Source organism: Theobroma cacao, chromosome 2, assembly GCF_000208745.1.
Source record: "Theobroma cacao cultivar B97-61/B2 chromosome 2, Criollo_cocoa_genome_V2, whole genome shotgun sequence".
NCBI lineage: Eukaryota > Viridiplantae > Streptophyta > Magnoliopsida > Malvales > Malvaceae > Theobroma > Theobroma cacao.
The window spans coordinates 5,156,136-5,266,724 of NC_030851.1; the positions used below are offsets into that span (position 1 = coordinate 5,156,136).

General features: G+C 34.3%; 15 protein-coding genes across 23 annotated transcripts; 10 read left to right on the top strand and 5 right to left on the bottom strand.

Moving 5' to 3' along the window:
* Positions 1,895-3,655, top strand: LOC18607954 (U-box domain-containing protein 26). Its single transcript, XM_018116562.1, has one exon. The coding sequence runs from the start codon at positions 2,349-2,351 to the stop codon at positions 3,597-3,599; it is 1,251 nt and encodes a 416-aa protein (XP_017972051.1). The 5' UTR covers positions 1,895-2,348; the 3' UTR covers positions 3,600-3,655.
* LOC18607955 (transcription factor bHLH95) lies at positions 6,475-9,231 on the bottom strand. Its single transcript, XM_018115177.1, has 3 exons — positions 8,546-9,231; positions 7,471-7,926; positions 6,475-6,802 (listed from the first exon to the last, which is right to left on the bottom strand). The coding sequence occupies exons 1-3, from the start codon at positions 8,885-8,887 to the stop codon at positions 6,707-6,709; spliced, it is 894 nt and encodes a 297-aa protein (XP_017970666.1). The 5' UTR covers positions 8,888-9,231; the 3' UTR covers positions 6,475-6,706.
* LOC18607956 (E3 ubiquitin-protein ligase MBR2) lies at positions 10,529-18,961 on the bottom strand. Of its 6 annotated transcripts, none has more exons than XM_018115832.1 (10): positions 18,629-18,960; positions 18,435-18,460; positions 17,835-18,088; positions 16,735-16,826; positions 16,325-16,437; positions 14,261-16,176; positions 12,394-12,444; positions 11,191-11,289; positions 10,970-11,113; positions 10,529-10,868 (listed from the first exon to the last, which is right to left on the bottom strand). In XM_018115832.1, the coding sequence occupies exons 6-10, from the start codon at positions 16,034-16,036 to the stop codon at positions 10,737-10,739; spliced, it is 2,202 nt and encodes a 733-aa protein (XP_017971321.1). In that variant the 5' UTR covers positions 16,037-16,176; positions 16,325-16,437; positions 16,735-16,826; positions 17,835-18,088; positions 18,435-18,460; positions 18,629-18,960; the 3' UTR covers positions 10,529-10,736. The 6 variants fall into 6 exon arrangements, with proteins under 6 accessions (XP_017971321.1, XP_017971320.1, XP_017971322.1 ...); XM_018115831.1 differs by having other exon boundaries at positions 16,325-16,435; positions 16,725-16,826; XM_018115833.1 differs by lacking the exon at positions 16,325-16,437 and having other exon boundaries at positions 16,725-16,826.
* LOC18607957 (putative nuclease HARBI1) lies at positions 21,091-22,923 on the top strand. The gene has a single exon (XM_007042397.2). The coding sequence runs from the start codon at positions 21,192-21,194 to the stop codon at positions 22,518-22,520; it is 1,329 nt and encodes a 442-aa protein (XP_007042459.2). The 5' UTR covers positions 21,091-21,191; the 3' UTR covers positions 22,521-22,923.
* On the top strand, positions 27,597-29,191 carry LOC18607959 (caffeoyl-CoA O-methyltransferase). Its single transcript, XM_018116513.1, has 5 exons — positions 27,597-27,790; positions 27,909-27,988; positions 28,132-28,276; positions 28,398-28,529; positions 28,627-29,191. Exons 1-5 carry the CDS (start codon positions 27,698-27,700, stop codon positions 28,918-28,920), a joined length of 744 nt encoding a protein of 247 aa, XP_017972002.1. The 5' UTR covers positions 27,597-27,697; the 3' UTR covers positions 28,921-29,191.
* Positions 39,726-40,491, bottom strand: LOC18607961 (40S ribosomal protein S16). The gene has a single exon (XM_018116323.1). It carries the CDS (start codon positions 40,402-40,404, stop codon positions 39,964-39,966), a length of 441 nt encoding a protein of 146 aa, XP_017971812.1. The 5' UTR covers positions 40,405-40,491; the 3' UTR covers positions 39,726-39,963.
* On the top strand, positions 53,509-56,684 carry LOC18607962 (O-acyltransferase WSD1). Of its 2 annotated transcripts, XM_007042404.2 has the most exons (7): positions 53,509-53,598; positions 53,703-54,694; positions 55,403-55,475; positions 55,554-55,621; positions 55,753-55,965; positions 56,071-56,208; positions 56,317-56,684. In XM_007042404.2, exons 2-7 carry the CDS (start codon positions 53,888-53,890, stop codon positions 56,470-56,472), a joined length of 1,455 nt encoding a protein of 484 aa, XP_007042466.2. In that variant the 5' UTR covers positions 53,509-53,598; positions 53,703-53,887; the 3' UTR covers positions 56,473-56,684. The 2 variants fall into 2 exon arrangements, with proteins under 2 accessions (XP_007042466.2, XP_017970869.1); XM_018115380.1 differs by having other exon boundaries at positions 53,519-54,694.
* LOC18607963 lies at positions 57,409-60,798 on the top strand. Its single transcript, XM_007042408.2, has 11 exons — positions 57,409-57,561; positions 58,103-58,186; positions 58,729-58,803; positions 58,912-58,954; positions 59,074-59,131; positions 59,332-59,499; positions 59,608-59,670; positions 59,770-59,864; positions 59,957-60,038; positions 60,133-60,243; positions 60,356-60,798. The coding sequence occupies exons 1-11, from the start codon at positions 57,471-57,473 to the stop codon at positions 60,494-60,496; spliced, it is 1,011 nt and encodes a 336-aa protein (XP_007042470.2). The 5' UTR covers positions 57,409-57,470; the 3' UTR covers positions 60,497-60,798.
* LOC18607964 (filament-like plant protein 7) lies at positions 61,076-67,291 on the bottom strand. 2 transcript variants are annotated; one of them, XM_007042411.2, is made up of 6 exons: positions 66,645-67,291; positions 65,384-65,493; positions 65,104-65,245; positions 62,533-64,954; positions 62,384-62,444; positions 61,076-61,952 (listed from the first exon to the last, which is right to left on the bottom strand). In XM_007042411.2, the coding sequence occupies exons 2-6, from the start codon at positions 65,480-65,482 to the stop codon at positions 61,449-61,451; spliced, it is 3,228 nt and encodes a 1,075-aa protein (XP_007042473.2). In that variant the 5' UTR covers positions 65,483-65,493; positions 66,645-67,291; the 3' UTR covers positions 61,076-61,448. The 2 variants fall into 2 exon arrangements, with proteins under 2 accessions (XP_007042473.2, XP_007042474.2); XM_007042412.2 differs by lacking the exon at positions 66,645-67,291 and adding an exon at positions 66,249-66,377.
* Positions 69,733-77,301, top strand: LOC18607965 (probable E3 ubiquitin ligase SUD1). Of its 2 annotated transcripts, none has more exons than XM_007042415.2 (9): positions 69,733-70,241; positions 71,225-71,917; positions 72,716-73,483; positions 73,584-73,795; positions 73,880-74,245; positions 75,685-75,845; positions 75,934-76,097; positions 76,188-76,334; positions 76,498-77,301. In XM_007042415.2, the coding sequence occupies exons 1-9, from the start codon at positions 69,879-69,881 to the stop codon at positions 76,990-76,992; spliced, it is 3,369 nt and encodes a 1,122-aa protein (XP_007042477.2). In that variant the 5' UTR covers positions 69,733-69,878; the 3' UTR covers positions 76,993-77,301. The 2 variants fall into 2 exon arrangements, with proteins under 2 accessions (XP_007042477.2, XP_017970874.1); XM_018115385.1 differs by having other exon boundaries at positions 75,688-75,845.
* Positions 77,621-82,170, bottom strand: LOC18607966 (polyadenylate-binding protein 2). Its single transcript, XM_018115386.1, has 9 exons — positions 81,563-82,170; positions 80,387-80,505; positions 79,611-80,267; positions 79,451-79,528; positions 79,291-79,380; positions 79,055-79,192; positions 78,741-78,914; positions 78,443-78,646; positions 77,621-78,088 (listed from the first exon to the last, which is right to left on the bottom strand). Exons 1-9 carry the CDS (start codon positions 81,801-81,803, stop codon positions 77,852-77,854), a joined length of 1,938 nt encoding a protein of 645 aa, XP_017970875.1. The 5' UTR covers positions 81,804-82,170; the 3' UTR covers positions 77,621-77,851.
* LOC18607967 (CBS domain-containing protein CBSX2, chloroplastic) lies at positions 86,186-89,537 on the top strand. Its single transcript, XM_007042417.2, has 8 exons — positions 86,186-86,695; positions 86,819-86,906; positions 86,999-87,063; positions 87,478-87,526; positions 88,361-88,413; positions 88,765-88,880; positions 88,955-89,012; positions 89,110-89,537. Exons 1-8 carry the CDS (start codon positions 86,507-86,509, stop codon positions 89,182-89,184), a joined length of 693 nt encoding a protein of 230 aa, XP_007042479.2. The 5' UTR covers positions 86,186-86,506; the 3' UTR covers positions 89,185-89,537.
* On the top strand, positions 89,649-91,853 carry LOC18607968 (abscisate beta-glucosyltransferase). Its single transcript, XM_018116325.1, has one exon. It carries the CDS (start codon positions 90,325-90,327, stop codon positions 91,750-91,752), a length of 1,428 nt encoding a protein of 475 aa, XP_017971814.1. The 5' UTR covers positions 89,649-90,324; the 3' UTR covers positions 91,753-91,853.
* Positions 102,083-103,994, top strand: LOC18607969 (scopoletin glucosyltransferase). Its single transcript, XM_007042419.2, has one exon. It carries the CDS (start codon positions 102,301-102,303, stop codon positions 103,756-103,758), a length of 1,458 nt encoding a protein of 485 aa, XP_007042481.2. The 5' UTR covers positions 102,083-102,300; the 3' UTR covers positions 103,759-103,994.
* On the top strand, positions 107,269-108,802 carry LOC18607970 (scopoletin glucosyltransferase). The gene has a single exon (XM_018115181.1). It carries the CDS (start codon positions 107,269-107,271, stop codon positions 108,724-108,726), a length of 1,458 nt encoding a protein of 485 aa, XP_017970670.1. The 3' UTR covers positions 108,727-108,802.

A 110,589-nucleotide genomic window follows, 5' to 3' on the forward strand; every position in this document is an offset into this window, starting at 1 on the left:
AGGTCTTCAATTGTTCGATTAGTCAATCAAATACCTGCTATGACAACTGTTGGCCGTAAACTGAGTCACTATTTCTTTCCTTTTCTTTTTTAATTTTTTACCCAAATATTAGAAATCTTGCTAAAAGCTGGTGATAATGTTTGGACATAAAACCAACAGATTGGTAGCAAGTCTACTCAACAAATTAAGGTAGAGAAACACACGTTTTGTTATAAAGAATTAATCATGGTATAACAATTAATTTCTAAAAAATAATTGTACAATTGTTAATTGTGAAATTTAATTAAAAAAAATTAAACAGATGTCATTACCAAAACCCATAAATATAATTGAATAAAGAGCAAGGAACGCTGGTTTCCTTAGCAGGCTCCCAAAGTAACGTAGCGGAGCAGCCTCTCCAAGCCAAAAGGTAATAAAATTCCCATTCACTTGCTCCCACGTAAACATGTGACAGATTCCCTGTTTCTCACTCAACTTAATATTTGCTTGTTGCTACTACAACAGAATGGCGCACATCATGGTCTGTAAGGTTTTTTTGTTTTTTGGGGGGGGGAGGGAAGGGAACTAGAAAGTGGAAAGGGAATTTTGGTTAACGTAGACGGAGTTTTGTTGGGGGCCCACTTGATCAACATCGACCACTTATGTTGGGTCCCATCCCATCTAGAAACCACCCTATTGATGTTATCCACGGAAATTTGTTTTTCTTTCTTTTTTTTTTAAATTATGATTTTAATTGCTCGAATAAAGAGGTGGAGAGACAACCTGGACCCGCACATTCCTCTGTTTATCTCTTCCTCTTTGACCGTTGACTGCCTACTACTACTGTTTTAGTAGCAGACAATTCAAACCTAATAATTAATCTCAATTCGTTCTTGCAATTGCAGTCCCCCCCTCCCTTCTTTTCAATCTTTTTCATATTTCATTTTGTTCCTTCACAATTTCTTTATATTCCTTCCCATCACAAATTTACTTTGCAATTCTACACCTTCATATAGTAGTCAAATTCGATGGGAATGTATGCTGCCTGTTAATACACTTTCAATCGAAGACTTTTTTGTATTTTGGTTTTGATGGATTATTCGTCACACTTCTTCCTTTCTTGGCTTCTCAAAGCAACCCTAAGAATGTCACTGTCAACCTAATTACAGCCAATTTGTCAAAAAGGATTTCGTCCAGTTCAAGGTCTTAATACAACTAAACAAATACAGTTATCTGCTTGAAAAGGGTTTTTACTTCAAATTGAAGGTATTCGCATTGTTCAAAAACCCTTTTCCATCTTTTCATGTCTTTTTTTTTTTGAAAGTCTTTGCCACCTTTTCTAAGGCACAAAAGCTTGAAATGCAGTACACTTTGAAGATTGAGGTTGCCATTGGGGTGTCCATTTTTTTTTTCATTTTATCCTTTTTGATTTTTCACTCACAAAGAAAGATGTGACACCCCACCAGACTGTAAAGTGTGCCCTAACATAATGTTGTTTTCAGGATTCCCATGGGGCATACAAACCAACCGTGACAGCATGCATAAAGCTAGTCTTCTTACTAACCAGTAAAAGCATAGACATAAAAACAGCACCTAAAAAGATAGATAAGCTAAAAATATCTGCATTGTTGATGAACATAACTCAATTCACTGTAACACCCTTCCTTTGATTTATTTTTCAAGAAAAGGAAAAATGAGGCAATCCAAATTCTCTTTCCCTAAAGTATCACAACCGAATTATTGTGTTTTACAAAACAAGTTATTGTTTGATTTAACTTAAATTAAACATTAATGGAGCAAGGTGACAACATCTCATTAGTTGTTACTACTCTAAGGTAAGTCTCAAATCACCCAAAAGATAGTTGCATGATGTAGGAAAACAGCAAAGCATAAGGACTTGATTGCAAAACAAAGGCCAACGCATTATTGATGATGCTCAATCAAATCTCAAAAACAGTAAATAAACAATCAGTCACATTACACACCAGTTGTTGATGTAAACAGAAGTTAGATTTTAGGCTGGAAAGAGTGGGGCCCAACCAAGTCGCACATTTCCTTTGACCAAACCTTTCCCACCCCGTGTTATCTCAATTCAACTCTTGGGTTAGGTTCCGGACTTTTAAATGCCACACGTGTGGCCCTTAGTCAGATAAGAGCAGACCCCCCCCTCCCCCCAAGCCCGAGCTCCTTCCCAGTCCCACCACGTCCTTATAGCTGTTGGGTACTTGTCGCACTGTTCCGAATTTTGCATATAAGTCCTGAAGCCAAAACCAGACACCATACAAAATTCCACAGAGAATTTTCAGAGTCCTTACCGCCCAACCCCCTCAACTGATCTACTGTTTTTTTTTAACCTTTTTTCGCTGGAGATGCCTGGAAGTAGAGAGCCATTAGATTTGGTTGGCGTACAAGTTCCTTATCATTTCAGGTGTCCAATCTCACTTGAGCTCATGCGTGACCCTGTAACGGTCAGCACCGGCCAAACCTATGACCGAACCAGCATCGAGTCATGGGTCGCAACCGGTAACACCACTTGTCCTGTCACTCGAGCCCCACTCTCTGACTTCACTTTCATCCCGAACCATACCCTTCGCCGCCTTATTCAAGATTGGTGCGTCGCTAACCAAGCCTTTGGTATCGAGCGAATTCCTACACCTAAACAACCTGCCGAGCCTACCGTAGTTCGGTCTTTACTGAATCAAGCTTCCTCCGTTTCAAATCCGTTTCAATCTCGTCTTTCTGCTCTGCGTCGGCTCAAGGGACTCGCCCGTGACTCCGACAAAAACCGTTCAGTGATTTCCTCCCATAACGCACGTGAAATACTCATAAACATCGTATTTTCAGACACGGGGTCTGGTTCGTCAGAGTTGAATCAGGAGGCACTGGCGCTTTTGGTAATGTTTCAACTCACCGAATCGGAGTGCGCATCAATTGCTTCGGATTCAAACAAAGTAATCTACTTATCACAACTCCTGTTCCATTCCTCAATTGAAGTCCGAGTCAACTCAGCTTCGCTCATCGAAATCGTTGTTGCCGGAACAAGATCGTCAGATCTCCGAGCTCAGATAAGCAATGTAGATGAAATCTTCGAAGGCGTCACCGACTTATTGAAAAACCTCAACTCTTATCCACGAGCTCTAAAAATCAGCATTCGAGCTTTATTCGCCTTGTGCTTAGTTAAACAAACCAGGCACAAAGCGGTTCAAGCCGGAGCGGCGGAGACGTTGATCGACCGGCTAGCCGATTTGGATAAGTGCGATGCGGAACGAGCTTTGGCGACGATAGAGTTGTTATGTCGGATCCCCTCGGGGTGTTCTGCGTTTGCGGCACACGCGCTTACGGTTCCATTGTTGGTTAAGACAATATTAAAGATTTCGGACAGGGCCACGGAGCACTCGGCTGGTGCGCTCGTGGCGCTGTGTTCGGAGTCGGAACAGAGCCAAAGGGACGCGGTGAGTGCGGGTATCCTGACGCAGTTGCTGTTGTTGGTTCAAAGTGATTGTACGGACAGGGCCAAGAGGAAGGCTCAAACGTTGCTGAAGTTGCTTCGGGATTCGTGGCCTGAAGATTCTATTGGGAATTCGGATGACTTCGCTTGCAGTGAAGTCGTACCCTTTTGATTGATACTTACTAGATTTTCGAAAAATCAAAGAGAGAGAGAGAGAGAGAGGAGGTTAGTTTTTAGTTTTAGTTTTAGTTTTTAAGTTTAAGTAGGNAAAGAGAGAGAGAGAGAGAGAGGAGGTAGTTTTATTTGTTTATTTTTGTTTAAATGAGGAGGAAAACGAAAATTAAAATTTCAGGGTCTAGATGGGGTGTATAGAGGAAGATTGTAATTTTCTTGTATGTAATTTTGTACGTAAGAATTTTTGTTAAGGAAAGCAAATGAAAAAGATAGATCTGTTCTTGTTGTATTCAATTCTTTTTTCTTCTTTTTTTTAATTCATATATTGCTGGAACTCTTGATGAGGGATGATTAGTTTATGGGTTGAAAGAGCTTGCAAAGCCTTCAATAATTTTGAATACTTGATTTGATTTGATTTAATTTGGTGGGTGCGACACATGTTTCATAGCTGTTGGCAGACTTTTCCTGAAAATCAGAGTTGAACGTTGGCTTTTTGAAAGAGCTTGACCTGCTTCTGTTACTACTAAACTAGATATAACCATGTAGGCCTGTCTCTGATTCAAAAATTCCTATAACTTTAGCCCCCCCACCCCCCTTAACACATCTACTTGGTTTGAATTTGTTTTAAGAATCAAGAACACCTGAAACCAACCACAAAACAAAGAAAAAAGAAATCCCTGTTTTTGTTGTAAAGGTTGAGTCGTTACAATAATTTTGGCTTCTCTCTGAAATACTACAAATTACAAACCCAGTACACAGAATCAGTTTCTGGCAATCAAATGATAAAAATGTCTACGTTTTGAGCGGGGAATAAACGCGGGTCTAGTATCTGATAGCTGGTTATAGAAAGCTGAACCTCACAAATCACATTCAAACCCTGAAACTTTGTCCCCTGGACTCCAGACCACCTCCTTCATCTATCTTTTTCTCCCCCTTTTCCCTATTTTCTCCAGAGGGTCTGACAGTAAAAATTCGGTTCCCTTTTTTATTTCTTTGTTTGGGCTACCCTGTTAATTCCTGGCTATCTGTTTTATTTTTTCAATCTCTCCTTTTGCTGTGGCTTGAGATGGCACATCAAATGAAAACTTGAACTGCGTTTTGACCGTGGACTGCCAAAGATAGCTAGCTCTTTTTTCATACTCGCGTGCAGCGTGCATGCTGGAGGTCCACGGAAGAATCATGGAATGGAAACAGGGAAGGGGTAGGGTCCCCTCCCGATCCCGAAGGACCCCCCTCCCCACCCCAATGGTAGAAATGGAAAAATATGTGTGTGGCTTAAAGATGTGGGGAGATGATGGTTCACATGTTGGTGGGAATAAAACCATGGAATCACATGGGCTGGTTCATATTCTTCCTCCCTGTGGGTGATGGCTACTAGTGCTCACATGCCCCAAACACCAACTTTGTTCCTACTCTTTTGGTCACAACAACAAATGGGGAACTCGTTTGTCTTCGCTCCCTCTTTTATTTTTCCAGCACTTGGGACCCAACCATTAATGTTTTCCCTATAACTTTTTTGAATTTGGCGCTTGTTGAATTACCCATGTTCTGCCAAATCATGGGGGGTGTTTAGCCTGGAAATAATCTGCAGAAGATGAGAGTTTTTATGGCGGTGGATTTTGCAAGTAGCTCTCCGGATTGGCTTAGGTTGACGACAACCATAGAAAAGCTTCATCAAGTGTTTTTGACACATTACTCGAAAACAACCAGAACCCAGAACATGAACACATTAAGCATTGCCAACGCCAAGGCCTGCCAATTTCGTACATACAATGATTCAACTCGGGCAGAATCAAATTGTTGTTTACCATTACAGGAATCGCTTTGGAACATGCAGCAACAAGTTTCCCTTGTTTCTTTTTTACAGTTCTTCTCCCCATTATTCTTTGTTCGTGTTTGATTTGATCAGTCACGTTTGTGTCACATGGAGTAGAAAAGATGAAATAATTATCAAGGTTTATCCATTCAAGGTTGTGATTTGTGAACAATGGAAGAGCAACGCCTCGTTTTCTCAAACGTCGTACGCGACAAGAAATATATGTCCTGTACAGTTGCTACATACTTCTGCTGTAAAGACATTTCATATTATTCAACATTTGGATATTTACATATATTTTCTCAATAATTCATAAACTGGAAGAGCTTTAATCCTTGATTTTGCCCTTCCTTTTCCTGCTTTACATTTTGGAGCCCCAGATAAGCTTTGATATTGACGTTGGGATTTCTTTTCCTGAGGAGTTCCTCAACTTCAGAATTGAAAGACAAAGATATCCTACTCTTTGTTTATATTTCGGGCCGAGGAGCCTTAGACAAGCCTGATCTTGACATTGACACTTCCATTTTTTAGCCCAATCCACCTCAGTTTGGGTTGTAGAATGTGATCCACAAAACATGAGAAGAACTTGACCCGAAAAGATTACTCTATTTGAAGAAAATTTCAGAAAGGACCTAAGACCCAAGATACCTTGCTCAAAGACAGGGTTGGACGGCCCAAAACAACAGCTTAGTGTCAAATTAATTAGTATTTCACTCAATCATTTCAAGAGAAAAAGAAATAAAGAGATTAACGACCAAAAGATCATGGTATTGAAGTTTATGCCACATGCTAATCAGAAACTTATCTCTCTTTCCCGTACTAGTGCCAAATTAATTATACATGTACATTTGGAGAGTTCGGCATCATTTGTCTGTCATAATTATCAGTGAAGTATGAGGGGAAAGAGGTTGAAAATGTTTTCATGCATCGAAATATCTTTGATTTTCTTTCTTTCTCTATTTTTTTTCATGTTAATAATTATATTTCTAACTGGGGCGAAGCACAAAGCCTGTACTTTTATGGAAAATATGATTATATATAGCTAGGTTGGAGATTGCAGCCTTTTAGTACGGACCAGGGAAGGAGGGCAGCTAGAAATCATATCCTAAGGCTGCAACTTCGAACAAACAAAGCTACCTTGAAGCACAGACAGACTAAAAGCTTCAACAGAGTATTTCTAGCTAGTTGGTAAAAAAAGGATCTTTTCCGATGGTGATAGATTTACTCCATCTCTGGTAGCTTTGACCCAAAGAAGCAATGATATTTGAGGGCCAAGTTTTCTGGTATGATCAGGAAGAGACCCAGCACATGATCTCACCTGCAGCCTGTTTGAACATTTCGTCGGCTTGAAATGCCTCTGACAGCTGACTGGAAGCTCCTCCAGCCTGCTTAATACACCCAACATAGAGTTGGTATGAGATAGATATAAGTTGGTGCTTTAACATTTAATGTAATATTCAATAAAAGGCTGTTATTCTATATATGATCTATCTCATTTAATTAGGAATTCATAAGACAAAATCCTTCATATGTCAAAATCAAGATTCTCGTTTTTTTTTTTGGTGAGTTTCCAATACATAAAGGACATTGCCTAGAAATCTGAGGGATTTCCACCAACAAGAATGTCAACAATTAGTCCTAGAGTTGTATCTGCAGGGGTTTTCATCCATTAATACAAGCCCTAGGTCATGAAATTTAGATCACACATTAATTCCAGTAGGATATGAGCTATTTCTCAGTGCGCCACTACCATCTGAAATTTCCAGTCTAAGAGTTACATTTCACGTACTATAAATCAGTATTTCGGGTTGTTGTTAGCTCATAACAATGTCTAAAAGAAAAATCTCTTGCTATTAGAAGTTTGGTACACAAAAATGCCGGGTAGTTAGCCATGAAATAGCCTTCGAAATTATGAGAAGTGGGGTTGTGACATACATTATGTTACAGTAAACTTACATGCAACCAGCATCTTTAAATGACTTGAAGTAGCAAATTATGCTACAAATATAGATAATATATGAGGCAGAGATCAGAGAATGAAGTACAAACTCACTTGCGCTTGAATCATGAACATGCTCTGATCAGAATCTGAGGAAACATGCGCAGACATCACCTCTATTTTGTGCTTCTCCAAAATATAGCAAATAGCGCTGAAGAGCCCTGGCTTCTTTGCTGAACAAACGCTTATCTGTGCTTCGTTACCACATATGTTCAACACAACGTTGGAGGAAGTCCATGTTTGAAATAATACAGGGAACTGAGAGACCGAAAGAGAACTCGAAAAATTGGTTGCACTAATATTGGCCAGGTCGCTTGAAGATACTTGATCAGCCAGGAATGCCTCCCTTGAATCAAGAGCTTGCTTTTGGGTGGTCATCATGGAGGGCTCACAACCAAAATTAATGGCACCTTCGAGCCTCTCCAGCTTTTGTTTCTGTAGCTTTTGGAGAGTTTGTTGTAGGGTTCTGATGTAGTTTACTGCTTCATCAACTATGGTCGACTTGTCAGCCTGTACAGAATAAATTCGATGAAGTTAACCCCAAGGCAATAATTACATCCTAATCTTCAATCAAATGCTGAAAACTTCTTGAATTTATCTGCCTGCAGGTTCAGACTAACCGTCAATAGGAATTGGGTTGCAGATTATGACAACTCAGCTCCAATAAATACATTTCCATGTTAACCATAAACAAATAAAGGAAGCAATCTGACTATATGTATTCATTTAATCCTTTTCAATAACTGAAACTATAAGTGACACGTTTTTTACTTTCTTTTGAGAATGACGAAATTAGTTGGCCTGGTGTACTTTTTCTTCCCCTTGTCCTCGTAATTATTAAGTTCTCATAATTTGTCAAAAACTTATTAATACACGTAGGTAACTTCTGCCAACAACCTTAGAAGGAACCCAAACACTAAGAAACAAACAGATAAGGGAGGGTTTCTGCATTTTTGGGCTGCACTCAGGGTATACATGCAGCACCATTTTTTCTTTTATTTTGCTTTTTCACGAAGAAACAACGTATCGACATTTCAACAGCATGCCCTCTAATAAAGTATCATCACTTATTTTGTTATTAGCGACCTTAATTTAATCTTGACAAGGTTTTGTTTTTTCTTTTGCTTACCTTAGGAGGAAGCTGTGGAAGCAAAGCATGAAGGTTAGCAAACATGTTCCTCATCTTCTTTCTCCTCTCTCTTTCTGTCCATATATGCATCTCATGATCTGATTCAGCACCTCCTCCTCCTTTCCCTTCTCTCACTTCTCCACTTCCTTTCCCATTCTCTCCGACTGATCCTCCTCCACGGCCTCGCTTATTCTTCTTGGCCTCATCACGTAAAGTTTCTTGTTCTTGCTGGTTCTTGCCTGATTTCTCTTCACTACCAGCTGAATTATTATCTGAATTGGATAAAGCCCATGACTGGCTATCCCATAACAAAAAACTATCATGGCCGCCTTCTTCAGACATCTGGGTATAGCAAAGCCAGAAAGAGAGAGAGAGCTGAGAAGAAGAGAAGAGAGGAGGTGTTTAAAAGGTGGCAAAGAAGGCAGAAAGAAAAGGTGAAAAAAGAGGGAGAGGGGGATTGTGCTTGGAGAAGGGAAGGGAAGGGGAAGTGAAGGAAGAGCCCAAAATACAATCATAAGGCAATGCGCCGTTACTGAGAATCAAAACAAAAACGGATATGTATATATATAGGGCTTTAGCCTGAAGCGCGTTGTAACAAAGATTTCTTTCTCTTTCTCCCTTCCAAGGGTCCCACAGCCTGATGATGGCCCCCACCTTACTTTGGCATTTGCCATAAAACCAGTTTTACATTACGTGCCCCCACTGTTTCTCTCACAAATTACTCTACTTGTTTTCTTCTTCGGAAAAAAATTTGTAAAAGGGTTTATAGTACTTGTGAATCTTTCAGAAATGAATACAGGAAAAATGGGTTTGTTAATCCTATCCCATTATACTTAGCATATGCTTGCAGGTGTGGTATCTCTTCGATGTTCAATTGCCAAGCTCAAAGGCGTTCATTTCAATATCTGAGTCTACCCAAACAAGCAAAACCAGTTCATCTTTCAACTGATCGAAAGTATATAAATAATGGGGATAGGTCTTTGGGTTATTTAAGTCTAAATTCCAGTAGTTAAGGTGAAACTAGTGGCAATTATCAAGAAAGAAAAAAGTTTTATGTGTAGAAGCAAGTGAGAGTGCAATGCGCTGTTCACGCAACACAGAAACGGCTGCTACATCTGTTGATGAGTGATGATATATGATACATCTACAATTAGACTAGTAGTATTATAATTTGATAGAATAAAGAAAACGTGGATGCGTCATCATATCAAACAGCCACAAGCCATTTCATATGGCCGTTATTTACCACTAAAGCCTAGAATCATCATCGAGATCTTTCAATGAAACTGTAGATGATGCTTTTTCTTTCTCTTTTATACTGTCGAGTTAACAAATTAATTTACAACTCTGCAGTAGGATTGGATTGAATACTTAGTTTCTTAATATTTTACCCAATATATCTTATAGCCATAATAAGTAGCTGCTCATTTGATTGATCTATGGTCCAAATATGGACTCTTAATGTCCATGTTCCATGCTCTGCTTCTTTCTTCAGTACTAAAAGAAAAATCCCATTCATCCATGTATATCAATTAATTACAAAGTATTTATTCACTGTCAATACATCAAATATGTATTAATGTAAAATTATCATTTCTAATAGGTGAACTGAAGTTAAACATATAATGCTAGGTCTCATTAAATCTTTATAGTACTTGATAGCTTTTCCCTTATATAACCAGTTAATTATATCACCAGCTTAGTTAAAAAAAAAAAAAACCAAGAAATGGCTTCAACATATCACACGGGAAAGCACAATTGGCAGCATCATGGACTAAAGTTAGCTAAACAGCTATCTCTCTCCAGTGTAGCTAAGATAGGAGCCGCCACTTGCTTCTGTAAGGGGACCGGTTTGAGTGGTAAACACAGGCACCATAATGTAGTCATGAGGGGCAGCACGGTGCTCCACAGACATACAAAGCCAACTGTTCATAATAATATAGCACATTCATATGTGGTTGCAGAAAAACAATGAACTACTGATGACCTTAAAACTTGATAATGTCATAAATATTATTTCAAATATTTTATGATTGTCATGATGCTTTATGCAAGTTATTCCACAAACTCATCCTGCAATTTATAACATTAACAGAAGCCGGTTTAAATCAGATATAATCCACCCTATTATTGGATCTAATGACCCATGAGAAGAAAATTAAATTTCTTGCTCTAACAACAGTCTTGGCTCTCATTTAAGCAAGGCTGTTGTCTTACAAATAGGACACAGGTTCTTTAGCATTAGCCACTGTTTGATGCAGTTAGTGTGGAAGTCATGACCACAATCTAGTGTCCCAGTATCATCCCCATCAGCATATTCTTCCTGCCATTATTGAAGTTCAAACAAGGTAAAGAAAACATAAGCTGACAGATAAGCAGAACAAAGCTATTTAAAGCAGCCATTTACTCTGATCTAAATCATACCTGACAGATACAGCAGGGTTCCAACTCTTGTGGGGATTCTGTTGTAGTGGATGAATATTTCTGCTGTTTCATCAACTTCAGAATGGTTTCCTCACTCAGCCCAGTGCTCACATCTCCTATTCGTTCTTCTAACGCCAACAGTTCCTAATGTTGGAATTGTTACGTGAGAAGAATAACCTTCAATTTGAAGTGACAGGCACAAAAAAGCAAGCCCTTTTTACCTCATAAGACATGTTATCAACATCAAGGCGCATATCTCTATGTCTGTCATGAGTTTCAGCCATACCATGATATATGAACGGATCAAACAGCATATAATCCTGAAAGGTCATCACAAAAAGATCTAATGTCAAAAACAGCACATAATCTAGGAAAAGACTGAGAATTATTCCCGGACAATGGAGCACCTTCTAGGCTTCTAACCAGGTGCTCCACTAAAAGAGCCGTAAATCTCTCATTCGGTGGAAATTGTTTTACAGAGTATTTAGACATGTATTCTCAAAGGTAAGACCTGTTTCTTTTTCTCTTTTGGGAGCAAAGGGTGCAGCATCCTACTTTATTTTTCTTCAAACATGGATGCTAAGTAAAGATTCAGAGATTGCAAGAAATTTTTGCTTAAAGGATGCTAAGCAATGGATGTGACCTGATGGACGAAAAAAACAAGACTATCCAACGAATAGAAACATGGCTTAATGCAAGGGTACATCACCCTATCCCCTAGCATGTTCAAATGTTAAAGCAGTCTAGACAATGATCTACAGAAATCATACAAACCTACCATGCACCAAATTATTGAAGTAATATGTTTTACACTAACTATCAACTCCCACAGATTATTCAAGACTAAGCTAGTGCAATAAAAAAAGACTTAAGTTGATAACATAAGCCATGTTGAATTTGCTCTCCACAATAACAACATATTCATTTTTCTCAACTAGCGAAAGGAGGCTGATCGAGAATGAGAATGATATTGTTTCTGCTCATCGGCACCAAATTGTCTGCACCTTTTACCAATTCCCTTCAAGAGATGGCATACATTCCAAACAAAGCACTCTAACTGCTTGAAGCTACTAAGTTCCGATTCAGTCCCCGAGGAACAAAATAATTTTCAAAGAAATAGAAACTCATTGAAGTAGGCTCTTATAGCAGCTTAAATGTATTTAGAAAAATATGGTATGAGAGAAAATTTTTGGGAAAGGATTGGATTTGCAAATAAAGCATATGACCTATTCCCACCATGAATAAAATTGTTGCAAGAAAAAAGCAAAAAGAAAAGGTAACGAATCATTTTCAACCTTAGCCAGCTAATTCATTATAGTTAATGTAGCCAAAAATATTAAAAAAAAAAATACTCTACTGTGAGTTCGCAACAAATTATAAAATTGTCATGGTAACATAAGCATCGCACGAATCAAAAACCAAACCTCAATTCGTAAGTTCTCCCCCCTACGCATGGCATTCAAGACTTGACGAATCTGACACATGGAGAAGGAAATGGGCAGTAAGTTATTGGAATTTTTTCTTAATTTCAATTGCCAAACCAATCCATTGTGGTTATAAAAAATACTAATTTTACTACTACAACAAAATTGCCAACATATATTTTTCGCCTCAAATTTAATCGGGCAGCTTATGTAAGCTAAGAAGCAAAAAATATGATTTCCATAACTTTAACAGATTATGTAACAAATATGGATTGCATAATTAGAAATTGAGCAAAATGGAGATGTTTTTAGCATTTTTTTCTCTTGAAAAAATAAATAATAAAGAAGAGGTAAATAGAAATCATCCACATACAACAAAGTGGAACAGAAGAAAAAAAAAACACAAAAGTGAACATAGCCTGAGAAAAGAGAGAACTAGCAAGATGGAACATTTTTAGTAGAGAAAGACAGAGGAATAAGTGGGTATGACATGACCGTTATAAATGTCTATTTAATATAATGTAAAAAGCTGCAGTATCCAAAACTGCATCATGACATTTCAATCTATTATAACAATTTCATGGAAAAGTAATGTCAAACTGCCCTATTTTTGCTAGGTTGAGACTGCTGAAGACTTAATATCCTAATCAAATATTAAGGTTTCAACAGGTTACACTCAAGGACAAAAAGTGGTGAAAAGATGACCCATATGCATTGGACAGATAAAAGCACTAATGGCAACAGATTATTTGATTAAACACTAAATACAGATTAGATATGAAAGATGAAATCACCAGGGATCTAATGGTGTGCACAGCTTGCAAAAAGTGTTAAAAGGTAAAATTATTCATATAGATGAGCCAAGCAGCTTGCAAAATCGCTCACACAAATGATGAGATATGGAGCCTGATTTGCTACCAGTTTGTCTTATTTCCTTTTAGAACAAAACCATGTTCATATTTTCCTTTAGCTCTTTTTTTTCCCCTAAAATAAATAACATTCCAATATTAATGCTAGAATATCATACAAACTTAGATTTTATGTTTTCAGAAATTTGAAGATTACATGTTCCAGAACAGGAAAATTTCCATCAGAATATGAGTAAGCACTAACATGACATGTTAACTGCAATGATTAATTCCAAAAGCGCAAATCATAAATAGTGCCAATGATATCAAGTATGAAGCTCTAACAGAAGGGGGAAAGAATAGACAGCTAGTTAATTCACAAAATAAGTACAAGATTGTGATATAATTTTCAAATGAAGCAATCTTTGATGAAAAATGAGGTGGACACAAGCTTTAGATAAAACAATACCTAAGAACAGATACTTCAGGGAGAACATCAAATATAAAACATGGAAAGAGAAGAATCTATGAAGATGCATGTGTCTTTCTTGACAGTTTAATCTAACATAAATTAATAAATACAGAAAGGTACATTCTAAATATCTTACCCAAAATGAAGTTGTGACATGATGAACACCAAATACGAAATGAGGACAATGACAAGAACATATCAACAGCAATTTAGTTTAGAAATGAAACTTATTTCCTCTTAGAATTGGTTCATATTTTATATTTTTGTGTCTATGAATATATAAACCATGTGTATGCAAACAGGGGTGTAAGTTTATATGCATATAAAAACAATATTAAATACAAAAAACTAACAATGCCCTCAGAGTATAACTGAATGACACTGGTAATTGTAGAACCCTAACAACCATCATTATCTAGAAAGCAAAATATGTTACTATTTAGGATTTAAATTAATTGAAAACAAACCCTATTCAGGTAGCCTTAGACATATAAATGAACAGAGGCAATGAAGTTAAAAATTTGCAAAAAATCTTCAGAACACAAACCTCAGATATTAGCCGGTGTCTCCCTTCAATATCAGCAGCCAAAGCTCGCAATGACTGGGGCATCCCTAGAACATCATCACCTTGTCTCTCCAATAAGAATGCTGACCTTGGGTATGGTTGATTATTACCTTGGCCATTAGATCCAGATGGCACCACTGTCTCTTGTGAGGATGCAGAAGGGACTGAAGACAATGGTGGGAAATGGCCACTATGACCACCAGATTCAGAATCAATTGGTGGAAATAAAGACCAAGGAGCAAATTCTGATAGTCTTTGTTGATTATGTATTGAAGGGTTGTGAGGAGGAATCCAGGCAGGAGTGGGCAAAGGATGGACGCTTGAACTAGGACCAGGTCGACTGGAGGATGGAACACCTCCAGAAGTGCTAATATTTCCAGAAGCCAAACTCCAACCCGTTGGATCTTGAGCCACATTTCTCATCTCAATTGCTGGAACAAACATGGGATGCTCTGCATTGTTTCTTGGGATATGTCTTATGTTGGGTTCATCCCGTAATGCAGCAGCTCTCTCTCCAGAATTAATAGAACTTGATGGATTGCCGGTTCTAGAATTGGAAGTATTATTCCAAGCAAAAGGATGCACATTTCTTGGCACAAAAGAAATAGTCCTCATATGAGGTTGAGTTGGGGGAGAACAGGAATTTCCAGCTATTGCTGCTGTTGGTCTCAAGTCTAAAGAGTCACTGAATGGGGAAGATCTAGATTGAGTAGAAGAGCCAAAACTAGAATGCCCTGCAACCCCAGTCGATGATAAACTAAATGGTAAAGATTCTTGTTGGTTTCCCAGATTTGCTCTTCTTACACTTGAAGAAGGAAAAGCATCAGCAACTACTCCTCTCATACCAAGCCCAACTCTTGGATTTGACTGATCAGGAGGACTAACATTGAGGAAATTCCGAGAGGGTGTAGATAAACTCAAGCTGCTAGAAGCATCATTACGAGCAGAACCATTATGCCATGCAGCATTCTCAATTTGTTGAAAACAGCTTGAAGTATCAGCAGAATAAGACTGTCCAGAAGTACCTTCAAGGGCCTTCCTCTTGCAGGATAAACCCCAACTGCCCAAGGAAGAGCCAGAGCCATCATTGCTTTCCTCCCCAAAATAATTAGAGCTTCCAGATGAACTTCCAACATTATCAGAAGAAACACAGGCATTAGACATCTGCTCTCTTTCCAGTCCACCTGAGTTGTGGAGATTAGGACCTAGACCAGTTCCCACAACTGACCCTCCATTACCACTGCTGCTAATAAATCCTTCATTTAGATTCACACTCTGTGGGATATGATTAGAGCTGGAACCCTGCAAATATATAGGCCCACTTCTGACCTGATTGCCACTCCGTCCATTCAGCCTCCCAGGGAAAAAGACATTTGGTGGTTCGATCCGCCTTTCTTCTGACCTTGGAGCAGCCCCAGCACACACACCAAAAGAAGAAGACCAGCCACACTCCATTTTTGTTCCATCATCATTAACATGGTGATTTAGAACATCCTGCATCACCTGGTTTTGTAGTCTCAATCTAGAGCTCGGTTCACCAGAACTCCAGCCACTAAAGCTCTGAACATCAGGAGTAACAGCATTTCCATGCATTGTCCCACCAGCAGAAACTGTATGATTGGATAACCGAGTTTCCACAGGATTCAGCATGTTATGCAAAGAGTTCGGTTGACCAATACTAGCATTATTGGGACTAGATCCCTCATCAATGTTAACAGTTTCAGGGAAGGAATCAATGGGACCCCCCTGACCTTGCATCAGGGACAATATCTTCCCCCTAGAAATATGTCTGAGATGCTAAATATTCCAAAAATCCAAAAAAAGATGCCCGTTCCAGCTGCGCAATTCTCGGGTCAAAATGTGAAAGGGATACACAAACTCAGACTGTTAGTTGAAATCTGAAAAGATAGGGACAACATGCGAGAGTCATTTACTTCAGTTATGAAAAGGAGGGAAAAGAAGAGGGAGAGGGGTCAAGCAATAAAGGAAGAAAATTATGTAAAGTATTAACAAGCACACACACACAGTATTGCAATCCCAACTTACAAAATAAGTTCTGAAACTCCTGAGTTCTTTAGCTTTCCCAGGTCATATAGGCTTGACTGGTTGCATTTGGTGTATCATGTATGTTAGCAAATGAAAGCCTCAACCAGTAATCTCTTGAACCCAAAAGAAATAACTACCTCAGTGACAACAGATATAAATTTTTTACAGGAGGTGCAGGCAAGAATAACTTTATGTTACATGGCAAGCAACAAGAAATCCTAATAGGTCAATTAGATAAAAAAACGAAGTTAAAACTGAACATTGGTCTATCAAAACAAAAACAGAGTACCAACAGCTCTAGTATCTACCATGCCAGCTCAATTAGAGATTTAGATATAAACTTATATCAATTGACTGGTTTATGGTTATAAGGAAAGCAGTTGATTGACTATTTATTTACCCCGAGAGACCTTTTGCATGGCATCCATAAGGCAGTATTTCTCTGGTGCAGCCGTTATGGACATTTCGAGCAAAAATATTAGATGATCCGCAACATAAAGTCCTGTAAGTAGAAAGCAGCAAATAAGAAGAAAATTAACAGAACACATCAAGCCACAGAGAATGTTTACAAGAGGTTGCTTCTGAATCTTTCCTAAGCATCACATAATGAAGCACTGGTCAAGGATTAACTTTTCTTCCAATAAATCATGCAGTCTAAAGTAAAATGCCCATGATGAACAACTTTCTATGTTTTTCCAGTCAAATCTCCCCCTCCCTCGGACATTATAATTTTTGGCTTATCAGTATATTGAGATGACTCAATCCAGTTGAACAAGATATTTTATTGTTTTTACTTTTTAGATCCCAGAGTCTTGAGATTTACAATACTTTTGGCTGTTACTTTGTTCTTTTATTGGCATCGTCCCTCTCATGCAACATTAATTACAGCAAGGATACTAACTGAAACTCACAGTTTCTGACTGTATGGAACATTCTCTATAACTCAAGCCATCTCCAAGTCACTGTTCAGAATTGCGTACATGCAAATGCACCTGGGCATGTGCAAAATCATGTTACCAGAACTAACCATCTCAAATTTTTTGTAAATTTTTTTTAACACTAATTAACCTAGCCTTTTCATTAACTCATCCACTTGACATTCATATTCAAGATGACACTTAAGATTCATAATTATGAATAAAATGTAATTTATGCCAACTTTAAGGAAGCTAAGCAATGCAATCTTTCTTCCCATATCTTTTCTACCTTCCATGTTGACATATAAAGACACACAATTTACAATCACTCAATGCATGTGCAAAATCACAAAGTTTATAACTAGTTAGTAGTTACCATTCACATTAAGTTCAGAATTAAGCAGTAAAATGCTACGCCCCATTACAAATGAAAACACCATTGCTAGAATCCTACAACTCAACTATAACTTTGTCAATATTTTCATGCATTGTCATCCAATAACCAGCTACAAACAAAAACTAGAATAAAGAAAGAATTGAAGAACACTGAAGAAATAACATCAGATAGAAGCACAATGATATTAAATTATTACCACATACAATCTGGTCATTAGCACTTAGCTTCGGCTCACAGACAGGAAGGAGTTCAATATCTTTTGGTGAAGAACATTCAGGCTTTTGCACCAAATGCTTTGAGGCAATGCAGCAGATCAAAAGGAAACTAAAATGCTGAGGCAGCAGGAATTATAGAACAAAATGTCGCTTCTTCAGCCTCAAAGTACAAAATCAACAAAATGCAAGTTGAAGAGGCAGGATCTCAGCCATCTAAGAATGCAAAATAAAACATCTGCATCAAGAAAAAACACAAACTTTATCACATTGACAAACCCATTAAACTAAATGGAAACAACCCAAAATAATGGTCTTTTAAAAATCATGTACGCTGCTTCTTGTACTAGTACAGGTTTGGGTTTTTGAAACAAGAAAACCTAATCCCCACTCTTCCTTTATTTAGTTTAAAAAAATTACCAAATTGGACATCAGATGATTAAATTGAAGAATGCCCATATCCAAATATTCGGCCAGAATTTTATTTTATTTCATTTCAAAAAAAAAAAAGAAAAAGAATAAAATCGCAAATGCTTGTAGATAAATACCCAATTAAAATTAAATACTGTAGCAAAGAACCCAACCTGAGTCGACCTCGATCCCTCGTATTCTTTCAAAACAATCGCATGAAAATTGAAGTAAATAATCAGAAAATTAGCAAAACTTAAGAAATCCCAATAAAGGGTAAAAACTAAACATCTTGAAAAAGCAGATTATTTTAGATCATTAAAGCTAATATATTTTATTAAAAGACAATCGCATGGATTAAGAAAAATACCTGAACAAAAAACCTGAGACGATGAAATGAAAACCGATCAAAAAAATTGGGTCTTTGAGATTAAAAGGTATTAAGAGACACTGTTGTCAAGAGGGGAATCGAAGGCGTTTCTTAGGGTTCTTTTTCTTTTTTTTTTTTTTTTTTTCAGAATTTTGTACTTTTCTCTTGTTCTCTTTCTCCTCTTTGTGTTTCAGTTACTTTTCATTTCTGATGATAGAAAAGAGAACAAAGAAAAAAAAAATTATCAGAATAGGACAAGACCAAACCACTGAACAATGGACGAGAGACAGACAGGGAAACAGAGCCAGTGTATTTTGTTTCTAACCTTGTTTTTGCCTTTTCATTTTTTCTTTATTAAGTTTGTAATAAAATTTTTTTAAAAAAAATAGGTATAAATTATAAATAATAAAAAAAATGGGGTCTCGTCTAATTTTAAGATTTAGGGTGAGGTCAGTAGGAGTGGTGGTGGTGGAAGGTGTCTTGAGTCATAAGTGCTTGGAGGCATTTTATTGTACACGTAGCTTTCATGCATTACCATGGGCCCCATTTCTCTTTTGTTTTCATTTTCTGTCTGATAAAAATATACATATAACCCTCTCCCATTGATGGTTCGGGGAGGCAGGAGGAAGGGATGGGTAAAAGTTTTGCAAGCAAGAAATTTTACTTTTCATTTTTTTTTTTTTTTTAGTTTTTTTTTTTGTGATGGGTGTTATTAACTGAGTCAAGAATGAATTTGGGCCAACCAATCCTTGGTCTGGGTGGGGAGGCAAACAAGGCTTTAATGAAAAAAAGGCACAGAGTGGTTTTGGGTTGTGCCAACACCCAACATCATTTCAACACATTAGGCCATAGTTGTTGGTGCTTAAAGAAGATGCATCATACCGCAGATGTTTGGTTTCATTTGATTTGGCTTGGTTTGAAAGATATAGAAGAATTATTGGCATTTTAAAGAAATATATATTCCTAATTTAATATTTTTATATATTATTTGTTTCAAAAAATCGTAATGTACTTTACCAAAAATGGGTACCGAACATTTCCATTTGTTGCAAAATGGTTCAATTAAGATATAATACACGAAAAAAGTTCTTGAACTATGTAAAAAAATTTAAATAAGTTCTTATTTTTTTATTCTATTCAATTAAGTTTTTATATTTTTATTTTGAATCAAATAAGTTTTTATGATTAATGGTTGACTAATTATCATTAGTTAATCAATTGTTATTTTCATATTCACGTGACATTGACATGAAATGTGAAAATATCATATGATCATATTATCATATCATATCAACATGTCATGTTATCATCAATTATAACATGTCAATATATTTATATTAATGTTACATAGTATAGAATGATAAATAGTAAGTTGATTAAGTCAACTATTAGTAAGAGGTTATTTGGTTCAAAATAAAAGTATAAGGACTTATTTGATTTAAAATAAAAATATAAAGTTTTAATTAAATATAATTATTATTTTAAAAAAAAATTAAATAATTTATAAAAAAAATTAGATATTATGTTTAATATCAACTTCTAAGTCTTGGCGGTCAAATAACTCCAAATTTTGATGCTTATAAATTTGTCTCCGCCTTCCATTCTTAATACTATTTCTCAAATCAAGTGCAACCTTACACACTTTAAAAATTACTTATTACCATATTTCAAAAATTACATGTGTTGTCAAGGTTTTTAAAAGAATCGTATTCTTAAATTATTTTGATACTACTACTTAGGGATGTGTATTAGTCGATTCAAACTGTAATAATTAATTGAATTCGATTAATTTGGACCAATTTTTTCAATTTTGGTATCAATCGGTTAAGAGGAATAGTCTACTCAATTATTTTAGTTGATTTTCAGTAAAAAAAAAATTATAATTGAATCGATTGAGAAATTGACCATTAATTATATATTTTTAAATATATTTTACTTGTAGTTTAATATATATAAAGAATACCTCAAAGATATATTGTATGTATAAATATTATTAACATGTTAAAAATATTCCTAAAATAGACTCCACATTTAAATAGAATACCCAACTAAAATAGATCGAAATAGGTTAGTTTCGTTTATTTTTTAAATTTTATTATAATTCAATCAATTGTAATTATTTTTTAATAAAAAGATGATTAATTTAATTTTTAAAATTTTAAAATCGAACGGATCAAATGTTGAATCTTAATAATTATCCAAAGCATCCTAAATTTGGTTGTAAAATTTGTCCCAAATAAATTGGAACTTAATCCTGTTGGGTCAGAAGAAAAGCCCATTGGATCATCTAAAAGAAGTGAAATCCAACAGAATAAACCCAAAAACATTAACGAAATGAGCAAAAGAAAAAGTAACGGAGTAATGTATTGATAGATATTGAGTTCACGAAACTCACGTGCCCCAAAAGAAGGTTCCAAAAAGTACAAAGTCCACACAAGCAAGCAGCCTAGCCAGATGTGTCTAAGTATTTGGTCCTCTCTGATTCACCCACCCAACACTCTCTGACACAAACCTCGATTCCCAAGAAGACCAAATTCCGCATTCCCCGACAAAAAGGCAAATTATGGATACCCGGAAATTGTCAGCTTTAGTCTCTTCCCTTGTCTCTCAACTCCTCTTATTGCTTCCCATTTTCTTCAATTCTACCAATTCCAATGATTTCGTTTCCGATAGGAACCTCTTTTCCGTTCTCAACTATTTGCTGTCGTCGCAAGAAATTGCCGCTACTCTCTCCTTCGTTTCTGTTTCCAGGAAACGGAAGAGAACCCAATGTTCAGAATCTGATTCTGAGCCCATTGTTGAAGAGAGGGACCAGGAACTCGGACATCGACTCGGAGATGACCGAGTCAGACTCGGCTTGACTCGGGATCCTGACTTGTTCAAAGCCTGCTTTAGAATGAAATCTTCCACCTTTGAGTGGCTCGCTGGATTGCTGGAGCCGCTGCTAGAGTGCCGTGACCCGGTTGGTTCACCGTTGAATCTATCGGCTGAGTTGCGGCTCGGTATTGGTTTATTCAGGTTAGCCACCGGCTCAAGTTACCCTGAAATCGCTCAAAGATTTGGGGTTTCCGAGTCAGTAACTCGTTTCTGTACTAAACATTTGTGCCGCGTCCTTTGCACCAATTTTCGATTTTGGGTTGCGTTTCCTAGTCCAGAGGAGCTAAAGTCAGTGTCTTTATCTTTTGAACAATTTACGGGGTTACCAAATTGTTGCGGTGTTATTGATTGCACTAGATTCAATATTGTAAATGAAAACAATGGAAGCATCGACAGCGTTGCTGCTCAGATAGTGGTGGATTCATCATCAAAAATCTTGAGCATTGTCGCTGGTTTTAAAGGAGATAAGGGTGATTCTAGAGTCCTTAAATCTTCAACTCTGTATAAAGATGTTGAGGAAGGGAGGTTACTTAATTCAAGTCCAGTGCTTGTTAATGGAGTGGCGATAAATCAATATTTGGTTGGTGACGGAGCGTACCCTTTGCTTCCTTGGTTAATGGTACCTTTTGTTGATGTGGTTCCCGGGTCGAGTGAAGGGAAGTTCAATGTGGCACATCGTGCAATGCATGTTTCAGCATTGAAAACTATTGCTAGTTTGAAGAATTGGGGAATTTTGAAAAAACCAATGGAGGAAGAGCTCAAGGCTGCGGTTGCTATAATTGGGGCTTGTTCAATTCTGCATAATATTTTGCTTATGAGGGAGGATGATTCTGCATTGTGTGAATTGGTGGGAGATTACTTGGTGCATGATCAGAGCTCTCAGTGCTATGGGGAAGCTAGCTTGGAGGAGAATTCAATTGGGAAAGAGGCTTCTGTTATTCGAGATGCATTGGCCACAGAAGCTAGAGAAGCTCATGTTTCAAGTTTAGGACGGCAACCCAGAGATTCGGTATAATTGCAGTTCAATTAGATTGCTAGATGCAGAGTTTAAATATTGCCGAATTTCGACCATTCATGATTCAACAATTTTGAAATAGGTAATTGACGATTCTTTTGCTCATCTGAAATAAAAAAAATGACATCTGGACTAGAGATTTTTTCTTCCCGGCATTACTCCTGTCACTAAGGACTCTTTCCCTTTGTCTCTTATTTATTTTGGTCTACCGATTGATTTTTGAAGATGGAATCTATTTCAGCTCCTCCATACATATCATAGGACAATGTAAGGAATTCTTTTGTCTGATTGTTGTAGGTTGGATGGTAGCTATTTTAATACAATAGAAAGCGTGTTCTTTCTTTTCTAGTGCAACAAAGTCTTTTACTCTCAACTGAGAAGTAAAATGGCAGATTATGAATGACACATTGCCAAGTAAGTGACATGGTTCCTTGTAAAGACATAAAGGAGAATATGGATAATTGTAATGGTTATAGATTGCTCTAAGCAAAAACATGATAAGCTGTGGCCTTGGTTTAACTGAAATATGTTATAAGATGGAGAGAATTTGGCACGGTCAACTCATTTCTTGCAATCAGTTTTCTCTGGTGGGTGTGCTTGAACACAAACCCATAGTGAAATGTAGCTTCCAGTGCCTCCACTCCTTGACCATTATGGGGCTTTATACCAAATGGGGTGACCCTGCAATCCCAGAACCACGTTCACCAGCGTATTGTTCTAGAATACAGTTCAGTTTTGGGATGAATACTTGCAAAATGTTTATTGGCGATTTGTTGCTTAAAAATATCATATCTTTGCATATTTTTCAATTGCCAAAACCTCACATCTCGCATCTGAAGTCTCAAGAAAACTTGAAACACCTCTGTTTTGATGTACTTGAAGTTTGGCTGTATGATTATGTAGCTTACCAGTAGCTGTTAAGCTTCTAATTGCTCTCAAAATTAATTTCAAGCTAACTTGTGTATCTGCTATCATCTTCTATCTTCCCAGTAGAGGTTTAAAAAACCAGCATTCTTCATGATACCATAATCAAAATCTCATAGATTTTGCTGTACTGAAATAAAGTTTGGAACTCATGAATAGCGAGAAAAGCAGTGTAATTTTATGGATCAGGCTGCAGCTAGAAGATTTCTGATTGTAGGTGATCATATTATGAGAGAAAACATGATTGCCAACTGATACTGCGGCATGTGTAAGAACACTGGTGCAAATCGGGGAGCGTATTTTGATCCCAAGCCTTGGCCATTGTGGCTTGAAATTTTGTGGTCTTTGTTTCAAGCTATATACTCTGGCGGAGTCAAAGGCTGTTTTGGCTACAAAGAAAGACTGCATGAATTGGAGTTTATTTCCATTAATATGATCTCTAATGTAGTATCTTGAAAGACTTAGTCAATTCTTTCAATGATCTGGGGTCTGGAAATTAAGGAATAACCATACCTCCCAAGGACTTCAGCTTTGCTTTTCCTATGCTTAAACTGTACTCCTGTCTTTTGAGTACTCTCCATAGATGATTATACATGTATATTTATACACACACCCAGATTGGTTTCTCTTCAAGAGCTCTTTTTTTCTTTTTGAGAAAATTATGAAAAATAACTTTTCTTGATAAAAGCATTTAAAAAATAACCATAAAAATAAATTTAATTATTTTTAACTATATTTAACCATGACTTAATAAAAATACCCTTAAAATTATTTCAAATAAATTAAACCATTCATCACAATTTTTCCTCCATTTGTGCTTTCGATTTCTCTCTCATCATCCCACTCTTTCTAAGTATATCGATTTCTCTCTTCAGCATTCATATGCTATACTCCCGATTTCTCTCTCTCGCGTTTTCAGATTTCTCTTTCTTGTGCTTTCAAGATACCAAAAGATGGTTTTGATATGGTTGGATGGATGGTTATTTGAGAAATTTGATTTTTAAGTATTTTAGATAAAACTAAAATGGTAGAAATAATCAGAGATATTTGAAATAGCTTTGAATTGGATCAATTTGAGACTTAGGCACTAATAAATTCAAAAATTTAAAATTTATAAATCTAAATTTTTTTAAAAAAAAATTTCGATTTTAAGTCGAAATAGATGCTTTAAATTAGAAAATTTATGTTTTGATTTATGAAAACATGTTAGAAACACTTTAATGGATGCCAAATTGTCAAAAAAATAAAAAGAAATGAAGAGAGTTGAGAAGATTTGAAGTTTTGGTTCGTAAGTAATAAAAACATTTTAGATATTAAGTGTAACAATAATATTTTTTTAACATGACGCACAATAATAGTATTTTTTTTTTCAATATGACATGTAACAATCTAACTATGAAATGTCACATGTTTTTTATACATGACGTGTAGCAATCTAACCATGACGTGTCACATATTTTTGTATATGACGTGTAACAACTTAACAATGACGTGCAACAACCTAATCATGACATGTAACATGTTTTTGTACTTGATGTGTAATAACATAATCATGAATATAACGTGTTTTTATACATTACGTGTAACATCATGATGTATAATTTTATTAAGGGTAATTTTATCTAATTTAATTAAAATTAACTAAAATTATAAAAAAAAGTTATATTTAAAAATATTTTATTTATAAGGATTATTTTTAAAATATTTTTTTTATTTTTTGTATTTTTTCTATTTAGACAGTTTACAAACACACACACAGAGAAAGAAGTCTAATTTGAAGTAAAAGTCGTTGAAATTTGTAGTGCCTGCAAACAGTCAACGCCCTCATTTTTTGACCCCGTGAGATAATTGTGGACTTCCACAGTGCAACTAATAGCTGCCTAAGCTTCTTTTTCTTGAATATTAAAGGTAAATTATGGGATTTGGTAAGATTCGAAACAGTTCTAATACTAATACTCTCTCTGACTGTATAATCACGTGCATTATTAAATTTGACTTCTTTAGTTTTTAGGGAATTCTTGAACGATTTGATTTTATAATATATACACACTTGTTCGCAGGAATTGTGTTTTTTCCTTTGAATCTATAGGGGAAGTGGACCTCTAAACAAAATCATGAATTAACTAGAAAGGAAAATATATAGAGAAACAGGTCTGAACATTTCTTCCCTTTTGTTGTTACTCAGTTCATGTGCATGGGTTCATTTCTTTAGGATCTGTTATATGGCTACTTGTCTAGATAGGATTCTTTTCTTCTGTGTTTTTAAAAGGTTCGGCTAACGATCCCAAGTCAAAACCCTCTAGAAAATTTAGGATTATTTAGTCTTTAACATCTGATTTTTTATTTATTTGATGTTTGATTCAATTCTAGAAGCGCATTGAAAAATCTAAACGTACGACACTGTTTAAGACGATTGGCAAGAATTAATACTGGCCACACGAATCTGCAAAGTTCGGTAGAAAATTGACAAAAAGTTGTCAAGTACAAGTACGAAAGGCAAACGTTGAAGATAGAGAAGGATGGTGTGGGCTCGTTATAGCTTAAGTGCCAATATGCCTCTAGCTTAATGATAAAGGGTTAGGTAATTGGGAAGGTCCCTTTAAGAGAAAGCTACGGACTACGTGCCATCTTCATCATTAAAACAAAAATAGACAAAACAGCTGCTTTAGTGGCTGCCTATTATCACAAGAGAAAAAGAAGCGGGCAACCCCATCAGAAAGAGAGAGAAAGGCAAAAGGTTTTTAGCAACGAAGCTTTGACTCAAACCCAATGGACTGTCCCATCTTTCACCAAACGCGGTATTCAATTTGACAAACCACTCCCCACAGCATTTTCTCATTATAATTAATTACATGCCCTTGCCTAGAGTATAAGTTGAGGAAGGAGTCTTTATTAGCTTCTAATTTTGTAATTAAACCTTAGTGCTTTTTGAGAAACATTTGAGTACTGATGAAATTAAGACGGAAATGAGAGCAAAATTGTGACATTATCCTTGAAATAAACCATGGCGGTGTGTCGTTTCTTCTTCAGAATATAAATCGTAACGTTTGGCCAACAATACTGCCTTTTCTGTGCATGAATTCAAGAGAAGCCTCTGGTAAGGCAAACTTGTTTCAATTTCTTAATCTTTTAACCCCTTTTTTTCATTCACTTTGGGTAGAAAAAGCTTCAGTGTCATTGTCACATTGGAGGACAAATGGTGCATTTCGACCTAAATTTGAAGCTTCATTATGGTAGGCACCACTGAAAGCAAAGAGGAGAAATTTCAAAGACAAATGGAGCACTCAATTTGTTTTTCCAGGATAATGTAGTTCGTTAAAAACAATACGTAATTTACAAACGAAAAGAAGCCCTTACCCATGAAAAGAATAAAGAAAAAAAAATGTTGCTAAATGTAACTTGATTTTGCTGCTCAAAACCAGTTTACCTCCTTATCCATGACCAACTTCCTTTAGATTCTTCTCCCCCTCTTTTCTACATCTCTTCCCCCATTCACCAACCTCTTACCAACTCCCATTTGCCTCGCATATACATAAACCAACAACAAAGTTGGTGGAACCCACCACTACCATCCACTCAAAAACTTACTAATACCACCTCTTGAATAATTCTTCCTAATCTTGATAAGAAAAAATTGTCCACGGAAACTAAGCTGCCCTGCTTTTAATTTGATAACTAATCAACTAACTTGTCATTAGAGGAGCACTGCTACTATATTTTTGAAGTAAAGATGAATTAGTAATTTGACTAAACATAATGGTATCTATAACTAAACAGATGAGCATTTTCTAAATATATATGGTGCTAATCCTGTACATGTATCAATAAATTTCTTGAATGTACAATTATCTCACTATAGAAATCTCTTTACTCCAATAAGTCATTTAGGTTCAAATTACTTAAATTTGGTATATTGTAAAGCTCAAGGAAGCAAAAATATGCTCTCATTATTGGTGGACTCACCTCATCATTAAGTCATGACCCATTTGGTTTACTTTCGACCTGTACCACTGCCACAGGGTGAAAGAATGGGACCCAATTCAGACTCATGAGATTTTGGGGGTTCACCAACCCCCGACCGGGTTGGCAGGCAGCCCAACCACAAAAAAACGCGGTCTAAACCGGATTTTCGACCTCCATATAAGCCTATTGGATGTCCTCTCCCAACTCAGGTTACCTTTACAAGGGAATCAAAGCTCTCTCAATCCAGAAAAACAGAGAAGCAACAGAGTAACCTTTGGAGATTTGTACCAATGGCAACTAATACCCAAGAGCAGCAATCTCAGGCTGGTAGGCACCAGGAGGTTGGCCACAAGAGTCTTTTGCAAAGTGATGCCCTTTATCAGGTATCATCATTAACTCTTAAGTATCCAAATTTTTGTTTTGACTATGTTGAACCTTTCATTTTTAATCAATGTTTTGACATTAGTTTTTGATTTTATTAATGGGATTTTGGTTTTGCAGTATATCCTTGAGACGAGTGTGTACCCAAGAGAGCCTGAACCCATGAAGGAGCTTAGAGAATTGACTGCCAAGCATCCATGGTTCGTTCTTGATTCAGATTCTCGAATTATCATTACTCTACATCTATGGGCCTCCTTCGTTGGTTTTTTTATATATATATTTGTCCTTTTTCTGGTTTGGGATTTTAAGTATTGTTGGTTTGACTGGAATGATATGGAAACAGGAATCTCATGACTACATCAGCTGATGAAGGGCAATTCTTGAACATGCTTCTTAAGCTGATCAATGCCAAGAACACCATGGAGATTGGCGTCTACACTGGCTACTCTCTCTTAGCCACAGCCCTTGCTCTCCCTGACGATGGAAAGGTGGTTAAAGATTTAACAGACAAAAAATGCCCTTATCCCGCAGACTAAATATCAGACACACAAAAAAAGCAGTCCTTAAATGACACAGGATATTAAACTCACGGTCTTTTTAATGTTGCAGATCTTGGCCATGGACATTAACAGAGAAAACTACGAGTTGGGTCTGCCTGTAATCCAAAAGGCTGGTGTCGCGCACAAAATTGATTTCAAAGAGGGCCCTGCTATGCCAGCTCTTGATCAATTAGTCGAAGATGTAAATTTCACGAAACCCCATCCATTTTTTTAAACTTTTTTTTGTCCTCGGAAATATCGACAAACTGAGAGTTATTCTATATGGAAAATTTTCGCAGGAAAAGAATCATGGATCCTTTGACTTCGTCTTTGTGGATGCTGATAAGGACAACTACATAAACTACCACAAGAGGCTAATTGAGCTGGTGAAAGTAGGTGGTTTGATCGGCTACGACAACACCCTATGGAATGGCTCAGTGGTAGCGCCCCCTGATGCTCCTTTGAGGAAGTACGTCAGGTATTACAGAGACTTTGTTTTGGAACTCAACAAGGCTCTTGCTGCTGACCCCAGGATCGAGATCTGCATGCTCCCGGTGGGTGATGGAATCACCCTTTGCCGTCGGGTGAAATGAACCATTACCCAAGGTTGACCTCGGCGCGAAATTTGACATAAATATCTTATGTGTTTTTCAATTGTCAAATCTTTACATATATTCTGTATTTTTATCATATAATGCCCGGTGGATGATTGAAGAATGCCATATCATCATGGTGTAAATTTATTTTGGTATATTTGAAAACATGCCTTTGCCTATCTACCATATGAAATCATAATCAATATTTTCTCAAGATAAGATTCAAGTTCCAACATTTTCGACCAATGTAACATTTGGACTTGTGCAATTTTATCTCTTTTGTGCTTCACGAATAGGTGGTCTACAACGCTTACTCTTTCTTTTCTGCATTTAGTTTGGAATCTAAGCAAGTTATGATACAATTAAGAAATATTTTCATAACTAGCCGGTATATTTAGGTGATACCTGCTCGATGATGTATAGGTTTCCCTAGAAAACAAACATAAAAATGATACACCCAAAACGTCAATAACGTGTGAGGGGCTTTGTCAGTAATAAAGAATGATTCTAACTTGTCATCAGACATCCGGCAATGTGTTAGGGGTCGGACCTTCTAAGTATTAATTTATGAGACACAATGACTACCTGACAGCTGCGGTCGAACTAGTGTAAACTTTGCTTACTTAATCAGTCTTGTTCTAATCCATAAGTTGCAAAAGCATCCAATCACATTTCATTATTCTTTTGTTCAAATTGAAATGAATTTTTAGAGAGAAAAAAATATCCTACTGTCAACACACTTTAGACCATGATGGTTCTGTGCTCATCCGTGGCTTTGTTCTACACGTGGCTTCCACCCATCGAGAGACCCACCAAACTTCATTTCCATACTCGATTTCTATATATATTTTTTTTATAGCAATCACTTTTGCTTTAATATGTTGTGAGGCATAATTAAATGTTTGGGTATCATACCCATACTCCTAGATCAAAGCTTATATTTTTCCTAATAAAAGTTAGGAAGGATCCTTTCATCATGACCTCATCCAGCGAAAATTTATTGTTATAAATAATGCTTTTATTTTCGTAAATTTACGTTCTTCTAAAAGATTTACTTCTAAAATAAATTTTTTATATGAAATATATTTTATCTCAAAAGAAGAAAAAACTCAACCATCTCATATACCTCTTACTAACCCTTATTCTATCTACGTATAACCATTTTTTCCCTGTTAAGTTCATAAAAACCTTCATAAAACATTCTTTAAAAGCACCTAAAGAATATATCTAATCTACCAGATTCGACAAGCATTTCATTAGGAGTGGCCAAATTGAACAATTTGTCACTTTACAAATTCCACCAGAGTTTCCACAACAATAGATCCATCATGGATACGCGCATATTCACTTTGGTGCAATCAGATTAGCTCTGAATTATCATAGGCATGAAGGTCAGCCAACTGTGGCTCGCATGGCTTTTCTTGACACAAGATATATCAAGTATGAAAATGCATGCATTGGAATTGTTAAAGCTACTCTCAAGATGGGAATGTGACTCTTTTTTCAAATTATTCTATATCTCTGTGTGATCCAAATCTACTCTCAGTATTAAAAGTCCACATCCAGATAATAGGTGCTCCACAAGTGCCTACTACTATTGTAGCAACTCTTCACTACCAGATGGTGTATAGAATCTAAGACCATGCATTTAATCTTTCCAAACTTCAAACCAACTCGGATGATGCACTAGTCTTGTCCATAAACACCACCCAAGTTCCCACCTGTTCATTTGTTCCAAAGAGAATATCGAGACATGATCTTGCTAAGTTTCTTCCTAAAAAATGGATAACTAACTACGAGAAGCTTCATGAAACAGCAAGTTCTATCTAATCCACTGAAACTTATTTCACCAAAAAAGTATACAACACAATAAAGATCAAATTTGACCATTCCCATTTAAAGGAACCTTCAGCACTACCAGTTTTTCTCACAATGTTTATGCTCAAAATAGTAGAAGATGAGCTTGGTCTAGGACAAGCCCTCATCCAAAGCTTTGACCATGAACGAAAACCTGTTTTCCACTTTACAAATGCATTTGGACATTGTCCATGGGACATCAATTGTAACTGTGAAGGTTGTCCAAAAGAAACCTTCGAAACAGATTACGAACCAAATCGTGTGTCAGCTAAAAGGTCAAGAAAGAAGAAGCAAAGTTGTTCTGACAGAGAAATGTACAGAAAATACCAAGATAAAGATCCTTCAATAAGAACTCTAGGGGAAGATGAAGGAAAGTATCAATATCTAGTCAAATATTCTCTTCCAAAATGGGCACAACCAAAGCAAAACCTATCTGAACCCTCTTCTTAAAAGCAACTACCTCCAAATTCTCCAAAAGCTATGTTACCTTGCTATAAAAGATCCAAAAGTGGGTCCAAAAACAAGGTTGCTCTAAACCCTATCAACAACCTCAAAAACCCCCATTGGTTCCTAAGGTATGCATGTTCCAACTATCAGATTTTTCCTATGACCATGAATTTCCTCCACTAGAGGAATTCTCAAAAAGGGAATACAAACATGCACCCAAAATTTCTACTCGACTCCAAGCAAATGCTAGGGGAAGACCAACTAAGCTCAGTGCAGTAGAAGCCACACTAAATTGGCAAACAAAAATTTGTCTTGCTCAAAATTCCTTACTTAAAGGAATTAACCATAAGGTCACTGTTATACAAGACAGAATCAAAAAGGTGGAAGATAAAGCTGATGAGAATACCAAGGTTGCTAATGATATGATCAAACTTCTCCAAAATAGACTCAAACAAGTCTTAAGAAAAGTTTCAGAACAAGGTGTTCCACTTTAGTTGTATATGGAACAATATGAGGTAGAGATTTAGAAGCTTAAAGCTCAAATTAAGCTCTTCCAAGAAAATAAGAGAATCTTATCTCCAGACAGAAATGACCCATTTCGATTATTAACTCAAATATGGTCTCCAATAGTCCCAAAAGAACCACCAAGGTCATGCCTCAAATTTCCACCTCTATCTAAGGAAGTAACTTTTTTCAACCTCTACAAAAAGCTTAAAGCTCAGAAAGAAGAGGAAGAAAAACAAAGGAAAAGAAAAGAGGCAGAAGAAATTGTTGAAAAGTTGACAGAAAAGGCATAGGGAAAAAAACCAAAACAAGAAGAGGCGGAAGTCTCACAATCAAAACAACAATAAGGGATAATCATCAAAGACCAAGAAGAGCCCAAAGTGATAATGATCAAACATGAAAATTCTCTAACTTCTTTTCTTAAAGAATACAGAGAAAATTCAACCCTAAAAATCTTCTCAACTTAAGCAATTTTAGATGATGAGCCACCTCTCCATTCTTAACTTCTTCTGAAACCTTAGAATCCTTATCAAACGCAAATGATGAAACACATTTTGAAGAAGAATCACTGTTAAAATCGGAAAAGCCTCAATTCATGGCAAACAGTTCGGGAATAAAAGTTAAAGAGATGGATGCAAATGATGATACAGGAGGACTAACTTATGCTCTTAGACATTCAGCAGCACCAATAGTATCAAAATTAACATTCACCAATGATGACATTCCACTGACAAAATGGCCAAAAAGGTTTTAAGAGTTCCATGCACAGCTAGAAACTAGAAGGTTATTTGAAGAAAGCTTCTACACCATTTTAATGGAATTCCTATCCAGATTCACTAAAGCCTTGAGAAATTAGTGGAATACTATCAACCAGATGGACCAAATGCAGTTTTTAGTTCTACAAGACTTCCGCCAAGTCATTTAAATTCTCCACACATATTTTCTCGAAAATCCTAAAAATGTCAAAACTTTACAATTGAAGAAGTTTTCCAAAGAAAATGTTGCTCATGCAAAAAGTTGGATCTTGATAGACACTTCCTAAAGATGTTGAAACTCTTTTACGTTATTGGAGCCTCTCCAAGTCTTAAACAAGTTTTCCTTTCTTCATTGCCAGATCCCATTCAAACAGCAGTTACAAAGGCTCTCTAGCAACAAAGGAAGGAAATTTTGTCATTAATCCTTGGAGAAATATAGCAAGAAATCCACATTACTTTTGAAGATATTTATCACAGAAGAAAGGTGGTACAAGATTAGCTAACAAGAAATAAATAATTGGACAAAGCCTATGAAAAACTTGAGTGGCAAATAAAATGCTCCAAATCTTAAATTTGTGATTGCAGAACAAAAAGAAGAAACATTTTAGAAAATTTAAGTTTTCCAAGAGATTTCCTCCTCGTTAGAAGTACAAAACAAAATGGAGATACCTCAAGAAAAAAAGACCAGGCCGTAGAGCCAAAATAACCAAGGTGGTTTATCTGCAATCAATAAGGACACTTTGCCAAATAATGCCCAGCCAACAAAAAGAAAGGAGTAAAGATGTTCCAAGAAATCCAACAGAAAACAAGAGTCGATCTAGAGAATGATGACTTTGAGTCAATTTTCTCACTCGAAAAGGAACCCACAGACAAAATCGTGTTTGCTCTTCAAACCTTGGTCCTACATTCAGATGATGAAATAAAACATGAAGAATTCTACATGATTCAACCTGAAGACAAATTCCCTCCCTAGCTAAAAATTCAAAAAAATTCTTGAACCACCAATACCCTCAATACCTATTTCAACCTACCCTTCAAAATATAGCTAGCCTATTCTAGCAATAACCTTCTTCGACAGTGGAGCAATAAAAACAATAATGAATCCTCAGATACTTCCCCCACATTCTAGATTCCTATTGAAGGACATTTCAAAACTGCTTCAGATTAAACATTTACTACACATCTGATAAGTAAGCCTGGTACTATCCAATTTTCTCCCCAATGCTCTATCACCACCTAGGTTCTTGGGTCAGAACTACCTGGCAAAGATATCGTCACAGGTTTTGACATTTATTATCAATGCCAGCATTTGTGGATTCTTCCTAAGGGGATAAGGTACAAATATTTTTTCTAACCATTTGTGTAAATCTCTAGATTATACTCTTTCTAGCAACCATTAGATTAAGGCCAAATGATAGTTGATATGCTCAAAGAGAAAGCATGTGCTAATTCTCACTCAAAGTTCCTTCTCAAATGCAACAATCTTTTATGGAAGAACCTAGAGTTTTTTATTAAGCTACCATTCAAGCTTAATGAAAACTTTAATCCTACCTTGGCCAGTTATTCGGAAATGAACCTAGATCTCCAAAAGCTAGCTGAAGAAGAATGTAAAGAATTACAATAGCAAGGGTTAATTGAGCCATCTAATTCTCAATGAGCATGCCCGACTTTTTATGTTAACAAGAGAATTGAACAAGTTAGAGGTAAATTGAGATTAATCATCAACTACCAGCCTCTTAATCACTTCCTCATTGATGACAAATTTCCATTGCCCAACAGAAACTCCATTTTCTCAAGCCTTGCCAATGTAAGAGTTTTCTCAAAATTTGATCTCAAGGCTGGTTTTTGGCAATTGGGTATTTGTGCTAAAGATAGGCCAAAAACAGGGTTCTACATACCCAACTATCACTACTAATGGACTGTATTCAAAACAGCTCCATCATTGTTCCAAAAAATAATGGTAAAAATCTTTCACCCCATAATAGATTGGGCCCTCATATATATAGATGATATCCTCTTATTCAGCCCAGATGAAGAAGCCCACAGTCAATTACTTTAGCACTTCACAAAATTAGTCTTAAAATATGAAATAATGCTCTAAGAAAAAAAGATGCAAGCATTCAAGTTAGAGATTGACTTTCTTAAAATGCATATTAACTAAGGAAAATACCAACCAAACCCTCACATTGCTCAAGAACTGATCAATTTTTCAGACCAAAGCCTCAAAAGAAGCAAGTTCAATACTTCTTTAGAATTGTTAACTATTTCAGAGATTTTGTTCCAAATCTTTCAAAATACACTAACCCTCTAACAAAAATGTTGAAGAAAAACTCTCTAGAATGGGAAATCTCTCAAACTAAAGCCATCCAAGAACTCAAAAGTAAGCTACAAAATTTGGAACCTCTCCAAATTCCTTCCGAAGGCAAAAGAATCCTCTAAACTGATGCTAGTGATAAATAATGAGGAGTAGTACTTTTTAAAGGAAGAAAAACGACACAAATGTGCATACAAAAGCGAAAAATTTTCAAATTCTGAAATGCACTATCATTCCACCTTCAAAGAAATCTTGGTAGTCAAAAAGGCGTTCTTTAAATTTGAGTTCCATTTAATTGGACATCATTTTTTGGTTGAAATGGATATATCCTTATTTCCACAGATGTTGAAGTTCAAACAGAAGGCAGTTCCACATCCTCAACTATTAAGATGGGCAGAATGGTTCTCAAAGTATATTTTTGATACCAAACATATCAAAGTAGTCAAAAATAAACTTACGAATTTCTTGTCCAGACCATCTCAAGACCCTAAAATCCTAAATATTCAAGCTAAAACCTTCCAAGTTTACACCTAAACCAGGCACCTATATCGCCTGGTCATCCTCATTTTCCTCATCCTCAATCCTAGTGGCACCAAACCTCCATCTTGATTACCCTCTTGAAATACTCATATTAGTACAAGAAGGAACATTCCACCAAAAGACTGAATAGCTAATTTTTGAATACCAAATTGAAGTCTTTTAGAAGTATGGTGATCTTATCCTCAAACCTTATAGTCTTTATCCGAAATATCCCTTTATTCATCCTTTTAACTCTGAATTCATGGAGTTTTCTAAGGAATTAAAATGAATGTTCTGGTAGTTGACCCATAAGTATCACATTAGTATCCAACTCCACATTATGGATTTTCTGGAATTCATAAAAAAGGCAATTAAGAGAGAAATAGAAACATGGAGAAAGAACTTTGTAGATTTTCTCACGTGGTTTTATCTACACCCACACTGGAAGGAATTAGTCACATTAGAAGCAGGAAAAAAAAAGTTGTCATATTTATCCTTTACAAGCCTTAGTATTTTGTCACATATGGAAAAGCCACCTAACCTAGCTTGGCGCATTCCCCTCTACATGGGTATATATATCATTCCATTGCAATTTCAGGGAACTTGATCAAGAATACATACCATTTCAAAGACATATCTACCAACATAACATGATTATTTCATATCATATTTGGCCTTCGTTGGAGGCAGAAATGTCTTGGAATTACTTCCTCAAGACACCTAGACCATATCATGATCAAATAAAAGCAGTATTAAAAGAATACAATGAAAGAATCCTTGATCCTCATGAGTGGTCTCAAGACCCTTGGGAATAGAAATAGATAAATGAAGATAGGCTTGCACAACTCTTTATAAAGTCATCATGTGAAACATGCAAAGGACACTGTGATACAGACCTCAAGGCACTCTCTCCGCACATGTACATATGTAGGAAAAGAAAACAGCAAAAGATTGTGGAACTCAACCTCATTTCAGACCTTGACACATACTATGACTAAAGAAAGCCAATAATTTTCCTTTGTTAAAGAAGCCTATACTAAATGTCTTTATCTTATCGTTGACTTTAAGTATGTCAGATAAAAGTGTCAATTTTATCACTATAGTCAGTGTATTGTGTAAAACGTGTCTTTATCTTTTTATTGTGAAAGGTTTGTTGTTTCCTACTCTTTTACTTATAAAATGAAAGGATCTTTTGTAATGAAAGGCAGAACACCCTAGAGTAATAAAAATGGAGTGTTTCTTCCAACTTGACTTTCTAAACCTCTCTCTCCCTTCCTAGTAATTATCAAGATAGATGGAAGTATAGATCTCTCATGAATTCAAATTCTTGAGTATGCTCTGCACTTATGATTTTTGATGGACCCAGACAACTTGGAATTTAAATCCTACACTTGGTTCCATATATGCTTTTTTTAGGCTTTTAGCAATGTTTTCTCGTCAATTAACTTGAAAGAGTGTTGCGTATTTATTTCAAACTTGAAAGAGTGTTGCGTATTTATTTCAAAAACAGAATCGTCTCAAGTTCTATTCAGGCTGGCGGCATTACACGTGAAACACGACGATTTTATAAGTTGTGCTACTGCTACGCTAGACTAAACGTGGAATTTATAATGCGCAAACGTGTCTTTCCTTGTAATGTTGTGCCAGTACTCTTGTGAAAGTCCACCACAGAGGCTAGTAGGTGTGAAAAAGAAAACTCTGCCTGCTAGTCCAGATTTGAATTTGCACAGCCGTGAATTATGACTTGTCAAATATCTAAGTATGGCAATTACTAGTAAACTTTCCATAGAATATATATATTCGTGGTTTTCTTTCAGAAGGAAGTTAGAGGCCCAGGCAATTTTGCTTTCAAAGACTTTGTTGAGCTAGAAAATATTGTTTCCAAATTATGGAGACTTCACAGTGCAGAGAGGTCCGCAAAGGCAACAATTAAGTTGGTTGGTAAAGCTCAAAAAGATCTAAGTCTTGCCCAACCATCTGTGTCTTCCTTACAGAATTTTAGAAATCAAAACCAAACGATAAAAAACAAAATGGAAGTTAATTTCTTTTATTTTTGGCTGGAATGTATCCACCTTGCAGAGAGTGAAAGAGAAGGGTAACGATGTTTGGCCTAACTGAGAGGAACCGGTCAGCTAACTAAAGGACGAATTCACTCTCCACTGGGAGAGAGAGTGGCCAATCACCTTCTTTCTTCCACCCATTCGCCCAACCAATCTTTGAAAGCCTCGTCACCTGACCTTGGACGCAAAACATTTGTTTCTTCCTACGTGCTTGCCATTGACATAGATTGATGTTACATGCTAGTCGCTTACCTGCCATGATTCATTCCACCGGCCAATTTATTAATTTTGAGATTTTCAATATACCGACACTCGTACCCTGGCTTTCTATTCAGAAAAAGAATAACCATCCCACACTTTTATGTACGACGAATACTTTTAGGATCCATCTTTTCACATGCACAAAAATCCTCCATCGTTTACCTTCAAAATTCATGGAATTTTTAGAAAATTAATACAAGATTAGCATCAGCTAGAATCTTAGGAGAATAATAAAAATTTGATCAGACCACAAACAAAAAAATACCAGAGAGAAAATAAGGAATATGGGAGGAACAGAAAATCTATACAACGTCATGGTGTGCATTACCACAACACAAAGACATGCAATCTCATTGCCAGGAGGAAAAAGTGAATGAAGGAATAGGGCATTAGGAAGAACAGAAAATTAAACTCAAGTCCTTTGCCACTATATATGGTGAACTACATAAATCAAACAATGCCTTTTAACACTATTTAAGATTAAGGCTGTCAAGGGAATTAAACCAACCTGAAAGCAAGCTTGACTCAGAGAACACACTGTCCAGATGAGCTCAAGCAAATCGAATTGACAATAGAGACTAGTTTACGGATCTTGAACACTCAGTTTGACCATAAAAACAAAAACGTAGTACATATTTGAAGTAAATGAGCCTAAAAAAGTTGAACTTGAGTGAGAAAAATAAAACTTAATTACCTCAAACTTGAGCTTTATACTACATCAACTCAACTCCATCTAATCCTTTTTGTTAAACCAGGTAAAATAGATTGCCGTTTTGGTAGTTTTCCACTATGTCTTCATTAGTTTCTCAGAAGACTTTCCACTCAGAACATCTTTAATTTCATCACAGTCTAATCATAGCACAAGAAATACACAACAGAACCACAAAGCATAAAGATCGAAAACAATTGTTTACACTAAACCAAACATCTCTAGCCAACTGATTCATAAGCACAAGACCTAAGAATCCAACAAATCCACAACTATTAAAGAAATGTATCCATGTTAAAAAGACACAAGTACAAAATTCTTGCTAGGGATCCATTCAATATGGTCCATACAGTGATCACATGAGAATGTTTCTTATATTATTTAAATCAAAATTTGATTGTTACTTATAATGAAACACCATTTATTAAAAAAAAAAACCACCTATCAGAAACCTGACGAATAGCTAACATCAAAACTCAACTAAAAACGTACAAGAGAAAGAAATTATACATATCTGGCAAGATGAAGAGTGAATTTACAAATTGAATTTGATTTTCAAGTCTTCAATATTTCTGCCAAGACTTGCAAATAGAGAAAACCTAAAGCTCTGCATTGCAAAAGGAATACAAAGTGGAAGCAATGTGTCATTCTGCAATAAAGTAAATTAGATAATGTAGCCAAACCCTTGATTTCAAAAACTGTCCTCCATACCAACCACAGTTTAATAGTCATCACAACAAACATTAAATTACTGTAACTTGGTGATATTCCCTGTCAACATCCTTTCCTGATACTTGTATCTTTTCAAAGTAAATTTCAATTATCAAATGTTATGACGGGCCAATTATCCAATAAGCCACCTAGAGAAAACCAAAGGATATCTACATTCTACACCAACACCTAAACCAAGCACGAAGGAAACTAAAACAGTCAGGCATGAACAAGGGGAATCTAGTAATTCAAAATTTCATTCAGAGTCCTCAACATTTCTGCCAAGACTTACAAAAACATAGACAACCAAAGCTGTGCATGGCAATAGGAAGGAAATGCATAAGGAAAGCAATTGCCTCATTCCACAATATAGTACATTGCTGACTTAACCTAAACATTGGATTCAAAAATCTTCCTACCCACCAGACATAGCAAATAGTAATACAATAAATATTAAATTAACATATCAATTATGCTCAGTGGATAAGTAACCACAACTAAATTCAACAATATTAACATACCAAAATGTATCCACAAGCTATAACACCAATATGGTCTAAAACGCATATTAAAGTTATTAACCCTGTACTAACGCAATGGATAACTATCAAAGCAAATCTACACCACTTTAAAAGAATCCTAACCAATCATTGAATAGCCAAACGAAGCTTGAAAAGCAACAGAAATATATCAAATAAAAACCGAGATAATTTTAGGCCTATATCTGTAGATTTAGGCATTGAGTCTAAATTAAAATTAAAGCAAGCCAAACAATTAAAATTCCGAAACTCAGTCATAACTAACTTTACCCCACATGACAAAACTTAACTCAAAATGAACATAACCATATTATCTCTTGAAAAACAACAAAACCCAATTCTCCAAACAAACCATAAAATTTTTTCAACGGTAACTCTTCTGGAACCTTGCCCTAGCACCTCTTCCACCGAACTTCTTGGGCTCGCACCTCCTCGGATCAGCCACCAGCAAAGTCCTATCGTACCTGACCAAAATGTCCTTAATCTCCTTCTTGCTTTGCTCATCAACGTACTTCTGGTAAAAAGCGACGAGGGCTTTAGCAATGCTTTGACGGATAGCATAGATCTGAGAAGTGTGGCCTCCGCCTTTAACTCGGATCCTCATGTCAACGCCAGCAAAACGTTGGCGGCCAAGAAGGAGGATTGGCTCTACGGCCTTGAAACGGAGGATCTCGGGCTCAACGAGCTCGATGGGACAACCGTTGATCTTGATCAGACCACGGCCTCTCTTGCAGTAGGTTACTGCTACCGCCGTCTTCTTGCGACCGAAGCATTGTACGGACTCGATCGATGCTTTTTCCGCCATTTCTTGTTATTTAGGGTTTCACAGAAATGAGGCGTCTGCTCTCTTGCTTAAAATGAAAACCCTAGCGACGGAGACGCAGTGCGCGTTAAGAAATTTATAAAAGGGGTGGGTTAGGGTTTTTGATACAGTTAGACGGTGCGTTTTGGGGTTCAAGACTTCTCGTATTTGGGCTAAGTGTGCCAGGTTTAGTACCATTTTGCCCTATATATTGTCACTTGGTAAGGCCTGGTCCAATTTAGGAAATTGGACTTTGATGTGTCTTTTTGGGCAGGCTTAAAATTCAAATACTTATATGATACTTTTTTTCTTTTACTTATATGATATTTGATAATTATGTTTTAGGAATTAGGAGTACTTTTCAATAGTATTTGATTTATGGAAAAAATTCGGTCAAAATACTTATTAAGTCTCTATATTCAAGTATTTTATTTTATTTAATTCATATACTCAAAATCGAATCAATTTAGTCCTTTGATTTTAAAAATTGGTTCAATTTATTTCCTCTCACTAACGGTATTCAATTTTACCGTTAAAAGGATGATGTTAATGTTTACATAAATGTTAATGTGCCATATTTTGATGATGTGACACACATTATGACATAACATACCACGTGGCACCAACTTAATGACGTGATAGCACCATGTAGCCCTAAATATGATGACGTGGCAATGCTGACGTGGCACTAACATGTTGAAGTGTTAGTGCCACATGACAAATAAAAAATTTTAAAATTTTTTTGTGCCATGTCATAGAAGCTAAATTAAATGAAAATATATAGTATAAGAATTAAATTAAACAAAATTGAGATGTTGAGGGACTAAATTGAAAAAAATATTTGAAAAATACAAATATTTAAGTAAATGATAGATATACTTATTAATAAGGTAAATATTTAAGTATAAAAGATTTATGGTGTTAAAATATATATAAATATTTTCTTACTTGATTATTTGTTTTTAAAATATATACATTAATTTATCTTTTTTACAAAAATTAAGTTTGAATTCTCTATCTATAAAAAAATTTCAAAAAAAAATTTATACGTAAAGTCAAATTTAGATAAATAACTTGTATTATGTTATAATAAAATAATATAAAAAGATTAAATAATTTTTTTTATTTATAATTAGGGTGAGCAAATGAGTGGATTGGAATGGTTTGGTCCACCATACTTAAGGACCAAATAGATCAATTATTTTTAAAAAATCGACCAAAACTGATCAAATATAAAGAAAAACCAAACCGACCAAACATAGAATTGATTTGGTTAGTCTGATTTTGGAAATTGACCAAAATTTTATCACTTTTTTCTTGCAAATTATAATATTAAAATTTATAAACTTTATCTATTATTATATATACTAGGATGGTGCCCGTAGCTACGCTACGAAAAATATCACAGGAAATATTGATTATGTTAAAGTAGATTTCAATTTGGTACCTTTAAAAGAGTTTATAAAGAAAGTAATATTGTATTAGTCAACTGCATGAATGTCCGATTTTTACTAATAGAGAAAAAAATAAACTGGTATTAATTGAAAATAATTATTTGTTCTGGTTTCAATTACCGAAAACTTGCACTTACATATATAATTATAAAATAGTAAAATATTAAGAAATGAGAGAGTATATAACATGAACTATTGACAGGTTAAGATAAACAGTTGTACAATATAAGGTAACCGTATAATATAAAGATCCTATCAATATAAAATAGTTACTAATTTCTAATAATATATCTTTTATTTATAAAATAAATGGCTAAAGGTTGTCAAATTTAGTTGATTTATTTGTTAAATGATGACTATGTGCTATGTATAGTAAAAAATGAATAAACCTTTTTGACTTTTTTATTTTGTTCAATGAATTAGATGAATATTTAATGGAATTTAAACAGTCATGTATAAAAAAAATGTCTAAATACTATGGATTCAGGTTCATGTAGAATAAGAGGATATAAACAGAAAATAATATTAAATTACAATTGATAAATATTAAATGAATCTATATTCTAAATATTAAAAATTAAAAATTATTGTTTTCAAGTATTTTTGTACTAAAATAATTAAAATAAAAAAACCCTTCAAATGTAAAAAAATAACGCAACTTTGACATAAGGTGTAAAAAAAATTAATTCAATTGAGAATGACAATCAATTGACCTAATTAGTTATCTTATTTAAAACAAAATTTATCCAAAAAAGACGATAATCCTATAAAAAAATTATTAGATGTATAATAAATTATTAAGAAATGAGAAAGTATATAACCTATACTATTAACAAATTAAAATAAACAATTGTAGAATATAAGGCAACAATATAATATAAAGATCCTATTAATATAAAATAGTTAGTAATTTCTAATATTATATGTCTTTTATATATGAAATAAATGGCCAAAGGTTATCAAATTCAATTAATTTATTTATTCAATGATGACTATGCCATGTATATTGAGAAATGAGTAGGCCTTTTTGACTTTTTTATTTTATTCAATGAATTGAATGGATGTTTATTAGAATTTAAACATTCATATACAAAAGAGATGTCTATATACTATAGATTCAGGTGATGCAGAATAAGAGAATATAGATAAAAAATAATATTAAATTGTAATTAATAAATATTAAATGAATCTATCTTATAAGCATTAAAAGTTAAAAATTATTGTTTTCAAATATTTTTTACTAAAATAAATAAAAGTAAAAAAGAAAAAAAAACCCTTCAAATGTCAAAAATAATGTAATTTTGACATAAGGTGTAAAAAAATTAATTTAATTACGAATGACAAATGTCAATCAATTGACCCAATCAATTATCCTACTTTTATATAATGAATTGGATGAATATTTATTAAAATTTAAATATTTATGTATAAAAGAGATATCTATATACTATAGATTCAGGTTCATACAAAATAAGAGAATATAAATAAAAAATAATATTAAATTATAATTGATAAATATTAAATAAATCTATCTTCTAAGCATTAAAAGTTAGAAATTATTGTTTTCAAGTATTTTTTATTAAAATAAATAAAAGTAAAAAAACCAAAAAAAAAACCCTTCAAATGTCAAANAAAAAAAATTAATTCAATAGAAAATGAAAGGTCAAAAAAATAAAAAAGAGTTCTAATTGAATGACACTTGTCATTTAATTGAAGGCTCAATTGAAAAAAATTGAAAGAAATTGAAACATCCTACTTTTATATATATTATAGATATATATATGAAATTAATGATATAACTGTTATGAATACTTTTGTGAATATCCATTTATACAATGTATATCTAGATTTGAATGTAAATTAGATTTGATGAATATTAGGATTTAATCCATCTAATCTCTTAGTATTATCTTCATCTTGTAAATTCAATCTAGGTAAGGGGTTATTAGCCTATAAATAGGTTTCTTCACTTCATTTGTAAATACACACTTGAATAAGATCTTCTTACTTCCTCTTAATACTTTCTTTCCTCTAAATACTTGTTTTTATATTTCTTTTATATTTGTTCTCTTAAGATTTATTTCATAACATGCTATCAGCACGATTCTCTGATCTCTCAAGTTTTAGAATTATTATGTTTTCGTCATCTTCAAGCTTCAAAAGGATTTCAATGATTGAGTTTTGATTTCTGGTTTTAGAAAATCAAGTAAGTGATTTGATATCTCTTTAGTATTTCCATTCCCTAAAAATCAACCTTAATATGAATTTTACTATAATGTTGTATATATTATATTTTGTCTCTGATTAGAAAGTGAATTTGCTATTACATAACTTTTAATGAAAAATTATGAATATTCATTCCCTATAGTGAATGAGACAAATAAGTTATTAATAAAAAATTATAAATCAGTCTATTTCTTAAAGTAAATGCAACATCATTTAATAATTATGGTCATAATCATGAATCCATCAACTCTTTAAAGTGAATGCAATATCATTTAATTATGATGGCCATAATAATTTACACTATCACTATTTTAATTATAATTTTACCACAAAAAGTGGATGAATAATTTTATCATCAAAATATAAGAATAATTTTACCATTAAAAGTGGATGAATACTTTCAACTCACGAGAAGTAGATGAATAATGAAAAAACAAATATAGAAATAATAAAAGGAATATAGAAAACATACTGTTATTGATGTGGCGTGAAAAACCACTAGTCACATACATGTTGTACGTATTGAATTTTATCAATCATCACTGAAAGCTAAAACACTTTGTGATGATTTTAATCATGGTCAAGTTAAAGTAGCCAATTAAGATCTTTGTCCACTCTGAAAGAGGAATTGATTATATGATTCGTAATAGAAATATCCATTATTGATTTTTTTTTCCTGAAAAAGGAATTGATTATTCAATTGGTAATAAAAATATCCGAGAATAAACTTAATAGTAATTGGTATATTTTAATATAACTATATTATAAAGATGCTTTAATATGTTTTTATTATATTTAAATGATATGTTCTTATTATGTGTTTTAATTCTATATTTAATATTCTTTTATGTTAATATGTAAATTTCTTATTGTATATATCTTATATTTTTGAAGAAAAATATAGATATTTATCTTGTTGGATCCAAGATCTATGACATAAATATATGTCTAGCAAACATTGCTACAACGCACATTATATTTAAAAACAATAAATATTTTTCCCTCTAGACAAAAAAAAATCAATGTCAATACAATTTCTGATAATGCAAGATTAATTAAAGGCTCTGAAAGAGTTAATATTTTACTACCTTAAGGAATAAAGTCTTAAAGAAGTTTATTAAGTTTTAAATATATTAGTTTAAATAGATATCATATTGAGATAACGAATGAAATAGGGATTTAATACCTCTATTTATATATATTAGCATAAGTAGAAAGCGTGTGTTGGAAAAGAAATTATTACTCACTTTGCTCTCTAGATTAAACTACATAAATATTAGAATACTTAAAACCCATAGTAAACCAGAAGTTTACTAATGATATTAATGTTTAGCATAACCGGTTGGACTATCCCGAATCAATAATAATGCAAAAAAAAAAAACAATGATTGAAAATTTATATGATCATTCATTGAAAAACTAGAAGATTTTTCAATCTAATGAAATTTTATGTGTTGTTTGCTCCGAAGGTAAATAAATTATAAGGCTATCATCAGCTAAAGTTGAGACTGAATTCCCTATGCTTTTGACTAATATTCAGGGTTATATGTGGATACATACATCCACCATATGAACCATTTAAATATTTTACAGTTTTAATCAATGCATCAACTAAATGATCACATATGTGCTTATTGTCAGCTTGTAATTTGGCATTTTGCAACTATTTATTTGTAAGCATATTTTCCTGGTTATATAATCAAGATTATTTATTTTGACAATGTTGGTGAATTTACATCTCAAGCCTTTAATATTGCATATTAGTTGGAATAACTATTGAACAGCCTGTTACTTATGTTTACACATAAAACGGTTTGACAGAATCGTTTATTAAACACTTTAAACTAATTGCAAGGACATTACTTATCAAAATTCAAACTCCCAATGTCTGCTTAGGGGCATGCCATTTTGGATGCAACAACATTTGTATGCATCAAGCCAAACGAGTTATTATAAATTCTCCCTATACAATTGGTTTATGGTTAGGAACAAAATATTTCTCATTTAAGAATTTTTTTATGTACGGTATATGTTTCAATTGCTCCACCATAACGCACAGAGCTAGGTCCTCAAATGAAGTTAGAAATATATATTGGATACGAATCTCCATTTGTAATTAAATATTTAGAATTATTGATAAGAGATTCATTCATGGCAAAGTTTATTGATTGTCATTATGATGAAACAATGTTTTCAACATTAGGAGGAGAAAATAAGCAGCTGAAAAAATAAATTTCTTATAATGAATTATCATTATCTAGTTTTGATTCTCACACAAATAAATATGAACTTGAAGTTCAAAAAATAATTCTTTTACAAAATATAGTAAATCAGTTGCTATACATATTTATTGACATAAAGAGAATAATTAAATCTTATATACCAGTTGCAAAATGCTCCTAATAACATTAATGTCCATACAGGACAAAGCATGCCAGAAGCGTAGAGACCAATCAGTTTTAAATATAAAATCTTCAAAAAAGAAAATGAGCAAATATTCAAGATGGTTAGAAAGAGGAAATACAAACTTTAGAAGAGATCCCTAACATAATTGATTAAATTCCAGAAGAAATCCAAGGACCTTAAATCATTGAAAATAAAGAAATATCAATAAATTATATCATGATGAGAAAAGATGGAATCGGTAAATAATGTCAACGATATTTTATACACAAAATAGAGCTCAATATTAAGAAAGAAAAATGAGGATCTTAAACTTATATTTATTAAAGAATGTAAACATAAAAATGATTGACCAATGTGGGAAAACACAATCAATGTGGCATTCACTTGCAAAACATGAAATTTTTGGATTTGTAGTCCGTACGTCAAATGGTGTAAAATCAATGGGACATAAATGAGTATTTGTGCGAATATGAAATGAGAAAATTGACTATGAGATATAAAGTACGGCTTGTCACACAAGGTTTTATCCAAAAACTTGATACTTGGTATTGAATATGAAGAGATATATTCTATGTGGTTGATGAAATTATAATTATATATTATATATTAACTAATCTAACAATATATGAGAAGATTGAAATACGTTTAATGAATATAACTACAGCCTATTTATATAGCTCACTTACTAACAATATCTATATGAAACATTCATGAAGGATTTAAGTTGCTTGAAGCACAAAATTTAAATTATCGAGAAATTTTTTGATCAAATTAAATAAATTTTTATATGGATTAAAGCAATCTAGACACATATAGTATAATCACCGTAGTGAATATTTATTGAAAAAATGATATAGAAATAATTCTATATACCCATGTATTTTATAAAAGGATTTAGATTTGAATTTATTATAATTGTTGTTTATGTTGATGACTTGAACATTATTGAAACTCTTCAAGAGTTATTATAAGCTGTGAATTACTTAAAGAAAGAATTTGAGATAAAAAAAGAATTTGAGATGAAAGACTTTAGAAAAATAAAATTTTGTTTAGGTCTTTAAATTGAACACTTGATAAATGAATTTTTTATCCATAAATTTAATTATATAGCAAAAGTGCTAAAACGATTTTATATGGAAAAAAAAACACATCCATTGAGTTCACCAATGATTGTAAGGTCACTAGATGTGAAAAAAAAAACCCTTTCAAACCTCGTGAAGATAATAAATAACTTTTTGGTCCTAAAGTATCATATCTTATTACAATTGGAACATTAATGTATCTTGCTAGTAATACATGACTTGATATATCATTTTCTGTGAATTTACTAGTAAGATATAGTTCTTCACCAACTTGAAGACATTTGAATGGAATTAAACATATACTTCGATATCTTCGAGAAACAATGAATATGGGATTACATTATTCAAATGTATCAAAATAAAAATTAATTGGTTATGCAGATGCAGGATATTTATCTGATCCACACAAAGCTTGATCCCAAACAGGTTATTTATTCACATATAGAGGTACGACTATTTCATAGTGTTTTGTAAAACAATCTATAGTTGCTACTTCTTCTAACCATGCAGAAATTTTAGTTACTCATGATACAAGTCATAAATGTGTCTGGTTAAGATCTGTAACTCAACATATTTGAGAAACATGTGGCTTGTCAACCAATAAAGAAATTTAAACAACGTTATATGAGGATAATGCCATTTGCATGACATAGTTAAAGGAAGACACATTAAAGGCTATAAAACAACACATAGTTCGCCATGAAATTAGTGTTCAATAAATTTAGTCAAGTGACAATCTAGCAGATTTGTTCACCAAAACCCTTTTTACTGTAACATTTAAAAAGTTGGTATAAAATATTGGAATGCATCATTTTAAAAATCTCTATAATGCAGTTATCATGATGAGTAAAATACGCACTATACTATTTTTCTTTATCAAGGTTTTTCCCATTGGGTTTTTTTTTTATAAGGGTTTTAATGAGACAATATTTAAAAAACGTATTATTGAAAAGATTATGATTATGTACTCTTTTTCCTTCATTCCGATTTTTTTCCTTGTAAGGTTTTAGTGAGGCATATTCTTAATACAAGCAATCCTCAATGGGGAGTGTTATGAATATTTTTGTAAATATCCATTTATACCATGTATATCTAGATTTGGATGTAAATTAGAATGAATGAATATTAGGATTTAATCCATCTAATCCCTTAGTATTATCTTCATCTTGTAAATTCAATCTAAATAAGGGGTTATTAGCTTATAAATAAGCCCCTTCACTTCATTTGTAAACACACACTTGAATAAGATCTTCTTACTCCTTCTAAATACTTTTTTTCCTCCAAATACTTGTTTTTATTTTTCTTTTATATTTGTTCTCTTAAGATTTATTTCATAACAATAACCTATATGTTATAATATTTTATATCAAAATTTGTATAAATAAAAACTAATTATAAACAATATGTTATAAAATCTAAGATGATAGCTAATAAACTTATTAAGTGTAATCATATAAATAAAGTTTATTATAAGTTATAGTAAAACTTATGCATAAATTAAATATATAAATATATAATATATTATTTTATTATATATATAATTAATGATATAAATTATATGTTAAAATGTTTATATCAAGGTTTGTATAAATAATAACTAATTATAAATAATATGTTATAAAATCTAAGGTGATAACTAATAAAGTTATTAAATATAATCATACAAATAAAGTCTATTATAAGTTATTGTAAGGCTTATGTATAAATTAAATATATGTATATATAATATATGACTTCATTATATATATATGAAATTAATGACATAACTTATATGTTATAATGTTTTATATCAAAGTTTGTATCAATAATAACTAATTATAAACAATTCATTATAAAATATAAGGTGATAACTAATAAAGGTATTAAATGTAATCATATAAATAAAGTTTATTATAAATTATAGTAATGTTTATGTATAAATTAAATATATGTATATATAATATATTTATACAATTATATATATATATATATTCATAACATTTTATGTTACGAAATATTATTAAAGTGTAATAATTATAACATATTAAAATATAGGATATTTACTATCATATATTATAATATTAACATATAAGTTATATCCTTTAAAATATATTACTTGTAATTTCATATTAATACAGATTTATAAATAAATATTTATAAATAAATATATATAATATTAAATTACTATAATTTTGATTTGTGTATGTACATATAATACCCTAATATATTTTAAGTAAATTATTAATTAAGTTTACTATCAATTCTTCTTAATATATATAAAAAATATTTTGTATATAAATATATAAAAAACTAGTTTGGTTTTTTGGGTGGATTGATTCAAAAATTTTAAAACTAAGAATTGACCAAAAAAACCAATTGGACTAAACATTTTAGACCAATTAATCTAATGGACCAATTAGACTATACCATTTTATCCAAATAACATTTGATTTGAGTGGGTAATTAGTCTGAATTTGGTTTTGCTCACCCTTATTTATAATAGTACAAAATTTAAAATTTATTGGACTTAGTTTTTAATTTGAGGTAAACTCAAATTAGTAAAATAAGTTGATTTAATTTTTTCTTTTAAAAAAATGAAGAAAGGAGATATGGAGTTAGAAATGATTATAAAAATAATTCTTTATTCTGACTTACTTAATTTGGGTATAACAAACTTTTTATTACAACTATAGAATCTGAGTTACTCCACCCCCTCAATTATTTATTTATTTTTTATGTTTTTATTTTGTTTAATATTTTAGGGTATATTCTTTAGGTTGAAATTTCTTGGATTAAAGACTACATTTATAGTTGATAAGTTAAATATAATTGTAAATATTTATACGATTTTTTTTGTATTTACAAATTTTTTGTGGATATAAATTAATAATTTTAAATTTAAATTTAACAAAATTTGACTGTGGTATTTGAATTTAAATAAAATTTGTTTATAAGAACCTTTGAGTAAATTTAAATAAAAAGTAAATTAGGTAATGGTTAAATAATTCAAAAAGAATGAATATTTGTAAATTGTGAAAGTTGTAACTAAATCAACCTATTTTGTTTATTTGAGTTCAGCTCAAGTTAAAAAACTAAATCAAATAAATTTTAAATTTTTATACTATTATAAATAGAATAAAAAATTTTATTTAATCTTTTTATATTATTTTGTTCCAATATAATGCAAGTTGTTTATCTAAATTGGACTTTAGATATAAATTTTTTTTTTCAAATTTTTTTTATACAAGGAAAATTCAAACTAAATTTTTGTAAAATTTTCCTTCCAAGACATTATTGTAGAGTAGTAATTATTTAAGGCTATACTTATGAATAAGATAAAATTAAATATATTAAATTAATAAATAAATGGCTTTATTTTAATTATTATCTTTGTATGCACGATTAATATTTTTTAATGATAATTTTACTCATCAAATACGTATGTCATGTCTCTCTACATATGTTCCATGGTTCTATCAGTAGAAAATTACTATTCTAATTATGTCCTACTTTGTTCCCACCTCGTCATTGTCCACTAAAAATTGCTTATTTGCCATTTTGTTAAAGTATTAAAAAATGTAATTATAAATTAGCCAATAATTGAGTACTTAATTAATCAAGTAGTCCCAAGCACAATAATAGTAATATGGTATTATAAATTACTAATCTAGCAGTCCCAAGCACGTACTTAATTAATGTAATATGGTATTAAGTAGTGTTTGGGATAAGGTAAATAATAATATATTTTTTATAATGTGTCAAATTAAATTATATTATACTATTTATTTTGTAATAAATTATTACAATGTACTATTACAGTCCAAAATCAATATAATTAGATTGTATTGCATTTTATAATGTTTTTAAATACATTTTTACTCTTTAACTTTTATATTTTGTTAAAAACATTTTGTAATATTATAATTTTTTATTTATTTAGATTTCGAGAGATATCTCTTTATTACTTTCAGTAGTCATTCTCTATCAAATGGTGGATGTTGATTCTTAATAAAATTTATATTCTCTTTTAAAGGAAAAATAAATTAAAAAAATATAATATAGGAAAGTATATTAAGAAATGAAAATAAAATATATAAGATTATAATAAAAAATAAAAAAAATATGACATTAAAAAATATATTTAAGAGATGATATTATAAAAATTAACAATAAAAAATATAAGCATATTAAACTTACATTTTAATAAATAAAAAAATTTAAAAATTAACATTATACTTTCAATAAAATACTTATAAAATAAACATATAATATTATTTTTTATGTATTTTAATTATTATTTTATTTATATATCAAATATTGTAATGCTATGTTTTCTACAATCATATTACATTATAAGGTATCAAACGTAGCTCTAATTTATTGTCTATTCGGTATAAACTTACCAATTGTTGTGGAAAACATAATCAGAACACAAAGAAGGAATTGTGTAAATGGTGCAATTAAGAAAAATAACAAAAGGGAGAAAAAGAGGAACTGGTGTACTTTATCACATATGTAAGTATTTATCTGTGGTGCTCCAATTGTCCGGATGGATACTCCATTGTCCTTTACTCTAGATTTTATTCTCTCCTCCATGTGTAAGTAGAAATGGTCGTTGCTGGAAATCGTGGACTTTGCTGCAGCGGCTCTCGTAAGCATAAAATTATTGTGATAGTTTAATTTTGATATAAAAAAACTTTTTGAATTATTTTAAAAATATAAATAATTATTTTTAATTAATTTTTTATTTTTATTTTATTTAATTAAATCTTTATAATTATATTTTAGTAATAAATATTTATAATTAATTATTAATTAAAATATTATTTGTCATTTTATATTCACGTTAACATTAATGTGGAGAATGAAAATTATTATATGTTTATGTCAGTAAATCATGCGGTATAAAATAATAAATAATATTTTAATTAAATTTATTATTAATTATAAAAATTTATTTAATTTAAAATAAAAATATAAAAACTTAACTAAGTATAATAAAAAGATAAAAATTTATTTATGTTTAAAAAAACATTATACCTTTGAACTTTCTGGTTTCTACTAAATATAATAAAAAGATAAAAGTTTATTTAATTCTCGTGGTGGGGTTGTGCCTTCAGTGCCGTGCTTTATTGGCAGCTTAAAAGCCTTTCGAGACTGAATTGGCGAAATTTAGAACACTTTCATCTAACAGGAAGTACTAGCGGTCTTTTCGGTATTTGTCTTTAGTATTAATAGTCTTCTCATCAATGGGATACGGCAGAGCAGCTTACGGTCTTAAATCTTGCTATGACATGTACCGGAAAGGACAAACAAGAAGTTGGGTCCAGTTCAGCGTTTGTCCCTAGCAGTACAGAGCTAGTTTAAGCCGTAAAGGAACTGCGGTGATGAACTCGTCAATGAAAGTTGGGCTGTGACCATGACTTTTCAATAGCTAAGCCTCGCCTTCCCCGTTTCTGCAAGATAATATCAAGGAGCTTTGGAGCCGTGCTCAATTTCTTTTGGAGATTTGGGTGAGTGAGAAACTGAGAAACGCAAATAACGCCAATTGTGTGGTCGATGTCAGACCACTTTGTGTTGTAGGTCTTACGTTGTCTTTTTCAGTTGAAAAGGAGCATTCATAATTAATAATTTTATTTTTCATTTTTAAATTTAAAATCACACACATTTAACTCCTTGCATCGAAAATAACAAAAAAATTTCTCCTATTAACTAATAAATCATGGCAAACGTAAGTTATTGTGGACCAAATATTTAAGATCATTTATATCGAAATAGGGCAATATATGTAAAAAAATCATAAAAAATTTAAGTACACAGACAGCACACAGCTTTTGTGGGCAGCTGTACATGTATTATGGCGACTAATTACTACTAAGTAAAAATAAGTTTAGTGCAACTCAAACAAAATAAAATAAATGAATGAATAAAATATCAATGCGACTTATTCTAGAAAGAAGGCAAAGACTTAAGAAATAATGGTGCTGTCCAATTACATCCCTGCTTCCAAGTTCCACAAAGAAGAACCCTGAAAATTTCTGTTGCCAGAGGTTAGTGGCGTCAGTTTCCCTGACTCAGAATATTGTCAATATACATGATTATGGGCTTGGAGCCATCTTTGTTTCTGTGACTTATATCGCAGGTTTTATTTCAGCCCCACATTCGGACAGCACCATACATTAGAACAAGCAACGAGATAGAACAAAACTCGCCACAGTTTAATTGCCCTTCCTGACCAAAATACGCTACACTTTATTTTACTTTTCTTCACAACTGGTCAAAAGTCCTTGTCCGGTCATTAGAATATTTTAAAGAATCCAATTGTCCCTTTTCCCCCTCATGGCCTGCCCGGGAACTTTCTCCGACGAACCGTTGACTCCCGCTGGCCGCCTTTTTCTTCAGTCACAAACAAACATCATCATCCACTGTATCCTCCGTGGCAAAAACCCCATTGACATTGATGCTGTAAAATCGACTCTTAGGTCTTCCTTGATGGTCCGGCACCCCAGATTCTGCAGCCTGTTAGTTCGTGACAAAAACGGGTTTGAGCACTGGAGAAAAGCCCAGGTGGACATTGACCAACATGTCATCGTCATCGATAAACGGCTCGATAAATCAGACAATTTCCTGGACGAAAGTCGACGTTTTAGCAGTGAAGAAGGAGAAGGAGATGATGATGAAGCAGCAGTGAATCAGTATGTAGCGGATTTATCAGTGAGCAGTCCTTTAAGTACGGACAAACCCCTGTGGGAAATACATATCTTGGTACCACACAAGTGCGCTGTGTTCAGGATTCATCATGCTTTAGGGGATGGGATCTCCTTGATGTCCATGTTGATGGCCAGCTGCAGGAGGGCAGATGATGCAGATGCGCTTCCCAGGATGGTTCCCGAGAAGAGTGCGGAATTTAAGGACGGGAAAGGAAGGGATTGGTTTTGGTTGTTTGGTATTCTGTGGGGGTTTTTGAAGATGGTTTGTTTCACTGTGATGTTTGTGATGGAGTTTGTGGTCAGTAGTTTATTGGTTTGTGACAGGAAAACGGTGATTTCGGGTGGCGAAGGGGTGGAGCTCTGGCCCAGGAAACTGGCTACCGCTAGGTTCTTGCTTGAGGACATGAGGGTGGTGAAAAAGGCTATTCCCAATACTGTAAGTACCAAAAATAATACAGTTCCACAACTCCAGAACAAAAACATTACTTTTCCATAACTCAGGTTTTATGTTTTTACTCAATAACTCTGGTTTTAAGCCTCCATAAACTCCTATTTACTATTTACGGTTTATATTTAGGGGGAAATTTGACCCTGAATCCTGGTATCCTGCGCCTGATTTGAAAGCCAATTACTCTTGAGTTGTTACTGAATCAGATTTATGGGGTGTTTAATTTTTTTTAAAATTCTAATTCTTCAATCAAGATTCTCCTGAATGTTTCAAGCTAAATTTTGTACTGAGTAGATAGTAAATGTCATTATCACAACTATAATCATGTTTAGTATCGCTTTAGGTCTTTTTCACATTTTGTAATTGACCTTGAGAATTTGCCTCTTTCTAATATGGGTGGGTGGCGGGAGAACTTGTAAATGGTGAAAGTGTTATTCTCTTAGTTTAAATAGCTTGTCGTTATATTCTACTATACTGGAAAAGATTAGTTATTAGTTAGGTTTAATCACATATAGAAGTTAGACCGTTGATCATTTCGTGGATTAATGTTTCCAAGGGGACACTCTAGCAATTAGTATTTGAGATTGCAATCTGAAGGTTTCTGATTCAAATCAAGGTGAGGTTGTCAAATGTACATAATTTTTTCTATTAATATCTAACAATGCTACACCTTCCCGTTCTTATGCACAAATGCAGACCATTAATGATGTCCTTTTTGGGGTGGTGTCATCGGGGCTATCAAGATACTTAGATCACCGAACACCAAATGGTAAAGTTTGTTTATGAAAAGCAATGATTACTCGTGCCTACTTTCTAGAAGTAATTTGACTTGAATGTTTGTTGTTAGCCTTGCATGAGGGCCTTCGTATGACAGGGGTAGCTATGGTTAATTTAAGACCACAAACAGGTTTCCAGGTCAGTTTCAGCTTTCTGATTTCGTACGCCTCAGCAACGTTTTGACAAATTTGCATTTGCCCTTTTTTTTGTGTTAAAAATTCATTGGAGTCTGACATCCTATGGCTTGGATGATGACTTTCCTTTGTCAGGACCTATCCCAATTAATGAAGGGCGCTGCAGAAGCACGATGGGGTAACAAATTTGGTTTGATTCTCCTTCCTGTTTACTTTAAAAAAGCTGGTAATAACCCTTTAGAGTATGTGAAGAGAGCAAAGAGGATGGTTGACAGGAAGAAACACTCTCTGGAGGCTTACTTCTCATACAGAATCGGGGACCTTGTAATGTCACTGCTGGGATCAAAGGTGGAATAAAACAAAAATGACAATGATCCCTGAGAAAACAATGAGATTTCTTGTCTGCTAACTGCATTCTTTGTGAATAATTTTCTTATTTATTTCGTGTTGCAGTATGCCTGTTTGCTTAATTACAGACTCCTCTGCAATACTACCTTCACGATCTCAAACATAATCGGCCCTCTAGAGGAAATTACACTAGCTGGCAACCCCATCTCTAGCATTAAGGTCAACACATCCAGCCTACCACAGGTACAACATCCCATCTTGAATTGATATTATCAGTGGGATTTCTGAAAGTAAAATTTGCTACCAGGATACTAATGATATATTTATGAGTTTTGCCTGTTGTTAATGCAGGCTATCACAATGCACATGTTGAGCTATGCTGGTAGGGCCGAAATGCAAATTCTTGTAGCTAAAGATATCGTCCCGGACCCAGAGTTTCTGGCTAAATGCTTTGAAGATGCCTTACTTGAAATGAAGGAGGCAGTAATAGGGACCGAGAAAGAATAGAAGAATATTATTAGTGTACAAAGAAAATTCTTCGTGAATTTTCTGTACAGAAACAGAAAATTTCCAGTGAATTTTTTTTTCTTTTTTACCTCCTTACTTTGTTCTCACAAGCAAAATTCAATGCCAGAATTCTCTGTTCAGTACCCAAAGAAGTATAACCAAGGATGCCTCTATATGTCCACTTTTGTTCAGAATATAACAAAAAAAAAAAACTTATGGCTTCCTTCCTGGGTCTTTCTTATAAATCAAATATAAAACCTTTTTGTCAGCAAACAGTAATATTCTCCAATGGTTGCTGACTTGCTTTCTATTCAAAAAATGCGTTGTTGTAGTTTCCTTTTCAGAAGATTTAGCATTTGATTTTTCTCTCTACTTCTATTGATGGGACCAAACTAAGCGAACCCATCATTTACAAATAAAGTATTGATACTGACATTAGAAGTATGGGGAAAAACAATTTTCGTTGCAGCATTTGTTGTTCATTAAAATTCTTTTACCATAAAAGGTTTTGATAGAGCAAATATAACAAATTGTAGCAAAAGATAAAAAAATATAGAATGTTGATTCGCCACAATAGGTATAGGCCGAAAGACATGACGGGTTTAAATCATATGATGTTTATTTGGGTTTCATCCGTACCTAACTTTATACTGGATTAGAAATGTTGGAAAGTTACTCATTGGTCATAAGGTTAAAGTTTGATGGTACGTAGGATTCCAACCAAAGTCATGAGATGCCTCATCCATTTACATGGCCAGGAATGCAAATAATGGTGTTAAATGATAATTTTATTGTTTTCTTTTGCCAAATAATGCCATTTTTACAAGGAAAAGAAAAAGCAAGAAAGGGCAAAACCACGATAGCAATTATGTATGGTCGAGGTTGTATGTCCGGTTGGTTGGACGTCTTATCTTATTCCCTACAAACAAAAATAAGCTAAGCCTTGTAACTAGCTGAGGCAGTTACACCACTCCGCAGTCCACAGATAGAAAAGCAACATGAGGGCGGGAGTGGTGCACAGAACTCCTTTTGCTACCTCACTCCCTCTTCGCCACGTTAGAGCCAGGGTTACATGTTCTTCTTCCTCTGGTAAATCATAACTCCCATAATCATCCCTTTTCATTTCTCAGCTCTTCTTTCATTTGCAATCCATCTCAACTTCAATTATGCTTGCAAAATGATAACGCTAAAGCTATTCCATGCTTTCATGTCAGCTTATTTGTTTCGTAAATGGGTCCATTTTACTTTCTTCCATTAAATTAACCACTGTGTATATGTATGCAAGTAATTAAAATTAGCTGTTACTACTGGATAGCTTGTTCTTGCATTTGAAGCAAAGTCTTAAATGCTTATGCACAAATCAGTTGGGTTTGATTTCAAATTGTCAATTAAATTCGGTTTGGGAAGAATGGATGGGAAGTGAAGGCAAAGGGTAGCTAGTTTATTGGAAATTATAAGTAGTTGTGATAAATGATGCACAATCAGAACCCCATTTCTAACTAGTCGGTCACACTAAATTCCAGTTAGTTGTGAATCTCGCTTGAGCAAGTGATTCAGCTTTTCTTTTCTTTCAAAATATTCTTGGGCATGTTGAACTTGGGTATTTAAGCGTTTAGTGAACCAAATGCAGGCCATATATCATTCATTAAAGATGTAGCTGCCACTCGACCACCTGAGAATCTTCATCACTTGCTTGAAGTGCTTCAAACTAGAGGTACGCGGCAGTTAACCTTTTCAATACAAAATTTTGCTATTGATTGATTCAATTTGTGTTCTTTCTAAAGTTTAAACCATTCACTGATTACATGGTGCAATTTGAGGAAAGCATTATGATTATTTCTTGTCAATTGCTTCCTGATATAAGATACTCAAATTGTATCTGTGCATGTGTGCGGGTCTTGTGCAGATTGGTTCTCTGATCATACGTTAATACTAACAAACTGATTGCTTATCGTGTGATCTGCTATTCTTATCCTCGTTAACTGGGGGTATTAGAACTCTCATGTTTCGAGATGATTACTTCATGGTAACCTGTTACAAAATGCTTAGTAAATTATATTTAAGAGATTTCTCACTGGGCTTTAGATTTGATCTTCTTTCTTTCCTATCATTCCATCTCTAAAACCAGTCACAACGAGTTGGACAAAGACTGATTTTTGACTCCAGAACCTGCATTCCTGAAAATAGAAAAGCTGCTTCTTACTTCCACATGTATGCCACTTGACTGCTCTCATCTTTCATATGCTCTGTATACAGGCGAAAGCATACGTTCTCCAGGTTCAAGGCATGGGTTAATCCCCCTTGCCATTCCTCTTTCAGAAAATTTGTCAGGTTAGATAAAATTTTGCACATTTTCTATGTAAAATATTTGTCAATTATCAGTAGCTTTATTATGGAAATGGAGATACAAGTATGTAACCTGCCATTCCTTGAGAATAGGTGCTGTAACTGCTCTGCTGCGGTGGCCAACAGCTCCACCTGGGTAAGAGACTTAAGTTGTCATGTTGTTCTATTGACTTACTGTTCTAAATACATATGAATGTATTCATTAAGCTTTCATTGCCTTGATTTATCTTCATGGAACTGTTGCTATTCACACAGAATGGAGATGCCAGTTGTGGAAGTTCGCAAGCATGGGGTGTGGCTTTTAGCCAACAATGTAATACATTTAAGCTGAAAGCATGCATTAAAAAATAAATGGGTTATAATCGATACTGAACCACTCAGCATTTTGGAATTTACGCCTGTTGGATTGATAAATTGGAGTTGAACAAGTAGCACATAGCTCGGAGCTCTTTTTCTCAAAACCTTCTCATATGTGGACAAATTAACTCACTATTTCTAGCTTTTGCAACCCAGGTTGATCAGTTTATTCATCGAATCCTAGTTGAGGAAGATGCCAATAAATTACATGGAAGTAATGGTGAATTATTTCATGCTTCTTCTGAGGCTGGCAAAAAACTCTATACGAGGGGTGATTTTGCTGAATCACAGATCTCTAGTCTTGATGTGTATATCTTAAAAAAGGTACATAAAACAGTTTATGAGATAGTCCCGCAGTCAAAAATGAATTGTCTAAGTTCAGTGTTCAAATTAAGACGATTAATGGTGGCAAAATCATTGTTCTGCCTCCAGGTTGGGCTGTTTCCAGATGTTTTGGAGCATAAGGTTATGCGACATTTTGAGGAAGGGGATCAAGTAAGAAATGTCTGGTTTTGGTCCCTAGTATTAGATTTTGAGTGTGCGTGTGGTTATGCTAATTTCTTTTTGTCCCTTTTTGACAACTATGGGTGGAAGGTTTCAGCTTTGGTGACAGGGGAATTCTATACAAAGAAGGAACTCTTTCCAGGATTTGGAAGGCCTTTTGTATTTAACGCAGAGGTTTTACTTAAGTGAGTAGAAAGATTTTATAATTACATGTGTAATATTCTGAACTTCGATGTGGTTCTCCTTTAAAGAGGATTTCCTAAATTCTTATATGTAGAGTAGGGCGTACATCAGAAGCAAAAGATTCTGCAAGGGTGGCTTTGAAATCACCATGGTGGACTTTAGGCTGTGCGTATCAGGCATGGAACTTTTCTTGATCATCAATATATTCCTTTCAGATTTAACCCATCGCCCTTGTTTTGACGTTCTCTTCCATGGATGTGTTGTGATCAGGATGTTGCCAGCATTGCACAATGGGAGGATGAGCAAATTGAATACATCAAAGAGAAGGTGACAGAGGAAGGTAGACAGGAAGACCTGAAGAAAGGGAAGGCTCCTGCCCAGGTAACATTGTGGCAGAACAATATTTCAACCATTGGTGCAAGGAAAAACACTTGTGTGGGCTAACATCTTATGTGGATTGTTAATTTTAGTTAATTCTGAATCCACTCTCCAGGTTGCACTGGATGAGGCTGCTTTTCTGTTGGATTTAGCTTCTATTGAGGGAACCTGGGGTGACTATGTGGACCGCATTGCAGAATGTTACAAAGAGGCTGGTCTCAATGCAATTGCTGATTTTATTTTGTATAGAGATTGAGATTTGACAATGTGTAGTGAGAAACCAATGGTCAAGAAGTTGACAGTTGCCAAATTTTGAATGACTTTATTCTGATAGAGAAGAATAATATGTTTTTTTTTTTTTGAGAAACCATTGTTGTATAGAGTGAGACTGGGAAAGCATTCTAATGTTCTCAACTGTACGTCATGAAAAGAAATTTACACTTGATAGGTTGACTTTGAGAAGGGTATTGGTTTCTTACTTAAGACTTGCTAAATTGGCTTGGTATAGCGGTGGCTGTTCTTATGGTTCTGATATTAACATAAGATGGTTTCTTGTCATTCTCTCTTCTGACTATGTTTTCTTCTCCCTGCTGCTTGCTGAAGGTTGGGGTATGTTTGTAATGTTTGCCAAAATGAACTGAAGAATTTCCGCACATAGGATACGGTAGTGCATAAACTTTGCCATTAAACGAGACTTAAGAAATTTTCATAGCTTCTTATTCTTCCGGTAAAGCATGCTTAACCTTCAGGTAGTTTTGAGTTGCAGTTAGCATTAGCAGCTAGTTCTCCTTCATTCCAGTTTAATTTGGAGAGAGCATTAGAGTGGGCAGGCACATATCTCATAAAATCTAGAAGTACACGATCTTGGTCAAAGAAAATTTGATGATCAAATGTCACAAATGATAGTTCTCTGGTTAAAGCCACTGACTCAAACTGTAGTTATTCTGGTTTTCAAACACCCTCCAACCCAGAAATATACACAAGCCATATTAGGATACTATACACCTCTCTCTCTCTCCCATATTATGAATTTTGCAGAAAGGACTATGAGACTACAAGCTCCCACCACTCAGTAATTAAGGTGGAAAAATCAAACAAAAAACCAATCCCCACACTATGAAAACTACCAGTGTATTATCTTCAGAGGCTATGTCTTCACTCCCTATCACCAGGGAGTTTTCACCTAGCCTCTTCACCTTTTCCAGTCACTAGTCAGTCTTTTGGTAATGAGATTTCTTACTGTAACCTTTCTTCCTTCTTAACAGCAGCCTCCTTAGCAAACCAACTCCTTGCTTCTTGCTTGGCACAATAGCCAAAGCCATAACTGCAGTGTTAGTACCTTCCTTCTTGGAACCAAGATGTGCTTCTGAAGTATTTACCACCAAACCAGAAGCTTGCAAGTTCTTACAATTATTGGAGTCAGGAAGGGATGAATTCTCTGCTTCTCCAATGCTTAAAGTTCCTCTAATATTGGGAGACTTGTGAACCTCTGCTTTAGAACCATCCTCAGCTAGCATTCGATCACGCAAGGAGAAGCGTCTGTTCACCCTTCTGTTATTTATTACAGTGGTGGCGGCACCACTGCTGGAGAAAACCTTGTCAAAGAGTGCTGCATCTTGTGGTGAAGCCAACACCTTTAATTGCTTACCTAGGTTCAGAATTGTTTCTTGGCACTCTGCCAACTTCACTGAAGCTGCTGTAATTTCCCAACCCTGCTCGTTGGAAAAGCAGAATACATAATCAGTGTTTGATATCTGTTTTCCATTTTCAATTGCATTTGTTGGCCACGTGTTTACAGAAAGTTGAACTCAATATATAACAAAACCTTTACTCAAAATAGAAAGATCAGCATTTTGCATGATCTCACTGCTAATGCATCATACAATATTACAATGACCTATCAATTGCCAATGCTACATGTCAGAAAAAACCAAATGTCAAATCAATTATGTACATTCTATGATTTTCATATTGAGAGAATAAATCAATAAATAGATAAACAGATTCTACAAAAACTAGTTAGTTCAATTCCTAAGGCATGATGTTACCATTCTGAGAAGATTATAATCAAACTTTAGTATTTCAGGCATGTAGACAGTCTTTTCTAATAGAGGAGAAATAGGAAAAACTGTGAATGACTTACGTTTTGAGATTGCTTCCCCTCTCGATTCATGACATACTTTGGTGTTTCTTTCCTTGCCACACTGTGAATTTTATGTTCCAGAAATCAGAACTATATTTACATGTTCCTTTAGTATTCACAGGAAGTTAAACTAAGAAATGGAATTTTACCTCTCTAACTGGAGTTGAAGCTCAAGACATGTAGCTTCTAGCTCTTCACAACAGTTATTTTTGTACTCCAACTCAACTTCCAAAGATGAGCACTTCTGGAAGATTTCATTCAGTTTAGCTTTTGCAACTGTAAGCTGGGTATCAAGATCTTCATTAATTGATTTCTGATTTTCAACCTGATCCTCAATCATTTCCTTTGTTTCTTTTGATATCTTGAGTTCTGTTTGTAAGCTTCCAATGCTTTGTTCTGATTCATGAAGTTGTACTGTCAAGGCCTCACTCTTGTCAGTTGCTGACTCCAGCCTGGCTTCCATATTCTTCAAATCATCTTTTAATCTCTTGTTTTCTTCTTCCAAGCTACACTGAATACCCTCCTTTTCGGAGATAACATTCAGATTCTGGTCATGTGAAGAAGCAAAGGAGCCTAAGCATGATGATTGTTCTTCAGAAATATGGATCACATCTGGTTCCAATACTAAAACATTCCCTTCAGAACCAACGTCTTTATCATTTTGTGATTCAATCCAACCAAAATGCCTTTTGATCTTATCCCTTGCACTTGAGGCTTCCTTAGGAGTAACACAGTTGTTCAACATCCAGTCCAAAGCAAATGAGAGTTCTCCAGCAAAATTTTCAAGATCAGCCCTTTTATTCAACAGATCATTGCAAGTGCGAAGAAATTGTTGTAGAACAGTGCTTAATTCAGAACTTTTCCATTGAAAAACACGGACAAAGTAATCTGCATGAGCTACTGCTTGTTTGGGACTTTGATCTCTCTCTAGACAACTGCTAGAGGTATTGTAAGATGTTAGATCAATTCCTTCAATCAGCTCAACAATTTTAGAGATTGACTTGCTCAGATTAGATTGAAACTGTTGCTTCTTTGTTTTTTCTGCTGAGTTCTCAACAGTAGAAGCTCCACTGAGTGAACCTACAGAAGGAGATGTGTTTGGAGATTTCCAGCCTATGTAGCCACTGATATGGAGAGCATCAGATTCTATTGGATGCATTGAGCATGCTGTTTTACTAACATCACCATCAGTTAAAAGAGTGCTACAACCCAAAGCAATTTTGATGTCCTCGAGAATTTCATCTAAACTTCGGTTGGAAATACGTTTGTGCTCGGAGATAGCATGCAAAACAACCTGAAGCCAATCAAAAGATCTTTCAGCTGCTACATCTCTTGAGTGAATCTGTTTTGTGTTGCTGAAACCACAGTGACCCTGCCCAAATGGAAGCAATCCCTCACCATCTGATACTGGATTATATCCACCTCCAGAAACTAAGGCTAATTTTTCCATCTCAACAAAATCGTCCATTAATCTCATTTCTGGAACTGTAATCGCCTTGTGTTCCATTGGATTCCTAAGTTTTCTGTCTCTAGAATGTGCAGGTTCTGAAATCAAAGCATTAGCCCATGAACAAGAAGAGCTAATTCCATCAATACTGCCAATATCAAAACCTGATGTTTGAGATAGTTCACTAGATATTGGACTACTCCTTACCAGCTCCATGGAGTTCTGTCCTGTAAACAGCTTTTTAGGCTGAATCTCAACCTGTGTTGGCCTGGATAATGTTTGAGAGCATGCTAAACTTGATGACTGGAGTTGAGCATTTTTCTTGGTCATGATTTCTTTGAGAGTCCTGTTTTCTTCTTCCACATTGCGTAATTGCTCTAACAGGAGATTGATGTTCTTAGTTGGATTATCAGGAGAATTTTCAGTGGCAGAGTCTCTGATAATCAAATCTCTAGTGGAATTCAACTTTCTTCTTCTCAGCTCTGTCTTGTCCCTCCCCAGCATTTCAACTTCATTCTTCATTTTCATCACAGCAGCAGGACCTGGCAGCCTCTTTTGCAGAAGGAGACGTAACTTCTGGCATTCTGCTTCCAACTTTGCGATTTTCTTTACACCATCCAAATGTTGCTTATGTGCTAAGTCAGCTGATCGACGGTTGTATTCCATCTCTTCATTTCGGATCTCAAGCTCCTTCTCGAGGACATGAAACTCATATTTCAAAAATGTATTTTCCTTTTCAGTGAAATCTAATCTAGCCATTAGTGCACCAAATTCTGCTTCTGCCTGAGACTTGTGCTTCTGCTGATCTTCAATCAATTTTTCTTTGACTAGCAGGGCCTTACTCAGTCGAGAATTCTCAACCACCAACTCTTCAAGCCTTCTGTTTGTCTCTGTCAGCTTGTCTTGTAATGATTCCTGTGCTTTCTCAAACTCACTTGATGTCTTCATGATAGCATCACGCATCCTTTGCTCCTGCTCTTCTCTAAAAAAATTTAGCTGTTGCATACATTCCTTCAACGCAGCATCTGAGCGAGTTAACTTTTCATTTGCCAATTTTCCCTGCCTCAAAGCTTCTTCTAGCTCTTTCTTCAGAAAGATTGCATCTGCTTCTGCCTTTTCCCAACCTAGAAGAAAACTTCTATTCATTAGATCATAGACAAAACAAAGTGCACATTCAAACAAATTAAGAAATGTTTTCCACTGATACTGTGATATTTTAGGGAAGCTTTTTGAACAGAGGAAAAGAGAAGGAGAAAGGATAAAAGTAAATCACCTGCATTTGCTTCTGGTGCCATTTTCACATTTTTTGTCACCAGATCCTCTTTAGCATGACAATCAAGGAGGACTGAAGCAAGCTTCTCATTTAGATTTTTCACTATTCTATCTCGTGGCCCCTCCATCGGAGGCATTTGTACCTAGTATAGAAAAATATTGATCCATGAGTCATTGGCATAGATCATATACAAGAATCATAAACATCTCTAAACAAGAAATTAAGACAAGGGAAAAAATAGAAAACAAAATATGTGGATGAAAGTAGAGGTTTTCATTACCTCTTCATCAATTCGTTTCAAAGACATGTCAACCTTGTCAGTAGCAACAATTGTCTTCTCAGAAGATTTTTTCCGCCAAAGCCACGTTTTGTGGTCCATGATTTCAATTCCTGTTTCAGAACCAAAAAGAAAAACAAAGAATTGTAATGTTATCAACTTAAAGCAGTCATACAGTATGCTGTTGAAAGAATCAAGCTAGCAGCTTAATTCAGCAATGAATAAACTGCAGAAGTAAAGCTAACTACTGAAAGAAACAGTCTTTGTCATCTAGATTTTAGTTGTCAGATTGAAAGAGAGAGCTCATTATGTTGTGCTCAAATAGAATTAAATCATTAGTGCATTATGAACAATTTTCTTCCTCTGATAAAATTATTATTAGAGGTGGAAGTAAATATATGGCGACTGAGATTTCTGCAAACATGCACATGATAGTGAAAAATTCTGAATCTTGTGTACCTGGCTATGCAAGTAAAGAAAGCAGAAACAATATCCAGAACAAACACTAAGAGGATTTGACTAATTCCAAGCATTCCCAATACTTCATACAAAATTTCACTCACCACAGTGTCCTAAAACAGGCAGATGCAAATAAATCAATCATTATAACAGCACTGAAAGGGGATTGTCTGCAACTCCGCATCTCTAGATGCATGTCTTCATTAAGGGATTAATCACCTGGACTAGGGGGTACCCAAATTCAACATAACACTATAAATAGCAGAGAATGAACTTCACTCGCAGAATGTAAGTCGGAGACAACATAGATGCCAGGAGGACCAACATTCATTGGCAACTAAGAAATTTTTTTCTTGCTATTAAAATAAGAAAATTATTAAATTTTGGTCTCAAAAAGCATGAAATATACCTTCCAAATACTACACCATGCAGTACATATTTACCATCTTTAACAGATCAACTCGCTAACTGGTGCCAGAACATGCATCTTAAGAAGGAAAAATTACTTAATTGACTGCCTCAAAGAAAATTTATAAGAACACCAATTGTTCTAAATCAAAGGTAAAATGAAAAAACAAAATTTGATGCTCAACTTTTGCCATGTACACAATGATCTTACTTAGCATGAAAGCGACTTTGGTTTGTTATCTAGACACTGTCAACACTCTAACATGGCACATCAATTCTCATGCATAATCATAAACAAATCCAACTTAAAGCAAAACTGCAAGCTTTCAAGTGGGGGAAAGAAACTAAATAAATAAACAAAGAAGAGAAAGTAGTTGAAATATTTATTAGTTCTCACCTATGCTTGTGCAGAATCAAGTTATTTAAACAACAGCTAGCTCAGTACTCAACCACCATTACAGCATGAAAATCGCGGAGAGAATTATTAAAATAAAGAAACTGACACTGAAGTGAAGCGAGAATTATTGTAGGTTAAATTACAAACCACATAAAACCCAGAAACCAGAAGTACACGGGAGATACTATGTTTGGACTTAAAGGGCAGTTTTTTTGGTCATTTTAACATAGGATGCTCCTATCCACCGACAACCTACCAAAGTTACTTATAACACATGTTAACAGCAATAATGATGGAGGAGGAAAAAACAAAGCATAATAAAAAAAAAGGAAACGGTGGAAAAATGGTGAAAGTCAGTCATAAAGAGACGAGCGGTGATAGAGGGAGAAATATTAAAGGGGTAGAAAATGCTGTGCATGATCAATCAATGGGAGGCCTACTAAAGTGGAAAGCGCCATAAAAATGGAGTCGTCCCCTTGCAGTGGGTTCTTGGATTTTCATCAAGGAAAGGTGGTGCCACGCGCGAAGAGGGGTTTTCGACGACACGGCCTAGCCGTTGACGAAACCTGCGGGCTCGCTGTCCTCGAGCTGGGTGGCATCCACGCTCGTGAAATGAGTTTGGATGGGGGCGTCATAATGAAAGTTGGCAAATCATGATTATGTTTTGGGGTCAGATATTTTATATAATTTTTGCTTTACTGAAAGTATAATTTTGTCCTACTTTTCTTATCTTCTTTATTTTATGGACCTTTTTCTTTTTTATGACAAAACGGTGCACAGAACCCAAACTAATTTGGGTTAAGGCAGCCCAGACCACTGACCAGCTTGAAAACCTTACTTCTCAGTCCCCTATTGGGCCGAACCTCGGATGGGTCAACTTAATTTGGGCTAAAGGCTATTTGTTTGAGTTAGTATCGATACTAATTTTTTTTCTTTTATTTAGGAGAAAATATTTGAGTAATGTTAATTAATTATATTAAAATTAAAAATGATTTCATCGATAAATTATTAAAGGTATTTCTTGAAATTCTCTCTTATAAATTAATAGACGATATTGATATGTTTTTTATATACTTATTAATCTTGATATTCGAAACTCTCGATTTATATAAATTTTTTTATTATACATAATTTAAAAACATAGACACACAAAACAAGAAATAATATTCTTTAAAAAAATAATTTCTTGATAATTCAGCTCTTAATTGTCAAATCAATTATAATTATGATTATAATAATTAGATCAAACTCTTTTTTTTATCATAAAAATTTCATTAAATGGGCTTTAAACTAAGACATTGAAGAGGGTGTTTGTTACATAGACTTGACAATTTATGTACTTGTGTTTTAATTATATCATTTTAACAATTATATAGATAAATATGAATACGACATGATTAATTAATCGTGTCAATATCTTAATTACATAGATGAATAAATTTAATAAACGTATAACACAAAACAACATGGTTAACAAGTTTATTAAACATGTTGGGTAAAATTTTATACGACACAATTAATACGATTAAAATTTATATGAATTTATGACATTGTTTACATGATTAATACAATTAACACTATTAAAACAATTGAATTGAAATACATACAAGTAAAATATGATTCTATTATTCAAATTTATTACTGAAAATTATAGATATCTTAATATTTATCAAATATAATAAAATTCAATATCAATAAATAAAAAATATTTATATTTATATGGATTAATAAATGAATCTTAATTATGTACTAAATATGTTACATAACATGTGAACACTATTAAATAAATAGATAATAAATGGATTATAAGTTATATGGATACACAATAATATTATTAACTAATCATATCTTATGCGAGTTTAACACGGTTAATAAACGATTTATTTGTATCTTAACCGTATTAATACAATTACATAAAACATGATTAACCTAAACTTAAACTCGTTTAAATTCATGTCATATCGTATACAAAATTGTTTAATCTATTGCTACATATGCCGATGGACAATATTAAAATTGGGGTTGGTTGCTCATAAATTTGGTTTGGTCCCCTTCTTTTAATTATATTTTAAATTAAATGAGTTAAAACTCTTATCCTCGTTATTATTTCCCAATTTATCCCTATTCTAAAATCACCCATATTTTACTAATACAAATTTTAAATGTTTTCTCACAATATTTATATCACAATTTTGTTTTGTAGTTATTATTTTTAGTATTTTTGTAAAAAGAACATCTAAATAGTCCCAAAATAAAAAAATACAAGCTTATTAATAATAGAAACTATCTCTTTTTATTCAATAAATAAAGTTAAAAAAGCAAAATACATTCGTTTTCAATTTATCATTTTTGCATGAGAGGATGGTTATGATATTTCCCATCTTATCATATATAAATGTAATTGTTAAAACATATATAAAAGTTTAAATCAATGAATGTTAAAAACTTGAGTTAAAGTTTTTAAAAATCACGAGGTTTAAGTCTGAAAAATTATTAGGTCAATAATACTTAGACTCGAGTTGTTATAACGATAGACTTGAAAAAAAAAAACAGGAATTTAATCAATGATTTTAATATATGTATACAAGAATTGAATCCACGCATTGATTAAAATAAAGTTTTTTGTTTCACTGTTGACACGGTTTTGAGTTTTGACCCCAAATTTGCAAATTATAAGCAGCAAGTAATAGAGGAGACTTGGTAAGGCAAATTTGTTTCCCTCTTTGCAAAAATCAAATGAAACTTTGGGTTAATGAAAATCATAAGATATTATTATTTAATATTCGGAATAAGTATTTTGATGACTACAGAAATTGTAGGAGATAAAAAAAATACTTATATGAAATTTATAAGTGAAATATTTTATTGAAGATCACAAAAAATTTAAACTCCCAAGATATATATATGAAAATGCATTTAATTAAAAATAATAAAATTTTTAGATAAGAACGCGTTTATTTTTCTAAAGTAGAGGCAAAAGATCAGCCAATAAGTATATTCCACGTAGCCAAAGTTTCCTTCCTACGAGTAGCCGACATATTATCCTGCACTATAAAACGAACACGAAAAAGCGAGGGGCAAACTCGGCAGCACAATTTTCAGGGAACTCATCTCAAAGTCTGTCTACCCGTCGTCACCACCAACATAAAAAGGAGAACTAAAAAATTATAAAATCACGCAAGATTCGCCCGTCTCGGACCCTCTCCCCGCAATCTTACTGAGCCAACTCGCCCGATGGAGATCGCCCGCGCGGAGCCGCCTTCTCCTCCCCTGGACGGCGAAACCCCCACTTCCTCCGCAGCCGCCGTTATTGCGGACAGCATAAAGCGGTCGCCATCAACATCGTCCACATCGTCAGAGAAGGAAGAAAACGCGTCTTCATCAACGGCGTTGCCGGGATCGTTGGGGGTGGCGGCGAAGTATGATGCGGAGATGGAGGAGGAAGAAGAAGAGGAAGACGTTTGCAGGATCTGCCGAAACCCCGGGGATGCAGAAAATCCGCTTCGATACCCTTGCGCGTGTAGCGGCAGCATCAAATTTGTCCACCAGGATTGCCTTCTTCAGTGGCTTAATCACAGCAATGCTCGCCAATGCGAGGTTAGTTTTTTTTTTGTAATTAGTTCTGGTAGAAATGAGAGGTAGTTTAGTAAATTATGTTAAATCTAGTTGGGGTTTTAGGTTTTTATTTTTTAATTAAATCTCTTGCTTTGGTGTTTGAATGACGATTAACAAAGGTGATTAAGAAATGAAGACAATTTTGGGCTTTTCTTTTATTTTCTTGTAATTCTTTTTGCTGATTACTTTATAAGAAAGACTGCCTTTGAAAGTTGCAATCTTGAGAGCTTCCGTTGCTGGATTATTGAAAAATAAAAAAGAACAACTTTTTTTTTTTGTTGTGTTGATTGCGCTGAGCTATGTCTCAAACTCAATGGTATTTGCAGTCATATGGGGAGAAGCACATGGTTTTCTGATGATTCACATGGGTTTTGCATGATCAGAGTCTTCATTAGCTACAACTAACTTCTTTAAGTTTGAATGAATACGGGTGGCAATAATAGTTCTTGTGAAAGCACTCGAGCTTTAATTTTCCTTTTAAATGTCATTAACACATAATCAAAGACGCCAACTTAATGCTGTTAGATATTATCCTTGAACTTTTGGTTTTGAAGGCTATAAAGCATGCATAACGTACATACAATCTTTCCATGTTAGTAACACATTGCAAAGCCATGAATGTGGTTTACAGCTTTCGAGGCAGTTAGCAGCTCTACATTACTTTCCATTTCCATATTGTGGGGATGGGCTTCTCATCAATTCATATTTTCTTATGGCATTTCAATACTGGCATGTGTCAGCTAGTTCTCTTCCTCTTCCTCTCTGTTTCCTTGTTTATGTCCATGCCTCTCTCCCTTTCCTCTCATTTTTTTTAAATTTTTTATTTTCTTTAAAGTTATGCTTAATAGACATGTTTTCCATGTGATTCTCTCTCTCTCTTCATTTGTTTATTTTTAGAAAAATATTTATGCTTCAAAAGGTACATTTGCTGTGTGATTTTAATTCTTTAAGGGTTTTCTTTGCAGGTTTGCAAGCATGCATTTTCTTTCTCCCCTGTGTATGCTGAGAATGCTCCAGCAAGGCTTCCTTTTCAGGAGTTTATTGTTGGGATGGCAATGAAAGCTTGTCATGTTCTGCAGTTCTTTTTGCGCCTTAGTTTTGTACTTTCAGTTTGGCTCCTCATTATACCTTTCATTACCTTTTGGATATGGCGGTTGGCTTTTGTCAGGAGTTTTGGTGAAGCTCAGAGATTATTCTTAAGCCATATTTCCACCACAATCATTCTTACTGATTGTTTGCATGGATTCCTACTTTCTGCTAGCATTGTGTTTATTTTTCTTGGAGCCACTTCTTTGAGGGACTATTTCCGGCATCTTCGAGAGCTTGGAGGACAAGAGGCTGAGAGAGAAGATGAAGGGGATAGGAATGGTGCCCGTGCTGCTAGGCGACCCCCTGGACAAGCTAATAGGAATTTTGCTGGTGATGGTAATGGTGAAGATGCTGGTGGAGTGCAAGGCATTGGTGGAGCTGGTCAAATGATCAGAAGGAATGCTGAAAATGTGGCTGCTAGGTGGGAAATACAGGCAGCTCGTCTTGAAGCTCATGTTGAACAGATGTTTGATGGCCTGGATGATGCTGACGGTGCCGAGGATGTACCTTTTGATGAGCTTGTTGGCATGCAGGGTCCTGTTTTCCATTTGGTTGAGAATGCATTCACTGTAAGTCTCTTTGGTTGTTTTAATTTTACTATCTGCCCTTAAGCACTGGCTTTCCAATTGACAATCTCTTACCGATCTTATTTAAGTGCTTGCCTTGCCTTTTTGTTAGTGATTTCTTGGGAACCTTTATGTGCTGAGACTAGCTTATCAACATGTCACCTTCAAAACAAAGTTGATTTGTACGTGTGTGTGCACCTTTGTGTGAATGTGTTGGGCGTGCTTGTGTGAATGTGTTGAGTGGCACTGGCTTTTGATGCTAAATTGGAATTAATAGCAGACTTATAGTTTGGGACTTTGTTGCACAACAAACTTGAGCAGTTTTTCAGCCCTTTTCTTGGTTGGATGCTGGATGGTGTTCGACTTGTTATATATCGAATGAAGGAAACTTTCTTTATTTATCTTCCTTGTTAAAGAGTGCGATTCTTGCCTCTATTATTGTTCCTTTAAATGGTTCCACTTCCAAAATACAGACATTAGATGGCAGTGTATTGCTATATAATTTTATGCATGACTCTGACGCTAGTTATAATCTTACAATTTTATGGTTGTTCCTTCATATGGTACTACTTCAAACTGTGTGATGTCAGCCAGGGGTGCAGATCTCCATTATGTGGAGAATTAGCACAATTATTGTGATATGCTAATGATATTCTTTCCATAAAAATTTTATTGTTTTAGAGCTATAAATTTGATGATCTGCGGAACTCTAGATACTCAGAAAAGAAACAAAATTCAAATTTGGCCCTTTTCCCTGGTTAACATGAGATTCTTGAATGACTTAATGATTGATTCTTGCAGGTTCTAGCGAGCAATATGATATTCCTTGGTGTCGTCATTTTTGTGCCTTTTTCTCTCGGCCGGATTATTCTCTATTATGTATCTTGGTTTTTCTCATCTGCAAGCGGTCCTGTCCTCTCAGCAGTCATGCCACTGACAGACACTGCCCTTTCCTTGGCAAATATTACATTGAAGAATGCATTAACTGCTGTTACGAATTTGACATCTGAAGGCCAGGAAAATGGCATGCTTGGCCAGGTTGCAGAAATGTTGAAAGCAAACTCTAGTGGAATAGGTGAAGTTTCAAGCAACACAAGCGCACCATTTTCAGCTGATCTCTTGAAAGGATCAACTATTGGAGCATCAAGGCTTTCTGATGTTACAACTCTTGCTATTGGATACATGTTTATATTCGCCTTAGTCTTCTTCTATCTGGGTATTGTCACTTTGATTAGGTACACTAGGGGTGAGCCTTTGACAATGGGGAGGTTCTATGGTATTGCTTCTATAGCTGAGACAATTCCGTCCCTCTTCAGGCAGTTCTTGGCAGCAATGAGGCATTTGATGACAATGATTAAAGTTGCGTTCCTGCTTGTAATTGAGCTTGGAGTGTTTCCTTTGATGTGTGGATGGTGGCTAGATGTATGTACTATAAGGATGTTTGGGAAATCAATGTCTCAAAGGGTTCAGTTCTTCTCAGTTTCACCTTTAGCAAGCTCATTGGTTCATTGGGTTGTAGGAATTGTATACATGCTACAAATAAGCATCTTTGTCAGCCTTCTTCGAGGGGTACTGCTCTTGACCATTCGATGATATCAACTGTTTATTTGTTAATCATGATCTTCTTGTAATATTAGTCTGTTAATATTCTTTTTCTTGTCATGGGCAGGTTTTACGTAATGGAGTTCTGTACTTTCTTCGAGATCCAGCTGATCCAAACTATAATCCCTTCCGTGATTTAATTGATGATCCTGTACACAAGCATGCTCGGAGGGTGTTATTATCTGTTGCAGTATATGGGAGTTTGATTGTGATGCTGGTATTTTTGCCAGTCAAGCTTGCTATGAGGATGGCACCCTCTGTTTTCCCACTTGATATATCGTAAGATTGGCGCATACCTTTACCTTTTCCTTAAGTCATATGTACTTCTTGTTAGCTTACATTTAAATAATTTGCTTGTTGCAGGGTATCTGATCCATTTACTGAGATTCCAGCTGACATGCTTCTCTTTCAAATATGCATTCCATTTGCCATTGAGCATTTTAAACTGCGGACGACAATCAAGTCTCTTCTCCGCTACTGGTTTACTGCAGTTGGCTGGGCATTAGGCTTAACCGATTTTTTACTTCCCAAACCTGAGGAGAGTAGTGGTCAGGAAAATGCCAACGGGGAACTAGGACGGCAGGATAGACTACAGGTTGTGCAACTAGGTGGACAGGAACGGGCCATGGTTGCACTTGCAGCTGGTGATGATCCAAATAGAGGCCTTCTTGCATCAGGGACCTCCAATGTTGTGGAGGAGTTTGACGGGGACGAACAAACGGATTCAGAGTAAGTTATATGGTGCTTTTGATTTACAATGTTACAAAATGGGTCTGATTTACATTGTGGTGTCATTGTATTTATTGAAGTTACCGTAGCTTTTATAGTTTTGTTTGTTTGATGGTATATTTTCATGCACCTTTGGTCTAAGATTGTAGATTCATGATGTAGAATTTGTGGGTTTGGCTTATGCAATTAACATAAAATATATCATTTAACATTGAATTTGCACTTGGAAGGCAGTTATTCTTGATGATTGATATTGTATAGTTTATAAATGCAAGAGATTTTAACTACTTATTTTGTTTAGACATGTTAGAACGATATGAATGTCATATATTAATTCCTATTTATACCATTTTTTCAAATGAGTATTTGAAATGTTCTTTTATATTTGATTCATCCAAATGAAGTTTGCTTAAGTAGTTAATTACCAAATTCTTCTATAAAGACTGAATACTTTGTGCCCGTCATTGTACGAAGATTGGCGTTTATATCAATTTATAAATTATAAGAAAATATAGAATGAAGAGTTATCATAGAAGGTTTTTTTTAAATTTTTTTGCTAATGGCATCTTTTGACGTTTAGTAGTTAAGCCTGTTAACTAGTGTAGACGTAACACAATTTCTGTTTTTTTTTTTTTCAATTTATTTTATTACATTTTCTTAAGCGTGAATATTTTCTCTGGTATTTGACTCTACATTATACTAAGGTGGCGTTTGATATTTTATAATGCAATATGATTACAGGTAATGTGATTGCAAGTAAAATAATATTACAGCATTTGATATACAAACAAAACAATGATTAAAATGCAGAGAAGATAACATTCCAGCGTTTGGTTTACAAGTACTTTTTCGAGAATGTAATGTTAATTTTCAAAATTATCCCTATTTATTAAAATGCAAGTTTAATATTCTTGTAATTTTTATTGTTAATTTTTATATAATATCATCTCTTAAATATATTTTAAATATCATATATTTTATTTTTATTTTTTATTATAATCTTATATATTTTATTTTCATTAATTTAATTTAATTTTTATATTATATATTTATTTTAATTTCTTTTACTTATATTATGTAAATTTTAATTTCGTATATTTTATTTTATTTTAATTTCTAATTCTTATATTATATATTTTGTTTTAATATTTTTTATTTTAATTATAACATTACAAAATGCCTTTAACAAAATAATAAAGTTGAAGGGTAAAAATGTCTTTAACAACATTGCAAAGTATAATGTAATGTGATTGTGTTGGTTTTGAATTGTAATCACGTTACATCTTTTGGTTATAATGTGATTGCGTTGCAATCTTATATTGTAGTAGTTTGTTGCAAATTAAATACTACAATGTAATTTAATTAGACACAGTGCAGGGAATGTCCTTTCACTTCTTTCATACCAAACACTACCTAAGATTTGTTTATGCATTTTTTAGCAGGTATGGCTTTGTACTTCGCATTGTCCTCTTGCTGGTGGTTGCCTGGATGACTTTGCTTATCTTTAACTCTGCCTTGATAGTAGTGCCAATATCACTTGGACGTGCACTTTTCAATTCCATTCCACTTCTCCCAATAACTCATGGCATTAAGTGCAATGGTAATGCAGGTTGACTGCTTTTTTTCTTGTTGTAATGTCTTGTTTGTAATTCAATGCTAATTGGTTCTTGTTTTGTTTCTCATCTTAGATCTTTATGCTTTCATCATTGGAAGCTATGTCATTTGGACAGCCATAGCTGGGGCTAGATACTCCATTGAGCACATTAGAACAAAGAGGGCTGCAGTTCTGTTTAGCCAAATTTGGAAGTGGGGTACCATTGTCATCAAGAGCTTCATGCTCTTATCAATATGGGTATGTCATTTGGAATAATTTGGTTTTCTACTTGTTTCTGAGTTACACATATTCTAACTCTTAGATCTTTATTGGTGCTGGAATGCGCAGATTTTTGTCATTCCTGTTCTTATTGGTCTGCTTTTTGAGCTCTTGGTGATTGTGCCAATGCGGGTGCCTGTAGATGAAAGCCCAGTTTTCCTCCTCTATCAGGACTGGGCATTGGGTCTCATTTTTCTTAAGATCTGGACTAGACTGGTAAGTGTTATACCACCAATTAAAATGAGCAGCAGAATATTGATATGGTTATTGTTGGTTTTGCAATAAAGAAGCTAACATCTAGTAAATTTTTAGTTTCTTATCTTGTAATGAGGAGATTTATCCACCCCAAGGATTAGAAGTTGGTTTGTTATTTATGCAGGTTATGCTGGATCATATGATGCCATTGGTAGATGAAAGCTGGCGAGTAAAATTTGAAAGGGTGAGAGAAGATGGTTTCTCCAGACTGCAGGGCCTTTGGGTATTGCGGGAGATTGTATTTCCCATCATAATGAAGCTGCTGACAGCCTTATGTGTACCTTACGTATTAGCCAGAGGGGTGTTTCCTGTGCTTGGCTATCCATTAGTGGTCAACTCTGCTGTATATCGATTTGCGTGGCTAGGATGCCTTGGCTTCAGCTTCTTGTGCTTTTGTGCAAAGAGATTTCATGTATGGTTCACTAACCTCCACAATTCTATACGGGATGACCGATATCTTATTGGTCGCCGACTTCATAACTATGGGGAAGACTCAGAAGAGAAGCAAAGTGAGGCAGGGACCTCGTCTGAAACACAGATTTCTAATCTGATGGGCACTGGATTAATCCGGCATGACCGAGAGGCTGATGTAGGGTTGAGATTGAGGCGTGCTAATTAAAATGATGCCTGATGAAAAGATTGCCGAAAGTTTTAAAAGCTTGTATTTAGTATTGAATGCGTGTTTCTAACTATATTGACAAGCTGGTATGCACTTGTTAGGTATGCGGCCAAGGGTCGAGTTACTGGCATAGTTGTCATTTTTGTGCATAGAATACATATTGACTTAGCAACTTAGGGGCTTGTCCTAAAATTTCAGCGAGTTAGAAGTTAAATAAAAATTAATAGTTTCTATTTGTTTATAGAATAGCTCATGATATTGTACTTCCTCTCTCTAATACGGAACATGACGGGCTAGATTTGATTTTCATTCGAGTCTCCTGGCGTTTGTGGTTTCAGATTCCTCTTTCCCAGGGTGCAGGCCTTTGGCCAAACAATTAGCCTGTTACCTTATTTTGTTTTCTCAATATTCGAACTTGGGCTTTGAAAGTTGAAAATCCACTGAGGAGGTGTCTACCTTTTGAGCATATAGCAGATTAGCAGTCTCCGACTGTAATGATATAGCGTTTGAAATCACAAGCCTTTCTTTATTCTAGTAAAATCATCATACTAGGGATACAAACAGCTCCCGAATCCGCTTTCTAAAGCAATTAAGAACCATAAGTAACGTGGCTCATGAATCTGCAAAATTTTTCATCCCGAAGGCACACAATCAATTCAATCCAAAGTGCATAATAGTCGACATAATAGCAACAAACTATAAAAGCATGAAAGCAATGGTACCAAAGTCCAAAGCACTGAGAAGGTATTAGAATCAAAACCAGCTCCTATCCTCCTACCGAAGCAACTCATTTGAACTCAACAAAGGCCACACACTACCATGCTGTTTAAGGAGACAAGACTCTAGCATGCATTCAAACTCAGGAGACAAGGTTGTCATTTAATGACAATGAGGCCAGTTGTTCACCAGTCTGCTGCTGCTGAGCAACACTCCTCAGAACCTCCATTGCCTCTGCAACCTTGGCTTTTAGAGCTTCTGGTGACTCAAGCAAGTGCAAAACCTCAGTCTGATCCATCTCCAGAAGCATCCCTGTAACTTTAGCAGCTGCATCAGGCTCAAGCTGTTCAACAAGCGGATAGAGATTCTCCCCCAGCATCTGCACATTTTCACCCAATGTAAAAAATTTGAGTTACCCAAAATAATGCGAGTTAAGCTTTTCCCACAAACTTGTTTGAACCTTTTTACAAATGATTAATCACAAAAAAATCGTAGCAATTTTTTCTAGGAAATTAAATGCAAAATAAAAGTTCACATCTCAATAGGGGAACTCAAAATATTTTTTAATTAAGGGGTAAGAAACTAGGATATCTCTTCAACATGGTTTTTGCAATTAAATATTTTAAAATTGAAAAAAAACCCTCATATTATGCTACAAGTATAATCTAAACTTGGACAGCATAGATGTACAGAACATAGAAGTTACAAAAAAATGAAGCAAAGCAGTGCATACTGTTCTCTGCTGATCAGGACTAGCATTTGCAAGTGCTGAGGCCAAGGCTCCTATTGGAATTGGCTGAGAAAGTGGGACATCACGCATTGGCATGCCACCCATATCATATGGAACAGAAAGCATGCCTCCAGCAACATTAGGCATTGAAACATCAGGTAGACCACGCCCTGGTGGATAACGATAGACCCGCCCTCGGGGTAGCATCTGTCATTTAAATATCAACCATCAGATAAATTATTTAGAGATATGACAGTATGTAGCAAAGATATTATAAAATCCATGAATTGATGAAACAAACCTGCTGCTGCATTAATGGAACCGGTTGCTGACTTTGCTGAACAGCCCCAGCCCTTCTGCCACCAGGACGCTGACCCTGCTGGCCTTGCTGAACCATCGGTACAAAGAAATTTGGCATGGGAGCCCCACCAGGCCTCATACCAGGGACAAGCTGCTGTTGATATCCAAATCCAGGCTAACAAAAAGCAAAATCCATAAACAATAAATTTCAGAAAACAAATGTACAAATAATATAATATTGATTAATTCAGGGAGTTAAAATATACCTCATATGACTAGTAATGCCAATAAATAGAATGTAAAATATATAGTTACCTGAGGTGGAAAAATAGCAGGAGGTGCTTGGCCATAGAATATTTGCTGCCCAAGACCTGGACCACCAGGTGGGTACATTGGCATACGAGGTGCAACTGAAGGTGGCATTGCAACCGGTCGCATTTGAGAAAATTGAGCCTGTAAAAGAAAGTGCAGCTCATGCTTTAAAAATCAAAACCATCTTTTGCCCAATTACAGTTTGGTCAAGGCCCAAAGCAAATATCAAGACAACATACCTGCAACCTGGCTCTCCTATCTTCCTTCCTTTGTGCTAGAGCAACATACAGAGGTTTGCTAACAATCATTTTGCCATTCATCTCCACAAGCTGTGATAACAAAAAAACGCTATTAGCTTATGATAAACTCATGAAAGTAGGGACAGCATTATCATCTTACAGCTCTAGATGCTTCTTCTGGAGTTGAAAATGCAACAAACCCTGATCCTTTACTTATTCCATTAGGGTCTCGCATAACCTGTCACATTTAAAAATAGGCTTCAGCCAACTGATTACCAGAACTGGACGAACTTAATTATTCTAGAAAACAAATAACAAACCTTGCATGATGTTATGGTTCCATATTGAGAGAATAGCTCTTTAAGATTTTCATCGCTTATGCTATCATCCAAATTCTTAACATACAAGTTTGCTCCTTGAAATTTATCAGCTGCCTCTTTCATGGTCTGCTCAAATCGAAGTTTCAGTTCAACCTCCCTTTCAGATTTCTTTTGAGCTTTCCCAACAAACCACTCCTTATCATCAAATTTCTTTCCATTGAGGGATTCAACAGCTCTAGCAGCGTCATCTGCATTCTCAAAGTTAATAAACCCAAAGCACTTGGATTTCCCATCCGGTTCCCTCATCACTACAGCACTAGTGATTGTACCAAATTCGCCAAAAATGTTCTTCAAATCTTCATCACTTGTTGATTCTGAGAGATTCTTTACATAGACATTGTTAAATTTTGTCTTGCTAATAGCAGTGTCTCTTTCCTGCTTGCGAACAAAGTGGCCCACATAGACTTGCTTATCATTCAATAGCATACCATTCAACTTCTCTATTGCTTTTTGGGCAGATTCCTCATTGTCAAATTGGACAAAGCCATAACCTTTTGACTGGCCAGAGGAGTCTGTGGCTACCTTGCAAGAGAGAATGTTTCCGAATGCAGAAAATGTATCATGCAAAGCTTTGTGGTCAATTCCCTTATCTAAATTCTGCCAGATCCAACAAGCATGGAAAAAAAACAATAAAATAAACCATATGAGATTTTTGAAGCACAGATTTATAAGAAAGAGCTGCAAATGAAAACACATGGTTGTCAAATTTTTATTACCTTGATAAATATATTCCCAGCGCCACTCTTACGGAGACTAGGGTCACGGTTGGAATACATAATCCGGATTGGCTTTCCATTTAGAAGAGTGAAATTCAGAAGATCCAATGCCCTTGCAGCTGTCAGTAAATCCATAACAGGATGTCATGCATAGTAAAGAGCAAACATTTATTTTCTAGGATCAATGGTGAAGACAAAGTATTAATAAAATATTCCCCAAATAATATGTACTAATATAAAACGCCACAGCTTGAGTTGTCTCCACCTTGCTGATAGAGACTAACTTGGTTGATAAATTACATGGAAGCGTAATAAGATAACAAAGAAGCATTAGGAAGTGAAAATATACTAAGCATTACTCTCTTTCCATTAGGCTAGGATCCCACATTCTGTTGTGCCTATCTTTAAATTTTCTCTTTTTCTGTGTATTTCACAAGCACTTTCAACATGACATTTCCTGTTTTTCCTTTCACCCATTACAGGTTTACCAAAAACGGCCAAGCAAGCATATATTACAATATAATGTCTATGGGTTGTTTTGGGAAGATATGGAAATAAACAAGAATGAGAAGCCCCAAATAAATACTCACTAATTACACCGACCCAAACTGAGAGAAAATGGTCTTTGCTATATTTATTTTATAAAAATTCAGAGTTTACATCTAACAGGAGATAAGCATCGGTGAAAATATATGTGAAGAACAAACTTTAGAGAAAACACACTCTAAACTTGCATCTTCACTTCCTGCCTAGATCAGCTTGAACATATAAATGTTCACTTGAAATATTTCATAGGAAAATAGGTATGAAAATGCTTCAAGGGACAAAATAGGTATAAAAAATCTATTTGAAATCGCTAATGTGAGCACCTTAACACCCATCAATATTCCACTCCCATTCATCCATTTCAAATTGAACCAAAATTAATCACCTTTTCTTTCCTTTTATAATCAGCCAAACTATATGCAAAAGTAAAGCTAAAACTTATCAATCATACTTATAACAACATTCTAAATACCAATAGAAGCATCTATCCATTATTAAAAAGGCAAATAAAGGAAAGTAAAACTAAATTTAACTGAAACCATCGAATCTACACTTACCAAAATCATCACGAACACAAAATAATAATAATAATAATAATAAAAGTAGAAATGAGGAAAAACGAAAACTAACCATCTTGAGGGTTGCTATAGTTGACATAGCCATAACCAAGAGACCTGCGGGTTGACAAATCCTTGCAAACCCGAACCGTGACCACTTGACCCATCTGGGTAAAGTACTCATAAAGCTGCGTTTCCGTCACACTCAAATCCAAATCCCCAACATAGAGCGACGTCGTTACAAACTGGTTATTCCCTCCTCCTGCTCCATTGTTAACACTTCCATTTTGCCCCTGAACCTGAACCTGTGCCATCTCTTGAAACAACAGCTAAAACCACCCAAAAAAACCCTTTTTTTTCGAAGTTCTCCTTTTTTCTATCTTTCTTATTTTTTTTTGGGGTTTTTTCTTCCCTCTCCTCTGGTTATTAATCAACAATAAACGATACAAGCTAAAACCCAAGTGCTTTGATAAACCTTCCTACAAATGAAGCAAACTTTCTTTTCTTTTTTTTTTTGGTTTTTTTTTGCTAGCGAGGAGAGGGAAGGGAAAGAAACGGAACTGGATATTTGCCGCCGGCTGAGGAAGAGGCGGCGGCGCGTGAGAAAATAGGTTGAGAAAGAAAAAGGAGAGGTTTGAAAGGAGGAGTAGCAGCTAAAGCAAACAGAATTGAACTGAACAGAGAAGAGTAATATAAGGTAGGACGTTTTTTTCTAAGTAAACCCTAAGATGGATCCTAGGACGAGATCTCCGCCGTTGGATTCGGTTTTGAAGAGCTTCTTTGTGGGGCCCGCAAATAACGAGGTAAATAAATACAACTGCTAATGGTAGATTTTGGAGGTGGTTCACGTGCAGTAAGAGGCGCGTGTGGGGTAAAATTCTGGTAATCTCATATCACCCTAGGCGGTGGGGTGGTGAAAAGTTCTTTTAAGTGAATTTCACCGTCGGTTCAGCTTTAACATTACCCGCAGCCGAGCGGAAGGTAATTTGAAACGTGAAAGCGAAAGGACGTCTGCCCCTTTCTTCGAGCAATTGTTTTGACCTTTTAGTTTAACCTAATCCGAACAAATTATTTTTTAGACATTTGTTAAAAATATATCACTTCACATTTTGTAAAATTTTTACTACAAATATCATTCATTTTTTTCAATAGTCTAATATCGAACCTTCCTTAAACATTATAAAAAAAATTAAAGAGTTGTTACGCCAACCATGAAACTACATCCTATCTCATGTTTTTCGTAAAATGAACCAGTGTATCAACTAATTGATCACGTATCACGATAATTTATCTTTAAATTTATATATTTATAATTTCCTATCATTTAGTATTAATTCAATTTTATTTTCAGACTCCTTAGACATTACTTGGCCTAGAATAACGTAGTTGATTTATGTTTTATTTTTTATATATATAATTTTTTTTCATTTTATTACCTTTGGTTAATTTAAAATTATAAAATTATGATTTTTCTAAATGCAATTTATAAATAAAAATAAAAATTAGATAAAAAAAAAAACTAAAAAGAAGTATAACCTCTCAAATAGAGATATCAATGGGTTGAAGTGACAAATTTAAGATTTTGCATAAAAAATAGATAACAAGTAATGGTTATGAATTTATATATTTCAAATTTTATAAATATACAATAATAAAAAAATAAAAAGACAACCACAACTCTAACACCACATTCGTTCTGTCATTGACAAGTTGGTTTTATATAAGTGTACATATGAACTCGATTCAATAACATAGAGTTCGAGAATCTTATATTCAAATTTGAGATAAGCTCAATTAAGATTTTTAATACTCATTGTATTTTGAAATTAGTATGTTTTTTCATATAAAACTGTGAATATTAATATAATTTATTTCCATAATAGAATATCTTTACCAATTTACACAAGGTGAAAATTGAGTTGGGAGTTTTTTTTGGACGAATGATTTTATTATTACATTGATAAATTAGTCAAAGTTCACAAATTTCAAATTATATCATAAAAATGTTCTTAATTATGGAATAAAAGTTTAGAAAGGCTTGCAGTGCATATGGACCAAGTCTAAGTAAGCTTGGGACAACTTTAAGAGAGAGCAGCTTGCAAGAAAACAAGAATTTTTTGTTGCTCGGGAAAAGCCTAAAAGTTCCTTTGTTAAGCTTAATGTTGATAGTAGTGTGAGAGGGCAACGAGGCTTGGCAACAGTTGGAGGTGTAATTCGAGATTCACTTGGTGATTAGTTATTGAGATTTATCTATAAAATAAGTATATTGTATTCTTCACAGTAGAACTTTGAATGCTTTATTGAGGCTTGTGTTTATGTTGGGACAGAGATTGCAGGAAAATATAGGTAGAGTCAAATTCGTTGTTAGCTATTCAAAAGTAAACTAATTAGGATTTTATTGCTTTAAACCCGAATGCTCATCTCATTAGACCTATAAAGGAGACACTTAAGTTGTCTTAAGACTGTTCAATTTTTCATGTTTATCATGAAGCCAATCAACTGTCACCTGAATCACCACACATCATGAGAATTTACATTTGGGATTACATGTGTTTTGATTCTCTTTTATCTAATATCTATTCTTTTTTATTTGTTGACATTTTAGGTGATTAAAACGATATAGTGATTTTATTATGAGTTTTATTCTCATATATTAAAAAAAAAAAGAAAAAGGGTTAGGAAAAATTAAGTAATAAGTTATCTACTCACAAAAAATCCATTATCACCATGTTCTTATCCACATCATTTTTAAAAAATGCAATTTACAAATAAATGAAAATTAAATTAGATACAAAAATTAAAAGAGTATATCCTCCCAAATATGGATGTCAATGGATTTACTTTATACGGATATTCATCGATATCTGATCCAATAACATAAGATTCCAATACTTTATATTCAAATTTGAAATTGTTAAGTTCTCCCATATTAAATTTTGGATATTAATATAATTTATTTCTATGATAAGATATCTTTATTAATTTACACAAGGTGAAAATGGAGTTGGGAATCGTTTTTGTTTTTAGAGGAATGATTCTATTATTACCATTGCAAATTGGTTTGAGAAACTAGGCAAAATTCACATTTTTTCAATTATATCGTCGAAAATGTTAATCATTGTGGAATATAAGTTTAGAAAGACCTAGGTAAAATGTAGTAATAAGTTATTTACTCACACAAAAAAACCCGTTATTACCATGTTATTTTCCACTAATTAATGTCAAATAGTTAAGGAATTCGTATAGTAGAAATGCTTAAAAGGACAATATAACAGATTGACATGGAAATTGCCATTAAATACAATGTACTTTTTCTCTAGGAGAATTTGAATTTTTATTGGATAAAGAGAAGATTTTTTGTACATATACAACAATATATGATAAGTAAGCAATAGCTGTCAGGTTTATTAATTGTTGGTCAATGGCAATATTTTTCGTAAATATTGTTGCTTTCGGGTGTTTTGCAAGCTAAAGGCTTAGAACCAAAAGTATCGTTTTCATTTTAACCGCTTAAATTAGATAGCATGGCATTTAAATACAATTTGTCAATTGGAAACAATAAAATGAGAACAATTTCTCATTAATGGTAAGGCATTTAATCTTTATATTTTGTTGGGTTGTTGTTATTTTGACTTCAATTTTTTTTTTGGGTTGGAGGAAAATAAGTGGTTGTGCGTAATTATATATTTATAGTGGAAGTTGACAAACGCTTTCCATTGAAAGGTAGTGGTGGTGTGGAGAATTTGTATTGGACACAGCACTGGGTTTCAACTTTAAGACGTCGAAAACTCCCAATCGGCCCAAAAAGCTTTGAAAATTCGGACAATTTGGACGGGAGACAATGCTGACCACGTGACAGCAAGCCCAGATGTTCCCAATCCGTCACATCTATCTATAACATAACCCCTTCTTTGGGTTTGCTGTGCCGCCCCACTCGCTTCACTTGCCATTAGGGAGGAGACGGTGGGCTAAGGGAGGAGGCGAGGCGGAATGAGGCTGATAACGTCTCAAGTCATCATTCAATATATATAACATATGATGACATTCAAGAAAACCCGAAACGGGAATAAGGCGATATTGTGATTGTAAATTTATCTATTCCTTCAATTCCGATGAAGCAGAACTACGTGAAGTCCTACCGCATCTGATCATCTCTTGATTCTTGCTTTTTTTGCCTTTATAAAGTTGATTTACTTTATATTCATAGTTAAATATGATAACGTGATGCTTTTAACATGAACCTTCTCAATTGTGTTTGTTTATATAAGTTTTAATCCAATAAATCCGTCTAAATGGATTGAATTCAATTAATTTGGTATTTGATTTTTTATATTTAAAATTTGTAAATGAATTGATAAAAATATTGATAATTGATAATATATTTTTAAATATATCATATATAATATAAATATATATATATATATTAAAAAAATAAAAATAATACATTTTTATCAAAATAATGCATGAGAATGAAATTTTTAGTATTTTGAAAAGGATCTCTGATAAGTTTTCATTTAGTTCGTTTGTTTTCATTTAGTTTTCTTTCACTTTCACCTTCTTTTGCGTTGAATAATCATTCCTTGTACAGCTTTGAATAATTATAAGAGGTGTAATGTGTCACATTTTTTTTGAAGCTTAAAACCTGTGAACATCCGGAGTCCAGAGTCCAGACAAAGCATCAGTGGCGCGTGGGGATTTGAAGAAAAGCGAAAGTACGACAATGGACCGACCATTTACCTTCTCTCTCTCTCTCTCTCTCCCTCTTAAGAAAGAAAACACACTTTCCTTTCCTGTTTCAGCGGAACAAGTAACAACTGATCACCATCTCCCCACGAATCTTCCCCATTCAATCCCCACCTCTCAGTTTTCACATATTTATACGACACCCAAAGCAGCCTTTTGTGTTTATTTTTCTCTATTCAACAAACCTGCAGGTGTGATAGCATAAACATATTACTACGATCTTTCCCTTGTTTTTTCACTGGAAAAAAAAAAAAAACAAAGAGTTTTTACAGACATGGGCTCCATTTCCTTTGCCAATTATCAAACCCTGAAGCTATTCCCTTCTTTCAACTCCTTTCTTCATTCTAAGCAACCCTGCATTGTCTCCTTGTACCATCATTCACATAACGTAGTACCCTCTTTGTCTCTCCCCAATAGACGCTCTTTTCGCCGTGCTGCTGGACTCATCGCCAACTCTGTTCCCGTAAACCTCTCCTTTTTCTTTTCTTGTTCTTTTTTGGTGGTTTATTTGGCTTTATTTTGTTAAAAGTAAATTGTTTTTTACATGGGTTTTCATGATTTTGGTTTGGTGGTTGTTTTTTTGTAGTCAAGAAACGGAAATTATACAGTGGGTGATTTTATGTCCAGGAAAGAGGATTTACACGTTGTCAAAACTACAACAACTGTTGATGAAGGTATTAGTGACACTTGGGAACCCTACTAATTCACCATATCTATGTTATGTTTTTTTCCCCTTTTAATCTTGTTCTGAATTCTGTAATTGCAGCATTGGAGGCACTTGTGGAGAAAAGAGTTACTGGTTTCCCTGTGATTGATGATGACTGGAAATTGGTAACTTTATAGCTACTAGTTTTTCATCATTCAGATCATGGGTTATGTATTCTTTTAGTAATGGTCATGAGTTTTTAAACTCGTTATGAAAATGTTGTCAGATCCCATGCTTACCTCACATAATGGACTAGGATCCTGTTTGTTTTCTTTATCTGAGAAGTTTTATGTTTATTGGAGACATTGCTTTGACAGAGAGAGAATTGTGACATTCTGATATGGTGATATGTGGCTGTGTTATTGATATCTTATAGCTATGCACAAAATTAGTATTTTTGACTGGAGTGGGGAAATGCTCAGTTGTTGATGTCATAGTCTATTTGCATAGCTATTTGGTTCTTGGCGAAAAGGATAGTGGGAATTTGGGCTACCACCTTTTTCCTCAAGTTAATACTGACTGGTTGTTTTGGATCGCAGGTTGGCGTTGTTTCTGATTATGATTTGTTAGCCCTTGACTCTATATCAGGTAGTTATACTGTGATTATGAAACTGAATTAGAACTTCCTGGCTCAATTTGGTGTTTCTCCTTGCTGTTTGTTTGAGTTTAGTTAAAGGACGAAAAGGGATCAAATTTAAATATTGAAGGTGACAAAATTGTTTTCATCCTAACATTTAATTAATGTCAGAAGAGTTTATTCATTCCTGAATTGGCCATTTCTCCTTTCCTTTGCTAGTGGATTATCAAATTGATCTGAAATAGTTGAGAAAGAAATTAACTGATATCAAATTCTAAAATCTATCTTGATAAACTTAATTTTGCCGTTTTAAAATAATTTCACTGAAAATATATTGAACATAAGTGATTTGATATTCTGATACGTACACAGAGTGTAAAGTCATCATTATTCACTAACTCCATTAAATCTATAAACTTTCCTTCCTTGACTAGGTAAATAAGATTAGTTTCTTTTGATGCTTAGGTACAAATTAAAAGTTATGTACAAGACTTAGTGGGACTGTGGGGGTGGCGTTTCTATCCTGCATATTTATAAAGTTTTGAGAAATGCATGCAACTTAGAAATGGGAAGAGAGGTGAATGCTACACCTATTTACAAGGATTTTTTTGCCATCAATTAGGTTCCCTCTTTTAGTTTATACCATCTAGTGTCCCCATGCAAGATGGATAATATATCAATGATTTTTATTTACTTTTATTATTAGCTAATGGTTTTTGTCTAGTATTTGCTTCCTTTTCTGCTCATGTTGATTAACTAGCAATGGAGTTTTGCTACCTTCGTTTTAAATTTGGTTCTCTTGTTTGTTCTGAAACAGCTACTAATTTTTTCTTTATGATTATCAGGTTGCAGTCAAAATGACACAACTATGTTTCCTAATGTTGATAGTACTTGGAAAGTACGTAAGCATTCTGCCTTCTGATTCTTTATTTCTTAAGTTTTGGTTGAAATTTGTTTGAATGTCTCGTAGCATTATTTGAGTGCTAATAGATACTGGCTGCTAAATTCCTTCATGCTTTAGAAATTCCATTGTTGCTGCTGTGACCCTGGTAATATTTATTGACTTAACTGCATATGGTGCTGCCAGGTGCCTCTATGCATGATTGTATTATAGATTGTCCTGCCTTTTGTTCTTTTCTTTCTTTTTCTCTTATTTTGTATGTCTAATGCCTGTTTTCAGGCAAAATGTTTGTAATCATGAATTGTGTGGCACAACTGTTGCTTTTCTAATTCTGGGTAATTATGGCAGACATTCAATGAAATACAGAAATTGATCAGTAAAAATAATGGAAGAGTTGTTGGGGACTTGATGACACCTTCACCGCTTGTTGTTCGTGAGTCAACAAACCTGGAAGATGCTGCTAGGTATTGTTTTATCAGCGTTTCGAATGCATTTGTTTGGTTGTCTAGATGTTCTTACTCCAATGTTTTTATATTAGGCTGTTGCTTGAAACCAAGTATCGCCGACTACCAGTTGTAGATGGTGATGGCAAGCTGGTAAGAATTTTTATATCACGTTTTCTACTAAAATCTGCTTCTTGGGTACATGTTAGCTATGGATGATCACTGACTGGTTTTTGTTTATATCTCAAAGGTTGGAATCATTACAAGGGGCAATGTTGTTAGAGCTGCCCTGCAGATAAAACGAGCTAGTGAAAGGTCATCATGATTCCTAGATCTGCTGAAGATAATAATCTCACTGCCAAATTGATGGCACAATTCTTTTATCAACATACCGATTATTCTTTTTTCCAGTTATTGGCCATGTACAACTTCCACGGAAAAGTGAGAACTTAATCTTGTTTAGTGAGCCTTCCTGATGATAAGGTTCAACATCTAATTTTTAGTTTAAATTTCATACATAGGCCTGTTAAATAGGGCAACATTAGCTAGGATTAGAAGTGCCTTTGCAGTAACCATATATCAAAAGTTTTGTATCTAAATATTTTTGTTTGCTTTCATTTTTAGCTGTTAAAAGGTATATATATAAGTAAATTTGCATCAATTTGATCTGTTGAAGTATCTCATGCAGCAACTCTACTGCTTAAAATATCCTTCTGATGCAAAGTTTATCGTTTGTGAATGTTTTAATTTCTCTATTCCGTAAAATAATAGATCTATTTCTGTGAAGGCTTTTAGGGGAGCTGGAAAAGTACACGTGTTTGGCTCCTAATCTAGTGTCCTGAATCAATGTAAGTTCCGGGAGCAACTTATAACTCTTGAATATGCAAGTGTATAAACCCTATACATGCTAAAAACTGATGAACAAAAGAAAAGATTGAGGTACTGTCACACGATTTTGCAATGGGATAATCCACATTTTTTAGCCGGAGGATAACGTACACTCTTGTCAACATTTTTTATATTCAAACTTCCTTGATCTTGCCTTCCATCGTTGAAGTTGGAAAGCTGCCATCTCCCATGGAGTGCAAGGCTTAAATTCACTTTATAGCAATTTCTTTCCGAAAGATAACAACAATGGGCTTGAACTTCAAGCCTGATAAAAAGAGCACGAATTGAAAGGAGAATATCTTGCAAGATGACATCCCTCTGTACGTAAGCCATTTCGTTATCATCCCAAAGGAACCGCCCAAAAGAAGTTATTTGCTATCCCACGGTAATGAAACAAGTAAAGTAGTGATATCTAGTCGAATGTGCTGACATCAAAATCCCAAAAGGCTCTGGCCTTCGGACCTGTTAACTGCATAAGACTAGTTCCCTATTCTCTGTTCTTGAATCCAACTGTGTTCTTCAGGGACTAACCGACTAAGGGAAGTAGGGAACTGCCTATTTCATTCTCTTTGAACCCATGGACTCAAAATCCCCTCGAGTAGAAATGTTCTTCTTCCCCTATGTAGGAGGAGGCCATCAAATCCCCATGATAGACATAGCCAGGATGTTTGCAGCCCATGGTGCCAAATCCACCATCATCTCCACCCCTAAACATGCTCTCTCCTTTCAAACAACCATTCTCCGTGACCAGCAATCGGGTCATCAAATCTTCATCCAAACCCTCCAGTTATCAGTCAACGTTGACATAGCTGACACCGACATGTCTGCTCCTCCTCAGACAGACACGTCCTTGCTCCAAGAACCTCTAAAGAGCTTGCTACTTCAACGCAGACCAGATTGCATTGTTCACGATATGTTCCATCGTTGGGCCGCAGATGTTATTGACAATCTTGAAGTCGATATCCCGAGAATTGTTTTCAATGGAAACGGTTGCTTCTCCAATTGTGCCCGAGAAAATATAACCAAGTTTAAACCTCATGAGATGGTGGGTTCGGATTATGAGCCCTTTGTTATACCGGGTCTTCCTGATCGGATTGAACTGACTCGGTCTCAGCTTCCAGTGCTTCGATTGAGACAGCAGCATATGCGAAAACCTGAGGATAAAAGTCTTGGGGTTGTGGTTAATAGTTTCTATGAATTGGAGCCAGCTTATGCAGAATATTTCAAGAAAGAATTGGGGAATAGGGCGTGGCTTGTAGGGCCAGTATCTTTATACAACAGAAACATTGCTGACAAAGTTGAGAGAGGTAAAGAGGCCTCAATTGATGCGCAAGGCGTTCTCAGCTGGCTTGATTCTAAAGAACCCCATTCAGTTCTTTACATTAGCTTTGGAAGCTTAGCTCGTTTAGCTCCAGGACAGCTCCTGGAGATCGCACATGGTCTCCAGGCTTCCAACCAACCCTTTATCTGGGTAATTGGAAAAGTCTTCAAAGCCGAGGGGAAAGAGGAAGAAAATGAAAAAAACTGGTTTCCAAGTGGGTTTGAAGAAAGGATGAAAGAATCCAAAAACGGACTAATAATCCGGGGATGGGCACCGCAGTTGTTGATACTAGAACATGCCTCGGTGGGAGGTTTCATGACACATTGCGGATGGAATTCTACTTTGGAAGGTGTGAGTTGTGGTGTACCAATGATCACATGGCCGATATCAGCAGAGCAATTTTATAATGAGAAACTGATAACTGATGTCCTGAAGATTGGAGTCAAAGTGGGAAGCGTAGATTGGCTTTCATGGAACATGGAGCCGCGGGCAGCAGTGGGGAGAGAGAAGGTGGAGGCGGCGGTGAAGAGGCTGATGGGTGGCGGGGAAGAGGCTGTGGAGATGAGAACTAAAGCAAGACAGATCGGAGAAATGGCTAACAGAGCTGTTGAAGGTGGGTCATCGTACAAGGACGCTGTAGCTTTGCTCAAGGAGTTTAAGGCTCGCCCAAAAACCGACCCATGATGTTTATTGTTCCACTAGGTTACAACCGGAAGAGTAATGGGATTGTAATTGGAATTTGCTCCAAATCCATGCCTAGTAAATCTTAACTTAAAAGTTTCTAAATTATTGAAAAAAACTTAAATTAATATTTAATTTTCTATTATAATCAATTTAATTTTATATTTTTATTTTAAATCAAATAAATTCTTATAACTAATTATTGACTAATTAATATTACTCAAAATGTCATTTAATATTTTATATTTATGTGGCATTGATATGGTATTGATACGAATAATAAAAAATACTACATGATCATATTATCATATCACATTAGTATGCCACGACATAATCCACTATAACATATCAATTAGTATCACATGATATAAAATAAAAATTGACATTTTAACTAACAATATTAATCAATCATTAATGATAACGGTTTATTTGACTTCAAATAAAAATATAAGATATTGATTTAACGTAATAAAAATATAAAAATTTATTTAAATAATTTAAAGATTTTCTTAAAGTATTATACCTTAATTAATATGCAATTTGTAGACACCTCAATTTGTGCGGGTGTAGTAAATTTTGAAAAATAAATAAAACATATGAAAATCAAGAAAATATAAAAAAGAGAAGAGGTAAATATGAAAGATAAGATATGTTTACACTAATCCTACTTCTAGATTAAGTCTAAAAAAAGAGATTAAGATTGAATCAAAATTGAGAAACCAATTCAACTAGAAGTGCCAAGCCTCATATTAAAAGGGAAAAGAAAGGAAAAAGAGAGTTTTTCTAAAGAGTTTCTTGAGTTTTGGAATTTTTGATTTTTTTAGATTTAAAAAAGTTGACGTAGTTTCTAAAGAAACTATTTTGATTAAAGGAATGAGAGCGTTGAGAGGATTTTTCTAAAAAAAATTGGTAACATTCCATCACCGGTGTATGGCGACTGACAACGGTGGACGGTGATTAGAATTTAGAAAAGGAGAGTTTTCTTTTCTTTAGAGGGAAAAACTCTCGATTAAAGAACGAAGAAGTAGGAAATAAAGGAAAAGAGGTAAAAAAGAGATTTTATACTCTAAGCAAAACGACATAGTTTTGTTTAAACTAAAAGGAGAAAGTTTTGTAGGTTGAATCTCATCAGCCCACTATTGTTATTTAAGCCCATTTCAATTTATTTGGGTAATTTTGACCCAATAGCTTAGTTTTCTTTTTGGGTTTGTCAATCCAATTATGTGAGTTCTTTTATTTTTTTTTCATTTATTTGATTTGTTTTTAAATACTTTGAATTATTTTCCCTTATGATTTGTTTTATTTTTATTTATTTATTTTTAGTTTTTCAAAATTAGGAGCTAATACATAATTTATGTAAATTCTTTAATGACAAAACCTCAAGAAAACCAAAAGTGGCTTTTTGGAAATTTATCGGTGAGAGAATTTTCCCAAATTTTACCATAAGTATTTGGAGATTTTGAGAAATTTTCAATATCAAGAATTTTTATTTATTTTGAGAAACTAATAAAATAAAATTAAGAAAAGAAATAAAATGAAAGATAAAATTACAAAAATTAAATAAATAAATTCTCTAACGATGAAATCTCAAGAAAACCAAAAGTAGCTTCTTGGGAATTTCTAAGTAAGAGAATTTTCCAAAATTTTACCATAATCGTTTGAGAGATTTTAGAAAATTTTCAATATCAAGAATTATTATTTATTTAAAAAAACTAATAAATTAGAAATAGAAAAAGAAAATAGAATTAAAATATTACACTAGATTTTATTTAATAAGGCTTAACAAGACACATAATTGATAGGGTACCAATTAAATGGGCGTTGTGGGGGGGCTAATACTTTCCTCACACGTCAAGGACTTCCGAACCTAATTTACTTCATAGGCTAGAACCTATTATTTTTAATGAGTCGAAGTCAAGCCTAAGACCTCATAAAAAAATAAATTTCCCTAGGTGGTCAATCGCACCTAAACAAAAAAGATTGATAACGACTCTTCTTAAGTCGAGCAATTGAGTTTCTAGACTCACCATGTTATGACAGCTTGGTGACTCCACTGTGGACATTAGAAAGTCGAGCCAATAGTTAGTTATGTGTTGTCTTAAACGCCTTGTAGTTAACAATTGTTCACTTTTTAAGTTTATGTTCCTTAGTTGTGTTTGTCTTTTCTTTATATGTATAATATGCTTGTTCACATACTCATTATGCATGCATAAGCCTTTTACCTAAGCTTTGTTCCTTTTAACAGAAAGTAGAGTATCTTTGCTCTCGTGAGGTGATAACCTCCGATGAGCCAGTGAAATACTTCCACTCATATTGAACCCTTTTCGTTGGTAGCCTATAATGGATGAAGATTGGGGTGCTTTATTAGTTCAGAATGGACAAAATGAGGAACAATTTGGGAACCTTTAGCTTTATGTCAAATCACAGCCCACATATAGAAAATCTTAAGAGCCAACCCTAAGTGGAGCCCTCATACCATGTCACATAAAAAAACCCAAAAATAGGTACACATAATTTTGGTATTATATGTTGTTAACTTGCTTAACTTTTGTAATCATGCCTTTGCGTCATGCACATCTGTCATATGTTGTTTTACATCAACTTGTTTAATTTTTAATTTTTTACTATCATGCAATTGCATCATGCATCCATCACATAGGGATAGTTGCCATGTAACATATGATGAAAAAAAATCTCCCTTCGTTATTTATCATTGTATGGCAAAATATCCAAATATATTTAAAACATGCGTTTACATAACTAAGATTTTTTCATATGAACATACATTTGCTCAATTACATGGGAATCATCGTAATTCATATTTATGGTAAAAAAGTCTTCAAGATAGCTCGACCTCCAAAACCGTTTGCTTGTCACCTATACAATACTCGATTACAATCCAAGATCATGGAAAATGAATAAGTTGTGTGAATAGATCAAGTGGAGAAAGCTCAAGAGGAGATACAAGAGCAGTTATCTAAAATGATAAAGCTAATTATGAATATTAACAAAGGGAAAACAGTGATTGAAGAATCAGCCAACCAAACTAGTCAATAGATTTCAAGCAACAATGACTCCATGTACCAACCCCTAGTATCTCAAAAGCAACATTAGTACCCCAAACCACTTATGGGAGGACATCTTTATGAAGAATAGTTATTGATGCAGGGAACCACCATTGGAGTAAACCCTATTAACCTTATTATAGTTCTCGATTTAGATGATCCCAAAGAACAAGAAAAATTGAATAGAGGTGCGTTCCAAGCTGTGGATAATCTAGGAGCACAGAAAAAGTTTGACATTTTAGAAAAACGATTGTGTGCTGTGCAAAGGACAGATGCTTTAGGTTCTATTGATGCATTAGAATTGAGTCTTGTACCTAGACTAATGATTCCTCCCAAGTTTAAAATTTCAAACTTCAAAAAGTATGACATGACTAAGTGTCCAATGGCACACATAACCATGTATTATCGTAAAATGGCTATTTACACTCACGACGATAAATTGTTAATCCACTGTTTCCAAGACAACCTTACAAGATCAGCCATTAGATGGTATAACAAGTTGGATAGAAGCCATGTACATTCATGGAAGGACTTAGCACGAGCATTCGTAGCTCAATATAAACATGTGGCAAACAGGGCTCCAAATCATTTAACCTTCTACAGCATGGAAAAGAAAACTACTAAAGGCTTCAAAGATTATGCTCGGACATGGCTCCAGATTGTTTGACCTTCCAAAACATGGCTCCAGATCGTTTCACAATTCCACCCACCACTAACTGAGAAAGAAATAACAGTCATGTTTGTTAACATTTTGAAAGCCTTATACTATGAAAGGTTGATCAGCAATTCCACCAAAAACTTTACGGATATGGTCTTGTTAGGGGAGATAATTGAAAGTGCAATCAAGAATGCCAAGATTGAAGATCCTAAGAAAGGAAACATGCCAAAGAAGAAGGACGATGAAGCAACAGTAATCATATATGAAGGGCATCAAGTGAGAGGGTACATTCCTTATCAACCCTATCCCACCTACCAACCTTATTACCCTACTTTAAATAATATCTCTTAAAACCTTCATCCTTATCAATGGGTACCACAACCAACACCTACACCTTCACTACCATCCCAATTCAGCACTGGACTAAACAACATTAGAAACAATAATGGGGAATTCAAGAATAATCAAGAGAAAATCCAATTTGACCCATTCCTATATCTTATACTAATTTACTCTCCCAGCTTATCGAAAGCCACCTTTTGGCACTAGTCCACTTGGATCCATTAAAGCCTCCTTACTTAAAATGGGACAATGTCAATGCTCATTGTGACTACCACTATAAGATTCAAGGACATTTAACCGAAAATTACATGGCACTAAAACGTAAAGTGCAAGGTTTGATTAAGGCTGGACTATTAAATTTCTCTAATAAAGTTGAACCAAACATCAACAAAAATCCTTAAGGGCATCAATTTATGCATTGGGTGATGAGATGCTTTATGCAAATGATTAATGAAGAAAAAAACGAAAATGAGTTGGCAACATTTTGGAGTTAAGAAATTGAGAGGCGATAGAGTTACCACGCATCTATAAACCTTTTAGGTAGTGACGTAATGAATCACAATTTTTAGAGCATTCAAGAGTTTTAAGTATGATGGGCTTTTTTTGTTTTATGTAATGACCCAAGTGGTCCTATGCTCCTCCTCAAGAGCACTAGAAAGGTTTTAATGTATGAAGGGTGTATTTTATTCATTTTATCGTTCTGATAAAATGATTCATGTAGTGCATTTTCATGTCTCTTTTTTCATTTCACTCCCATTTCATGATACATTCCCACATTTTTTCAATTTACCCATTTTCAAGCATTTGAATAATGAATGTAAAAACAATGATAATAATTTGGGATTCAATTTTGAAAGAAACATAAACATTGATGAACTTGATAATGAAAAGAATGCAAATGATTACACTTTGTCTGTCGACTTGCTAAGAATAGTCAAGCAAGAAGAATGACATATCACACTTAATAAAGAAGCCATTGAAATAACTGATTGGCATGTCATTATCGCCAAGAAAAGACATGAATTAATTTCTTCAAAGATAAGTGCATGTGTTCGCATGACCATGTCAAGATATACCAAGACTTAGCACGGATGTCATGGTAGTTGTTCAAGCAGAAATTGAGGTGAATCAAGCTTGAAATGTTAAGGAAAAACTAATGGTAGCATCATACAGTTGAGATGCGTAAATTGAAAGAAAATCTTCAAAGATTGCTCTTTAATGAAAGTAACCATACTTGAAATGACAAATGGTCGTTTTTCATATTCCCTTCGCAAATAGGAAATTATCCATTTGTTATCCCTTTTAAGCTTATTGAATTCTTTTTTAATTGAACCTTAATCAAGGATCACTCTTCACACTTGGGGGCAAATGCAAAGAAGGATTTATTCAAGGTAAAAAAAAATGCCTTTGTGGTCTCAACGTCATTCAAAGAAAAAGCAAAATGAAAAATGATGATAAAGGAAAAAAAAAGAGACAAAAGAGACCTAAGAAACATATAAAGTATAAGGTCTTAAGAGAATTCCTCACATGAAAAGAAATAATCCTTGGTTTGATTACCCTTAAACACATATTTTGGGTCTATTTACCTTTTCTTTCGAAACCTTTAGCCTTAGACTAGGTTACGTAGCTAAAAAGTCCATTTGGATAAAGTATGGATGCTTAAATTGAAAAACCTTCATTTCAGATTCATTCCAGGAAAATTTTGAATCCTTCATGTGCATGATGGAATGATCAGTCAGAAAAATAAAAAAAAAAGAGAAAAAGAAAAAATGAGGTTCAAGTTGAAAACCCATAATGGGCGGCTTGGACATAGGAAAGAAATATCTATGTTGAAAACCTAAAAAGACAGTCTAGCTATAAATCTAAGAGACACATGAAATGAGGGGCAAGTATCAAAGTTCGCAAAAGTAGTTGGCAAGATAGAGGCAAGGTTTCATCAAATGCACTTAAAATATCAAGGATAACAATAAATGAGTTTCTTTTCAGAAAGAATCTTAGATTAATTAGAATTGTTTGAATGTTTATTAGTCGGATACAGATTTGCTATCCCTATTCTTTTTTTTAATTGTAGTCTATTTTGGAACCGCAATATAAAATATATTGTCTCCAATTACCCTAATTTCCCATCAATTTTCCAATTTTCCATGAATTAAGGATATTTGAAAATGCATTGCATTGGTCATTAAATTAAAATGATAATGAACAAAGGACTAAGTTCTTACATTGAAATCAGTGACAAAAAAGCAATAGGTGATGAATGAATAAGGAACAAATAGACTTAATCTCTTGATGATGAAAAGTGAAAACAGTCAAAAAAGAAAGGGAAAGTTTAGCGAAATGCAAAGATTTCAAGATCAAACTATGACTTGATTAAAAAAGACAAGAAAAGGGATCAATGATGGAATTTGAGGACCTTTGAAAGGCCATAAATATGGATGCATGACATTATCATAGTACTTAAGCATTTGCATACCATGACAACATTTTGCATCATATGGTTATTCCTTTTAAAGTTACGTAGACTCATTCAATATGATTTAAGGTTATAAATCTTATTCAAGATAAAGAGCTTATTCCTTTTAAAAAATTGTAAAACTTCATTCAAGATGAAGAGTTTTAAGTTACGTGGCCTCATTCGAGATGAGGAGTTACGTAGCCTCGTTCAGGATGAGGAGTTTTAAGTTACGAAACCTCATTTGAGATGAGGAGTTATGTACCCTAATTCAAAATAAGGAATTTTAAGTTACGAAACCTCATTCGAGATAAAAAGTTACGTAGTCTCATTCAAGATGAGGAGTTTTAAGTTACGAAACCTCATTCGAGATAAGGAGTTACGTAGCCTCATTCAAGATAAATAGTTTTAAGTTACGAAACCTCATTCAAGATTAGAAGTTTTAAGTTAAGTAACCTAATTCCAGATGAGGAGCTTTTTCCTTTTATAATAATGTCATTCTAGGTGAGGAGTCTATACTATTTCGAAAGTTACATAGTCTTATTCCAGATGAGAAGCCTTTTCATTAAAAAATTATTTTGGCTAGAATGGTGTCTACGTTTTTGCACAATTTCTAGTTGCCAATAAATGTGCAAAGAGGGACAGCTGTAAACACCTTAATTTGTTCAGGTGTGACAAATTTTGAAAAATAAATAAAAAATATGAAAATCAAGAAAATTTAAAAAAGAGAAGACATAAATATGAAAGATAAGATATGTTTACACTATCTTACTTCTAGATTAAGTTTAAAAAATAGAGATTAAGATTTAATTGAAATTGAGAAACCAATTCAAATGGAAGTGCAACACATTGACTATAAATATTGCCAAGCCTTAGATTAAGAGGAAAAAGGAAGGAAAAAGAGAGTTTTTTGGGAGAGTTTCTTGAGTTTTGAAATTTTTTATTTTTCTAGATCTAGGAAAATTGGCTTAGTTTCTAAAGAGATTTTTTCGATTAAAGGAATGAAAGCATTGAGAGGATTTTTCTAAAAAAATTTGGTAACATTTCATCATTGGTGTATGGTTGCTAACAACGGTGGATGTTGGTGGATACGGTGGTCGGTGACCAAACTTTGGAAAAGGGAGTGCTTTCTTTTCTTTAAAGGGAAAAACTCTCAATTAGAGAAAAAAGAAAAGGTAGGAAATAAAGGAAAAGAGGGAAAAGGGAGTTTTTATACTATAAGCAAAACGACGTAGTTTTGTTTAAACTAAAAGAAGGAAGTTTCATGGGTTGAATCTCATTAGCCTACTCTTGTTATTTTGGCCCACTTCAATTTATTTGGGTAACTTTGATCAAATAACTTAGTTTTCTTTTTGGGTTTTTCAACCCAGTTAGGTGAGTTCTTTTATTTTTTTCTTTCAATTATTTGATTTGTTTTTAAATATTTTGAATTATTTTTCTTTATAATTTGTTTTATTTTATTTTATTTATTTTTTTTGGTCTTTCAAAATTAGGAGCTAATACATAATTTATGTAAATTCTCCAATAACGAAACCTCAAGAAAATCAAAAGTGGCTTCTTGGGAATTTCTAGGTGAGAGAATTTTTTAAAATTTTACCATAAGCGTTTGAGAGATTTTGAAAAATTTTTAATATTAAGAATTTTTATTTATTTCAAGAAACTAATAAAATAAAATTAAGAAAAGAAATAAAATAAAGATAAAATTATATAATTAAATAAATAAATTCTCCAATGACGAAATCTTAAGAAAACCAAAAGTGGCTTCTTGGGAATTTCTAAGTGAGAGAATTTTCCAAAATTTTACTATGAGTTTTTGGGAGATTTTGAAAATTTTTCAATATCAAGAATTTTTATTTATTTCAAAAAATTAATAAATTAGAAATAGAAAAAGGAAATAGAATTAAAATATTGAACTAGATTTTATTTAATAAGGCTTAACAAGACACATAATTGATAAGGTACCAATTAAATGAGCATTGTAGAGGTACTAATACCTTCATCACACGTAAAGGATTTTCGAACTTAATTTACTTCGTAGACTAAAACTAATTATTTTTAATGAGTCTAAGTCAAACTTAAGACCTTATAAAAAAATAAATTCGTCTAAGTGATCAATCGCATTTAAATAAAAAAGATTGATGGTAAATGCTCTTAAATCGAACAGTTGAATTTCTAGACTCATCACGTTATGACACACTTTACTTAATGGCAGGCTAGAAATGGGCAACTATAATATTAATCTTTCACAAATCTCTATTGAAACAAGGTAGAAATTAGTTTTAGAATTTGTATGTGCTTTGGATGAATGTGGTGGTATTCTGGTTACACTACACAAGGATCATTAAGTTTAAGAGAATATTTTCACTTAAATAATATAAAAAAATTTTATAAAATGAAATAAAATTATTTTTCATTATGTAAATCAATTCCAATATGCTTAATTTCATCACTTTTTTTGTTTTTGTATAAAATGTGCTATCTCTTAATCTCATTTTATATTTTATACTTGAATATTATTTGTTGTGAGAGTGAAGTTTTTCCCTCTTGTAATTGCTTTTTCTATAAAACATCAATGAAAATGCAATATTTTAGTTTGTTTCTTTGAAGGACCTAAAAGATGAAATTCAGAAATGCTATTGACTTTAGAATAAGTGGGAGTAAGAAATCTACCAAACGGGAGAATTATATCAATAGACATAACATTGCAAGCAAAACAATTTAGTGGCATTTACGAACGTTTCTAGAAGTTGATTTTAGTTAGCATGTTAGGGTTTTATCTTGGAAAGAGTGAGGGTGCTGTGCCTAATCCTAGGCATTTAAAAGCCCATCACCTATATTTGATCAGGCATTGGTCCCTGCTTCCAGAACGTCCTTGTTCGGTGCACACTGAAGGGAACAAGCTTGGAATTAATGTCAAACTTTGCAAACCTGAAACTTTGAGCACATGGGTGTCACATCGTGGCATTATTAATATTATGTACCTGCCCGTCGTCTTCTTCCTAATTTTCTTCTCAAGTGTTAGAAATAAGTTCGAGAAGCTGTGGGATTTTACTATAGGGTGCAAGCCAAAATTGAAATTCTTTACTAAGTATTTGTCGGATTTTCTCTGTGTTAATTTGGTCCAGAATCTTGGTTTTTGTTTACGTCAAATGCTAATCATGTTATTGTGGAATCATATAGAAGCTCCTTGAGTAACAATTATTGATATGCATTTATAAATTAAGATGGATATTATAAACCAAGCAAAGCAATTAAATAAACCATGGCAACTGCAAATCTATGCAAAAAAACAAAAAAAAAAGAAAATGCTCTATATTGGAGTTAACATGATAACAAGTTTATTCTTCAAATATACCCTGGTCTTAATTTTTTTAAGAGAGAGAGGGAGACTGATTAGATGCTTTTGTTTGGCTTCCACGCAAAGCAAAATAAAACACAGGCCGCACACATTCTTCCCTTTTCGAGGCTCCTCGTGTTCTACTAAGCATTCTCATCCTTTTGTTTGACCAGCAGTGGTCCTATTATCTATGACGTATGAGATTATGTATGCGTCGTCGTGTTCAATTTGACCTTTTGCTCTTCCCCAAACCCTTTATTGGCACTGGACTCACAGTCATCGTGGACAGCCTGTCTGTAGCTAACTATTCTGCTTTTTCTCGACAAACTATTACTATTTCTAAAATCCGAAATATTCCGAATGTTTTTAATTATTCACGTAATCCAATTGTCCTTGCATATTAATTACGGGTTTTCCTGATGAGGTGACGAATGCAAGGACGTGTGTAGTATAACTTAGAATAATCCTGATTTTTCAAGTAGTGTATTCTTTTCTCGGTCCTATAGAGTATATAACTGATCACGTATGTTTCAGTGGAATCAACACCAATTTCAAACAGCCGAAGAAAAATATCCAGCCCGAGCTTTTCTTCTTCCTTTCTGTTTCATCACTTATTCACTTATCAGCGTCACTTTCTGCGAGTTTTGATTTATTGCAGCTATACACTTTAGTCTAAAGTCTCCTTCAAAAAAGAAGTATGGGAAGTGAAATTCCTCAGGTTCATATGTTCTTCTTTCCATTAATGGCTCATGGCCACATGATACCAACAGTGGACATGGCCAAGGTGTTTGCAACTCGAGGAGTGAAGACGACTATAGTCACCACTCCGCTCAATGCTTCTTTCTTCACCAAGACAATCGAAAGAAGCAAGGAATCTGGTATCGATATCGGTATCAAGATTCTAAAGTTTCCTGCTGTTGAGGCTGGGTTGCCTGAAGGCTGTGAAAACGCAGACTTGATCCCTACTTCCCAAGACGAAAGCGGTGACATGCTCGGAAAATTCTTCAAGGCCACATTCATGCTCCAAGAACCTCTTGAACAGCTGCTACAAGAATGTAAACCAGATTGCTTGGTTGCTGATATGTTTTTTCCTTGGGCCACGGATGCAGCAAACAAGTTTGGGATTCCGAGGTTGGTGTTTCATGGAACTAGTTTCTTTTCATTGTGTGCATCGGAGTCCATGAGGCACTACGAGCCACACAAGAAAGTTCAGTCCGATTCCGAACCTTTTGTGGTGCCTAACCTTCCGGGAGATATCAAGTTGACAAAAAAGCAGCTGCCGGATTACATGAAACAAGATGCTGAAACTGACTTTACCAAGATGGTGAAAGCATCCAAAGAATCAGAGCTAAGAAGCTATGGCGTGGTTGTCAACAGTTTTTATGAGCTCGAAGACACGTATGCTGATTGCTACAGGAATATTTTGGGAAGAAAGGCATGGCATATCGGCCCTGTTTCGCTGTGCAATAGGGCCACTGAAGATAAAGCCGATCGAGGAAAGAAATCAGCAATCGATGAACACGAGTGTTTGAAGTGGCTAGACTCAAAAGAACCCAATTCAGTTGTTTACATATGTTTTGGGAGTATGGCCAACTTCACCTCTGCTCAATTGAAGGAGATTGCCATGGCACTGGAAGCGTCGGAGCAGCAATTCATTTGGGTTGTGAGGAAACAAAAGAACAATGAAGAAGAGGAGGATTGGTTGCCTGAAGGATTCGAGAAGAGAATGGAAGGGAAGGGACTTATAATAAGAGGCTGGGCGCCGCAAGTTTTGATTCTTGATCATGAAGCAGTCGGAGGATTTGTGACTCATTGCGGATGGAACTCCACCTTAGAAGGTGTGTCTGCCGGTGTGTCTATGGTCACATGGCCAGTGTTCGCGGAGCAGTTTTACAATGAAAAGTTGGTGACTCAAGTCCTAAAGATTGGAGTTGGCGTTGGGGCTCAACAATGGGCGAGAACGGTGGGAGATTTTGTGAAAAGAGAAGCAATAGAAAAGGCGGTGAAGGAGATCATGAAGGGTGACAGAGCAGAGGAAATGAGAAACAGAGCCAAGGCGCTGGCAGAAGCAGCAAAAGGAGCGATTGCAAAAGGAGGTTCATCTTACTCCGATTTGAATGCTCTGATAGAAGAGCTCAGCTTGCATCGCCATTGAACCAATAGCCAGAAGAAACATCCTTTGCATACTTTTAATGTCATTTGCTGCTCCTAGAATTGCATGCATGTTGGTGACTGTGAATTGGGAAGAGACCTTTGCAATAATAGCTCTTTTTTTTTTTAACAAATAGTGTAGATTAACTAACTCCTCTATTGAAGAGGATCATATATCAATAGATTATATGTCATTTTAAAAGGACTATATATATGATATTGGACTGTTCATTTTTCTACGAACTTGGCCTTAAGCTTCGAATCAATATATTAATATATATACTAAAATGAAAAAGAGGAATAGAAAGTAGTAGTATTCGTTTCCATTTTGCGAATCTCTTTGCCAGTAACTATTTGACTCTTAATGAAGAAAAATATTCCTCCAAAAAAAAAATCCAGTAAAAATAATACTGCCATTTAAACCAAGAGGCTCCTACTTCTTCCTCTTCCATATATTTTTTCCCTGGTGAATTATAGCTATATGCTCACAACTAAATCCATTGGTGTATCAGAATGTATTCATAGCAATTTCTCAATTTTTTTTCCTTAGTCAAATAAAATTTGTATTAAAATTACAGAAACTACAGTATACAGATCAATCCATGTATAGGGATCAAGGTAAGGATATACAAAAGATTCTAGTGGTACTTAGTAAATCAAAATCCATGTATAGTTACAGATCCTAGTGGTACTCAGTACCATTAAACAAAAGATTCTCCTATTGGTGCTTAGTACCGTAAAACAATGCAAAAGTCATAAGTAAATCAAAATATTAACATAAGACTAAAGGCAACAACTCAACCCAATAAAAGCATAAAAAATTACCACTATGCTGAGAATATCGTGTTTCTATCAACTCCAAACTTTGCTAGAAAATCTGCAAAACAATTATCTTCTCGTAGTGTATGGGTAAAAGATATCATGCCTCGTGAAAGAATAAGTTCATCAATTTCATTAAATAAATACTACTTGTCCCAAGGTCTCATATTAGTGTTGGTCACCCACGATAGAGCTTTCTTGGAATCAGATTCAATAATCAACTTAGAACTTGCAAAGGAGGAACGGGAGAAAAGACATTGCATGAAGAATTGCCATAAGTTCTACAAAATTGGGGTCTTAGATGCCAAGTAAGCCAAAGAAAACACCCTCCACATAAAACATCAGAGTTGCATAAGACTCCACCACATCCTGTTGGGCCCAATTTACCCCTTACTGAGCCAACTACATTTAATTTAAACTCATCATCAGATGGGGGTATCCAAGAGACCCTGAGTTGTGAATGAAGAGAGGATCGTCTAATAGATGTGTTTTAGGGTTCAGAACCAACCGAATATCATCAATCTCATCAATGCCTTCATATGCGCGCACCCAGAGCATAGATCGTATTTTAATAAGAAAGAATATTTTGGACCTATCGCATACTTTGCTATTAAAAATCGACTCGTTACGAGCCAACCAAAGAGAGCAAAACGTGGCACCACAAACTATCATCCACTGTTTGTGAGTGTCTTTTGCCAAAGCACAACCTACCCAACACTACAAAAAGGATGATATAGTACAAGGGGAAGACCATAACATCCCCCATCATTGAAGAACAAGGCCCTATATTGTCCAACTAAAATGGCATGTGAGAAAGATGTGTGACCATGTCTCCAACTCATAAGCACACCAAGTGCAGCGTAGTTGCTCTGAGCTGAAGTCCACCACCTTCAAGTGAAGGAAGGCTGTGGAGAAGATTGAGGCGAGAGAAGCGAGCCATAGGAAGCTTTGAACCGTAGGGGGGACAGATAATTTCCAAATAGAGTAGAGCCATGAAGTTTGGCTATTAGGATCAACATCAAGAAAAGGGCAAAAAGTTTTGACCGAGAAGTTACCTTTAGTGTCATACTTCCATATAAGTTTATCCATTTGGCTCAGAGCACGAACAATGTGACCTAACAATGAAAGGAGCTCATTCTAGGATTCGGCCTCCCATGAGTAAAAGTTACAATGAAAAGAGATAGTCCAATTGTCATTGTGCCAAATATCATGCACTCGTGCCTCCTTGTCTATTACAATAGAGAAGAGTCTAGGATACTTTAAGTAAGGTGCTTCATTTTCCGGAACCTATTTATCAAGCTAAAAAGAGACAGAGGCACCATTACCAATAAGCCAATGGTATGCATGAAATTTCATACGTTCCTAAACCCCCTCGATGGACGATATGTTCACAGATGGAGGATATGTTCACAATGTTTTGCCAAGTCTATGACATTCTAGAAAGCCGAGAAGTGGATGGAAGCCAATTAGATTGACCATTACCATATTTCTCCACTATTAAGCGTATCCAAAGAGCATCACTTTCCGCGCCGTATAGCCACTACTATTTCGCAAGTAGTGTCAAATTTTTATGGTTAAGGCTAGATATTCTTAACCTAATATATCTTTTCGGTTTACTACTGTGCTCCATTTAAGTTTTGAGATTTTATGCTTTTTGGTTTGCAATTTCTCAGTCTTAGGTCCAGAATCTTTGTACTTGGATTATTTAGGATGCTAATCAAGCTGTTATGGGAATATAACTTAGCGTTGAACAACAGCTAGCCGAGTATACAATATCTGTTTATATTAATGGTAATTAAGTTAGACTTTTTAAACCAAATCAAATCATTTAAATACCATGAATCTAGCAAAAAAAAATCATAGTATACCAAAGTTAATGAGAAAAATTATACTCATAAAAATCAAAATTTCCAAATCTATCTTGTTTTTAATTCATCTGTGAAACATGATAATATTTTTAAAATTTTACTGATGTTAAATTTTGTTTAGTGAACATGTTACTAATGTCAACTTCGGAAAAGATACAAAAGTTTCAAAGTTTTCCTTCTCTGAAAATGGACAAATTTGGAAAATTATCTTCTTATTGCTATAAGTTTTATTATTACCCTATATATGGTGTCAATTTTCAAAGTATAAAAGGTAATAAGATAATCATGTTTATCATAATACAATTCATGGTCAAGGAAGAGTTTGTCTGAACATAATAATGTTTCCTGTTTGGATTTCCACATTCCCGGATTTTTTCCCATTTTTGTCATCTTGATGTTCCTATGTCATGACATAATATGCAGATTTTGTATTTCTTAATGGATTGTTTCCTTCCATATTCCTCCTTCAATTTGACCAAGCGTTTATTGGCAATTGACTCTCACCATCAAGTCAACACTACAGCCTGTCTATTCCAGCAAAGAAAGTCAACAGCCTGTCTTTATCTTGGCAAATTGCCTAGTACTAAATTAGGGAACCAAGTGAAGATGTTTATGATGAATAAATAGGTTATTAGGAAAATCTTGATTTTCCTTGGTAGGATTTCATCCTCATGCTAAACATTCTTGTCTATAAAACGAACACCAATTTCGGACAACCATAGATAATTAGGCTCTTCATTTCGTTTCATCACTTGTATCTTTATTCACTCAGGCATTTTTAGTTTATCCTTGCTGCTATTTTTATCTCAAATATCTTTCCAAAGCTTATGGGGAGTGAAATTCCTCAGGTTCATATATTCTTCTTTCCCATCATGGCTCAAGGCCACGTGATACCAACAGTGGACATGGCCAAGCTGTTTGCAACACGAGGAGTTAAGACAACCATAATCACCACTCCAGCCAATGCTTCTTTCTTCTCCAAGACAATACAAAGAAGCAAGGAATCTGGTCTAGATGTTGATGTCAAGATTCTGAAGGATTCTACTGAGGAGGCTGGGTTGCCCGAGGGGTGTGAAAACGCAGACTTGCTCCCTACTTCCCGAGACGAACCCAAGGACATCGTCAGCAAATTTTTCAAGGCCAAAGTCATGCTTCAGGAACCCCTGGAGCGGCTGCTACAAGAATGTAAACCAGATTGCTTGGTTGCGCACATGTTCTTCCCTTGGGCTACTGATGCGGCAGACAAATTTGGGATCCCCAGGTTGGTGTTCTACGGAGTGAGTGTCTTCTCAACGTGTGCAATGGAGTGCATGACACTCTACGAGCCACACAAGCATGTTGAGTCTGAATTTGAACAATTTGTGGTGCCTAACCTTCCAGGCGATATCAAGTTGTCAAAAAAACAGCTGCCAGATTATGTGAAAGAAAGTGTTGAAACAGACTTCACCAAGATGCTGAAAGCATCCAAAGAATCAGAGCTAAGAAGCTATGGCGTGATTTTCAACAGTTTCTACGAGCTCGAAGACATGTATGCAGATTACTACAAGAATGTTTTGGGACGAAAGGCATGGCATATCGGCCCTGTTTCGCTGTGTAATAGGGCCATTGAAGATAAAGCAGAGAGAGGAAAGAAATCAGCAGTTGATGAACACGAGTGTTCGAAGTGGCTTGACTCAAGAAAACCAAATTCTGTTGTTTACGTATGTTTTGGAAGTATGGCCAACTTCAACTCTGCTCAGTTAAAGGAGATTGCAATGGGGCTTGAAACGTCAGGGCAGCAATTCATTTGGGTGGTGAGGAAAGAAAAGAGCAATGCAGAAGAGGAGGATTGGTTGCCTGAAGGATTTGAGAAGAGAATGGAAGGCAAGGGACTTATAATAAGAGGATGGGCACCACAAATTTTGATTCTAGATCATGAAGCAGTTGGAGGATTTGTGACTCATTGCGGATGGAATTCAACCTTGGAAGGTATTTCTGCTGGTGTCCCGATGATCACATGGCCAGTGTCCGCAGAGCAGTTTTACAATGAAAAGTTCGTGACTGAAATCCTGAAGATTGGAGTTGCTGTTGGTGTTCAGCAATGGGTGTCAACCGTGGGAGATTTTGTGAAGAGAGAAGCAATAGAAAAGGCAGTCAAGAAGATAATGAATGGTAAAACAGCAGAGGAACTTAGAAACAAAGCCAAGGCTCTGGCAGAAATGGCAAAAGGGGCTGTTGCAAAGGGAGGTTCATCTTACTCTGAGTTGAATGCTCTCATCGAAGAACTGAAGTTGCGTCGCCATTGAATCAATTGGCAAAAACAAAATCATATTGCACATTTATCTTATGTAGTTTAGATTAATTTTTAGTCCTCTTTTCGAATCTCAGATAAATAAATAAATTTGTCGCTTGGCGTTTGCGCTGAACAATTAGACTACTAACTTGACCATAAGCTTTGAACTACCTTCATGAAAATAGTCAGGAAAAAACTATTTATACAAGAGTATTTCATTTTGCCATTTTCATCAGAACAGCTAAAAATTTGACTCAGACCCAGGATACAAAGAAATCCATCCATCCAGGATCAATGCTTCGAAACCTGAAATATTCCATTGAGACTGACTTGTTGCCTGGAGAAAATCCTTTCTTCAACAAGCTTGAACATTTGTCAAATTCATCCATCTTCAATCATATATATAAAATACATAGCCGAAATAATAATCTTGGGAAGATGGTAAGTACTCCACAAATATTTTAACCATTCAACCAAGATTACATTTCCAACAATGGAACCTCACTCGTTTTGTTTGTCCCCAAGTGACAAATCTGATTTAAGTAATATATTCCTCCTACCTGCTTCTCCTAGCTAGAATCGTCCATATATTTCCCCAAGCCCCAAGACAATTATATAATGCATATTGCTGAATTTTTTGCCGACATGGATATAATTAATATAATTATCCTTTTGGTTGTTGGCACAATAGTAGTATATTAGTGACTGAAAATGAGATGCATAACTAAGTCACAATGCCCTCTGAATTTTTTTAAAAAATTGGGTTAGTGTTTAACTCTAATATTTTTAAAAAATATGAAACGTGATACGTGTATTAAAATAAATATTTAATTTGACATCTAGATTTTTATTTCGTTGAATGTCTAAATTTGTTAAAAAAAATTGATGACATGTCAAGGAATCAACGAAAATACACATTGTGGACAAATAAATGCCAAGCGATACAATTCTACTTATTAAAAAATTTACGTTTTTTTAAATATAAAAACTAAAAATTATTTTTAAAAAACCAAAACTAAATTTTTATAAAAAATTCATTTTTCTTTCCTTTCCTTTGCTTTCCTTCTCTCTACTGTCCTTCTCGTCTCTCCCGATCTCTCATTTTTTACCTTATACATGAGCAATTCAATCATTTTTATGACAGGTGACAACCACGTGTAGGCTATACGGTAACTACTAGTGCAAGTTGAAATTATCTTATCAAGTGACATTATATTTTCCTTCTTATTGATAGGAACCATGTCAACAAACTTTACACGAAATTAAAGTAAAGGGATTAAACTTGGATGTGATTTCCTATAAGTATTTTCTATTATGTCAGATGAAGAACGAATTTGAAAATTTTTTAAACTGGTGTAATAATTAAAATAATAATAATAATAATAATTTATAATTACGAGGTTAATATGATTGTTTTTACAAACATGTTTTTCTAATTTCATATTGAATAATAGAATGATACTTATTTTTTTTTAATTCAAAATTTATTGAGAGAGTACTTAGATTAAATTCAATACAACTTTATTTAGAAGATTGTTGAGTATCATCATTAATATAATTTTATTGTTATTGTTTGAGATTTGAATTTTGTGAGACAATTTTTTTTTTCAAATATCTTTCCATGACTTATTTATTTAAAATCATAAAAACTTGTTAAAATTTACTACTCATTAACATAAACTAAGATGTTAAAATTAAATAAAATATGATCTTATTTAGCAAATTATCAGGTTCAATAACCCAAACTAAATATAAGCATTCATAAACTAGATAAAGTTAAATACAAAAATCAAATAATCAAATAATATATCTACAAAATAAATAAAAAAATTCACAATTTCAATATATTATTTGATTAGTAATACTATTTTTTATT

Bases quoted from the DNA above. Each gene is read 5' to 3' on its own strand.
- LOC18607964 (XM_007042411.2), bottom strand. From the start codon at position 65,482: ATGGACCACAAAACGTGGCTTTGGCGGAAAAAATCTTCTGAGAAGACA. The intron at 65,246-65,383 runs GTAATGAAAACC...TTTCTATACTAG, and splicing joins TGAAACGAATTGATGAAGAG to GTACAAATGCCTCCGATGGA. The intron at 62,445-62,532 runs GTAAAATTCCAT...TAAAATTCACAG, and splicing joins CTTCAACTCCAGTTAGAGAG to TGTGGCAAGGAAAGAAACAC.
- LOC18607968 (XM_018116325.1), top strand. From the start codon at position 90,325: ATGGACTCAAAATCCCCTCGAGTAGAAATGTTCTTCTTCCCCTATGTA.
- LOC18607955 (XM_018115177.1), bottom strand. From the start codon at position 8,887: ATGTCTGAAGAAGGCGGCCATGATAGTTTTTTGTTATGGGATAGCCAG. The intron at 7,927-8,545 runs GTAAGCAAAAGA...TATTCTGTACAG, and splicing joins TTCCACAGCTTCCTCCTAAG to GCTGACAAGTCGACCATAGT. The intron at 6,803-7,470 runs GTGAGTTTGTAC...TGTATTAAGCAG, and splicing joins TGTTCATGATTCAAGCGCAA to GCTGGAGGAGCTTCCAGTCA.
- LOC18607954 (XM_018116562.1), top strand. From the start codon at position 2,349: ATGCCTGGAAGTAGAGAGCCATTAGATTTGGTTGGCGTACAAGTTCCT.
- LOC18607962 (XM_007042404.2), top strand. From the start codon at position 53,888: ATGGCCTGCCCGGGAACTTTCTCCGACGAACCGTTGACTCCCGCTGGC. The intron at 55,622-55,752 runs GTCAGTTTCAGC...TTCCTTTGTCAG, and splicing joins GACCACAAACAGGTTTCCAG to GACCTATCCCAATTAATGAA. The intron at 55,966-56,070 runs GTGGAATAAAAC...TTCGTGTTGCAG, and splicing joins TGTCACTGCTGGGATCAAAG to TATGCCTGTTTGCTTAATTA.
- LOC18607967 (XM_007042417.2), top strand. From the start codon at position 86,507: ATGGGCTCCATTTCCTTTGCCAATTATCAAACCCTGAAGCTATTCCCT. The intron at 86,907-86,998 runs GTATTAGTGACA...CTGTAATTGCAG, and splicing joins TACAACAACTGTTGATGAAG to CATTGGAGGCACTTGTGGAG. The intron at 88,881-88,954 runs GTATTGTTTTAT...TTTTTATATTAG, and splicing joins AACCTGGAAGATGCTGCTAG to GCTGTTGCTTGAAACCAAGT.
- LOC18607961 (XM_018116323.1), bottom strand. From the start codon at position 40,404: ATGGCGGAAAAAGCATCGATCGAGTCCGTACAATGCTTCGGTCGCAAG.
- LOC18607957 (XM_007042397.2), top strand. From the start codon at position 21,192: ATGGATACCCGGAAATTGTCAGCTTTAGTCTCTTCCCTTGTCTCTCAA.
- LOC18607969 (XM_007042419.2), top strand. From the start codon at position 102,301: ATGGGAAGTGAAATTCCTCAGGTTCATATGTTCTTCTTTCCATTAATG.
- LOC18607966 (XM_018115386.1), bottom strand. From the start codon at position 81,803: ATGGCACAGGTTCAGGTTCAGGGGCAAAATGGAAGTGTTAACAATGGA. The intron at 80,268-80,386 runs GTAATAAAAATT...TGGATCTGGCAG, and splicing joins CTGGGAATATATTTATCAAG to AATTTAGATAAGGGAATTGA. The intron at 78,915-79,054 runs GTAACTATATAT...GCTTTTTGTTAG, and splicing joins CTGCTATTTTTCCACCTCAG to CCTGGATTTGGATATCAACA.
- LOC18607970 (XM_018115181.1), top strand. From the start codon at position 107,269: ATGGGGAGTGAAATTCCTCAGGTTCATATATTCTTCTTTCCCATCATG.
- LOC18607956 (XM_007042393.2), bottom strand. From the start codon at position 16,036: ATGCAAGGTCAGGGGGGTCCCATTGATTCCTTCCCTGAAACTGTTAAC. The intron at 12,445-14,260 runs GTTTGTGTTCTG...TCCATGTGTCAG, and splicing joins GACACCGGCTAATATCTGAG to ATTCGTCAAGTCTTGAATGC. The intron at 11,290-12,393 runs GTTTGGTTTTTG...ATGACCTTTCAG, and splicing joins GGGAGAACTTACGAATTGAG to GATTATATGCTGTTTGATCC.
- LOC18607959 (XM_018116513.1), top strand. From the start codon at position 27,698: ATGGCAACTAATACCCAAGAGCAGCAATCTCAGGCTGGTAGGCACCAG. The intron at 27,791-27,908 runs GTATCATCATTA...TTGGTTTTGCAG, and splicing joins AAAGTGATGCCCTTTATCAG to TATATCCTTGAGACGAGTGT. The intron at 27,989-28,131 runs GTTCGTTCTTGA...ATATGGAAACAG, and splicing joins TTGACTGCCAAGCATCCATG to GAATCTCATGACTACATCAG.
- LOC18607965 (XM_007042415.2), top strand. From the start codon at position 69,879: ATGGAGATCGCCCGCGCGGAGCCGCCTTCTCCTCCCCTGGACGGCGAA. The intron at 73,796-73,879 runs GTAAGATTGGCG...TGCTTGTTGCAG, and splicing joins GTTTTCCCACTTGATATATC to GGTATCTGATCCATTTACTG. The intron at 76,098-76,187 runs GTATGTCATTTG...TGGAATGCGCAG, and splicing joins TCATGCTCTTATCAATATGG to ATTTTTGTCATTCCTGTTCT.
- LOC18607963 (XM_007042408.2), top strand. From the start codon at position 57,471: ATGAGGGCGGGAGTGGTGCACAGAACTCCTTTTGCTACCTCACTCCCT. The intron at 58,187-58,728 runs GTACGCGGCAGT...CTCTGTATACAG, and splicing joins TGAAGTGCTTCAAACTAGAG to GCGAAAGCATACGTTCTCCA. The intron at 59,132-59,331 runs GTAATACATTTA...TTTGCAACCCAG, and splicing joins TGTGGCTTTTAGCCAACAAT to GTTGATCAGTTTATTCATCG.